The sequence below is a fragment of the Hyaena hyaena genome, unplaced genomic scaffold (genome assembly GCF_003009895.1).
Source record: "Hyaena hyaena isolate Hyena2069 unplaced genomic scaffold, ASM300989v1 scaffold_29, whole genome shotgun sequence".
In the NCBI taxonomy this organism is placed as follows: Eukaryota; Metazoa; Chordata; class Mammalia; order Carnivora; family Hyaenidae; genus Hyaena; species Hyaena hyaena.
This window is the reverse complement of record NW_024080661.1, coordinates 1,911,302-2,055,480: the sequence shown is the minus strand read 5'-3', so window position 1 is coordinate 2,055,480 and position 144,179 is coordinate 1,911,302. Positions and strand designations below refer to the sequence as shown.

Below are 144,179 nucleotides of genomic sequence, written 5' to 3'. Positions count from 1 at the left end.
AAGGTAAGATGTTGGACTGCAGGGCGCGGCATAAGTCTCCCACTAAGCCCACAGCTGCCAAACAAACCTGCAAAGAATCCAGGAAATGATCTCCCAAACAGAAAAGGCCAACTGCAGGGTAAGGCATTATTATTATTTTTTAAAAATTTTTAAATGTTTACTATCGAGAGACAGAGCATGGGCAGGGGAGGAGCAGAGAGTGGGGAAGACACAGAATCGGAAGCAGGCTCCAGGCTCTGAGCTGTCAGCAACAGAGCCTGACACGGGGCTTGAACTCACAAACTGCGAGATCATGACCTGAGCCGAAGTCGGATGCTTAACCGACCTGAGCCACCCGGGCACCTCAATAAGGCATTATTTTTACTTAGCTGCTGCTCCTTTATCACCTGAGCCTAGAGTGGACAAAGAAAACATTCTACTTCTCAGAGATTTGCTCATTTTAACAACCAGTACGGCAGGAAAAGAACTAAGACACCCAAGGTTATCATTAAGAAATGACAGAAATGACAATATTCCCCAGGAATGATGGTGACAAGAGCCAGGTGGTTAAGAAAGAGAAGGAATAAGCCCTGCTCTTAGGGCGCTGTGCTGGTACATCTAACATCCTGGTTTTTTTCATGGACTACTTCTAGTTCACACACTCAGGGCAACAGAATAGGGTAGCTTTGCACCCAGGGACAAGGCACTGAGACTGCCTGGATTTGTACCACCATGACTGTCCGGTATAAATGAGAATATAAATGTATTCTACCGAAAAGCATAGACTACCTGGTACTCAGCATAATTTTTCAATCCAATGCCCAGGAAGGGTTTAAAGGCCTCCATGTACTTTAGGAATTCACCACCCAAGACTGCAAAGAAGCAAACTGTTAGCACCAAAGGATATCACAGAAGTGAGCAAAAATAACCACTCCAGCTCTCCCAAAACATATTCACTCCACACAACAGGTTGGGTGGAGCATGCAATAATTACCAATTCTCCCATGAAGACATTAAGGGTGTCTCCAACAAGCCCACTTCCTAAGTGCTGCAAGAGCCTAACTCTTATGCCCTGAAGATAATGCCAAATCTCCACGGAGTGGGATTTTTCACTTTGGCTGAAAGAAATTCAAATGGTTTTTTTTCCAAGGAATGTCAGGGTAAATTTTGAGTTGGATGAGCCAACAATACTAACTCTTGGCCACCTCTTCGTCGGGTTGTAACACATCTTCTCTGGCAGCCAGCTTTAAGACAGAGTCCGTCCCTGGGCAACTCCATCAAGGACTTATTTAACAAGCCAGTCAGGGAAAGCCAACTGGGCTTCTTTCTGAATTCACCACTCCAGGAGTCATAATGAACTGCCGTGTCCCGTCAGGGCAGTTACATGGGGCCAGATCAGTTGAACATATGCTCCTTAAGCTGGAAATAGGTCTGGTCCTCAGAGAAGTAGTCCTCAGGTAATGGTCTTGGTAATACACCTTACAGGCCATCCCTGAAGAAGCATTTCAGGTTTCTGAAGTGCTCTTTACTGTGCTTTTAAACTGCCCTTCAAAGAGTCTGAAGCAGACATGACTCCTCCAAAGCAATTTTGTATAGTCAGACATAGAACAACCAGAAAACCAATTAATTCCTAGAGCTCTCGATGTTTCATTCCATCCCATACAAAGGACCATGATGTGTCAACCTGGAGTCTGAAGCATTACAACTTGAACCAGAAGGTAGCAAGTTCCAGCAAAGAAAACAGAAACCTTTCTTTCCTCCTTCCTTGAAAGGAGCCAAACCTCAATAAAGCAAGTAGACTTTTAGGGGAAAAAGGAACCTGACATATATGGGGTAGGCGATAACAGTTTTCCCCCCAAAACACTGCCAATCTGAGCTGCAAACTGGCCTATTTATTTGAATGAAAGTGGCAAAGCAGGTATGTACAAATTCATACTTATGTTTAACCCAACTCTGCACTCAAGTCATGCCCCAGTAAATGAGAAGACATGACCATGCTCTCTGTGGTCAAAAATCCCCCCTGGCCTTTGAAACTCCCATGCCCTAAAGACGCTCCTTGCCCAATTTTGGCTCACTGACCTTCCACCAGGGTGCTAACTGCCATCAGGGCATCTTCTTGCACTCCCCCAGACCCAGCTGTGCTTTGGAACATCCTTAATAGGGAGGCCATGACCACATCAGAGATCTGCAAAGCATCTTGATGTTGCACTTTCCGGAGAACATTCTGTGAAATGAACAAGAAAGAGTTCAGGATCTGTTGATTCTAAAGCCTCCAATCAGAACCCTATACATACCTTTCTAAAAAAAAGAAAAAAAATCCATTAACTCCCTTGACTTTTTTTTTTTTGGAAAAACCAAATATACTTTTTATAATCAAAAGCTTTCACAGTGTAAATCACCTGCAACAAAACATGCATTTTAATATCCCTTCTACTTCCCAGTTCAGAATGAACACGAGATGATCTTCCATGGTACATAAAGTCATCTCTTCTCCAGGTCATTCATTGTCTGATAAAACCATCAGCAGACCCCACATTCCAATCTTCCTGGAATGGCAGCTGAATTTATTTGAGCTTTAAAAAACAATAGGTTGTATTATAGTTTCTACTCATAAAACAATTCTTCCTATATTCTAACCTATTTACAGATGCTGGCAAAGAAATAGCTTTGAAAAAATAAAGCCAAGTGAATTATCCTAATTCAATATTCCTCAAACCTCACTCCTTAGCCTTTAATTTGTTTCAACTAATGTTACCAGATCATTCCTATATTTACCAGATCTAAGGAAAGACCTTAACAGTCAAGCTTAAAAAAAAAAGTTAAGTTTGGCTATGAAAGAAAAGGGAGTTCACAGGGAAGATGACCTAGTTAGCCTCACTCATACTAAAACCTAGTACCTATGTAAGTAAGCATTAGACAATTTCCAAGGTTTTCCTGATCTTTGGTTAAAAAAGGGAATAGCACTTCAGCCACTCCAGGAGTCCAGTCATGAATGAGTGACGTTTGATTTTCGGATTCCTGGTCTCCCCTCAAAAGACTACTCTGAATAACAGGTTCTAAGACATAGATTATAATAAAGCTTCCCATAGGAACTTTTGTTTCAAAAGATGGTAGAAAAACTCAAGGCTACATTTTCTAGCCGAGTGAACCATAGCTGGGGACCAAATCTGGCTGGGCTACACTTGGACAACCCAATAAAATCCAAAGACTGCAAGCTGCCAACACAACATAGCTATACAGCTGGGAGGACCATCATAAAACCAGTAGTTTCCTTCCCTAAACTGGGCAAAAGACAAATTCTGCCTTTATGGACAGAATAGGGAAAACTCTCTCAATCAACCACAGATAAAGGCTTTCGAGAACACTTTTTTTTAAATTATTTTTTTAATGTTTTATTTATTTCTGAGAGAGAGAGACAGCATGAGCAGGGGAGGGTCAGAGAGAGAGAGGGAGATACAGAATCTGAAGCAGGCTCCAGGCTCTGAGCCAGCTGTCAGCACAGAGCCCGACGTGGGGCTGGAACCCATGAACCGTGAGATCAAGACCTGAGCCGAAGTTGGACGCTTAACCGACTGAGCCACCCAGGCGCCCCTCGAGAACACTTTCTGATCAGCCTGAGAACTGGTAAGTGACAGAACACCACTGTACCTGAAGAGTTGCGCAGAGCAAAGACTGGAGGTCATTGAACTGGATCCTATCCGATGTGCTTTGGATATGGGACTACAAAGAAAAGAAGATCATCATACTCTGAATAAACACCTTCTAAAAGAGCCCTGAACTTCCTCAATGCTTCCATTTTTGCTGGGTTTGTCAACCATTAAATAATCTCTGCTAAGGCTAATGTAGGAAATAAACAAACTTAACATATGTATACGGTGTGATGCGTGCACATAAACTGGGATGAGCAATGCACTTAATGGAGCAATTTGTGAAAGCCTTACACCTCTCTGAGAAAATACAGATTTACACGTAAATATAAACACCAAGAAGAGAGACCATGCCCCACCTCCTACCACGCCGGAAAGCCCAGTCTCACCTCCATCTGGAGCACCTGCTGCAGTCGCTCCATGATAACCAGAGTTGTCTTCTGCACTGCAGGGTAACAATCCTTGGCACTGTTTTTCACAATTTCCATCAGAGATTCATATGCAGAACTCCTCAGGTTGTTCTGGTGTCCATCAGGTCTGCAAGGAACACACAACAACGTTAAAGTCTCACCTGAGAAAGAAGAGAGTTGTTAATGACACAGACCTTGTTGCAAAGAAACTAAGGATCCTATGGGGCACCTGGGGGACTCAGTCAGTTAAGCATCTGATTTCAGCTCAGGTCATGATCTCCCAGTTTTTGAGTTTGAGCCCTGCGTCGGGCTCTGTGCTGACAGCTCAGAGCCTGGAGCCTGTCTTTGGATTTTGTGTTTCCCTCTCTCTCTGCCCGTCTCCTGCTCACACACTTTCTCTCAAAAATAAATAAACGTTTAAAAAAGAAAAAAAGAAAAGGAGGATCTTAGAAAGTGATATGGTTGCAAACGTGGTTTGAGTTTGACAACACAATACAACCAGGACACAAATTTTCAACTGTGAAGCCAATGGCTATCTTCGTTATGGGTCTCCAGGCCTACTTAAACTTTAGAATGGCTCTTTGGGAAGGGGCTAAAATTATAGGGAAAGAAATTAGTTTAAAATGCTGAAGGGTGCCTGGGTGGCTCAGGCAGTTAAGTGTCCGACTTTGGCTCAGATCATGATCTCATGGCTCGTGAGTTTGAGCCCTGTGAACTGTGCTGTCTACGCTGACAGCTTAAAGCCTGGTTCAGAGTCTGTGTCTCCCTCTCTCTCTGTCCCTCTGCTGCTCTCTCTCAAACATAAGCATTAAAAAAAAAAGGGTGTGTGTGTGCCTGGGTGGCTCAGTTGATTGAGCCATGATCGGCTCAGATCATGATCTTGTGGCTCCTGGGTTCAAGCCCCGCGTCGGGCTCTGTGCTGACAGCTAGCTCAGAGCCTGGAGCCTGTTTCAGATTCTGTGTCTCTCTCTCTCTCTCTGACCCTACCCTGCTCATGCTGTCTCTCTCTCAGAAATAAATAAAACAGTAAAAAAAAAATAATAATAAATAAATAAATAAAACAAACCCAGCTTCTTCCTAATGGTTCCTTTTAAGCATGGCTTTAGGTAGAGCTCATACAACCAAAATGAAAGGTTATTCCAACTTCTAGCCCCATAAAACTACATTTCACGGGTGCCTGACTGGCTCAGTTGGTGGTGCATGTGACTCTTGTTCTTGGGTTTGTAAATTCGAGCTGCACAATGGGTGTAGAAATTACTTAAAAATAAATCTTTACTTTTTAACATTAAAAAAAATTTTTTAACTGTTATTTATTCTTGAGAGAAAGAGACAGAGCACAAGTGGGGGAGGGGTAGAGAGAGGGAGACACAGACTCCGAGGCAGGCTCCAGGCTCTGAGCTGGCAGTCAGCACAGAGCCCATCATGGGGCTCAAACCCATGAACCGTGAGATCATGACCTAAGCCGAAGTTGGGCACTGAACCAACTGAGCCACCCAGGCACTCAGGTATTTTCTTATTTTTTTTTTTTTCAAAGCCCCAACATGGGGCTCAAACTATGACCCTGAAATCAAGGGTTGCATGCTCTGACTGAGCCAGCCATGTGTCCCTTTCTTATTTAAACAGTGTCCCATAAGATTCTCTTAATGCTTTCTGTTCCTATGATTAGGTTAGACAGATGCCCCCCTACACAAGGCAAAAGGAGCTGGATGCAAAGATACACCCGCTTCTGGGTGCGGTCAGTCACCTGTCTGTGGTCTCCAGGAGCTTCTGAACTATGAGTTCAAAAGAAGAAGAGAGGCAATAGGTAGCTGGTTCTTCCTGATCATCAGCCACATCTGCAGCTTCATAAGCAGCTTCAGCCAGACTGGAGAAAGCCTTCAACAGAGACACAGTTAATATTAGTCCTGAAAAGAACCCCTCCCCAGGATAACCTCCTTTTTCTTTAACACGCCATGGGTGGGGGTTCCTTTCCAAACGACCTAAGAATCAATCACTCAATGCCAGTGAATCCTCTCAGCTTTTCCTGTCAAGGTCCTCAAGATGATCACTTAACAAGAGGTATCCTTAAAACTAAATATTTACTCATGTATTTATCTATTTATGTCATTTGTCCCACTCCAACCTCTCTCCGTAGCAGTGTCCTTTCATCTACCACAAATACCTGCCACTACGTCATTTCTTTTTCCACTTACAGAAAGGCTTTTAGCCCCACTCCTTCCTCATCTGAACTTCCTCCCCCACGCCCCCAAAGGTCCCTAATGAAATACCTTCAGCCTGCACTGACTCAGCACTTGGGCCGCCTACTTTTGCCCCCTTCCCAGCAATGGTACTTTTTATAGCTTGCAACTCTTTACCTTAATCAAAAATTTCTTGTCCCCAAGCAACTGAAGAAAGAAAACCAGGTCCAGACAGTTTTCCCACCGGGTTAGCATGACTGTTCTAAATGGTTTGGGAACCAGTCACCATGAGTCAACAGCTCCCACTGGCTCATGCAATTGGCATCCCCCAGATTTTAAATGAGGAAGGAGATGCTATTCAGAAAAGGCCCTCCAGTGAGGTAGACCCATCTCTCCCCCACACCTCCCACCTCCCTGCCAGTGGCTCAGCCCAGCTCCATAGCTCAGTGGAAGGAAAAGCCTTACCCAGCACACATTTGAGGCCACTCTGGGCTCAGCACTGAGGCCCTCAATCAGACACTGCAGCAGCGGGGTCAAGTAGACATCATTGATGGCAGCTTCAGGGAGCAGCTCACAAATTCGGCCCACAGTCCACGCAGTTGTATCTCGAACAACCACACTGGGGTCTTTCATTAATTCTATTAGGGTGGGCATAGCCTGCAAACACAGCCATTATTAGCAGAGCAAAACAAAGATCAAGATTCATGTTGACTGATACCTCAGAGGAGAAAATGCTGACGGTTGGGATTTTTCTTTAAAAAATTTTTTTTTAGTAATCTGTACACCCAATATAGAGCTCAAACTCCCAACTCAAGACCGAGAGTTGCACGGTCTTCTGACAGAGCTACCCAGTGGCCCCCTGATGGCTTTGGGTTTTAACCCAAAGCACAGAGACCATCTGTCATTTTAAAAGATATGTCTGTCCTATATTGAACAGTATAATAAAATTAAAAGGAGAAGTGAAACAGTCCTCTCTTTACCAAATCCCAGCAGAGAGTTTCACTAAACGTCTAGCAGGAAAAAGCGTCCAGCAGACTTCCACTAAAATCACTTAGGTGGTGCACCTCCATGCAGCTGGCTCCACTGGGACAGGCCGAGTACCACAGGCACTACACTCAATTCCAATGGACTCTCGGATCACGTGTGATAGTAAAACACACTAGTTCTACAAGACTTTTCATTACACAGGTATCATTTTGTCCTCAGGACAGAATCTTCACATAAAAATTATGGGGACGTTTATGATACAGCAGTAAGTGAAAACACAAGTCCTAAGAGTGCTGCACGGGAAGACGTCCATCCTGTTACACCTGCGTATGTGCACACAGAAGACAGCTACACAGCTCAACACTAAGAGTTAAGAATGCTATTCCTTCAGTAATGGGAGTAAAGGAGACTTTTCCTGCATTTTCTCAAGTCCTGAGTTTTGTTGACAATCCAGAAATAACCTTTGTGGAGGAGCACGTATAGTTTGTTCTGAAAAAAATTTTTTAATGTTTTATTTATTTGTGTGTGAGAGAGAGAGCGAGCGAGCGAGCAGGGGATGATCAGAGAGAGAGGGAGACACAGAATCTGAAGCAGGCTCCAGGCTCTGAGCTAGCCGTCAGCACAGAGCCCGACATGGGGTTTGAACCCACCAACTGTGAGATCATGATCTGAGCTGAAGTCGGACGCTTCAGTTTGTTTTTAAAATAAAGGCATGCTTTTGAGTAAAAAGCTCGAACAATAAATATCCCACGGAAAAGCCCCCAGCCTCACCTGTATAACTAGTGGTTTGAGCTGATTGGGCTCTGGTCCTTCCAAGATACAGCCAAAAGCCATTACTGCTGCATCACGGTACCGCCAGTCAGGGTTCTTGATGTGTTCTTTAATGAAGGGGAGGACGTGTGGGACGATGTCATCTTCACAGCAGGTAGCCAGAAGCATAAGACACACACCTGCTGCTTTGCAGGGGTTCCAGTCGTCATCGTCATCATTTTCGTCCTGATGATGAGAATGTGGCACTAGTTCTGTTTTCGTTCAAAGAATCACTTCAACTCAAAAAAAAAAGTTTCACTAACTCCAAAGATCTTCTGGCTACTCCCAAATGTCGTTGGAACTTAAGTTTTGGGGGCGTAAATAAAATATAAGACTTGTATATATACACCCATATATATATATATAAAAAATACTAAAATTTATTAATTTTGAGCAAGAGCGAGCGCACATGCATGAGAGCAGGGGAGGAACAGAGAGAGCAAGAATCCCAAACAGGCTCCGTGCTATCAGCGTGGAGCCCAATGCAGAGCTCGATCTCACAAACCAGGAGATTATGACCCGAGCCAAAATCAAGAGTTGGACACTCAACAGACTGAGCCACCCCATAGAAACCTTTATATTTTAATCTCTTCCGTAAAGGTTCATCAAAGCATAGCCTTTGTTAATTAAATAAGATGCAGATGGAAGGAAGTCCCACTTAGTACTATACAAGGACACGGACACACTTCCACTACATGCAACAAGGATGGAACTGAAGCGAAAGGCAGAGCAAGAGTATACACCATATGATTCTAGTTAAGTAAAGCCCCAAATCAACCCAAATTAATCTATGATGGTAAAGATGAGGGAGGGAATGAGTAGGAAGAGGTAAAGGAAGCCGTGAGGCGGCTTCTGGTGTGCTAATAATTACTATAGTTCAATGAAAAGTTAAACCAAAACCAAAGTCAAAACCAAGATTCCACTCGGATTTCTCCGGAAACTAGAATTCAACGTCTAGCTTCCTTATTGTGGCTATTCACGCCACATAATCAATTTAAAGTAGGCTACCTTAGGCACCTTTAGAATTTTACGTACCTAAAGAATTATTTGTTCCCAGATGCAAAAAGCACAACAAAAATATACAAAAGCGAAGACACTAAGGTCACAACGTAAAAAGTGACTGTTAAAACTGAAAGAGGAGATGAAAATTTGAGAGAGCTCCCAGTGCACTTCAAACCAAATACATCTCTACTTATCTTTCGAGATTGTTGTATTCAAAGTCATGTACTTCCCTAAAACCAAATAACTTCTCTGTGTACAAGGAAATTCTGCAGTGCTCAAAGGGACAGCAATGTTTCCTCAGAGCACTCCTAGCCCTCTGGCAATATTTTACATGTGTCAGGAGAGAGGAGATACAGAATCCTTCCAAACACCATACCAAGAAAAACTGTCATGCCTGAAATTAAAGGGAACAATGCCAACCAAAATGTACTTCTTATAAAATAAGCTTCTATGTTTATACATTATATCTATCTTTATGAAGTCATCACTTTTACTTTGTCCTGAATCTTATGGATGTTAACGATCATGAAGGATTGGAAATTTCTTCCATGGGTTGGAGTCCTTCATTGGGATCTGAGTAATTCTTATCCAACCTCACCAGCATTTTAAAAGTAAACATACATACTGTGAACTCATGAAAACAATCCAGATAGTAGCAGATATTTATAGTGGCCTAAATGAGCACATCTCTCTCGCTAACCTGTACTGCAACTTTCACAGCGTGGTTACCCTGCATTCTTATGGACAAGGTAGCATTCAAATCAGAGCAGCGGATGTAGCTCGTTCGCCATCAAGACCGAAGTGTTCAGACCCAGTTCTCCTTCATCAACAACTCAAGAGTCCAGAGGATCTTAGAGATTCGTTTAGCCGCTCCTGAGTCAAGTATAACAGAATACCAACCGGCTAAAGTGGGGCCGAGTTCCCTTGTGGAAACTGTTCCGCAGCAAACTAATCCTCAACAAGGTTTCTGGCTTCCCTGGCTAGGTCGGCGAGGTAACTCACCTGTTTGGTTAGTGTCTGTGTGAGGATGGGAACCAGGTACTGGAGTGCTCCCTTGGCATAAAACTTGCTGGTGTGCTCAGGAGGTCGTCCTTGTTCAGCTGCCTGAGGAAAAACATAAAAGCGAATTCTGGACAGCGGCAAACAGGCGGATACTAGAGGCACACAAGAGCAGCTGCCCAGGGGTCTGTACAGAAATACACCTAGCAAATGTAACATTCACTGTGATCTCTGGAGGTGCTCACTTTTTGGTCTACATCAATGGGATTCTTTTAGGCCATACGTATAAATCTACCTTAAAGGACCAAGGCAATCTTAAGAACTACATTCCTTTATCACAAGCTCAATTCGTATTAACAAGATGTCATCTAACTAACCTTTGGACCAAAAGATGTACTTAGTTTACGTAATGATGCCAAAAATAAAACTGCTTCTTGGTGTGCAAGACAAGGAAGGCTGGAAACAAAGCTTGAGTTCAAAAATGGCCAAGTGCAGAACTAGCCCCTCCGTCTAGATCAAATTCCTTCACCAGAGTTAGTAAACTATCAATTATGCCTCCCGTGCTTGCATGAGGACTTCCAAAAGGAAATAATTCAGCGTCAGACATCACCTCATTAAATGGTGACTGCCTGCTGCCCCCTTGTGTTCACGGTACTAATATCAACATTTATAATAAATCATACCTGGCTGACTGGTAAAGCCTGACACACCTCATTAAGGGTCTGTCTCCCTCCTAAGAATCTCTGGCTGGCAGAGAAAGAAAATCTCTATAAATGGAGACACCCTCTAAGCCCAGTCACAAAATAAGGCCTTCCCAGAGGAGACTAATGCCTACAAAGGAGCTATGTCCCAAAGATGAGTTGGAGAAACAGCTCTCTCCCCCGGCACCGACTTTCTCCCAGGCTCACCTCAGAAGCCTCAATGGCCAAGTCCATTTCCTCATCACACACATTGGACCAGAATTCTATCCCCTGTAGGGCTACCTCATCAATGTCACTTTTCATTGCTTCAATTGTGATCTTAAAAGAAAAAAAAAAAAGACACCGCAGATCCCAAGTAAGTGCTAGTTCAAGTTAGACCCCCACTTTTAACCACAGACATTCAAGTGTCAAAAATGTAGATTTATGAATGCAGGTCTGAAAGGAACGGCAGAAACAGGAAACTGATTTTAAAACTACACTCTTTACCAGCAAAAGATAGTACAAGTCTTCTTAGCACATTAGTGATGAGCGCAAACATTAATACTCAGGACTCCAGGAATTTTGATTTCATAACATTAAGTAAAAAAATTACAGAAATGACAAGACTGCAAGAACAATGGGCTTCACAACTAGCTACATGCTCAAATACGCAAAACAGAAATACTTACAGCAAAAAGAGCGGGACCCATATATGTCTCCATGTACTGATAATACAAGGACATTATCTTTACCAGATTCTGTAAGGCAGCCACTCGTACCTTTTAGAAAGAAAAGATTACTTTGCTATTTAGTTTAACAAAGTAGTCTGACAAAGACATGTAACTACTTCACACAAATGGGACAGTAACCTATAGGGTCAGTTGAGGTACATCTGGGTAATGTCATCATTTCCCAAAACTCAATCTCTTCCCTTTATTTTTTTTCACTATCCCTGTTTATGTTTCTTTCCTTCTTTCCTTCCTTTTTTTACTTTAAAGGTGCCTGTTGAACCTATGGTAAGACTAAACTCACAAATGCCACTCAGACTGGATGTTACTCCCACCTGTTTCCAGGGTCAAGGTTTAGGTTACAGCAATAGCAAAGCTGTTTCAATGGTTACAATAAAAAACAATCACTTGTGTAATTACAGCAATCAAGTAGCAATGTTGATCAAAGAACATTTCGTCCTTAAACCTTTTATAAGACCACAGCAGCTTGCATTACATTAACTTTCCAAGTCCTGTTTTTTCTTCTTTTACTAAGAACAATGTTAGATGCTAGCCAAACCTTATTTCTGAAATCACCTGATTCCCAAACATTTATTTTTTACTTTTTAATGCTTATTCATTTATTTTGAGAGGGAGAGAGAGAGTACAAGCAGGGGAGGGGCAGAGAGAGAATCCCCAGCAGGGTCCATGCCGTGAGCACAGAGCCTGACACAGGACTCAAACTCACAACCCGTGAGATCATGACCTGAGCTGAAACTAAGGGTCAGACGCTTAACCAGGTGAGCCACCCAGGTGCCCCTGATCCCCAACGCTTCAAACTACTATGCTAGAGATGGCATTTCCTAGGAAAGACAGAAGACAGATTTTTTTAAAATTCTGACCTCATACTTACCCTTGTATCCGGACACTGTGTGGCTTCACAGACCACCTGCATAATAAAGTGCCTCTCGGACTGTAGGAAGAATAGAAATAAAGAGAGTAAGAGTACACACCACATATATGCAGAGTCTAGACTACCTGCTTCAGGGAAAGCCTAGCACTCCCTCTGGGATCCCATAACCCTGAACCAATCAAGCAGCTTCTCCCTGACATAGGAATGGCACTATGAAAGCTATATAAGAGTTTGCCCCCAGGGTCTATTATGTGACCTGCCTTCTAAAGAGGTCCCTAACCTTTTAATCCCCCATATGATCTTCACTAACAAGACTCAAAGGAGGAAGTAGATAGGAAAATGTAGGTCACAGAGTTTAAACAAAAATGGTTAAGAAAAAATCCCTACATTAGGAAAATCCACTGCTTTATATTTAAGATTTGAGAAATCAAAAACATCTGCTTTACTTCAGAGACAAATTTGTTTTCTGAGGTGGCAAATCCCCATCAAATGTGGTATGACACCAGAGAACAGAGCCATGAACTTCTCTCTACTATGCTAAGTCTTCTGAAACGTGAAAGGAACCTCCCTGCTTTGTCCACAAGACCAAGAAATGGCAACAAGCCCAGCTAAAGTATCAATAAACATATATACGGAAACACTTCCAGATCATATAATCCAGCAATTCCCAAAGAACTGAAGTATATATCCCAAAGAACTGAAACTAGGGCCTCAAAGACCAGCAGCATTCACAACATCCAGAAGATGAAAGGAAGCGACCCAAAAGTCCACTGACAGATGAATAAACAAAACATGATATACACCCACAACAGAACATTACTCAGCCTGAAAAAGGAAATTCCGACACATGCTACAGCATGTATGAACCCAAGACATTGTGCTAAATGAAATAAGCCAGTCACAAAAAGGCCAATCAAATACTGTATGACTGATTACACTTAAATAAGGTATCTAATCAAATTCATAGAAACAGAAAGTAAGAGTGGTTGCCAGGGCCTGGGAAGGGGAAAACAGAGTTATTTAACGCATATAGTTTCAGTTTTGCAAGACGAAAAAGTTCTGGAGACTGGCTGCAGAACAACGGGAATATATTTAACATGACTGGATTGTACACTTAAAAATGGCTAAAATATAAATGTTACATCATTGTCTATTTTAACAACTTAAATAATATGGGAAAATACTTTCAGGCAAGATAAAAACTTTCTTTATGTATTAATTTTCAAAAGCACCCTTCTAAGGAGGTATGAAATAGTTCAACTTCTATAATTATATTTTTAATTTTTAATGTTTATTTTATTTTTAAGAGAGACAGAGAATGAGTAGGGTAGGGGCAGAAAGAGAGAGAGAGACACAATCTGAAATAGGCTCCAGGCTCTGAACTGTCAGCACAGAGCCTGACGTGGGGCTCAAACTTATGAATCGGGAGATCATGACCTTAGCGGAAGTCAGACACTTAACCGATTGAGCCAGTCAGGCGTCCCTATAATTTTTTTCAAGTACACTCTATGTCCAACATGGGGCTCAAGCACATGATCTCAAGGTCAAGAGTTACGTGCTTTAACAGCCAGTTGTCCCCCACCCCCTTGCTTTCTTTAGAAAAAAAGAGAGTAAGAGAATTTTAAGGAGGCTCCATGCTCAGCACAGAGCTGCCATGGGGCTCTATCCCACGACCCTGGGATCACCAGAGACAAAATTAAAAGTCAGATGTTCAACTCACTGACCCACCCAGGTGCCCCCCCCACCCTTACTTAAAGTAAGCTCTACAACTTCTATATTATTTTTAAAATCTCAGAGCATATCCACATTTTGATCTGCAAAAAGAAAAACCTTCGGTCAGAAACACTTCAGATCACATTTACCCCAAAAGCCTCATGAGAAAAGGCAAACACCTACTCCATGACCATTTCTCACATAACACAAATCATGAATGGAAAGGAGTACACCTAGTAGTATTTTCTAAATCACAAACCTAAAACGAAACGAAACGAAACAAAACAAACTCCCCAAAACAAAAAAACAACTCTCATTTTACTCTTACTTCTCACCTTCTGAACCCATACCTTTTTGTCAAAAGAGACTCACCTCTTTATCAAAGTTTGCTTTGGTGAACTCCAGTGAGTTCAGGAGTGCATTAGTAGCCGCCAGCTTCACATTATTACTGGGCTCTTCTTTCCTCATCCCCTGGATTATGGCAGTCAGAATCTCATTGGATTTATCCTGTAGCTGCTCTGGGTCCTGAAACAAGCAGAGAAGTGCAGGGAGTAAAATAATGAGCTCATGACTAATCAGCAGTCCTTTTAACTGTGAAATCACTCGAGTGAGTATCAGGACTTTTCTCTGATCTCTTTCCACCCATCTCCATGCAGAAATCCCTCAAAATATCCAAAATCCAAATCACCTCAAGATATCCCAAGGTCTAGTAGTCCAAAATCAAACTGAAACAAGGGTAAACTCATCAACTTCATCTGATTTCTTAGCATGGCTCTGGGCAGGAGGTAATGCTGACTTTTTCTTCCCCCCTTCTGTGCAAAGGGAAATAGCAGTCTGGTGGTTTTTTGAGTCTGTCTGTACCGACTGAAGTAAAGCTTCTGAGGACCAAGGATCAACACCTGGGCATGCCATCTAGGCAGTCTAAATCCAGGTAAAGTGCTGTGGACGTCTTTGCCTCATCCAGTCTGTATATGAAAACAGATACCCGGGGGGGTAACCTCGGCAGCAGTCAGAGTCCCAGGAGGGCTGCATTTCACAAACTATGCTGTGCCTATGCTGGGGGGGGGGGGGGGGGGGGGGGGGGGCGGCGACTTAGCCAACTACATCAAGGGTTGGCAAACTGTTTCTGTAAAAAAAAATAAAATAAATGAAAAATAACACAGTGTCCATAGTATACAGAGGATCTTGGGAAAAGGATCCAGGTCAGGGATGTTCCAAGACCGAGAATATCCTCTCTGAAGAGTCTAGACTCTATGCCTCTCCAAGCCTCTCCAAGCATACAGATTTCTAGTCTTTAGTTTGCGATCCTCAAGTCTCTTTACTTTAGGGCATGATTAGCAACATGAGGATAGACTAGCTATCCAAATATAGAATTCTAGATTATAAAAAGCAGTGCTACCTGCAAAAACACTCTGTAGTACCTTGGTTTTCTCCATCATATAATAAAGGACAATCCTAATACCATGCATGTGACAACCAGAGGGTATCAGAGCAATGTATGTTAGATACTGAAGGCAGTACTTACTATATCTTGGCAAATGTAACCAATAGCTTCCAATGTTGACTCTTTCATGTGCTCTGTGCTGTTGGGGTTTGTGACATTGGCCACCAGCTGAGGAATGAGCTCTGGCCACTGGTTCACTGGGATCTCTGCACAAGCAATACCAGCCACACATTGTGAGGCAGAACTAGGCCGGTAAGTTTCTGTGCCCAAAGTCTGCAAAACCTGTGCACACACACACACACACACAAAATAAGATGAAAGATATCAATTTCTAATGATATTTGAACACATTTTGCCTACCACCACACCTCTTGTACCAGTCTGCATTTTCGGCCACACGTGAAGGTAGAAGAAAAAGGCCCAAACAATATAGTCCGCTGTCAATAAATAAAAACAAAACCAGCCTCAGCACTAACACCTGCATAATCAACACTGCCCCAGAGCCTAGAAACAAAACCAACCACCCCTTACTTCTAAATGGAATTCTCCAAAGCCAGACACCTCACGTCAACATTCAATGCAATGTAAGAAAACAACAGTCAGAAGGGGGACATTAGAAGACAAGAGAGATGACAAAATTCACCTTCTGGGCTAGGCGGATGCTCACAGCCTTGTTTTGTGGAGAGAAAATGTGGGCTTTGAGAATGAGGCTAACTCTGGGACATTCAAATGGGTCTGATTCACTGTAGATCACGGTCTAGCCTGATTCAGGGAAGAGATCTTCACACTCATAAAATGTGGAATAAATCCTCTTCCCTCTGGTCACTGACAATTTAGCACCCTGGGTGACTTTCATAGAAAAGCCTTGGTCAGGGAACATCACTAAATGCAGACACAAAGTTAATGCCATTACCAACACCCAAGAATGAATCCTTCTTTTAACTTCCAATCTGGAAGGATTTGTTTTGTTTGCCCAAGAATCAGAGAACTCTTCTCTCCACTATCAAGAGATACCAAGTACTAGTTAGATATGCCCATTAAAATGAGACCTGCTTTTCATTAAACAGGTCTTGTTTGAAATGATTATCATACCAGGATTTATGTAAAGGGTAAAGGCACAGGTACAGATAAAGGATGAAGCCACAACTGACCCAGGGTTAATCATTACCACAATCAGCTAATTCAGTCAATGAACTCACTAAGAATCACCAGTCCACTCAAAAGGCAAACAGTTAACTGTTCCTGGCATGAACACAGGACAAAGATTAGCTGCCAGATATTCAGGCCAGCTCTGCTGACTGGGTCAGGTCACTGAGTATCCCGCTTTGTAGCTAATAATAATGAACTCCCCATCTTTCCCCCATACAGTATATCATCATCCCTGCCTATCCCCACTGCCGACAGCTCTGCCCAATAACAAACTGTTCTGATGGATTCTAAATGAAGGTTCTGCTCTCAAGGGTTACCAGAGCTGGCATGTATGTACAGTCTTAACAAAGACTGTATGTCAAAGACACAGAGCTGGGAAGCAGGGATGAGATGACCGGTCCAAAACAGCAGGGGCTGAACAGGTATCAACCCATGTCTGACGAACAGTTCCAGTTCAGGGTGCTTTCCCCCTATACCACACCATCTCCTGGTACAGGGGCAGAGGGCACCGAATCCCATCATTAATTTTATCTTTTCTCCTTTAAATTGCTTCTGGAAAACCCTTAATTAATATTACTTGAGGTGATTTAGGGGCCACAAATGTCCAGCTCCTAAATACAGAAAGGTTTTTCTTTTTTTTTTTTTGACCTAGGGGTAATCCTAAAAATACTCATTATCAGAAAGAAGAGAAATAAGGAAGTACCTCTCAGCGGCATCCAAGACCCACATTTCAAAAAAGAGAGCCATCAACACTGAAAGTACTAATTACCAGAGGTGCTATGAAAGGGAATAAAGGCCACATCAACCGCTCTTTTTTTTTTCATGCAGAAGGGTTCAACAACACATATACAAAAGCTTACCCAAATTTTAAGAAGTGTTAAGAGTGATGTGCCAAAAAAAGAGTCAATTACCGTTCTAATCAGGTCTCCTCTCATTTACTACTGCAGAATTCAAGGAAGAGAAACTGAATGGGCGCTACACGCACCAAGATTTCCAGTGACTGATGAATGGGCTTCATTTATATCAAATTACTGAAGGGAAGATTAAAATGTTATTACATAAGCAGACCCAATGTGGCTAGAAATAGCTCTACATATTCCAAAAAGGATTCAGAATAAGCTGGCTTTCATAATCTAGTTCTCAGTCATGAGTACCTTCGTGGTATATTAACAGTCAGAGGAACGGGTATATTAACTTGAGAGAGAGGTTATTGCCTCCAGGGCCACAAAGTTACCTAATGCTGACACCTAGAGCCAGAAAACAGTAACTATGATGTGTAGAACCATGACATGTTCAGAGTACACACTTAGGAATTTCCCCCACACTGGTTTCCCCCTAAGTACCAAGGACCAACGGCTTGACTTACCGTTTTTAGTGCCTCATGCACGTAAGACAGACCACTAAGAACCTCATTAACTGGGGTGGGTGGGGAGGACATCTGGCCACATATTCTGAATCTTTTGCTGCAGCTAGAATTATGGATTTTAATTCAACAACAAAGACACAAGAACTCCATGATGCAAGGGACATCCTACTTTTCTCAAAACTCATCAGTCCACTCTCTGAATGCCCTGATTAAAAGCCAGATGTTTCTAAGGGAAGTTGTCCTGTTTATTAAGTAGAGAAAAACATCATTAATATCATACTCTTAATTCGCCAATTCTCTGGGCTTGAAAGGCCCAGGACACAACTTAGTTCCCCTTTAAACCCCACACTGTGCCATGCCTAAATCACCAAGCAATGAGAATTACCTACAGCAGAAATTCTACAAGAGCAGGGGGTGGCTATGAAAAAAAAAAAATCACTTTGGAAGACAGGAATATTTACAAAATACTAGAGCCTAAGTCTGAAACAGAATCTCTGGAGGAAGCACGGATATATACTATTGTTATACATTCCTAAGTGATTCTGATAGTTCACGTTCAGGAACCACCAATTTGTATACTGTGTCAATTAACAGATTCTACAAATTCTGGCATCTAATTCAAGTTCCTCAAACTGCTGTTTACCTTAGTTCTGAAAAAAAATTCCACTGCATTCATTGATGGGAAATGATGGCAAAGTACAGACAAGCTGAACTGGGAAAGAAAATTTTAATCAAATACAATTTTTATCTTCAAGTGGAGCAGAGATCTCAGAAACCTATTACACTGTCAGCTCTATCCTACGTAAACGACTGAACAGATCAAGGTGTTTCTTGCAGGGGGTTCAGGAGGAGAGGATGGGGTAGGGGTGAAGGGATGGATGTATCTTGTTCCCTAGGGCTAACAGGACCAAAAGAAGATGAAGTTACTTACATAATTCTTGACTTCCCGTCGAGCATTAGCATCAATCGCAAGCCACCTCTGCTGATATTGTGCCTTGATATCTGGATCTTTAGATGTCAAAGAGTTCTTGATTTGTAGACCAGCTGCCACTCTGGCAACCTGACTGTTTCCTGGATTTGCCAGCACTCTGGACAGTTCCACAAGGAAAGTGGGCTATTAAGAGAAGATGCATATGTGAATGAAACTATCTCTCGGGAATTTCACCAATCAAGGATAGCTTCTGGAGCACCAAAGCACTGGGGGAAACTTAAGTTTTTCAGGCCATATCATGCCTCAGAAAATGTTACAATACTATTTCAAGATTCCTATAAAAATGTTACATATTACACAAGGAAGTCACCCATCTTCCCTGCAGCCTTAGCATTTAACAAGGAAGTACAGATTTTCCTATCGACAGAATTCTTAGCGCCCAAATCTTCACATTAGGTCTCCCAGAAAAAAAGAAGTTTGACCATCTAGTAGTCAAAGGATTCTTCTAGGTAACAATGCCGGATACTCAAGAAATATTTGTTAAACGAATGAATATGTTAGGACAGGGTAGAAAGTAAAATTGTCTAAATTAAAAAAGAATCTTAGTCCCAGAAGAATATTCAGGGTGGCTTTTGATCTCACATATTCAGGTAATCTATAACAGAGGTAAATACTTAAAATGCTAAAACATAGATTTAGAAAGCTAGTCCTCTGTTTTAGCTTGAAGTGCTCAGCAAGAGGGGAACAATGAAAAAAGACAACTTGGAAAATCTGGTAATATTTAGAAACGGGAAAACTGAAAAGATAAAAACGTCAAGGCAAATTTGCCAAGAAAAATGACTTTAAGAGTCAACAGTTAACACCCGAAAGGCTCCTATACATTTTGGACTTGAACTGTTCACTAAACATAATGCATTTTTGAAAAGCTTACTCAATCTTCTGTAATGCATAGGTCCTCTAAGCTACTCTCTCGGTTTAAAAATTTTAAGACACACTCCTCTTCCCTACAGGAAGTTCTGTCCGATTGGAAAAGTTAACAGGAAAAACCAAAAGCAGACAGTTTCTTACCACTGCCAAGGTCTGCAATCACAGCAGAAGGTAATTCTTAAAGGTTTTATTAATTACATACCACTAAAAAATATTAGGAATGTTCATAAAGAAAATGTTAGGAATAAGACAAATCACTTCTTGTGAATTAGCAGAAGCAGAAGAAGGAACATACCCCAAATGGAAGTACTATTACTGGTCTTGACTAGTGGAAAAAAATCCTTTCTATGAAAAATTTAAGGATAAAAAGAGTAGTAAAAACTAGCACATAAGAGGGGGAGAAAAAGCCATTTAAGGTAGTTTGTATAAAATAAGCCTTGTCACTTTTTTTGCTTATATTTTGCCCAAACAACAAAGGGACACGTTTGGTTACGCTGTTATTTAGACTTATTTTCTATTACCTTTAAAAAATGTCAAGTATCGTCTACCTTTCCACCTGCTCCCCATCCCCCCAGTAGGAGGGACATCAAAGAGAAACGTTACTGCCACAGAGGTGGTTTCAACCAATCCATCCCATGTTTTTATACCGAGGTCCAGTCTAATGGCCTTTATCTTCATTTTTTTCTGTATCCCTTAAACTTGAAAATATGAAAATAAGGAACTTTCCTCTGTGATTTCATCTAGAAACAGGCCCGATCAAGGATGAGCCTCAGCTTGCTCTATGGACACAGATTCAGTCTCTACCCATCGAAGTAAAACAAAAAAACAAACCCCAAGCCCCTCCGAACCCCAAACTAAACAACCCATAGAGGAATAACCCGACAACATTGCCGGGATGGGTTAGGAGGTATTCGGGTACCAGGCCTGGCCATGAGCACACAACCAAGGGACAGAGGAAAGGGTAGACTCTGGGAAGTAGGTGGAGAGAATCATAGGGGCGACGGGACGGGAAGGAGAAGCCGGCCCCGGTCAGAACAGGGCGGGCAGCTGGGCTCGGATCTTCCACATGGCCCCTAGGCCCGGCTCCCCCACCCCCACCCTTGCTGAACACGCAGCGTCGCGCAACCTAACTTCCCTTCCCTCCCTCTTTCTCCCTCCTGCTGCACCGCCGCCCTCCGGCCGCGCGGCGATTGGGCGGCAGTCACCCCGGCGCGCCGCGCCATTGGCCAGCTGCCCCGGGCCCGGGGCGGGACACACCCACCGGCTTCCCGATGGCGGGGTTAGGTTGGACGGGGGGGGAGGGGGACGGGATGGGGCGGGGTGGGTTCCCGAGGCCTGGGCCTCCGGGAGGGCGGGAAGGCCCGCACGCAGGGATGGGTGGACGGCGGGATGGGGGACGGCAGGGTTGCACGCACCAGGTTTTCCACGGCCGCACGCTCCAAGAACTTCTGCGCCGCTTCCAGTTCCAGCCGATCTGGGGGGGAAGGAAAGTGGGAAGGGGACAGGGTCAGAGAGGCCAGGGTTTCCCCTCCCCCCAACCGGTCACCTCAGCCCGACCCCCGGCCCCCGCGTCCTACCGGGAGACACGGTCTTCTCGAGGATGGTGATCAGCTCCATGGCGGAGGTGGTGGCGGGGACTCCTCCTAAGATGACGGTCCGGCCTCTCGGGCGGCGGCTCTAACTGGGGATGGGGGTTGGGGGTCGGGTGGGAAGGGAGGGTGGGGTGGGGGGCGGGGGTCACCACAAGCCCATTCACCGGCTCCCTCTTGGTAGTCGCCCCGGCTCCCTTTCCTTCCTCCTTTCCTTCCTTCCTCCCTCCTAATTTGCTGCTGGCGGCGGCGGCAGCTGCTCCTCTGGCGGCGGGGGAGGGACCCCGGGGCTAGCTCAGAGCGCGGCTGGTGCTCGGGTGGCGGAGGGAGAAAGAAGGAAGGGAGGCGGTAGGTGAACGGCGGCTCGCAGGGAGGGAGAGAGAGGGAGGGAGGAAGGCGGAGGGATATTCGGACCGGACCTCTCCGCGGCGGCACCGCGCTACATGTTGATTGGCTGCCCTCCTGGCCACGCGGAATCCCCAATTGGCCAGGCGGTTAGCGTTGAAGGGCCGCTCTGCACTCATTCGCCCGCTGGTTTCAAGTCCCGGGTTGGCTGGGCGGGCAGCGGGATGAGGCACGCGGGTTGGCTGAAGAGAGGGAAATTGGGGTGGGGCAGGCGGGAGCCGGCCGCTGGTTGGATTGGCCTGGTAAAGGCCTTGAGCTCAGACCGGCTGAGCGCTGGGAGGAGGGTGGACCGAAGGCGAGACTCCCGGCCCGCGTGATTGGCTGGGACACTAGACGTTGATAGGATAGGGCGCCCGGGAGAACTGAGGAGAGGAGTTCGGGGTCGGGGCCGCGGAAAGGCGGGAGGCGCCCCGCTGCTTTAGGAGCCCGGCGCGGGGCACGATGGGACGCCCCCGGGAAGGGGCGGAGCCGTGTTCGGGCTGCGGTCGGGAAAGCGTCGTCACTCCAAGGGGCGTGTTGAGGACGGTTTCGCGGGCCCTAGCGGGGGAGGCGGGGGTGGCGGGGGTGACCGTTAAAGCCCTGCACCGCGCCCACAGGAAGCTGCTTCCTTGGCCAGGCCTGCTTGGTGCCAGGCTCCCAGCTGGGAAGGACGTTGAAGACCAGGCGGTGCAACTTCCAATTTGCAGATGTGGAAACTGAAGCCCAGAGAGGGTATGCAGCTTGTCCAAGATTACACAGCCGGTTAGTGGCCTGCTCGGGACTGACCATAAGCGCTCCTACTGCCCTTGGCCTTACACGCAGCTTCCCCTTTCAGGAGGTGAATACTAATGCAGTTCCCTGAGGCTTATCTATAGGTGTTGAGGCCTGTCTAAGGTGGGGTGGGCATTTGGATGCCCCTGTCCTTAGCGACCAGGTACTTGAAGGTGTCTCAGTCTGAGAAGGTGCCCCTATACACGCACACTCGTGAACCAGAAAGAATGTGTTTGCAGGCATGGAGGATTGCAGTTCTTGGCCTTTTTTAGTTCAAATCCTGCAAGAAACTAATGAAAACCTTTCTGTAGCAAAATGCACATAAAGAAAACGTGCATACCCTGACTTCCCCTGAGGTTGGTACATAGGCTCCTGGCGAAGCATTTTCTGAATTATTACATTTTCACCATCTTGACTTAGGGTTCATTGGATGTAGCTAGTTTGTAGAGCTCTTTGCCACATAGATTGAGCTTGCAGAATAATTATCCTACTCCAGACACACCTGGAAAACCTAGGAGGAACTCTGTCCTTCCTGAGAGGGTCCCCCCAAGAATGAGGGGAAGGTGAGTTAGCTACCTTTACCCCTTAAAAGAAGAAGAGGTCTTTCTCTGCTAGAGCTCTCTTTACAGTTCGGAAGCTAAAAGTGTGAAACCAGCCAGTCACGCCATCCTGTGACTGGTGGGTTTCCTATGACTTAGCAGCCCTCCTAACCCCCTGCACCCCTTTGGCTTCATCTGTTCACTGAGGGAGAACTGTACTGTGTGTGCAACTTTCTTAGGAATCAGTGAAGGTTAAGTAAGACACCAGGCATGGAAATCCTTTGACTTGTCCTGTGGATTAGCCATCTTACAAATGATCCACAGTTTTGCCTCACTCCAACCCAACTTTCTCCTGCCCTCCAGGAATTTGCTCAATATGATAATACCGGTGAGGGCAAACGCATTTTTAAAGCAGCTGGAATCCAATGCTGGGAAGATCTATGTTTTGCCACGAAGTTCCAGTCGTTTGGTAAGATCCTTCCCAAAAGTGAAAGATTTGTTTTTTAAATTGAACCGAGGTTACCGATGGTGCCGTCTAGCCCCTATCGAAAGTGCTCCATACTATCCTGCATTCCGCAAATACGGTGAGGCACCATAACCTGAGTGTGTAACACACAGACTCCAGAAACTGCCTGCTGCGTTCATATTCCCAGCAGTGCCACATTTTCACTTGTGTGACTTGCTTTGCTTGTATGTAAAAATGGGGCTGGTAATTGTACCTACTTCACATAGGGCTTTTGGGAGATCTTATGTGAGTTAATATGTGTGGATTGCTAGGGACGCTGGCATGTTATATGTGTTAGGTATGCATTGGCTATTACCTATTAAGCATTATTTTGTATTAAGCAAGCGGTTCTGGGTCTTTGGCTTATTAGGAAAGAAAGATTTTAATTCATTTATCTCATAAACAAATGTAAAGTTGGAAGAGTGACCCAGTCGGGCTCAGGGAAAGCCTACCTGAGAAAGGGAAGAGTTATTCAGGTGGAGAAGGAAGGAGCAGCATGTGCAAAGGCCCTGTGAAGAGAAGGAGCACGGGCATTATAAGGAACTGCAAGAAGGCCAGTAGCCCCAGAGCACAGAGAACAAGGGATTGAGATAAAGTTGGGAGCGTTGAGTAAGGGAAAGAGCATATGAGACTTGATATGCCATACATATGATTTTGGCTGTATTCTCAGAGCAAAGGCAACTGTTTTAAGGTCTTAAAATTGGTGGTTATAATGGGGAGATTAGACTAGAAAGGGGAGAGGAGATACAGGGAGACCAGTTACAGGGCCGTCGCCATGATCCAGCTAAGAGATGATACATGGAGAAGGGAGAAAGGTAGCGATTATAGTGGAAGTAGGAATAGATATCAAGATTTATTGAACTTGTTAATCGATTAGAAGAAGAGGGAGGTGATACTGGCGCCTACCCGATTTCTGGCTGGCACTTGGGGATGTGATGCCATTTGCGTGCTTCCCAAAAAGGAGAAATCGGAGGCCGTGTGGTCTGGTAGAATAGAGAGGTACTTCAAGTTGTATTTCTTTCTGTTTTTTTTTTTTTAGCGTTTATTTTTGAGAGAGAGAGAGATGGAGCATGAGAGCATGAGTTGGGGAGGGGCAGAGGGAGAGGGAGACCCAGAATCCAAAGCAGGCTCCAGGCTCTGAGCTGCCAGCACAGAGCCCAGCACAGGGCTCGAACGCACAGGCTGCAAGATCAAGACTTGAGCTGAAGTCAGACGCTTAACTGACTGAACCACCCAGGTGTCCCATTAAGTTGTATTTCTTGAGCTGTATTTGGTATCCGCAGGTTTTTGTATGTTATTCTGTGTACTTTTTGAATGTCAGGAATATTCACATCCCGTGGACAAATTCTGAAATTAAAGAGAAGAGCTGGGTTTTAGTCTGCCACTTCCTGTTGTGCGCTCTTGAACAGGTTACTTAACCTCTCAGATCTGTGAAATGGGAGAATCTGGGCGATTTTGAACATAAATGGGAAGCTCTCCTCAAAGTGCTTGGTGCAGGTGCTTGGTGCCAGGAGACCGCTTAGCAGCATCTTCGAAGCAAGTGTATTCGCCAAGGGATGAGGCGTGCTGGCGTGTCCCCATCCCGTCACCCAGCCCACAGTGCCTGTGGGTGAGAAGACCGGCTGCACGGGGAGTAGCAGTCAGGCTGTGACCTGATGCCTTTTCCTCCGAAGCAGAGCTAACTGACCTGAGGGGTTGAACCGTGGCTTCCCAAGCACGGAGGAAGAACAGAGGTGAATCCAGTCCCTGGAGAACTGAGTGCCCCCTGCTTAGTAATGGGGCAAAACTTCATCGCCATTTTCCTGTCTTTCCATTCCCACTCCTTCCAAGTAATTTAGAAAAGAGACCGTTTGCACAGAAGAGCAGGGCAGAAATGCTATTATCATAAAACAGCTCTCTGGTTTCCTGTGGCCCTTCCCTTGCTTGGCTCACCAGGCTCTAGCCTTCTTGCTGTTCACTGAACACACCTTGATCTGTGAGCCTCAGGACCTTGGCATTCACCGTCCCTTCCACCTGGATCACTCTTCCCCCAGTTGTTCCTTCCCATTCTTCTCAATTCAGAAGTCACTTCTTCAGAGAGGCGTTCCCGGATCACCCATGTAGATCGTAAGGTCGTTTCCAAGGTACTCGTTGTGACAGGACCCTATTTGATTATCTTCAGAGCTCCTCGATACCTGGAATGGTCTGTTGGTGCTGTCTGACCCCGCCCCCGCCAGAAGTCATGTTCCCAAGAGCAAGGATCTTGGCTGTCTTGTTTGTTGCTTAAAATTGTGTCTCATACCGTGGTAGGTGCTCAAATATTTGTGAAATGGATGAACCACAACTAAGCATGCGATGTGTTCTTCTGGTCCATGAGAAGTGACTTGTCTAGTTGTGTTATAAGGTGCTTTATAACTTACCGCACCCTCTTTTCCAGTGTTATTCATACTGGCCCGCTCGCATACCTTTGGTCCAATCAAGCCAACCATGTTGCCATATCCTGCCAAAGAAGTTGATCACTACCCTAGGCCTGTCCCCCACCTGGAATTCCCTCTTGTCCCTCTCTGTCTTCAAGGTGGTACTCTTGTTAATTTGTTCATTCGACTACATTAATTTTGGGGCTCCCCTCTCCTGGCCATTTCAGGTATAACGTGGGACTATGATAATGGCCCCGAGAACTGTATGAACAAAATGCTGTCATGGAGCTGAAGTCTCAGAGAAGGAAGAGAGATGTGTTCCCTGGTGTCGTTATGAGAACACTTAGTAGACAAGGGAGGATTTGAGCCAAACCTTGGAGGGTTGGAGAGGATTCGAGATTGCAAGGAAGCCTTCTCTAGCTAAGGGTGATCTCTCTGCTTAGTAATAATGTGATCTTGGGCATGTTTATTTGAGACTTCTGTGCCTTGGTCTCCTCATCTGTAAAATGAGGAGAAGAGTCTTAGCCATGGGTATGAGACCTGTATAGTCACACAGGCACTTAGAAGGGCTGGCCCCTCACTTGGTTTAATGCTGTGTTGTCACCATATGAAATTCTTAATGATTTTTGAACAGGGACCCCTGCAGCTTGTGTTCTGATCTCACCTTCCTAGGGTTAGGAAGTTGATACAGGTACATTTTTGGAACAGCGAGGGCCTGGCACAGAAAGAGGGCTTCATAAGTGCTAGCTGTTATTATTGTCATTGGTATATTTAGTCTCGGAACTCTTGTAACGGTACAGCTCACAGCGCACCTCAGGTTAGCATTTAAACAACCAACAAATATTTCTGAGTGCCTGCTCTGTTACGGTACCAGATGGGTCACAAAGATGAACAGAGCAGTGTGCTTCCTATCCTTGTTCAAAGAACAAAGCATGTGTTTTAAACATACTAGGGGGTCCCAGGCTGGCTTAGTCAATAGAGCATGTGACTCTTGATCTCTGGGCTGTGGGTTTGGGCCCCACATTGGGTGTAGAGCTTATTTAAATATTGTTTTTAAAATAAAAATTAAAGGGGCGCCTGGATGGCTTAGTCGGTTAAGCGTCCGACTTTCGCTTAGGTCATGATCTCGCGGTTCGTGGGTTTGAGCCCCGCGTCGGGCTCTGTGCTGACTGCCAGCTCAGAGCCTGGAGCCTGTTTCAGAGTCTGTGTCTCCCTCTCTCTCTGACCCTCCCCTGCTCACGCTGTCTCTCTCTCTCTCCTAGAAATAAATAAAAATATAAAAAAAAAAACTTACAAAAAAATAAATAAAATAAAATAAAAATTAAAAAACATGCTAGTTAGTAATAAGTAATAAATGGTGTATGTCAAATGAAGACTATTGGAATTTTTAAAAATCGAATCTGGGGCCCCTACCTTCAGGTAGTATTAGTAGCTCTGGTGTGGGGCCTCAGACTCTATTCCCCAGGTGATTTGAATGAATAGGCAAGTTTTGTAACAGCTGGCATGAACTCTAGGGAGGCCTTGTGAAACAGAAGGGAAAAGGTTGGCATTGGAGTCTATCAGACGAGGGGTTCAAGTCCCGCCACCTACTTGCTCTGTTACATTGTAGAAGTTCCTTAGCCTGTCAGTCGCCTCATCTGTAAACATTAAAACCATGCTTTTAAGATTAAATTTAAATTTTTTAATGTTTTTTAAAAATTTATTTCTGAGAGAGAGAGAGACAGCGTGAGCAGGGGAGGGTCAGAGAGAGAGGGAGACACAGAATCTGAAACCGGCTCCAAGGCTCTGAGCTAGCTGTCAGCACAGAGCCCGACACAGGGCTTGAACCCGCAAGCCACGAGATCGTGACCTGAGCCGAAGTCAGATGCCTAACCGACTGAACCACCCAGGCGCCCTAAGATTAAATTTTAAAATGCTTGAAAAAGCTGAGCCCACAGTGGATACTTCATTATGGGTTCCTTCCTCTAGAGGGGAAGATAGTATTCCGGGAAGGTGCAGTTACAGAAGGCTCCCTGAAGAAGATAGTTCACCCCTATAAGCAGTATATTTGGATGGGAGGAAGGCTTCTGATTACACACTCTAGCAACAACCAGGATATTAGGTGGCTCTCTTAGAAGGATGTTAAATCCCCAAGTAATTGATGGGATTTAGTGGCTGTAGTGGCTGTTTAGATACAGAGGAGGGGAAAGATGGAAGGTGAGTGCTATATCTCTGGCTTGAGTGAGAGTGGATCATTTTAAAACCAAGGTCAGCTATAGAAGCTGAGTTGGTGCAGCAAGGCAGGGTAGAGGTTGGGGCAGGGGTCGTGAATCCAGTTTTAAAAACATTTAGTTTTTAAGGTCATGAGGAGATATCCAAGGGCAACTAGACATTCTTGATTGGGAATTTGGGGAAGGGCTGGGGCTTGGGGTTAGAAGTCAGTAGATCAGAAACAATCATTGAGATCCTAAGAGTAAATTCTGTCTTGAAGGGCATTGCATAAAGACAAAAGCAAAAGATTTGGGGAGTGGAAATGGGATTCCAAACTAATGGTCACTAAAGTAAGAGGGAGAAGGAAAGGAACACCGGAGGTAGGAAAAGAAATGGGTGAGCAGACTGTTTAGAGTTGTAGGAATCTGACTAATGTTCCCCCAACGGTGTCCACATGCTAATTCCCAGAACCTGAGAATGTGTTACTTCATGTGGCAGAAGGGACCTCATCTGTGTGGTTAAATGAAAGGTTTTGAGATGGGGAGACTTTCCTGGATTATCTGGGTGGACCCAGTGTAATCACAAAAGGTCCTTACAGGAGGGAGGCAGGAGGATGAGTCAGGGAAGGTGACGTGATGACAGAAGTAGAGGCTGGCGTGATGGGCCATGAACCAAGGAACGTCAGCAGCTTCTAGAAACTGGAAGAGGCAAGGAGCAGCTTCTCTCCTAGAGCTTCTAGAAGAAACAGCCCTGCTGACCCATTTGAGATTTCTAACTTCCAGAACGATAAGAAGATACTTTGTGTTGCTTTAAGCTGCTGCTTGTAGTAATTTGTTATAGCAGCAACGGGAAACAGATGCGAGAATACCAAATAGTAACAGCCTACATCTCTAAGAATGAAAGGTGGGTTAAGCAAGCTGCAGTAGGTTGGGATGATGTCGGCTGTACCGGTAGTTAGCCACTAAACATTATGCTGTGAACATCTAATCGCGTAGAGAACGTTCACAATAGATTGCCAAGGACAGAAAGCAAGTTATCATATTATGAGTATTTATATTAAAAATTCATCAAGCTGTACTCCTAAGACTCATGCGTTGTATGCAGTTGACTGTAGGTATGATATACGTCAATAACAAGCTTTGCACATTGAATATAGATGTCCTGTTCTGTTCAAAGAAGACAAGTGTGTGTTCTGTCTGTGTACCCATGAATAGGAAAAAGACTGGGAACGTATAAACCAGGTGTTAATAATGGATGTCTCTGGATGGTATTACTAGAGATGATTTTTATATTCTTTTTTGAGTCTTTTGTGTGTATTCCAAGTTTTCGTCAGTGAACAGATGTTACTTTTTTTTGGTCAAATTAGGTGTTTTTTTTTTTTTTTTTTTTTTTAATCGAGGAAAAGGGGTAGGGAGAAAGTTTGAAGAAGTAGGTGTAAGCTCACAGGCAGAGTCCCTGTGAGCACCAGGCACGACCAAGCCTCTATAAACAGTTTCTGAAAATAGGTGATTTTTTTTGTACTGTACCCTTCCCACCTCCAAAACAGAAAGGGACTCAGTACAGGGGTCATGGAAGGGAGGAGAAGGAGGAAAGTGTGAATGTAGAGGTAAAAGCTTCGAGAACCCTGAGTCAGAAGGGGCTTAGAGATGGGTGGAGGAGGGAGCAAATTATTTAATCAGCTTTACCCCTGCCCCCTACTGTGTCTGTGGGCGCACCAGACAACCACATGGGACATCCTCTGCTACTTTTCTCCTTTCATTCATTCAGTCCTCCTTTGTTCCTTTCCTTTGTTCTTGTTTGATTACCAGAGTAACACATGCATCTCACTAGCGAAATTTTCAAAAGCATCAAGAGATAAGAAGCAAAAATCACCTGTAATCCCACATTATATCCACCATTAGAATATTGGCATATTTCCCCCAACATAGTTCAATTTTAATCGAGAGCCAATATATTACCATGTAACTTTTTTTGGGTCACCATCTAAAAATGTACTTTAAAAATTTTTAAATTGGGGGGCGCCTGGGTGGCTTAGTCGGTTAAGCGTCCGACTTTCGCTTAGGTCATGATCTCGCGGTCCGTGGGTTCGAGCCCCGCGTCGGGCTCTGTGCTAACAGCCAGCTCAGAGCCTGGAGCCTATTTCAGAGTCTGTGACTCCCTCTCTCTCTGACCCTCCCCTGCTCACGCTCTCTCTCTCTCCTAGAAATAAATAAAAATATAAAAAAAAGAATTAAAAAAAATTTTTTTTTTTAAATTGGCTCAACTCTCTATCAGTTTGCATTAAAATTATAGTATGGGAACACCTGGGGATCGGTCAGTTAAGTGTCCTGCTTCAGCATGGGCCACGATCTCATGGTTCCTGGGTTCCGCATCGGGCTCCACCCTGACAACGTGGAGGCTGCTTGGGATCCTCTCTTCTTTCTCTCTCTCTCTCCCTCTTCTTTCTCTCTCTCTCTCCCTCTGCCCCTCCCCAACTTGTGCTTTCTCTCTCTCTCAAAAATAAATACACTTAAAATAGAATGCACTAAATGTATTTGGACTGGACCTGAATGGGTTTTCACACTGATCATGTAATGCAGGAGTAAGTGAAGCCTTTCAGCTTTAAAAGCTTTTGACTTAAGCTTTTGAACTACCAGTAGAATAAGCTGAAAATTGAAGATCATTGAAGTGTGCCCACTGGGTCACAAACCCCAAAGCTCACTGAGGCTTCTCTTCCTGGCCAGGTGGCCCGGGGAATCCTGCATTTGGGTCCCAGACTCTTCTAATCTCTCTGTTCTTCTTTTCTTTATTTGAGCACATACTCAATTTTGATGATCTACTTTGTTGTTTTTGGGGGGGGGGGATGCCCAGCTCTTTACTTCCTGTGTGTGTCCTTTATTCTCACACGACTGCCACACTCACAAACTTCTGACAGCAGGTGTTCGCCTCCCCCACCCCCAAGTAATTCTCTGACACCAGCTGGGTGTCCTACAGTTGAACTCCATTCTGACACTAGCTAATTGCAGACGCCATCAGACCCCACAGGTTAAGGGCTCAGTCCTGTGAGACTTCCCCCACCCCACTTCAGATGCCAATTGCAAGGATAGGTCCCCAGGTTACCCTCAACTTCTATTTGGCTACAAATCAGAGGTTTGTTCCCAAAGCCTCCCCCCCCTCCCCCGGTTCAATTACTTTGCTAGAGCATAGAGCAGCTCACGGAACTCAGGGAAATGCATACATTAGCCAGTCCATCAAAGGCTATGCCAAAGGACACAGATGAATGGTCAGATGAAAAAATGCATCAGGCAAGGTCTGGGAGGGTCCCAAGTGCAGGAGGTTCTGTCCCTGTGCTTCATGGATGTGTTCACTCATATGGAAGCTCCCCAAAGCTCCTACCTACTAGGGGGATATCTATAGAGGTTTCCTCATGTAGCCACGATCAATTATTAGCTCTATTTCTAGCCCCTCTTCCCGCTAGAGAAGGGGGAGGGGGCCGGGCTGAAAGTTCTAATCTTCCATAAGGCTTGGTCTTTCTGCTGACTGGCTTCCATCCACAAGCTCATCCACAGGTACTAGTGCTCCCATCACTTAGGTGTTCACAAGGGCTTGGGGAGCTCTGTTGGGAACCAGGGGGAGAGACCAATAATACGTTTTTTCCTGTCATCTCACATTTATACACTTGGTATGCACATATCTATCTTTTCCCCCTGTCGGACCATAACTCAGAGGTGCTCCTACTTGCTACTACTGATAGTTTGAGCCAAATCCTTGATTGTTGGGTGGGAGGGGGCCGTCCTATGCATTGCTGGATTTTTTAGCAGCATCCCCAGCTTTTACCCACTAGATGCCAGTAGCACACCCTTCTTGAGTCATGACAATCAAAAATATCTCCAGACCTTGCTTGATGGCCCCTCGTGGCAAAAATTGCTCCTTGTTCCACACCACCCTCCCACCCCCGCCGCAGTTGGGAAACTGCTATTTCTTTCCCGAGGTCTGAGTGTATGTCATAAATTCCTGTATTCCTGGGTGCCTGGGTGGCTCATTCAGTTAAGTGTCTGACTTCAGCTCAGGTCATGATTTCACGGTTCATAAGTTCAAGCCCCGTGTCGGGCTCTGTGCTGGCAGCTGGAGCTTGGAGCCTGCTTTGGAACTGTGTCTCCCTTTCTCTCCTCCCTTCCCCTGCTTGCTTGCTGTCTCTCTCTCTCTCACTCTCTCTCTTTCCCCAAAGTAGATAAACATTAAAATTTTAAAAATAAATTCCTGTATTCCATAAAATGCACAGCACATAGTGCACATTAAAAAAATTTTCATTTTTTTGAGAGGGAGAGAAGGAGCAGGGGAGAGTGGCAGAGGGAGAGAAAATCCCAAGTAGGATCCATGCTCAGCACAGAGCCCAACTTGGGGCCCTGATCCCTGACCCTGGGATCATGACCTGTACTGAAATCAAGAGTTAGACACTCAACCGACTGACCCACCCAGGCGCCCCAGTGCACATTTTTATTGTCCAGACAGTATTATTGTCTCATGAGAATAATAGCCAATATTTATAAAGCCCTTACTATTTTTATTGTTCTTAGCTCTTCACCTATATTCATTTAATCCTCATGACAGCCTTAAGAGATGAGTACTATTATTATGCCCTTTTTACGGCCAAGAAACTAAGGCTCCAAGAGGTTAGAGCTCAAGGTCGCCTAGGGAAGTGACACCTTGAATCTGAACCCTAACTCAGGCAACCAGGCAATCCAGTGGAGATTCTGGGTTCTAAACAATTTTTCTATCTGCTGCTTTTTTTTTTTTTAATTTTTAATGTTTATTTTTGAGAGAGAGAGAACATAAGATGGGGAGGGACAGAGAGAGAGGGAGACAGAGGCTCTGAAGCAGGTCTGTGCTAACAGCAGAGAGCCGATTGTGGGTTTGAACTCAGGAACCATGAGATCATGACCTGAGCTGAAGTCAGACGCTTAACTGACTGAGCCACCCACGCGCCCCTCTATCTACTGCTTTTAAATATATACACACAAAAATCAACTCATTTAAAAAAAAAAAAAGAAGGCTGGACACTATCCATCTGCCTACAGAATTTGCATAGGCAAACACATGATAAAAATAAAATTTCCTGTTCTGCCTTTTTCACAAAGCATGATACAGCAAAGCATTTTTGCCATGTTGCTAAAATCTTCTAAGTTGTTTGAATGGCTGCAGCATAACCAGCCCCTTCTTATTGAGCATTTTGGTTGTTTATATTTTATTTGACACATTATCATCAATCTGCTATGGTATAATTGACATGCAATAAAGGGCACCCATTCTATGGGTAAAGTTACCAAACTTTTTTGACAAGTGTGCTCCCCCCAATACAATCACAATACAGAGCATTTTTTTAATGTTTATTTTGGAGAGTGTGTGAGCAGGAGAGGGGCAGAGAAAGAGAGAGACAGAGGATCTGAAGCAGGCTCTGTGCTGACAGCAGAGAGCCCGATGCGGGGCTTGAACTCACGACCTGTGAGGTCATGACCTGAGCTGAAATCAAGAGTCAGATGCTCAACCAACTGAGCTACTCAGGCGTCCCAGAAGTTCATTCCTTTTCATTGTGTTCTGTCCTACAGATAGACAACACAGCCTGAGCCTGATGGTGGCTAACACAGGAAGGAACAGGTGAGGTAGGTTAAACAGGTTTAGGATTGGCTAGTCGAACAATTTCAGTGGACCCTGGGTCAAAGGGACTGTCTCTAATTATGTACTACGTGGCCTCAGAGTGATTAGGGCAGAGGAATAGTGGCCCCTGTGGGAGCAAAGTAAAGTAGGCAGTTGAGGTAAAGGTTTTGGATTGGTTGGTGTGTAGATCAAAGGTGCACTAGCAAGAGAATAGTTTATTGTGTGTAAGACTTGGCTAGTCCAGGAGGGGCATCTGTCCAGAATCAGCAAGGCCCGAGATGTCAAGGCATCAGGAAATACATAACGTTCAAAACAAAACAAAACAAAACACACGATTAATACACCTTCTTGAAAGGTTAATCTAGAAAAACTCTGAACTCTGGGATGCTAAGCGTAGCTTAGACAAAGTACTGCATCGTACTGGAAAACAGGGAATTAGGTAAAGATGGCATACCGAGTGGTGAGACCGCCTGGCCCCCTTGTCACCTCAGCCCTACGATTCTCTGACCCAAGCTAACACCCTACGACCAGTAGACTGGAGGATCTTTCTGTGGGAAGACTGTCAAGCCCAGGAGGGCATTCCTGCGGATACTGTGTTTGTTTCCTAGGGCTGCTGTGAGCAAATGACTCAAAACGTTGTGGCTTCAAACAAAAGAAATGCATTCTTCCACAGCTGGGGAGGTCAGAAGGTTGAAAACAAGCGATCAGCAGAGCCACATTCCCTCTGGAGGCTCGAGGGAGCCTTTCTTTCCTGGTCTCTTCCAGCTTACGGGGTTCAAGGTGCTCCCTGGCTTATAGAAGCAGCCGTCTTCACAGAACCCTCTCCTTTCCCTCTGGGTCTCCTGTAGACACTTGCTATTGTATCTAGGCCTCACGCAGATAATCCAGGACGGTCTTATCTCAAAATCCGTAACTTATGTACATTGGCAAAGATTGTTTTTCCAGATAAGGTCATATTTGCAGGTTGTGGGGATTAGGACGTAGACCTATCTTTTTGGAAGCCCACCATTCAACCCATGACAGGTACAAGTCCCCAGTGCAAATTAGCCCTCTGTGGTAATGCTCACCAACTGAGAAGCCCTGTTCCTTGAACACAGAACTTTCAGACAACTTTAGTGCCTCAGTCTTTTTTTTTTTTTTTTTTTTGAGAGAGAGAGAGAGTGTGTGTGTGTGTACGTGTGTGTGTGCGTGCACAAGTGGGGAGAGAGGGAGAAAGAATCTTAGGCAGGCTCCATGCTGAGATGCTGGGCACGGAGCCTGATGCAGGGCTCCATCCCGCAACCCTGGGATCATGATGTGAGCCAAAGTCAAGAGTCAGACGCTTAACTCACTGAGCCACCCAGATGCCCCTAGTGCTCTGTCTTAATCATGAACGGACTGTCAAGGATCACTAGGTAATTGAAGAAACTCTCTAATGTGAAAGACAAAAACCAAACAAACAAGAAAAAGGGAAATTAGAAAATACAGAAATGGCACAGAGAACAGAGCAAAACGAAATCTTAAAAAAGATGATAGGGGTGCCCAGGTGGCTCAGGCATATAAGCATCCAACTTTGGCTCAGGTCATGACCTCATGGTTGGTGAGTTCGAGCTCCACATTGGACTCTGCGCTGAAAGCATAGAGCCTGGTTGGGATTCTCTCTGCCCCTCCCTGACTCATGCTTTCTCTCACAAAACAAATAAAGTTAAAAAAATATTAAAAATATGAAATCCGAAAAAAAATAAAAATATGAAAACCAGTAACTTCAAAGTGTTGGATGATAAAATTGAGGAAATATCCTTTTATTTATTTATTTTTTTATGTTTTTATTTATTTCTAGGAGAGAGAGAGAGAGACTGCGTGAGCAGGGGAGGGTCAGAGTGAGAGGGAGTCACAGACTGAAACAGGCTCCAGGCTCTGAGCTGGCAGTCAGCACAGAGCCCGATGCGGGGCTCGAACCCACGAACCATGAGATCATGACCAAAGTGAAAGTCGGACGCTTAACCAACTAAGCCACCCAGGCGCCCCGAGGAGATATCCTTTTAAAAAGAAGCCAGAAAATGGGCATGAAAAGATTTTTATTTTTTATTTTTTCAAATGTTTTACTTTTGAGAGAGAGAGAGGGAGAGAGAGCATGCACACATGGGGGAGGGGCGGAGGGGCAGACAGAGGATCCAAAGCGGGCTCTGCGCTGATAGCACAGAGCCGGATGTGGGGCTCTAACTCACGAACCTGTGAGATCATGACCTGAGCCGAAGTTGGGCGCTTAACTGACTGAGCCACCCAGGCGCCCCAGCATGAAATGATTTTTAAAATTAGTCCAAGAGGACTAACTAACATGCAACTCAGAAGAGTTACAGAGAACAATGGAGGGAAAGCAATCATTGAACGAATAATTTAAGAAATCATCAGAACCGAGTGGGCTAGATCTCCAGAATGAGAGGCCCACTGAGTGCCCAACATAATGGATGAAAAAGAAATCCTGACATTTCAGATCATTGAATAAATAGAGGAAGATTACCAGAACTTCACAGAGATTTAAAACAACAACAGGTCATGTTCGAAGGAACAGCTGTCAGAATGGCACGGGTGCTTCTCATCAGCCATGCTGGAAGACCGTGGAGAAACACTTTCACATGATTTATGGCTCATGGCTTTAGATATTAGCCAAATTCTGAATTCAGTAAAGTAAGCACATTTTCAGACATGTGAAATCTTAAAAACCTTACTTCCTACCCATGGATGCTTTCTCAGGAAACCTCTTGGAGGGTGGGGCACATCAAACTGAGAGAAGAAACCAAGAGACAGGAAGAAATGTGATCCTGGAGACAGAATATTTGACCTAGGTGAGAAATGAAGAGAATCCCCAAGGTGATGATGATGAAGGGAAGTCCCAGGGTGACAGATGGCTTGGCAACAGGCCTGGAGAGTAATCAGTTGAGACTGGGGCAGGAAGACACAGGGCCCCGGAAAGGACGCCTCCAAGAAATAATGAATAGAAGAAACACCCTTAGAGTGATAGTGGAGAACGAATTCATTATAGAGACATGGAAAACGAAGCAAACAGAAATGACTTTGTTTTTTTATCATTAATAACTCCAGGAAAGTTAAAAGAACAACAACAACAACAACAAAAAGAAACAAAGCTTAACCACAGACTACAGAACTTGGCTGTGAATCCTATTTATGGAGGCATGATGGTGGAACCGAGTGGATCACTCTCCGCCAACCCCAGCGCACATGGCCTTTCCTCCTTGCAGACTGTTCCAGCCAGCAGGAACTCTCTTTGCTCCAGGTGTCCCGGGGTTTCTTGTGGTTAAACAGGAAATGAGTTTGTTGAATTCAGTCAGTAAATTAATACATTCACAAATTAAATTGTTGAATTAAAATGGCTCTAAGAAAATTGGGTCCAAGCAAAAGGCTATGGATAGAAGTATACAAGTATACACACACACACATACATTTTTTTTCTTTTTTAAGCTAAACACTTGGAAGAGATTGTCTGAAGCTTTAAATGTATGTTTTGCTCACTCATTTGAGAACTTTTTTTTTTTTTTTTTTTTTAAGTAAGCTTTTTGACCAAACTGGGGCTTGAACTCACCACCCTGAGATCAAGTGTCTCGGGCTCTACCTACTGAGCCAGCCAGGCATCCCTACTTTGAGACCTTTTGATTTACCCAAACAACATACCCCTGTGTATACCCAACCTTCATCCCATTATAGAGAAGATAAGTCCAATATATTTGAATTCTGCATATGTTAGACTGACCCTTAACACTTTATACTGCAAATTTTTTTCTAGTTCCATTTTTATTTTTCCACTAGGCTGCGAGCAATTTGAGGGCAGGCTCTTGTTCTTTCCTCCGTAAGTCTCTGGCACCTAACACAGACCTTGGCTTTTTTTTCAACCTATCTAAGATTTACCTACCATAACCTAACCTACCTAGGTTTGAGATGGCGACCCTTTATCTCCAGAGTGTTCAGTCACTCAGCACCGTCCCATCCATCCACCCGGCACCAAGACTGGTGTTTTTATTAGCATCTCTTCCACCCTCCCATTTTGCACAAAAGGATACGAGTTCCAGAGAGTGCCTTGCCCCCAGATCATAGAAGTCAGCGTTGAAGCCTCTAGCAGAACCTGGGTCTCCTGACACCTAGTGACGCACTTTAAATGCCAATCCATTAAAATCGATGGATTTTTATTTATTATTTTATGTAAGGTTTTAAAAATTGAAGTATGGCTGACACACAGTGTTGTATTAGTTTCAGGTGTAAAGACAGTGACTCAACAAGTCTGTATACGTTATGCTGTGCTCACAAGGGCAGCTGCCACCTGTCACCGCATGATGCTATTACAGTCCCATGGACTGTATTCTCTATGCTGTACCTTTGACCCCCGCAACTTATTCTGTAACTGGAAGCCTATTATCTCCCACTCTCCGTCATCCATTTGGCCCATCCTCCCAGAGAAGCATTTTAAAAATTTAATTGTGGCTTAAAAAATTATCATCTTGGGGCACCTATGTGGCTCAGTCGGTTGAGCATCAGACTCTTGATTTCCACCCAGATCATGATCCTAGTTTGAGATCACGTCGGGCTCTGAGCTGACAGTACAGAGCCTGCTTCGGATCCTTTCATTTTCCCTCTCCATGCACGCACGTGCGCTCTCTCTCTCAAAAATAAACATTAAAAAAACTTTAAAAATTTAAAAAAAAAAAAAAAGCTGGTCATGTAAGTCAGTACTCAGCTCCCAACAGTTTGCAGACAGATCTTCTTATGATTCAGATAAACTGGAAATCTGGATTTTTATGTAAAATGCCGTGGTTTTTAAAAACCGGCATTTAAATTTTCAAAAAGATTTAATGTTTGTTTATTTTTGAGAGAGTGGGGGAAAGGCATAGAGAGAGGGAGACACAGAATCTGAGGCCGGCTCCAGGCACTGAGCTGTCAGCACAGTGCCTGAGGCAGGGCTCAAACTCATGAACCGTGAGATCTGAAGTTGGTCGCCTGAGCCACCCAGGCACCCCATAAATTTCCAAAAAGATCTAAAAAGCATTATGTAGGCCAAAGAGAAACTACATGTTTGCAATGAGGCGAACCTCGGGTTTTGCACCCATTCGGAGATTTCATTGTAGCGTCTTCGCAGAACCGTCAGAAGAATAGGATGTCACGGGTTTGGAAAGGTGTCGCGATTTTCCTACAGTGTCCTGCAGGTGCTCAGTGGGATCATTAGTTTACCGCGACCAGCTCGGAGGAGTGTAAGGCTTTGGAATGATGGTCGTTTCTACAAAAGCTATCCTGGGAGACGCCGGGCTGGGCACTCGCAGGAAGAAGTCAAGAGGAAAGGATGTCTTAGTGGTTCCGCTCTGGTGGGTTTGAGGAAGTGGAATCCGGATCTTTCCTGGAAGTGGTGTTGGGGAGCTGGTATGGAGCGGAGAAACACACATGGCCATAAATGGTGTGCTCCTGTTCCAAACATCTGAGCTCATCCCTGGGCTTCATGAACCACATGCTGGGAATTTTGACCGAAATAAACTTCTGACCTTTCCATCAGTTCCCTTGAGTAAGTCAGGGTTTTATGGACTACTTCATATTGCCACTTAGAAAGAGGGTTGAACTGTTACTTCTTTTGCTTAAGAAGGCAGCACAGCTCATTATCACCGCGGCTGATATTCTATCAGTGAAGTATTCCTATAATGCTTTGTACCTGACAGAGACCTTCCTCGTGCATCCTCCATTTTGTTCCCTTGGTGACTCTGTGAGGGAGTATTATTATTCTCATGTTACAGATGAGGAAAGGGATGGTCTCCCATTGTACTTTACCTAAAGTAGAAAATATTCTTTCTTGTACATAATCTCTATGCCCAACATGGGGCTTGAACTCAAGACCGCAAGATGAAGAGTCACACACTCCACTGACTGAGCCAGCCGGGTGCCCCAGTATAGGATCTTAAAAAAATTTTTTTAATGTTTATCTGTATTGCTTATCTATATCTATTTTTTAATGTCATATCTACATCTGTATGAAAGAGAAACTGAGCACGAGTCGGGGGGAAGGGGCAGAGAGAGAGGGAGACACAGAATCTGAAGCAGGCTTCAGGCTCTGAGCTGTCAGCACAGAGCCCGACGCGGGGCTTGAACTCACGAGCCATGAGATCATGACCTCAGCTGACTTAACCAACTAAGCCATGCAGGTGCCCCCAGTATGGGATCTTTAATGTGGCCTTAAGTCTCTCCCTAGTCTGGCCCTTGCCCACCTCTCCGGATTTCTCTTTCATACTTTCCCCAGAGTTCTCTTTGTTCCAGCTATTCCAGATTTCCTTTGGTTCCTTAGGTAGGTCAGGTTCTTTTCAGCCATAGGCCCATTGCACATGCTATTTCTTCTGCGTAGAACACTTCTCCCTCTCTCTTTGCCTGGCTTGCAACTACTCGTCTTCCAGGCCTCAGTTTAACGTCATTTCTTCATGGGAGCCTTTCCTGAACATTCAGGCCACATTGGATTCCCTAGTAATGTTCTCTTATACTATCCTGCACTTTCCATTCCAAAACTCCATCACACTTAGAAGTAACTCATTCACTATTTTTTTTTTAAATATTTTTATTTATTTCTAGGAGAGACAGCGTGAGCAGGGGAGGGTCAGAGAGAGAGGGAGTCACAGACTGAAACAGGCTCCAGGCTCCGAGCTGGCAGTCAGCACAGAGCTCGACGCGGGGCTCGAACCCACGAACCGCAAGATCATGACCTAAGCGAAAGTCGGACGCTTAACCGACTAAGCCACCCAGGCGCCCCACTCATTCACTATTTCTTGTTCTTACTAGATTGTAAGCTCTACAAGGCAGAGACCAAATCTGCCTTATTTGATTCTGGAGCCTCAGTGCCCAGTACAATATTCTTTTGTACTGAAAGCTTTTGTGACCATTGCCCAATGTCTGGATTCCATAGGAAATAATGCATTGGAATCTTTCCTTGAGGGGCGCCTGGGTGGCTCAGTCGGTTAAGCGCCCGACTTCGGCTCAGGTCATTATCTCATGGTTTTGTGAGTTCAAGACTCACATCGGGCTCTGGACTGTCAGTGCAGCTTGGGATTCTCTCTTTCTGCCCCTTCCCCATCCTCTCTCCCTCTTACAGTAAACTTAAAAACTTTAAACTTAAAAATAAAAAAAAAGAATATTGCCTTGAATACTGCCCTTAAGTCCAGTTCTATCAGGCTTTCCTAACAAGCTTCTTCTGATACTTCAATAAACAATTTCACTATTTCACTAATATTTCGGGGTATTTCACCAGCCCTTTGATTAGTGATCAAACCACCCATGTCCCCATATCACAGAGCAGGTTGTGAGGTTAGAACACAGTGTCACTGTATCATTTGATGATTACTAGGAAAGGCGGTGCTGTTCTCAACTCCTGTTGTTTCTCTGATGCTCACACACCAGTGAGAACCTCTGTCCACCACCCCGTGTGGGGTGGCCACACGGGGATCACTGATGGCAAGGATATTCAAAAGTGCCCACACTATTCCCATCTCAGGTCTCCCCTGGGTGTGCCGCACACTCGGGCCGTTTGTTTATTCGGCAGAAGCAGTGAGGTCCAGGCAAGTGAATGGGGAAAGTGGAAGAGTGGAAGTTAACACGGCCTCGTGGGCTCACGCAGGAGGCACCAGGCAGGTAAGCAGGGCCAGGCGGGAGGGACTCGTGGCCTCATTTCAACAGCTGCAGCGGGCTTGAGTCCCTGCAGGAGGCCATCTGGGTGAAGGGCACTCTTGTCTTCTTTTCCTCCCCCTAAGCCAGCTCGCTCTCTTCTCATCAAAGTGAAATCCGTCACCATCAAACTTCCTAAATCCAGCTAACAGTGATAACAACCAAAATCTGTAACTGCACACCCGGGCAGCGGTGTATAGGGTTGCAAATGTTAGTTCCAAATATAGTGCCGGTTCACATCTCCAGCGAGGAAAGAACACTGAGCGAATTCATTACACAAACCACTTAAACTAATTGAGCCCGGAGCTTAAAGCCACATTCTTCAAATGCGTGTGCTCCCCAAAACCAGTGTTTACCATCAGGCAGTCGGGGCTGGAAACCACTCCTGAACCAGGGAATCTAGACCAGGAAGAAATGCTTCTCCAGGTACACATGTGCCAGCTGTTCGTTTGTTCTCAAGTGATGTCTGCCGATTAGCCTCATGACATAGAGCATGACCTCAGGGGTCACAGGTCTGAGCCCAGCACACTTAGCTTCCCAAGGCCAAGACGGAAAAGGCTAGGCACCCGTTACAGAGGGCCACAACAAAAGGGGCAGAGCCTATCCTCGTTACTAAAAATAAATGCATACGTTAGGGGGGCCGCCTGGGAGGCTTAGTCGGCTAAGCATCCGATTCTGGATTTCAGCTCAGGTCACGATCTCATGGTTCGTGGGTTCGAGCCCCGTGGCAAGCTCTGTGTTGATTTGAAATGTGGAACTTAGTTTTTAATTTATTTTCATTTAATCTTAAATAGCTGCATATGGTTAGAGGTGACTGTATTTGGACACACAGCTGTAGAACTTTCCATCTGCTGGGAAGAAGAGTGTTTGGGGGAGAGCAGACCAGCTTTGGTAGGCAAAAGATCTTATAAGTCATGGACTTTTATTTTCTCTCCAGTTAGAGATAATCTGTGGACGCTCTTACTGGTAGAGGAGGGAAGTGAGAAACCCTGGGAATGGCCACAGCAATCTCAAGAAAGAACAAAGCTGGAGGGATCACCTTCCCTGGTTTCAAACTATATCACAAAGCTAGATAATTAAAACAATATGGTCTTGGCATAAAAACAGACACATAGATCAGTGAAACAGAATAGACAGCCCAGAAATAAACCCATTTATGTATGGCCAATTAATTTATGACAGAGAAGCTTTGAATATACAACAGGGAAGGGACAGTCTGCTCAGTAAATGGCGTGGGGAAAACTGGTGAGCCACACGCAAAAGAATGAGACTTGACCGCCACCTTTCACCATACACAAGCATTAACTCAAAGTGGGTTAAAGGCTTGAATGTAACACCTGAAACCATAAAACTCCTAGAAGAAAGTATAGTCGGTAAGCTCCTTGACAATAAGTCCTGGCAATGCTTTGTTTTGTTTTGTTTTTAACCTGACACCAAAGGCAAAAGGAAAGAAAGCAAAAATAAGTGGGAACACATAATACTAAAATGTTCCTCACACCAAAGGAAACTGCTAACAAAACAAAAAGCTAAACTCTACTGAATGGGAGAAAATATTTGCAAGTCAGATACCTGATAAGGGGCCAGTACCCAAAATCTATAAAGAACTCACAACTCCATAGCAAAAAACACCCCACAAATAATCCAATTAAAAATGGGCACACGATCTGAATAGACCTTTTTTCCCAGGACATAACAGATGGCCAACAGGCATATGAAACGATGCTCCACATCAGTGATCATCAGGGGAATGCGTATCAAAACTACAGCGAGCTATCACTTTACACCTGTCAGAACGGCCAGTATCAAAAAGACAAGAAATAACAAGTGTTGGTGAGGATATGGAGGAAAGCAAACCCTCGTGTACTGTTGGTGAGAATGTAAATTGGTGCAGATGCGATGAAAAACAGTACGAAGGTTCTTCAAAAAATTTGAAATAGAAATACCACATGATGTAGCAATTCCTCTTTGGGGTATTTATCTGAAGAAAATGAAAATACTAAGAAAAGATATACGCACTCCCGTGTTCATTGCAGCATTGTTTACAATAGCCAATGGATGGATGAATAAAGAAATTGTAGCATGTACACACACATGCACACACACTAGAATATTATTTAGCCACAAAAAGGATGAAGTCTTGTCATCTGCGACATGGATGGACCTCAAGGGCATTATGCTAAGTGAAGTAAGTCTGATTGAGAAAAACAACCAAGTGATGTCTCAAATGTGAAATCTTAAGAAAACAAAAACAAAAACCCAAGCTCATAGATACAGAGGACAGATTGATGGTTGCCAGAGGCCCCCGAGAGTGGTGGTGAGGGGGGCAGAAAAAAAGAAAAAGAACAAAGTGAGAGAAGGTACTTCATACTCTTCCATGCCACATCACTAACTTCATCCTTCCACACCCCCTTACATTTCCAACTTTCAAGTGCTCTATTCCTAGAAGGAACTGACCTATTAAGAAAGCAACAATCATCTCATCCATCCTCATTCATGTCAAACATTTTAAATATTTTGTACTTTTTCTTATAAACTGGTTCGCCATGTCCTCTTCGTTATCTTGTATTCTGCTTTCTTCAGACTTCTATTAAACTATTAGCCATTCAGCATATAGTTTTCTCCATTTTAACTGCCTTAGTAGAAGTCTAAACAGTAAGCATTAAGAAGAGAATATCCATGGGGCGCCTGGTTGGCCCAGTTGGTTAAGCGTCCAACTTTGGCTTAGGTCATGATCTCACGATTCACGGGTTCGAGCCCCACCGTCGGGCTCTGTGCTGACAGCTCAGAGCCTGGAGCCTGCTTCAGATTCTGTGTCTCCTTCTGTCTGCCCTTTTCCCCACTTGTACTCTCTCCTCTCTCTCTCTCTCAAAAATAAACATGAAAAAATAAGAAAAGAATATCCTAAGATTAGCATATATAATACGAAGTGGATGATCAGTCCCCTAACAGAGTGGGCTGAAATTGCTATGTAATGTAATACACCTGCACAATTTGTCCAGTTGATGAAAACGGTTAAGGCTGGTTGGGGGTAGTGGGGGAGGCAGATGGCTCAGAGGACCATGCTGTCATGACCAGCCAAACTATGGTGAGATTTAATTATAGTTTTCTTGGGTTGTCATCTTAACCGGTGTACGGTGTGTCTGCTGCCAGCCGCTGGCCACCTTCCCGAGAAAGCACAGATTAGTAGTAAGCTGTGTTTCTCCTCTGTCGTTAATTCTACCCCAGGGTTGGAACCAGAAGTTCAGTGCTGAAAGCTATGGCTGCCAGACACCAGCAGTGGAATTGCAGGACCAAGCAGACTTTTTTTTTTTTTTTTAACAAGTGGCATGAACAACCCAATAGACTTTCCTTCCTCTGACCCTGCTGTCTATCACGTTTGCCATCAAATGTTTTGGTAGAGCAACCAATCCTCTGATTTGGTTTCCTAGGGAAAGCAGTTGTTTGGCCTAATGTTTTATTAATATCAGGGGCTCCTGTCTCTTATGCTTGTGTTGGAAACCAAGCACCTTGACCAGTCCGTTTCCGCCGGGGGTGGTACAAGAAGGCACGGTCCACCTTGGTTGAGTTTTTGCATTATGTCAAAAGAGAAGATAGTCTTACAAAAAAAATTAACACACACACACACACACACACACACACACACACACACACACACACACACACCAGGGGCACCTGGGTGGCTCATGTGGCTGGGCGCCCAACTTCGGCTCAGGTTATGATCTCAGTTTGTGAGTTCGAGCCCTGCGTCGGGGTCTGTGCTGACAGCTCAGAGCCTAGAGCCTGCTTCGGATTGTGTCTCCCTGTCTCTCTGCCCCTCTCCCACTTGCAGTCTGTCTCTCTCTCAAAAATGAATAAACGTTACACACACACACCAAAAACTCTGAGAGCCTAAAATCAGTTGGTAGTAAGAAGAGATTAATTTCTCGAGTAATTTATGATTCAGTAAAAAATGAGGCTCTTAAGCATAGATTCAGTGCCATAGGTAGATTACCGAAAGCTTGTTTATTTTCTGCCCTGCTGGGAAAAATAATCACTAACCATATAAATGTGGCTCCAAGTCTTCCTGATCACATTCTAGGACCTGTTTGGGTAACAAAACTGAAATCTTTCTAAAGCTGTAGAACTCCACTCATACCCCCGAAATCATACACTACGGAGACCTATTCTTTACAGATGTTTTCAAGGGGCTCCTCGCTCCCTGAAACCCATCCTCAGAAACTGGAAGTTTAAGAATTCACACACCACCATGTAGTATTCCAAAATGCTTTACTGCTTCCCATTAATAAAAAATATCAAATTCTCTATAGGAAGTATCAACACATTTTTGGGGGGGGGTAATTTTCTTAAGTAAGCTCTATGCGGGGCTTGAACTCATGACACCAAGAGCCAGCCAGGTGCCCCACATTCATCTTTCTTCCCAACCTTCTGATTTCCATTAAAATGGAAATTTTCTGATTTCCCCAAGGAAAATCATTAAAAATCTTTAAACTCCTGTCACCTGGATCCAGTCTGACTGTATGATCTTCTAAGTGTGAAGACACGACAAATAGTGAGAAGAACACAGGTTTTAGAGGCTGGTGAGCTTGGGCTGACCACTGGTTCTAAGTTTTTTGGTTTTTAAGTTTGTTTATTTTGAGAGAGAGAGAATCTCAAGCGTGCTCTGCGCTGTTACCACAGAGTCTGATGTGAGGCTCGAACTTCCGCACCATGAGATCATGACCTGAGCCAAAACCAAGAGCTGGACGCTTAACCAACTGAGCCACCCAGGCGCCCCCCAAGTTATTTGTTGTGTAACTCCTTTCCTCATTTTTCTGAGCCTGCTTTCTCACCTGTAAAATGAGTATATTACCCGACAGGGAGCTACTTGGGAGACAGGCAGTAAATCCAACACCAAAAAGGCGAGACTCGTGTCATCAGGACTCTGGTGCCAGGATCAGTCAGGAGATTAGTAGAGAACAGAGAACAAACTTGAACTAGGTAATTTGACGAAGGTTTAATAAAGGGACTATTTACAAAGACAGCCAAGTTCAGGGGAACCAACAAGGAATAATGGAGTAATCCAGAGCTAGTAAGGGAATAGTCTTTTCTGTCCCTAGATTTGGAGTGGGCAAAGTGAAGAAGCTAGAAGCTACAGAGGGCTTCTGAATAGGAGTGGTGGCCTCTGGTAGAGGGACACAGACAACCCATGTCACCTGGGAGGATGAGGAAGCCTGGTGAATAAACACCCTGACCGTCCTTTCCTCATGCCTTTTGGTCTCGAAGGTTATTACTTACTGGATCCACACAACTTGAACTCAGGGGGCAAAGGACCCTGTCAGTGCAGGCCATGCGGGCCAAGCCCTCCAGGGCACAGGCAGGATGGAGAACAGCCCTGAGGGGGACACAGGACACCCCACCACCACCACTGTGCCCTAGCAGAATGCAAACCACGTAACTTGGATGTATGCTGAAAATGAAATTACTTCTTTCTAGAATTTCTAATTGTAAAATGAGAATACAAAGCAGATTTCTCCTCAGTCTTTTTGGTGTCCCTGCTTTGCTGGTGCCTTAAAAGCACATGCCTAGGTGGCCCCACGGCTGCCCTGCGTGTGGCACCTGGACAAGGGAGCCTCAATAAGTGACAAGTGTCAGGTTAACTCCTGAATGCGGGCTCTAAGGATCTCTAAGAGATTTCTGAGCATCCAGAATGGATTTGGAAGGAATCTTAGGATTTTTCTGCACAGGTATTTATTACTCATTAAGGAATTCAGAACCTGGATTTTCTTAGACTTGAAAAACCCTATGGTAGTAAGACTTCTTATAATCCTAGTGAATGACAGGAAAAGTTTATAGTTTCTTATTAAAGAGAATAAAAGAAATCAGGACATCAATTTCACATTGACATTTTTATTAACGCCAACTGTTTTTTAATTATTATTTTTTTAAAACAATAGCACAAAAATGTTTCAAGGAAGCAGTCTCACAATCTGATGACCTTCTGAAATACAGTTAAGCCACACCAAATATGAATTCCTGTTAATAACACAAAAAATATTTTAAAAAACAAAAAGGAAAAAGAAAAAGAAGAAAAGAAAAAAGGGAGGCCCAGAGGAAAGGAATGAGGGTTAGAGTTAAAACTCACTGGATTAGTTAGGTGAAGCTTGTTAGTAGGATGCACTGGTAAAGTGGAGAGTGGCACGCGGGCTTACAGTCTTTGTTGTTTTAACCGGTTACCACTACAATACAGGCCCTGCAGCAGTTACCACAGACTTCTCACGTGTCCAGAATGAACCAAAAGCCAGTGTTGATACTGTCGTAAAGCGGTTTAACAGTTGGCCTGTCAGACAACTAAGATGGTTGTCAGCAGAGTAACTCCTTCAGGGTGGCCTGGCTGAAAACCCTTTCATTTCTAGGTCTCACCTACATGCATTTCAGGGTTCTTAAAAGTTATCTTAAAAAAGAAAGAAAAAATAATGTATATCAGTTTCTCTTATTTAATGTGGCTATAAAAGATGTTTCCTTATTATTTCTTTATCTCTAAGAAGGACACCGGGGGAGGGGGGTGGAACTAGGAAGAGGAAAAAACCCAGACCAGGATAGGTTTGGTTTTTTTAACTTTTTTTTCTTTTTTTTTTTTTGGCCAAGGGGGGTCACACAGAAGGGAAGGCAAGGAGGAAAACTACAATCCTTGGTTCAGATTGAGTTATGCAGGAAAATATATCTTCCTGATCCGTCCCCATGCCCAAAAAAAAAAAAAAAAAAAACCCACAACCCAAAAAAACCCCAAAAACACTTGGAATTATGCACAGACTCTATGTTATACCAGCTATCAATCAGCCTTGCACGTTTAACCGTTCCCAGAGCGACGGACACTACCCTTGGCTTGTAGGCCGCTCGTAGAACCCACTTCACAAAAATCTTCTTCACCCAGAAGCCTCTAGTTTCCTTTTGGTAGGTTATAAAAACAGAACATCTGTCATTAACAGGAGAGTGTTAAATACTTTTAACCACTGACAAGGCTTCAGGAAGTTTCACAGTTTCGTTATGCTCTATTTTATTACTATCATATTTACATTTTTTATTTTTTATTTTTATTTTTATTTTTTTGCTGAATTGCTGATTTTCCTTTTTCAATAGAATTTAATTCTGGAGTGTGAGCAGGAACCAGTTAACTACATTCATTGTCCAACCCCCACTGGTTTGAAAGAAGACTCCAAATTCTCGGCCTATGAATCAGCTGTTCGGCAGCCCCACCTCATCCCTGCAGCCAAGCGGAGCCGCAGTGGCAGCGCTCCGGGCTCAGGCCGTGGGCGGCGAGGCCTTCCGCCGAAGGAGGTGCTGGTGAATGCTCTCGGCGTCTCGCTTTAGCCAAGCAGCATTCAGCAGGATATTTTCACAGCACTGCTGGATGGTGCGCTCAGCTGAAGGAGCTGGATGACTCTCGAAGAAAGCCTGGTATGAAACAACCCAGAAGGCAGGATCGTTACCAGCAATGGTTAAGAAGTCAGTAATATCTGGTCACGAAAACTCACCCACTGTTCTGTAAAGGATTCAAAAGCTTTAATTGTGAAGATTTACCGCGGCTACTCCCAGGCTAAAAGAAAGCAAAGCAGCCTCGTGGACCTGGATCCAGAAGTTCTTCTCCAAATATATATTTCAGATATAATCGAAATTAACAAAGAGGCAGAACCTCTAGCTTTTCTTTTTGGTTCGATATCTAGTGGTTAATGCAGGGCTTTGGAATCAGGTTGGGACTCAAATCTAGTTTCGGTCATGTATTGGCCTGTGGGTTTGAGTAAATTAATCATTCTAAGTCTGTTTTCTCATTTGTGAGAAATTATTTACTCCAGAAGTTTAAAGAGAAAACCCATAAAAACTGTTAGCATAATACTTGGCAGGCAGAGTCTGTAAGGATGCAAACACATTCCGGCTGCTTCAAATAGAGATTAACTTGTGAAGGTGATAAAACCACAAAGCTTAAATTGCTGCTCCACAGACTCACATTTTTCATACAACAAAATGATTTCTGAGTTTATTTATAATTTACCCAAAGCTTACTGATTAAAGATTCAATAAACTACCTTCTAATGAAGTATATACCAAGATTCACAGTAAACAGAGCAACTCTTAAATACCAGCCAGCAAAAGAATAAGGGTCTTTACTGTGAACCAGTCATCACAGATATAAAAGAGAAGACTAGTTCATCAGATTAAGTCTAGAACTTCGGGAAATCAATAACCTCGTCACACAGGTGACGATGGCCCATACGTGGAGGCTCCTTCTTGATGCTGGGTTCTCAGGGCCTGAGAACGATACAGAACTGCCCCTCACTCCATCGCTACGAACAGCACCGTTATTTACATACGAGAAACCTGGGAATTGGAATTACCGTCAACTCTTCCTTTTTCCTCTGCCAGGTATGTTCACAACACAGAAAAGTCAATCAGTAAATATTTGTTGGATTAAAGATTAACAAACTCAAGCCCCTGACTTCATTATTCCATCTCCTGCAAGTTCCTCTCTCATTCTTGCTTGGCATCAGCATCCCGAAATGTTCTCCTCTCCACACCCCTATTCTCCACACTGCAGTCAAAGTGAAATTTTTATAGTACAAATCACATCAGCTCACTCCTCTCCTGATAAGCAATATGAGGGCTTTCTACTCTTATGAAAAGTTTTTTTTTTTTAATTTTTTAAAATGTTTTATTTATATTTGAGAGAGAGATAGAGACAGCATGAGTAGGGGCAGGACAGAGAGAGAGGGAGATACAGAATCTGAAACAGGCTCCAGGCTCTGAGCTGGCTATCAGCACAGAGCCCGATGCGGGGCTCGAACCCACGAACTGTGAGATCATGACCTGAGCCGAAGTCAGATGCTCAACCGACTGAGCCAGCCAGGCGCCCTCTTAGTAAAATTTTCATATGGCCTCCAAGGCCCTTCACAGTCTGGCCTCTACCTATCTTCCTGGACTCAGCTTGGCCATTCACTACCTTTCCCCTCTAAACCTGGTATATGTACTTCTTCAGAGTACTTCTATCCTTTATGATAAGGTAACTGCACAACATACAATATAAAGTAAATGAAGGCAGAGATCAAGTCTTTCACTGTCTTCTCAAGACCTGAAATCTGGGGCGCCTGGGTGGCTCCATTGGTTAAGTGTCCGACTTTGGCTCAGGTCACGATCTCACGGTTCATGGGTTTGAGCCCCGCATCGGGCTCTGTGCTGATAGCTCAGAGCCTGGAGCCTGTTTTGGATTCTGTTTCTCCCTTGCTCTCTGCCCCTCCCCCACTCGTGCTCTGTCTCTTTCTCAAAGATAAACTATAAAAAAAATTTTAAAAGACCTGAAATCTTAAAACCTTATTCCAAACAATGGCTCACAGAGTGAGTCAAACAACACTACTGCCTTCAAGAAGTAAAGGTGAAAGTGACACTTCAAGAATACTTCACAATTCAACGCAATGTAAGGCTTAACATTAAGATTTCCCTAGTCAGTGTAAGTCTGTTCCTCAAATGCCGAACTTTACCACTCAGCTGAGGATTCTCCTTTGTAAGGGCTAAGAGATTCCCTGCACAGGCTCCTTGTGCACAGGACAGACCCATGAAGGTTGTTACCAGAAAGGAAAAGAACCATCACCGAGGACCTACTGCTCCGTTCCAGTCCCACTACATTACTTGCTCTAAATAACAATCATCATCATCCCATTTTATGGATGAGGAGTCAGGCTCACAGGGGTTAAAAAACTTACTTGAAGTCCCATAGCTAACACAGGGCAGAGCACAGATTTATATTCAGAGTGACTACTGATTCCAATTTCCACGTTCTTTCAAACATATTGCAAAACCCTCAAAGATGATTCCAACCCTAAATTCTTCGAGCATTAAAGACACAACCCAAGCTGTCTTTTTCCAAGCAAAAACAAGGATTAATACAGCATTACCCCAACACTACATGATTACAATCTGGCTCATTAGTGTTTGTACTACTAGGTTGTAAAGTAATCAGTACTTTGCTTACCTTAACTTCTCCTGCCATTTTATCAACTGCAAATCCCTCAACTGATAGCTAGAAACAAAACAAAACAAAACAATGGTTTAAATAGTAAATGCAACTAAAAGAGGCTAGGAAGAAACTTCCGTTTACCCAAAAACGAAATCATTTCATTCTCTCCCAACTTCAGAAATATTCTAGAAGGTGCAAGCTAGTGATGGAGAAGCCCTTTAATAAAGCTAATAATTATTTAAGGAAATTTTTTTTTTTTCTGGAAGAAACTCTTAAAGAGCAAAGACTAGAGTCTATAGGCTTGGTGAATCATGGATATGTCTAAACATCTATGATAAGCAAACCACTCAAAATAAAAATCTTCACACACCTTTATTAGTCTGGATATTAAGAATCCTCCCTGGTATCGATTATAAAGTTCTTCCCAGTTGTCTTTTATAAACTTCCAAGCAGCCTTCCTTCCATGCTTGCTGCCTCCAGCCACTCCACCAATTACTGATACAGTGTCCTGTGGACGTACCTCTTCCTAAAAACAGAAGGAGAATGAAAAGTCTACTGTATTCAGAACATCTTCTGGTTGCCAGAAAGGGCAGATGCTGTTGAGGTACGCAAGTAACCACAGTGAAGACCCTCATTCCTTATTTTAGGAATAACTGGCACCAGAAAGCTTCCTAAAGATCAGCCAAATTGAGAAGGAGGCATTGAGACGGGTACAAACAGGCTGTTCAATAGATGTCTGCTTGGGCTCCTACAGGGTAAAGAAAGGAAGAGACAGAAAGTAGGCACAGGGGTAAGCTTTCCAGTTTATTCCTGCTTCCAGCTATTCTGATTCCCACCAGTGGAGGGAGATACAGAGGTCAGTGACAAAAGCCCACTCCATTTCCCCCAGACTAAGAGGAAGGGGTTAAAGCAGACCAGGCGGACACTGAATCAAAGACACCTGCCACAGGCTGGTGGGTTACAATTCCCTCTAAAAAGCAGTTTTCATTGTAACTTACTGAAAGTGCAAACGTGAGGACTTTTTGAATCAATTCAGGTGACAGAGTAGCCCCAAGGACCCTTTCAATTCGGTTTTTCTCTTCCTGCATATCTGCTTGTTTGTGAAGCTATAGTGAAAAAATACAGATCGAGACAGTTAACTCTCCCCTGAAAGTCAGACACATGCTTATAGGAGCTTCTCCCCCATTAAGGTGAAACTTCTGCTCTATATTCTCATTGGCTAGGCTCGCGGGGTATGAAATTAACAGAGAATAATACTTTTCAGGATGTTCAGGCACTAAATTTGTCATCTGCCATTACAGTAAGTTACTAAATATAAGTGAGTACTATGTGAATGGCTGGCCATCAGTTCTGAGCAATTTAAATTCAAGATCTGAGGGGTATGATGTCTGACTAATGTTCTTTGTTAAACAACTTAATCATTGCAATACCACTGTAGGTCATCAATTTAATTTCTAATAGTTAAAAAATACATGTTAATATTAATGATGGCCTCTGATCAGTGGGATTCTGTATCAAATTTTTTAACTGCAAATGCAGTGTATGCTGAATGCAGAAAATTAGGAAAATGAGAATAATAAAGAAAAAAATCAAATTATTACAATATGTACATTACCAAATTGGACATAAGATCATCTTATACCTATGTTGTGACCTTTTTAAAATTTTCAATTTACAGATAAGTTTTTTCTTTATACTTTTCTAGTCTCTAAATCTTCCATAGTGAATATACCAAGTCTTTTTTTTATCAGAAGCAAAACATTATTATACATAAATGAGAATTACAAGCATATATATATGATACCTCTCCAAGACAACTTAATCTATAGAGTCTGTTGGCTGTTTTCCCCACTGAAGATTTTATACTGACCAGGGTCTGCAGACCCCATACAGGCCCCAGTTTCCTTTTTTTTCCCTTTGAATTCTTTTGAGCAGCAGTGTAGTAAAATAGACACCTGGGTTCTAGTCTTGGTTTTGCGTCTCACTAACCGTGTGATCCTGACTAAGTCCTTAACCTGTCTGGATCTTGGCTTCCACATGTGTAAAATGAGTGGGGTGGACAGATAATTACTAAGGTCCTTTTCAGCTCTAGGACTCAAGCTCTAAACTCTGGCTTTCAAGAAGCACTATTTGCCCCAAGAAGAACCTGTTACAATAGTCCACTAGATGGCATCATAACACTACATTCCAAATATACTTTGAAAGAGAAGTTTTTTTTTTTTTTAAATCCTGCCTCATTATTCCTAAATTACCAACAGACTTTGGCCTTCATTAGAGCTCTTTCCATAGTAAAGCAGAATTACAGTCAGCTTCCTTACATCAAATAGATGCCAACACATTTTCGTTCATACTTCTATGGAAAAGACAAAACCCACAAGTATCTGATTTCATATGCAAAGAAATACATGATTTATAGTGCACAGTTTCACAAAATATTAAGAAGGAGAAGGGACCTCAATGTCATTTAGTTGAAAGTTAGACCCAAAGTCTATATTTTTTATACACTTTTTATATTATTAGAAAGGAAACTCTTATCCAAGATCAGAATTAAAGTGGCACATTTTGAGTTTCTTAAAGTTTATGTTTTTCAGAATTTTAATCATTAAAAAAACAGGATTTGGGGGTGCCTGGTTGGCTCAGTCAGTTAAGTGTCTGACTTCTGCTCAGGTCATGATCTCATGGTTCGTAGGTTCGAGCCCTGCATCAGACTCGGTGCTGACAGCTCAGAGCCTGGAGCCTGCTTCAGATTCTGGGTCTCCCTTTCTCTCTGTCCCTCCCCTGCTCATGCTCTGTCTGTCTCTCCCTCTCTCTCAAAAATAAACAAACATTAAAAAAAAAACAGGATTTGTGGGGCGCCTGGGTGGCTTAGTTGGTTAAGCGTCCGACTTTCGCTTAGGTCATGATCTCACAGTTCGTGGGTTCGAGCCCCGCGTCTGGCTCTTTGCTGACTGCCAGCTCAGAGCCTGGAGCCTGTTTCAGTCTGTGACTCCCTCTCTCTCTGACCCTCCCCTGCTCACACTGTCTCTCTCTCTGTCTCCTAGAAATAAATAAAACATTAAAAAAATATATTTAAAAAAAAACAACAAAAAAAAAACAGGATTTGTTTAAAATTAAATACTAGAAATTAGATTTGCAATTTTGATCCACTTGAGATCAGAAAAGTGTTCTTAGCCATCAAAGACGGAAGCAGTAAAGCACATCCATTCCTGTTCTGTTTGTTCGCACTAAGTGCAGGTCTTTAAATGAATGGACTTTCTAGGTTTGACAGATAATTTGGGTATTTAGGCACATTTTGCACATTTTATTCGATGGTAATAAGTACATTCAGCTCTCCCCACCTGTCAAGTGATTTCTTAGATGGACAACTGCATGGACAGGGACTGGAGAAGTATAGTATCTGTGTTAATTACATGCCAGCCCTCTGGGGAAACTACAGAAGCTATGCAGGCAAGTCAATTAATTTCCTGTCCATTCATAAGAGGCGCTGACATAGCTCAAACCCTGGAGACACCTAATTATCTATTCCCTAAGCACCGACACAAACCTTTTCTTTAAAATGGGAAGAATCCTATATAAGTTTACATGGAAGGGAAAACCTTAAGAGCTTGACTTGTAATCATAATGAACAATTCATTTTTTGGTATAAGATATATAAGCTTATAAATAATAAAGTGATAAAACTGGATGACTTCTGGCATCATATTGGTAATACACATGAACAGACAGGATATATTTCTCCCATAGTTTCTTAATATTTGCCTGTTGGCAACATATATATCTGCATATCTTTCTTTTGCCAGGACTTTTTTTTTTTAACCACTTAAAGCTCGTACTCTCTGTGTCAATCCAAGCTTAACAGCAGAAGATGGAAGCCCCGGGGCGCCTGGGTGGCTCAGTCGGATGAGCATCCCACTTTGGCTCAGGCTCGTGGGTTAGAGCCCCGCATCGGGCTCTGTGCTGACAGCTAGCTCAGAGCCTGGAGCCTGCTTCAGATCCTGTGTCTCCCTCTCTGTCTCTGACCCTCCCCTGCTCACGCTCTCTCTCTCTTTCTCTCTCAGAAATAAATAAGAACATTAAAAAAATTAAAAAAAAAAAAAAAGAAGATGGAAGCCCTCTCTAAATTTACTCACCTTTAGCATAATGTCTAAAGTAGTGCCATCACCGTGCTTCAAAACGGTCAGATAAACCTACAAGAGAATACGGGAACAACAAAGAAGGCATCTGATTAAATGTTTCTTGTTCCAAATATTTTAATGTTAAGAAAGACAGAAAGCAAGTCAAAACAATTGTAAACAGCTGTGTGTGGATGTTACATACAGACTGTGTGACAATGAGCTTGGAGCCCACACTGAAACCAGAGAGGGAGACAGCATGCGGTGAGAGCAGTGCACACCAGCTCTCTCAGGGGAATGGACACTGACGATCAACTTTAAGCACTCAGTGTGGTCTGACAAACTTTAAACAAATGAGAAGCTGGCTATGAACCACCTAAATGGCACATATTAGCACAAAGGGTCAGTACTTAGGTCGTTTCTGGTTACCATTGAATACATCCCACCCTGTGCACAGAATGATACAGTCACCTAGGAATCAAGGTTATTTATCATGAAAACCTACAGGACTCCTCAGATCAGCGGAGAGAATCTGCTTCCCTTCCACGTGGTCCTTAAACCGACGGCGGGCTTCTTCTAACGTTGCCTTATGTCCTGCTTTTCCTAGTTTGCCCAGAACCAAGCCCCTCAGGAGTGCATCTAGATGACCTGATTAAGAAGTAAAAGAGTCACAACACTGCTTAAAAATCTATTTTCACAAATATGCTACTTGGATGGATCTTATAACTGTGTTATACTACATCTAGCATCCTGAACAAACACAATCAATTACCTCGGTACTTGAGAGAATATTTAATTTATATTGTTCAAATCATAAAAGTGAAATGAAATGCTAAACAGACTAGAGAAGCAAATACATTTGCTGACTTTGTTTACAAATGCCAAGTACCTGAATTTATTAAATGTTCACTCATCTTGGTAATTACACTGCTAAGGATTATATGTGAAAGAAACAGGCTTAGATCGTACAGTTTTGACTCAAGATTCAGAGAAAGGTTACATACTGAACCGGTATGCTTTGTATAATAAATTGAAATTTTAGATTTTAAAAATCGAAATCTGATGGATTTATTTACTCCAATAAGCACATATAGAGATGTTAACTTTGGTCATTAGGGAAATGCAAATCAAAACCGCAATGAGATGGCTACTTCACACCCCCCAGGATGACTAAAAAAAGCAGACCATAACAAGCACTGTCAAGGACACGGAGAAGTGAGAACCCGCATACAATGCTGGCGGGAATGTAAAATGTTGTGACCAATTTGAAAAACAGTCTGGCAATTCCTAGAGAGGTTAAACAGAGTTACCTCATGATCCAGCAATTCCACTCAATAGAAATGAAAAGTGTTATGTCCACAAAAACTTGTACACGCATGTTCACGGCAGTAATTCACAACTGTCAAAAAGTAAAAACCAGCCAAACACCCACCGAGTGATAAAAATACGAAACGAGGTATATCCATGCAGTAGAATACTATTCAGCTATACAAGGAAGGCGGTCCTGATAGAGGTGGCAACATGGATGAACCTTGGAAACATTCTGCTAAGTGATACAAGTGAGACACAAAAGGCTACACAGGGTAGGATTCCACTTACAGGAAGTGCCCAGTTTAGGCAGATCCATAGTCAGAAAGCAGATGAGTGGTTGCCAGGGAGCGGGACTGCCAGGGAATGGGGAGTGACTGCCATGGGCATGGAGTTTCTTGGGAGGTTAAAGAAATGATCCTGGAATTAGATGGTGGTGATGGTTGTGCAACGTTATGAATAAACTAAAAAAGACTGAATTGTATCCTTTAAAAGGTACATTTTATTATATACTAACTATGTGTAAAAAAAAGGTGAACACTAGCAATGATGGACTGCAATACCAAAATAGACAAGCTAAGTCATGGTACATATGATGAAACACCACTAACCAATAAAATGGAATGAACACCCTGGATGTGTCTCAAGCACATTACACTAAGTGAGAGAAGCCTCTAGAAGCCTCTAGGGTGAAAAAAAGGCAGAAAAGTGTTTGCTTGCAGGAGATGGAGAGGGGAACCCTCCTGGCAGGGACTGACTGGGAAGGGGCCCTGAGGCAACCTCTTCGGTGTATTTTTGTCAAAAGTCGCTGAACTGTAACATTAATTTTTTTTAATGTTTATTTATTTTTGAGAGAGACAGAGAGAGGGCGAGCAGGACAGGGGCAGAGAGAGAGGGAGACACAGAATCGGAAGCAGGCTCCAGGCTCTGAGCTGTCAACACAGATCCTGACGTGGGGCTGGAACCCATGAACTATGAGATGATGACCTGAGCCAAGTTGAACACTTAACCAACTGTGCCCACCCAGGCACCCCAAGAAACATTTAAACTCTGCATTTTGCTACATTTAAATCATAACTCAGTAAAAAAGTAAGTTTGAGAAAACAATAGGAAATCAATACATAACACAACAGGACACTAGTGAGGTTCTTTGAAGAACCAATTTATAATTCTGACTTGCTGTGTGACACAAGGCAATGTTTTGTTATTTTTAAAAAGTTTTTTTAAATGTTTTATTTATTTTTTTGAAGGAGAGACAGAGACAGCATGAGCAGGGGAGGATCAGAGAGAGAGGGAGACACAGAATCCAAAGACAGGCTCCAGGCTCTGAGCTGGCAGTCAGCACAGAGCCCAACATGGGGCTCGAACCCATGAACCATGAGATCGAGACCTGAGCCAAAGCCAGATGCTTAACCGACTGAGCCACCCAGGTGCCCCATTGTTTTGTTATTTTGCTGTTTGATTCTTCCATCTATAAAACTAGAAAACTAAAGGTATTCTCCCTATTTCATTAAGGTGTCTCTGTGCTCGCTTCGGCAGCACATATACTAAGGTGTCTTTGAGCCCCAAAATCTTCACATATTATCACCGTGAAAGAGAATACAACATCCACCCACCTGCCTGGATCTGACCCCAATACCCTCTCATTTCATTTCTAGGGCTCTGTGCTCCTGTCTAAAGCACACCCTCCCCTGGGTCCCAACTCCCCTCCATCACTCGGCCGTCGCTCCAGCAATTACCACCCTCTCTTTCACATCACACATTTTCCTATGACTACTCCAGCATTGTCATCAGCACTAAAACATGTTATAAAATCTCCTACTTGATAAAAATAAATACCTCCATTGACCCCACATCTCTCCCCAGACTATCCCCTTTTCTCTGAGCCCCTTTTCAGCAAAAACTCCTTTAAAAAATTGTCTGAATGTGCCGTTTGCTTTCCCTCCTGCCGCTCTGGAGAACCCACCACTCCACAGAACCTGCCGACAGCATCGCCAATTCTCCTCCATCTCGCCGGACTCAGAGCAGCAGCTGTCATGGTGGCTGACTGTCCTTCTGCAATGCTGCTTAAGATGCCTGGGACAGCTCCTGCCTCCTGACTCTCCCTCCTCAGTGGCCAGTCTCCCTTGTGAAGGATTCCTCCTCTTCCACCTAATCTCCAAGTCTTGGCCTAGCCTAGGACCTAGTCCTCAGACCTCTTTCATCAGTCTAGGCTGGGCCCTGCGTGATCTCATCCAGCTTCGTGGCTGTAAACACCATCTACACAAAATGGATTTATTGGGCCTAAACCTCTAGGCTTCATAACTCTCCCCCTGGATGTCTAAGCTAACGCGTCCAACACCCAGCTCCAGATTCCCTCGGTCCCTCGGTCCCCAGCCAGCTTCTACCACTGTCTCGTTCTGTAACTGGCAACGTCACTCCTCTGGTCCTCAGGCCAGAATGTGGTGGCTCCTCCTTCTCCCCTAGCAGTCAGCCCACCACCAAATAGGTTCAGTTCTACCTTCAAAACACACACAGAATTTGCCACAAGTGCGAGCTGCACCCAGCACCTCGACGGCATGGCTGGAACAGCTCTGTAATCTGTCTCCCTGTTCCTGTCTCAGCTGAGCACATTGAGTCACGTTCTTGTGCATCAACTCTCACGTCAGTTTCTCATATCACTAACTGTGAAAGTCAAAAATGTACTAGGTCCACAGGTCCTACAGGAGCTAAATTGCTTCCCACCCTGTCCCCCTCACTTACTCTGTCCTGACATAACTAGCCTCCTTGTTATTCCTTGAACAACCCAAGTGTGCTCCTGCCTCAGGTCTCCTGCACAGGCTGTTCCCCACCTGGACCATTTCGCTCCAGATGGCCTCACGGTTCTCTCTCAGGTCTCTGCTTATGCTCATGTTATCACCTCATCATGAGTGACTGCTGCCCTGACCACACTAGAATATACTGGCCTAGTACTCTCTATCTACCTTACCTAACTTTATTTTTCTTCATGATACTCATTGCCACCTAAAATATCATTTGTTCAGTGGTTTGCTGTGTCTCTCACTAGAATGTAAGCTACACAGGAGCCACACCAGCTCTCAGAATAGTACCTGGTATTTACTAGGCACATAAATATTTGTGGAATCCACGAGGGGAAAACACAGAGCTCTAGATAACTGTAAATGTTGTTCTTATTGCAAAAGGCTCCCAGATCAAGACTGTTAGGATGAAATATCATCTTTAGTTATTTGCAGATGATAGAAAATAATTATATATAAAGCCCTAAGATCACCACTCCCAACATTTAATGACAGCAAAAAAGTAAATATAGGATTATGGAAATAATCAGAAGAGAGAATTCATGTAGAAAGTCAGTAACTCCCTTAATTCATGTACTGTCTCTCAGTATCTTTCCAAGTCCTACATATACGGTGGCTGCTATTTATGGTAATAATAAATAAAATCATCTAAAATTCCTTTTAGCTTTTCTTGACTATAGATGGGCTTTTAGAATGCCATAAAAAGGCTTCTATTTCCACCATTTGTGTTGTTTACAAATCGTATTTAGCAGTGAATACATATAACCACCACTGTTTTTATGTAGGTGACCCATGTAACTTTACCAGGAAACTGAAAAGAATTAAGATTTAATTCCTGGTGAGCTGAATACACAGTAACGTCCGGCAGATACAAAGATGCTACTGATACTGTTAACCACAGTGGAGAAAAAAGGGCCAAATTTCTCAATTCCTTCCCCATTCAGTACATCCATTACCTTCTCCAGGTTTGGGGTCCCAGCCCAGTCTCTCCCCTATGGGTGAAAAGACATCTTTCACAAACTCCTGGATTTCCTCATAGAAGTCTGTGTGGGACAAGAGGGTTGAGAGAATCCCCAGGTTACAGCTCAGGTCGCTCCATACAGTATAATTGGGCTCATTCACAAAAGCCTCCATGACTTTTAGAACCTCTACAGTGCTAATGATTCCAGCTCGAGCCTGGGATAGGAAAAAACATAAATTAATCTAGTCTTCAAACAAAAACAAAACAAAAAAACACAAACATGCGTTTTCAGCATTATCTACTGCTAGTTAGTTATCTCATTGGTTTAAAGGAAATGAGACTATGTAAATACAGGAGACTTAGAATAAAACTCCTATCATGACAACATTCCTTATTTACTTTTTTACTGTTTATGAGAGAGCAACTAAAAAAAGTACACTTTGGGGACAGGCAATAGCTACACTTGTGGTGAGCACGGCATGAGGTATGACATGTGGAATCACTATGTTGTTCACCTGAAACTGACGTAACACTATATATGGATGTAACACTATGTGCATCAACTATACTTCAGTGAGAAGGAGAGGAAAAAAAAAAAGAAAGCAAGAAAGAAAGCTGTTAACTTCCTATTTCCATCCAGTTTCTTGGGCCTTGGCTTTGTTTTTATTTTTAAACTTCTCATACTTTCAGAAAAGATGCAAAAATAGTTAGGGCTTTGGTTTTTGACAGAGGCTCTTTCAAAACTGGACCTGCAAACCGTGTCAACTTCAGTCTGTCCTTTACTCATTTCTGAAAGAAGGCAAACTGAAAGGCACTACAAATTCAGAGGCCTTTCAGAATTCACTAACAGAGCTAGGAAAAAGGACTTGTGTTACAGCAGCCAACTGCACAAACACACCGCTCTCCTGGGACAGGTCTCTCTCAGCAATGAGATCAGCAGATGTGAGGTTTTGTGCATCAATGCTAATCTGTGTTTATACAAAGGAGGAATCCAAAACCAGTTACTGCAGAGGGGAGGGAAAATTCAAGTCCACTTTAAAAAGGAACACTGGGAAGAATCTGACAATTTTATCACAAAGACATCTGGAAATTATCTAACCTATGTTAGAATCATAAAAATAATTCTACTAATTGCTGATTTAAATCCTTTCTGGAACAAAGGCAAAAGAAATATAATTCTTTTTTTTTTTTTTGGTGGCTCCACACCAATGTGAGGCTTGAACTCATGACCTGAGATCAAGAGTCAGATGCTCTACTGACTGAGCCACCCAGGTGCCCCACATAAATATAATTCTAAAGCTAATGGGCTATTATTTGAGTAGTAATGGAAAGTTAAAAAATTCTAGATAGTACAATCACTATTTTATAAAAATATAAATCACTCTGAATCAGTTATTTTAAAAATACATCAGTAGAGAAATTTCTTCAAGGCTCATACCTATTTCCACTGAAAAGAATTTCTCCCTTACAAAGGATCGTTTTTGGTTGCAAAAAGCTGGCTTAGGAGTAGTGACATGGGATTTGTTTCTGGTAAATTATATAGGTTCAACCTTGTCATGTTAATTAATAATCAGTCATTTGCTCTAGTCCCAAAATGTGTTCAACCTTCAGGAAGAACCATATTCTTCTAATTATGTTTCAGTCAGATACTCCAGGAAAAACAAAGTCCTTTAATCAACAAAATCCATTATACTACTTGAGAGAGGCTCACCAAGGAGAAGAGGTCATTCTGTAATCCAAGTCGATCCACAGGGGGCAGAGAAAGGTCACGAATGCCAGGTAATAAACTTTCCAGCATGGCTGAGCTATACTGGGTCCGATAAAACCCAACTGTTCCCAGGTTTAACTGAAAAGATACCCAATGGAGATTATTAATTAAATATTTCTATTCGTTTTGTTTTGTTTTTAAATATTTTTAAATGTTATTTTTGAGAGAGAGAGAGCACAAGTAGGGGACGGGCAGAGATTGAGAGAGGGAGACACAGAATCTGAGGTAGACTCCAGGCTCTGAGCTGTTAGCACAGAGCCCAACATGGGTCTTGAACTCGTGAACCATGAGATCATGACCTGCGCCAAAGTCAGAGGCTTAACCAACTGAGCCACCCAGGCGCCCTATTCATTTGTTTTTTAAAACAGTCGCTTGCAAGTGTGAAAAGAGTTTTGGTTTCAGAATATCTGTGTGAAAACAACAAAGATCACATATGCAAGCAGGGACTAAAATGAAACAATACATAAAGACAGAAAGTGGTTGTCAAAGATGAAAATAGAGGCAAAAGAAAACAGAAACATGACATGGTGGGGGTCAGAGTGAGAGACGTAGGAAGGACGTGGCAGGGAGGGGGGGAATGTTTACTCTTAATGGACAGTTTTAAGTTTACAGAAAATAGTTACTACATGTAAGAACACATGGACAGTGGAATCTCTGAGGAAGACTAAGCCTTTACAAACACTCATCTACTTGAGCCCAGAGTCTCAATAGAAAAACAATGCTCAGGTCCTAGGTTTTAAAGAATTGCATAGACTTTAAAGGTAATTTCAGATGATTTGGGGAGGGAGATAGTCATGGACTGTCATTATTCTCTATAGGCTATTTACCAAAAGGGAAAAATATTTTTGATATTTATTTACAATATACTTTAAAGGCAAAATAACAGTAAAAGATATATTTTACTATTTATATGTAATTATTTTTAAAATCTTATTTATTCATTTTGAGAGAGAAAGAGAGTGAGCATGAGCAGGGGAGGAAGGGCAGAGAGGGAGAGAGAGGATCCCAAGCAGGCTCCACGCTCAGCACAGATCCTGAGGCAGGGCCAATCCCACAACCATGAGATCATGACCTAAACTGACACCAAGAGTAAGATGTTAACTGACTGAGCCACCCAGGCACTCTTATAAGTATTTTTTAAAGTCACCTCACAATATTACGACTGCTATTTTATCAATCCTTACCTTTTACTGCAGGAATATTATCTTTATTTACCCAATTACAATCACAGCATACATAGGTTTTTCACATTTAGAAGAAAAATTTCATATAGGTACATAATCTTCCAGATGTAATTTCAAATGATAACATAGTTATTCTACTGGGTATGTATGTGTGTGTGTCTATCTACATTTTTAAAGATTTATTTATTTGTTTATTTATTTTAATGTTTATTTTTTGAGAGAGAAAAGAGATAGAATGCAAGCAGGAGAGGGAAGGAGACAAAGAATTCAAAGCAGGCTCCAGGTTCCGAGCTGTCAGCACTGAGCCCAATATAGGGTTCAAACTCACAAACTGTGAGATCAAACTTGAGCTGAAGTCAGCCCTTAACTGACTGAGCCACCCAGGTGCCCCTCCACTGAGTATATTTTTTTTTAAAATCATGTATACACACATATATATATACATATACACATATACATACATACATACATATATATACACACATATATACATATACAAATATCTGAGATAATGTGTAATTCCTATTAGGAACCTTTAATTGGGAGAAAAGTTTGTAGTAGGTAATTTTTCATTATGAATGGTGCAGACTACAGAATAATGTGAAATAATCTTTACCAACTATTATTTTTATGAAATGATTTTAAAACACCAGTTACAGGAATTTCACATTTCATTGACACAAACTCATTATTACACATGTGGCCTCACCTGATGATAGTTGTGCAGACACAATGACAGCACATCATGGAGGTTAACGTCTCATTACAATGACAGCGCAGTTTGAAGGTGCAAGACTACAAATCTTTTGGTTAATGTGACTTTACGCATAACCTATTATTTTTTCCCCTTTGATCATATCCTTTTTATCTGCTCATGTACCACTCCCTTACCTTAGGGAAGATATCAGACAGTATTATTTGAAAATTGGCCTTAAATTTCACACAGGAAAGTTTAGTAATGTTTTTGTCTTTGCAAGTCCTTGTCTGAACTAAAACAGAATTTAGAGCCAGCCATAAGATGGATAAAGGGAAGTGAGAGAAATCAATTCATTTAGGTAAGATAAAAATGGCCGGGCTATTTCTGGACTCACCTTTACCCACTGGTCTGGTTTGACATTTTTCAAAACCACATTCATCTCTGGCTTGTCCATCAGAATTTTCAGTTTGGCATGGTTAGGGTCTTCACTAGTAGAGATTGTGATAGGAACCATCCACTGGGGACAGTCTTCTCCTTAAGCAAGAGAAAAACATATAGAAAACTTGAAAAATAAATTTGCCACCGGAAGAAATAGAAGGTAAGGTGGAGAGAGAGGACTAGCATCTTACATATGAGCTTGAATCTAACTGTTAAGCCAACAGCTCATTTTCAATGGTACATAAACTCTTCCACAACCCAAATAATACTAGTGTAAAGGCAGAGAGAATTTATTAACAAAATCACAATAGCCTAAAGAAAGAAAAAGAGAACAGTTTCTTTAGTTCTAGTATCACAAACATAGTGATTTTAACTTCATCATTTCCCTTTACAGAGTAATAGAGACAGTAATGATTTTACTGTAAAAGAAATTTCAAGTAGGTGAAAGTTCTCATACAGCATTTAAAAATAGTCTAAGGTGCAGTTCGTAACAGGTATACATAGTGAAGCGTTGATTTCATTTCTGAGATAGACAGGATACACCCTAGAGCTGATGGATTCCATCACTAAAAAGTCATAGTTAACCTACAATGCAGATTACAGATATGAGGCAGAAAACAGAAACTGTGACACTTAGGGATTTATTTTAGACAATAAACTTGTCAGCTGACTTGTCAGACAGATTTACTTAAAAAGTAATTCTAAATGCTAAGGAAGGTTAAGGATGAAAGGGTGTACCTCTTAACCCTAGCAGAATGTACCCTATTTTGGAGAGTGGAACATGAAAAGGATAGGGGATTCTGATATACACCTCCCCCTACTAAGAATTATTGTTTTAAAGGAGGTGAAAAGCGTACTTTTAATTTCCTGACCCAAAGAATCTAATGATCTGTAGAAATACTTGAAAAGCCAGAGCTGAGCAGTAGTTAGTATAAACTCATGGAATCCAACTATTTTGTTTGAATTCCTACTCTTTATCTCATTAGACAGGCGACCTTGGGCAATTTAACTGACCCAGTGATGCCTCAGCTCGTTCATTTGTAGAAAGGAAATACTACTACCTATTCAATAGGGTTGCTGAAACTATAAAATAAGGGTCAGCTATACTGCTTTAGCACAGTAACTGGTACATAATAACTCTAATAATCACTGTGCTTTATTTATTTATTTACTTACTTAGTATGCCCAAGAACTTAAAACATTAGCCACCCACACAAATGTGCAGCAAGGCTTCTTGTAGGGAGTAAGGATAGAGACATAGCTTCTTGGGTATTCCTATCCTTTATTCCTTGTAGCCTCCAATTACATACAGAGACACGGAATTTCAAAAATCGAAGAATATCAAAACACTACAACTACCTCATGAATCTCCTTTTTTGATTTCCTAGATTTCATCTATATTTTATTACCATTTCCTTGTTTTTATTTAATTCTATTAAAAATATTTAAAAAATAAGTAATTACTTCCTGTTAATTGGCACACTACTGGAATGGTGTCCACATTCACTCATCTCCCACTTACAGCCATTTGCTTACCAGCATATGGTCCACTGGCACAGAACTTTCTTTGGGACAACCTCAATAATCTGTCATCTTCTACCTAAAAAAGCATAAGGCTATTAGTAATTGCATCACTACTTTTTTTCTTTTTGGAGGGGGCAACACTTCTGTGACAAAATAGAAGGTGAAACCAGTACAGCCAAATAAATGCCTCATGAGAACACCGAGTGCAACAGAGATGAAGAGGATGATAGTACAGAACGGGAGAAAAGGCGCTGTTTCTCATTTAGGCCTCCAAATAACAAGACTCTAAATAAAAGGCCTGTTCTATGTATATGGCCCTTCAGAAGGGTTATGTATACAGACAAGAACTTTAAAGTGTTACCATTTTGACAAGGATACGTAACAATAAATAATACTTCAAGTTGTTTTAATCTTTATAGAAGGTTATGACTTAGGCTCTTCTGCTTCCAGAAAGTGGCAACCTTAGATTAGCATGTGGACTTAATGTTCAGAATTCAAAGTTTTAGAGTGACTGGTAAACATGAAAGAGGCACACATCTTGTTCCAAAGGATGAGCTTTGCAATGAAACACACACAAAAAAAAAAAAAAAAAAAAAAAAGATGGGGAAAAATTGCAAAAACAACTAAAAAACCAAGAGCAAAAAAGTCAAGAACATATTTAAAAAAATACTTTGCAAACATGCAATCATCTGTTTTACTTATCATTTGTTAATATGTCCTAGAATATTTTAAATAATACAATATATAACCCAATTCACCCAAATTTAGCATCACCCAAATTCAATGTCAAATTAGGCCAACGACCTTTAGGAATAAAGTGACTACACGAGACAGAATTGAAAAGCTAAAAAATTTGAGTAAAGAAACAATGACCAGGGGCGCCTGGGTAGCTCAGTCCTGTTGGGAAGACAACTCATTCTGAAGTATACCTCTCTGAATTCAGGTAACAGTTCAACTAATAATAGTGCAATTCTAATCAAAAGTCACATTGCCACCCAACCAACATTAAAACTAATTTTAGGGCAGCAGGCTGGTTCAGACGGTGGAGCATGGGACTCTTGGTCTAGGGGCTGTGTTTGCACGCCACACTGAGTGTAGAGATTACTTAAAAATAAATCTTAAGCGGTGCCGGAATGGCTCAGTCAGTTGATCAAGTGTCCGACTCTGGATATCAGCTCTGGTTGTGATCTTGAATCGTTGGGATTGAGCCCGGTGTTGGGGTCTGCACTGAGCACAGAGCCTGCTTGGGATTCTCTCTCTCCCTGTCCCTTCCCCACTCATGCTCTCTTTCAAAATAAACATTTAAAAATAAATGAAGAAATAAAATATTTAAAATATGCTAATTTTTAAGAGTGATATTATAAATAGGTGTTGAATTTTCACAATGCTTTTTCTGCATCTATTGAAGTAGTTATGTGGTTCTTCTATCTATATCCTGTTAATGTAGTGATTATTAATCAATTATTATATTATAATCAAGTTTTTTTTAAATGTTATACCAACTTTACAGTCCTGGAATAAACCTGACTTGGTCATTTCAGAACTGTATCAAGGGATGCCAGGCTGGCTTAGTTGGAAGAACATGCAACTCTTGATCTCAAAGTCATGAGTTCAAGCCCCACGTTGGGGGTTGAGATTATTTAAATAAATAAACTTAAAAAAAAAAAAAAAGAATTACATCAACAAGTGTACAGTGTTTTCCTTGGGGACAATAAGAGTAGACAACATTTTGTTTTCTACTACAAGTATGCATGATTTTAATGATGGCAGGGGAGGGGGAAGGCAAACCATTTAGTATACAGATAATAGATCACCAAGAAAACAATGCAAGGGCTAGTTTAAATCTTACCTAGAATACTTAAAGTACAGAAAAGCAAATTTGGTAACACCGACTGAATTCTGTGTAATACAGGAGCACACAAATTGGAGGAGTTTTTATAAGGTTACCTGTTCTGCTTCCACATAAATGAGGGGAAATCCCATTTGTTTGGTCCAAGTATTCATCACCGCTGCTATAGGTTTACCACTAGCATTTTCTAAACTTTCCCAGAGATCCTCTAGAAGATAAACACAAAGAAAATCTGAAATGTTTACATTTTTATTTGCTGAAACTTTATATAGCTCCTGACACTACCTTGCTAACCAATTCTTTGGTTCTTTCAGGTTCGTGAAATAGGGGGTGAAATTAATGTCCCCTTGCCTCTCCATTAAATAAACTCTATTACAAAAACCAGTCTTATAGCTTAAGATGCCCTTAATTGTTCCAATTTATTAAAAAATCACAAATTATTTTTTTAAAAAATCACAAATTACAGGAGTGCCTAGTTGGCTAAGTCAGTAGAGGGTGCAACTCTTGATCTCAGTTTCATGAGTTCGAGCCCCATGTTGGGTCTAGAGTTTACTTTTTTTTTTTTTTTTTTTTTTTTTACAAATAGTTTATTGTCAAATTAGTTTCCACATAACACTCAGTGCTCATCCCCACAAGTGTCCTCCTCCATGCCCATCCCCCCTCCCCCCCACATCCATCAGTCCTCAGTTTTTGTCAGCATTCAAGAGTCTCTCATGGTTTGCCTCTCTCCCTTTCCCCCACCATTTCCGCCCTTCTTCTCCCCCTTGTTCCTCCGTCAAGTTCCTCCTAATCCTCCTATACGTGCAAACATATGATATTTGTCCTTCTCTGCCTGACTTATTTCGCTCAGCATAACACCCTCAAGGTCCATCCATGTTGCTACACATGGCCAGATTTCATTGTTTCTCATTGCCATGTAGTATTCCATGGTATAGATAAACCACATCTTCTTGATCCATTCATCTGTTGATGGACACTTAGGCTCTTTCCATGTTTTAGCTATTGTGGAGAGTGCTGCTATGAACATTGGGGTACATGTGCTCCTATGCCTCAGCATTTCTGGATCCCTTGGGTAAATTCCTAGCAGTGCTATTGCTGGGTCATAGGGGAGTTCTATTGTTAGTTTCCTGAGGAACCTCCACACTGTTTTCCAGAGGGGCTGTACCAGTTTACATTCCCGCCAACAGTGTAGGAGGGTGCCCGTTTCTCCACATCCTCGCCAGCATCTAGAGTTCTCTGATTTGCTCATTTTAGCCATAGAGTTTACTTTTAAAAACAAAAATCACAAATCATATATAGTAAAGAAAAGGCAAACAGGTGAGTTCAAACAAGATAGCAGAAACAAACATATTCAAGATCACCACTAAACATCATCCACAGACTTAAAACCATAATATCCATTCAATTAACAGGTTAAAAAATACTCAGTGCTCTAAAGCTGAAGTAAAACTCATATGGTCAAATGGCACTGGTGGCACAGTAAGCAAAACAGCAACACGATGAGACACACGCTATAATGGGGGCATGAACAGAGGAAAAGCCCTTAAGGAAAAATCCAAGGAAAGGGCGCTTAGGTGGCTCAGTTGATTAAGCACCCAACTCTTAATCTGGTCTTGGGTCATGATCTCATGTTTGTGAGTTTGAGCTCCGCGTTGGGCTCTGTGCTGACAGTGAGGTGCCTGCTTGAGATTCTCTCTCTCCCTATCTCTTTCTCTTTCTGTCCCTCTCTCCTGCTTGTACTCTCTCTCAAAATAAATAAACTTTTTTAAATATTCAAGGAAAATAAAGTCTTCACAAGAGTTGGCTTCTGGCCTGCATCTTGAAGAGGAATTGTTCACCAGGCAGACAAAGGGAGAAGGGCATTCCAGGTAGACACATAAATTGTCTATATACAAGGAAGAAAGTATAAGAAAAGAGAGAAAACATTACTAATAGCAAATGTTCAATAAGTTGAAGATAGAGGGTATATCCAGCAATGAGGCTGAAACGGTAGGCAAGGGCTGACTGGCTAAGACTATGTGTGGCTTGGGGCACCTGGGTGGCTCAGCCGGTTAAGCATCCGATTTCGGCTCAGGTCATGATCTCACAGTTTGTGACTTCGAGCCCCACATTGGGCTCTGTGCTGACAGCTCAGAGCCTGGAGCCTGCTTTGGATTCTGGGTCTCCCTCTCTCTCTGCCCCTTGCCAGATCGTACTTTGTGTGTGTGTCTCTCTCTCTCTCTCAAAAATAAATATTTAAAAAAATTAAGAAAGAAAAATACTATGTATGGCTTAAAATGAATGGACTATACTGTGAAGGGACTGAAGTATCTCAAATGTTTTCAGTTAGTAGGTGATGCAATCAGGCATTCCCTTTAGAAGGATAACCCTGGCTAGCCTCAGAGCAAGTAAAAACTGAAGAGAGTGGGGCAAGCATTAAGTGGTAAGTTAGGAGGCAGCTGCGGAATTCAGTAGAGAGATTGTAAAGGCATGAATTAAGGCAAGGGTAGTGAGGAGAGACAGGCTAAAAATGATGGATGCTAACTGCAGTGTATTTGAACTGCCAACTGTCTTTAAAAGCTACATAGGCGGCCTTGCTTTTCAAAGTGTGGCCTAAAAACTAGTGACACTGGCTTCACCCGGGAGCTTGTTAGAAATGCAGATTCTCAGGTCTTACCCCAGATCTACTGAATTAGAAATGTTTTCACAGACCCTGGGTTATTTCATGTACATTGCAGCTTAAGAACCAGAAAGTTCTTTCCTCATGTATTGTGTGTGTGTGTGTGTGTGTGTGTGTGTGTGTGTGTATGCATACTAAAGACTCAGAAATTTTGTAAGAGCACATTCTTCTGTAACTCTGCTTTAAGGAACAAAATGCCTATTTCATAAACTGAGATGGACATTTATGGCAGGTGAATATGGGGGTGGGAAGAGAGAGTGTCAGGATTATGTCATGTCCTGAACAGAGAGGAAGACAGATGTACATATATTTTTTTTAATGTTTTATTTATTTCTGAGAGAGAGAGAGAGAGAGAGAGACAGCGTGAGCAGGGGAGGGTCAGAGAGAGAAGGAGATACAAAATCTGAAATAGGCTCCAGACTCTGAGCTGGCTGTCAGCACAGAGTCCGACGCGGGGCTCGAACCCACAAACTGCGAGATCATGACCTGAGCTGAAGTTGGACGCTTAACGGACTGAGCCACCCAGGTGCCCTGATATACATATTTTTAATTGACGGGTCATAAACCTCAGGAACAGCCCATGGCCGGGCCTCTCTGAATTTTTGTCATTCTATTAGATACTAACGACCTTACATAAATCTTGTTTTCTAAACTATTTTTGTTCACTGAAGAACTCAAGACTCCAACTCTGGTTCTTTTTCATATTCAATCAACACTTACACCGTTATTCTTTCTTTGGACTCCCGTTCACAATATATCACAGACCACTATACACTAAAAATCTGAAACCTTACTTCATTGAAACTCTGTCGTTCCACAAGTTTACTCCTAAAAATGGTTAATTTGCAGCAATTTTAATGGCCAATGGTCAATAAACAGAACTCTTCAGACTCTTGGAAGTGGCAGGACACCGAGCTATGGAGACCAGACTACTAGAGGGCACCAGAAGGCTAATGGGCTCTGATTCATGTTGATCCATCACTTAACACACAGCACCAGATAAGTCAACTCTATTTCCTATCTATCACATGGAAAGTTAAGCATTTAGAAAAAAAATTAAATGTCCTACTCTGGATAGAATGCTAACACTTATCTCAAGCTATTAAAGATTACCTGTGGCAGCATTCTTTTGTTGGAACTTGGTTAAATACATGTTCATTCCTTTCTTAAAGTCCTGAGAAAACACAATTTTCAAAATCCAGGAGATTAAGACCTTGGAAATTACAGTGTGTCTGCATATAGTGTGCTCAAATTACCTGAGTGTCAAATTTACTGAAAAGCACATATCCCTCTAATGTCTACTGCCTTTTAAGAATGCAGACTCTTTGCCTCTCTCTTTTGCTTTTAAGTTTTACCAGCCTCCCACACAACCCCCAAACATGTTACACATCATTCATCTAAGAGACCACAAGAGTCAATATAAAAAGAAATGAAGGTATAAAACAGATCAGAGTATATTCTTCTAGAATCTAGAAAAATTACTTAGGAACTTAATTTAAATAAAAGCAGACATGTTTTTCCATGCAGAAGTCTATGATTTCACCATAAAAGGATGGAAGATTTTTTAAAGTTGCTTTCTTACCTTATCCCCAATGTAGTCATGGAGCATTCGGATGACAGATGCACCTTTGCTATATGATATGGCGTCAAATATCTCATCGACTTCAGAAGGATGTCCCACACTGACCTGGCAGACAGTGTGATTCAGAGTTATAACAGGAAGCAGACAGTCTGTAATACTGAGGCTTTCTAGGAAAACCCTCCTAACTCATAAGATACTTTTCTGCCTTTAGCTCACTGATAAATGCATAATGATGATCCTTAAAAAGCAAGTAACTAATACTAATAAAGTGGAATATATGACATGATCCCCATCATCTCTGAGGGTCCTGGCTCCGCTTTGCTGGGAGGCAAATCACTATGGATCTGTTTACTGGAGGACTGGAGAGGGAAGAAGGGAGAGATGAAAAACATTTTATTTCTTGCAGGTAATTGTAATAGCTTACAATTATATAGGATCCTGGTTAAATATATCAAAGTAGACTGTCTAGTTCTTCAGAGGCAAACTTTATTCCTACAAACTAGCTGAAATAAGGATAGGCTAAGCCAAGAGAAATAAAATATATATAAAAACAGACAATGACAACAATAAAAAATATACATTCAGAATTTTCTTTGAAATAAACAATGGAATCAAAATGTTCCCTTAGGCATACTGCCCAATAGGCATGGTTCTCTCATACTATGCAGTAAAATGAACTTAGTCAATGTTTATGGGTACATAGCACTTGCTTCTACAAAGATCAAATTTTTATACTGCCTACCTTAAAAAGAAACATAATTAGAACTTAATCTTGTGAGATTTTCAAGACTGATAATATAGGCTATAAAAACAAGTGAATTGCTCATGTAATTTTCTTTTCTTTTTGGAGTCCTAAGTATCTCTATAACAAATTACTTATTTTTTCATTAATTTGAGAGCAAAGGCCGATGGCTGAAAAGTATGGCTCACTTCAATAGGATGGCTGTTATCTAGAGCATCAAGTTCCTGGGCACGCGTGTAATCGGCAGAAACAAACTGAGTCCAGATATCATACTCTGGGAAGCAGTGGTCTACACACAGATATTCAATCCATGATGCAAAGCCTTCATTTAACCAAAGATGAGTCCACCATTCCTAAAAACAAAAGAAAGAAATATGTAAGGAAAACAAAATGCTTTTCATTCCACTAACTTGAAAAACTCACGTCTCTTCCACTATACTCTACAACTTACAACTTAATAAACCAAAATTCAGTGAAAAACATTTAATAAATAACTCACATGTCTGAACAAAACAAAAAAAGGGTTTAAAGGAGATGCTAAGAAGGGCCTACTGGTGATACTGGCATTATGCCTGAGGGACATTTCAAAACATAGCTAAGTCACTTTTTATTACCAAAGGTAGAAAAGATGTAAGGAGAAGGGGGTGGGGGAGGAAGCGCTTATATGGAAAAGGGGAAGGGAGCAGATACATGTAGGCAAGAGCCTAAACTGTCAGGAAAAAGTTGGTTTGATAAACCAGAAAGCTACCAGGACCAAACAAGGAAAACTGGGAAGGATTTTTATAATGACTGAGAAAAATTACTATCAATTGACGAGTTAAACTTTCTAGATGAACAGAAAAGCAATACCGCTTATATAAGGATTAGGTAAAATTAACAGAAATATCATGGCAGTAAGTAGTTCAGTAATGAATGTTGTTTAAGTATTTACAGAATACAAAATTCTCACCTGTTAATAAGAATTAATAGTAGAGTGGACACGGAAAATAAATGAGTCACAGACAAAATCAACTTTAAAAAAGATCAACTTTTTAGAAAGAGACTGTAATCTAAGTTTCATTAAAGTTGATTTGCTCTCTTAAAGAAATCAATATAAGAATCCATGATAGATGCTAAAGGACTAATGCATTGGTGAAAAACTGGGGCGCCTGGGTGGCTCAGTCAGTTAAGCAATGGTGAAAAACAAAAAGGCATTCAAATTCTGAAAAGATCAGATATTTTCAATATTAAGTGATGAAAGGCTATTTGTCTAAGTGCTTTGTGAGCTTATTTAACTAGTAGCTTCCACGAAGATAAGCTGGTACAGAGCTAGCTATTCACCAACCTGTCATTAAGCCCTTAAATTTCAGTTAATGAAACAACTGACATCTAACAACTAGAACGATTACTCAAATCCAGTAAAAAGTTGTTTAAAAGCAATTTGAGAATGTGCACATTCCACCTACTAAAATGTACTGATGGTAGTTTACTAGCATACTTAATTCCACATGAAATTATATTCCAAAAATTTTTTCCACCCCAACGTAAAATTTTAAACATCCAAAGCAAAAGGACATGGTTTAATTTCAAGGGCTGGCTTTCTTTAAAAACTCTCAGACACGTAACAGTTGTTAAATGTCTTACTTTCTTGCTTATTCCTGTGACATATGGACTCAACTAACATCCAAGTCAGGTTCTGCTCTTTGGCAGCCTAAAATACTATCAGGGAATCTGGCTGGCTCCAGCCTCTAGTTCTTCCTCTTCAGAGTACTTCTAGTTCACGCGTTAAACCCTGTGCTTCCAGGCTCTAACACAGCTGCCTGCCATAGCCATAGCTAGCACTTATTTAGAGTAAGAGGGAAATGTCAAAACTTAAGGACAGAGATGATTTATTGCAAACATTACAATAAACAACAATGTCAAAAGGCCAGTTGGAAATTTTAATACATTTTATAGTTATTCCTTTCTTTGCTTTCATTTCTATCAAATTTCAACTTAACATGTTAGTCAATGAGAAAACTGACCCCTAAACACATTTTAGCCTAATCAAAGATCGTGTTGTTATTCATCAGGTTACTTTTCAGCTGCTGAACTACATAATAAATATCCTCGAGAAACTAGGGTCAACCTGGCATCTCACTGCATGGAATCTCTGTACCTAAGAGATCTCTGTACCCTTTCTCTCACCCAAATTAGTATCATGACTTCCCATTTGTAGGCAAATCCTACAACAGTTTAGGAAGTGTTTTGTGTTGAATAAAGACTGTCCACATGTCCACATGGTTAACACGGAGATTTTGGTAAACACTTTTCAAAGTGGATTTTCTAAAATAAAGATTTTCTGATTAATTATTTTTTAGCACAGTGTTCTAGTCAAACCTGAAATACTATGTAGCCAAAATAATGTGCAGCAGGATGAAGATAAATATATTTGAGCACTTAAAAATATTAAATACCATAGTAACAAGATTTCCAAACCATTGATGGGCGAGTTCATGTCCCACAACCAGAGCAACCCACTGGCGTGATGAAGAACAGGAGTTTTTTGGATCGATAAGCAATGCAGTCTCCCTGTGTGTTCAAAAAAAATTTTTTTAAACAATAAAAGTATTGCAATAAAAGCAGGCATGCACAAATGGGGGAGGGAGATTCAAATAATAAATAAGACGGTCAAGTTAGGCTTTAGAGATGTCAAGAAAACATTTCCTCCAAGTATACAGAATAGAAAAGGCTCCAGAAGATTAAAGACTATTCCAACATAATTCATACAACAGAAGATCAAAGGTGTGACACAAGTTTAGTCATCAGTCTGTAAACAGGACAGCTGCTTGAAATTTTAAAAAAATTTAGTCTAAGGGATTAGGGGTTATTGTGCTAGACAGAGAGAGGACAGTCCTTCCATTAAAAGAAGGGGATTGGCAAAGTGGGGAAAGATGCATTCCACAGTCCCCAAAAGAACACTAAGCAGGCTGTCCAAAACTTAACTCAATGAAGAAGGCGGGGCAAAAACTTGTTTACAGACCTGGCTTTAAAAATTATACAACCCACATGTTTGTATTGTGGTGACAGACATGTAAAACCCTGGCTAGAAAATATTAAAGCAGAGAAGGTTCTTCAAGCTGGAAAAATAACTATGAAACTCCTGGGAGGAAGAGAAGGCACCGAAATGAGAAACTCAGCCAAAAATATATCTAAAAATGTTACTAATGCCAGATGCTCACTTTAAAATCTTACTATCTCAGATAGTAGCACCAGAGGGTGTTCATGTGCATTCCTGAAATGTGCACAGAAGTGGGGGAGGTAGGAAAATTTATAGCAGATCATAAGGCAGAAGCTACTCAATTGCAAGTAGGAGTGAAGCTCTTATGAAATCAGTGATTGAAAAGAAAAGGCAGGGTAATACATTAACATACCTATAAGTAACAAGGCCCCAGTTCTCCATGGCACCTTCATAAAATAAATATAAACATTTATTGATATATGTCACACTTCTTCCTCAAAATCGCAAAATTCAAAAAAGTTATTACAATTCAGCAATAAAATGAAATTTACTTTACCAGCTGCAAAGTCTGCAATAGCAATGAGATCAATTTTAGGTAGAGGATAAGGAACATTGAAGTAGTCCTTATAAAAAGGCAGGGTTTTAGCAGCAACCTACAAAAGTATAAACAAAAGAACCACCTGATAAATATTTCACTGTAGTTCCTATAGAAATCCACACAGGAATCCTGTTGCAAGCCAAAGCATCTCAAGTTACTAGAAACCAACCCTGGGGAGCCCTACCTCCAGAGACTACCTTAGTCCCAAACTTTGTTAATGCTAGCCATTTATAACTTGGTATGAAAACTATATAACATATTTTCCCACCCACTGTCTGGATAAATAAATTCCACTCTAATATTCTCTTAATCATTATCTTGTAAAATGTTAATATAACACCAAGGTTGGTAATTCCAAAATTCTATTAAAAATAAAATCAAAGTAGCACAACAAATTTCAGACTAAATTATAAATAACTGTACTAATAATTGATCAGAAATGTAAATTCCCCAACCTGGAGTTATGGACTGTTGGAACAATCCTCTTCAAGTACATTTACCTCTAACGCAAATTTTCCTTGCTCGGCTTTGCCAACAGGGGTGTAAACACGGACACACACACCATCTTTTGACCTTGTTTCTACAAAGTCATATTCACCCACAACAAATGCCACCAGATATGTAGACATGACAGGTGTGCGGGCAAACTTCACTTCCACTACATTTTCATCATCAGGGTATGGTTTCCGATCAATTACATTCTTTAAAAAAAAAAAAGAAAGAAAGAAAACTTAAACAGGTTTATATTAAATACCATAGGGCAAATACTAGCCATAAACTGTGTTGCTTGCCTCTCCTTCCCCCTTTCCAGTACTGCTTACTTATCTATCCCAGTTCAACCACTGCTTTTATGCTGTCAAAATCTCTCCTGTTAAGAAGGACAGAAGCGCCTGAGTGGCTCAGTCGATTGAGCCTCAGACTTCAGCTCAGGTCATGATCTCGCAGTCCATGAGTTTGGGCTCCGTCTTGGATTCCGTACTGACAGCTCAGAGCCTGGAGCATGGTTCAGATTCTGTGTCTCCCTCGCTCTCCGCCCCTCCCCCACTTGCTCAGCTCTCTCTCTCAAAGGTAAATAAACATTGAAAAACATTTATTTATTTAATTTATTTTTTAATGTTTTATTTATTTCTGAGAGAAAGAGGGACACAGGGTGAGCAGGGGAGGATCAGAGAGAGAGGGAGATACAGAATCTGAAGCAGGCTCCAGGCTCTGAGCTAGCTGTCAGCACAGAGCCCGACACAGGGCTCGAACCCATGAACCGTGAGATCATGACCTGAGCTGAAGTTGGATGCTTAACTGACTGAACCACCCAGGCGCCCCGAAAAAAAATTTTTTAAAAAGAAGGATATGTTGGGGCGCCTGGGTGGCTTAGTCGGTTAAGCATCCGACTTTCGCTTAGGTCATGATCTCGCGGTTCGTGGGTTCGAGCCCCGCGTCGGGCTCTGTGCTGACTGCCAGCTCAGAGCCTGGAGCCTGTTTCAGTCTGTGACTCCTTCTCTCTCTGACCCTCCCCTGCTCACACTGTCTCTCTCTCTCTCCTAGAAATAAATAATAATAAAAAAAAAAAAAAAGAAGGATATGTTAAGAGGTTGGGGGCTAATGTGTTAAAACTACCAAGGATCTGTGAGAGAAAAGAAGCAACTTTCCCTGATGTTTTAAGTAAGGTACTGGGATGTTTTAAGTAAGACCTCAGTGCTTTTCAAGTGAAAGAAGGATAGAAGACAATAATTATTACTGAAGTGTAATTGTGAAACCTACATTTCAAAGGGTACAGATTTCTAAATTTAGTGCATCCTCTATACCAAGGCTTGTTCTAAGCAAATTTGTGGAAGAATCTCCACTTTACCTATAGAGTTCCTAATTTCTTTAACTCTTTTTCCTATTCAGGTTCTGTTTCCTTAAGATCTCTCTATTCTTTCTTCCAAAGAAAACTTATTCAAGACAGAACTGATAAATTCATTCATTCTAAATTGTAGAATAATATCTCAGTTAAATATATTATTCTCTTTTCTAGGAATATTCAAGAAGAGAATGGCATTATAGCTATGGAATTCTCCCTACCAATACATGAGGTAAAAGCCAGTTATTTCCAGGTACAGTAGGCTTTTCCAAGTGCCCCGGATTCATATTACAGGCTATAGGGTACTTGCTGTCTTAATCAATATATTTCAAGTGGTAAATGCTTACTCTATTTATGAAAGAGATCAATGACATCAGTGAAAAGAACATATTCCAAGAATACACATCAATCAAAAACCTAAATACACACTTCATTATATGGCTATATCTTTTAGCATTATTAATACGAAAGTCAGATTTTTTTCTCAGGTAATATTTATTAAACCCATCACTTACTTAGTTTTCCAAATTAAAGTTTATAAGGAACTTCTTCCATGAGGAGGGAAATTCCAAATAAGGCAACTTAAAAAAAGAGAGCTTACTGGATATAAAGAAAATTAACATTTGTGTTCCCATTCTGTATCAAGCATTGTGCTAGGTATTTTCCTCCTATTCCATCTAACCAGCAAACAAAATATTCTAAACACTTACTCAGAATTTAAATATACTTACAAACACATACATACCATATTTGATAAAGCTACTCTGTCTTTAGGAACAACCAATGAGATATCAAAAGTTGCTTTGATGGCAGGCTCATCCCAGCAAGGAAAAGCCCTCCGGGCATCCGTAGCCTTAAGAGAAGAATATGAAATATAAATATTACTGGATTAACCGAACAAACTATTTCACAAAGTAACAGTCATTATCTTATTTCTATCATCCATTCCTTCACTTGTTTAAATATTTACTTTCTACTCAGTGTCAGGCAACAAGCAAGGCAGTGAAGACAGAGAAAACATGAGACTTACTATCCCTGCCACATCAGCAACCCAAAACAAACAAACATAAATAGTAAACAATAGTCCAGGTATTAGGTCTACAGCAGATCTTAATAGTATATAGTATTAGACTGTTTTAGAATTTTTTAATAAATTTTTTTATAGTTTTTATTTATTTTTGAAACAGAGAGAGACAGACCATGAGTGGGGGAGAGACAGAGAAAGAGGGAGACACAGAATCTGAAACAGGCTTCAGGCTCTGAGCAGTTGGCACAGAACCTGACGCGAAGTCAAATGCTTAACCAATCGAGCCACCCAGGCACCCCAGAATATTTTTATTTAAACAAAATATTTCAACATTTCAAAAATTCACTGCAAATGGCTTCAGCAGTAATGTTAAAAAACACAGCACAGGAAGATCAGCAAGTACACAGTAAGGATTCAGAGCTGGAAACATAGATAGGTTGCTTCTCTGGCTTTTCTTAAAAAAAAAAAAAATTTCCTCCAGAATCTTTGATGTGCTTTGTTCTTCATCCGAAATGACAGCAACAAGAATACAGACAGATGCTCTTATCAGCTCTAAACAGGTCATTCGTTTTAACGGCATTTACATATACTACATATAAAACTGCTGACACCTGACCTACTTAAAGAGATCTCATTTTTTCCTTTAAAAAAAAGAAAGAGCAAATTTGTTTTTTAAGAAAGGCACCTAGGTAGCTCAGTCAGTTGAGCATCTGACTCTTGATTTTAGCTCAGATCATGATCTCCCAGTTGTGAGCTCGAGCTCCACATTGGGTTCCATGCTGAGCATGTCATCTGCTTAAGACTCTCTCTCTCCCTCTGCCCCTTTCCCTCGCTTGCACTCTCTCTCTTTCTCTCAAAAAAAAAAAAAAAAAAAAAAAAAGGAGCAAACATGTTAAGTAAAATAAAGTTTAGTGGTTCAGTAGAATACCAGTTATGAAAGACACTTTAATGAAACAGAATGAAAGTAAAAAAAAAAAAAAAATCATAGAACCAATTAGTCAGAAGTAGAGAAAACATAGACTTTTGGAAAAAAGTTTCTCCAAGGAAAATGTTAGATGGCTGATTGCACTCTCAAAGAAGTTAAATAAATGATGGATTCATTCTACTTACTTATTTGAAAAGTAAGTAAGATTATAAGGAAAGAAATATAGCACAGAAAACTTTTAAATTAGGAGCAGCAGCAGTAGAGAAATGAATTTTTACTAGAGGAAATTAAATGAATTAACATGGATAATAAGATTTAAAAGTTGCAAAAAAAATTTTCTCAATATACAAAAGACAAAGTGATGAAAGCAATCAAAAATTCATTTGAGGAACAGATATTAGACATAAACCAATATGAAGAGAACAGAGTAGAAACCACAGTGGTAATGTAATAGAAGAAAACTTTGCTATACTGAAGACCTGAATGTGGACATCAATAACGTTGACCAATTATTATGTAAAAGTTAATAAAAAGTGAATACCTGGTTAAAGTTTTTTAATTAAGTACAAGAAAATAATTTAACAAGCAATCAGGAAGGAAACAAAGCAAAACAAAATAATATACTGTCCTACAAGGGGAGAAAAGATATCCTCCAGCCTACATCTCTATTTCTCTCCCTCTATAATGGAGACAACTGGCTCAACATAAAATAAAAATTCTGAAATCATGAATATAATTATGGCCAAAGGTGCCTAGCCTGAAATAATCATGCAAATAATAGAACAGAACTTTGTCAGAATGTTTATACATTGAGATCATAATATTTTAGAGAAGAAGACCATACCTCAAACTGTGTGACAGCAGCATAACGCACCTCTCCAGAAGGGGTAGTATATTTACTTCTATAGAAGCCTTTCATTTTGTCATTCAGCTCTCCAACAAAATCTATCTTTAAGGTTCCTGTACCTGTGATTGAAGATGAATGAAAACCACTTTAATATAGATATTAAACTCATTATTAAAAATATGTCCTTCAGACACCAACTTAGTTGACTCTTTACAATGTTTGAATCATTCTTTCCTTTCTCAAACACTTCTCCCGGCAATGGAGAGAATACAGTATTTACTAAAGGAAATGGCAAACTAATTCTAAAGTAAATCTTAACATCATGTTTAGGGTGACTGCTTAGAAAGGTAACTACTTAGAAAGTTCTTTAACTATATTAACTTAATCTCAAATCACCAATACATAAAGATAAAAACAGGAAAGGAAATGAACATTTGTTAATAAATGTATGACAGGCTACTGTGCATGGTGCTTTAAAAATATTTAGAAACTTGGAAGTAGGTATAGTCTCCATTTTTTTCAGATGAGGAAACTGAAATTGAAAAGTTAAATAACTTGCCTAAGATCACACGATTAGTAAATAGCAAGAATGAGATAAAAATTTAGGCCTGCTTAATCCAAAATTCATGTCCTCTGCCAATTATGCCATACAAATTGGTCCACTGAGATGAGTTCATGCCAATTACTCTATCAGTAAGATAAGACCTTATCTTTTCAATCCAAATGGAACACTGATTCCCTATTGCTGTAAAGAACTATATATCAAAGATCAAGGATTTGGCTGGCAAAAGGGCATAAAAAAAACTCTTAGTCACCTCAGTCATTTGAAATGATAATGTTAAAGAAATACATTTAATCAATAATTACTAAATGCAAATAAAAATGCAACTTGAATATATATTTCATTGTTGTATAAGGGCAAACCCAGATTAGACAAAATTGGAGTTTTCTTGAGTATATATACTTTCTCTGATAACAGAAAAAAGATTATAATTATTATCTATTTAGATGCATGACAAAACAATAATCCCATTCTACATTTTATAAATTAAATCCCTCCTCCCCCAAAACCAACCAGAAAAATGTTGACTTTGAATTGATTCTTTTAAGTGCTTATTTATAACAGGAGCTAGAGCGTGGGAATCCAACAAATCAAAGACATAGTATGACTATAAAGTAATTAGGCAATCATTCTAAAACATTTTATATCCTAATGTTTTAAACTGTCATTTTGGAATGCCATAGAGCAATGACCCTGACATTGTTTAAAATGTTCTTGACTCTTTATCTCTCTGACATATTCTTGGATGTTCTCAAAGTCAAATCTTCCACTTTGCAAAATTCAATCGATTTTTAAAAATTTTTTTTAATGTTTTTTATTTATTTCTGAGAGAGAGAGAGAGAGAGAGAGAGAGAGAGAGAGAGAGAAAGCAGGGGAGGTTAAGGAAGAGAGGGAGACACAGAATCCGAAACAGGCTCCAGGCTCTGAGCTGGCTGTCAGCATAGAGCCTGACATGGGGCTCGAACCCACGAACCATGAGATCATGACCTGAGCCGAAGTTGGACACTTAACCGACTGAGCCATCCAGGCACCCCCCAATTGATTTTCTTAAAAAGTCCAAAAGTCACAAAGAGTCCAAGTCTACAAAATAAGTGAATGAAAAATTGCAAATTGTTTTTAGACAAAACACTGTGGTCTATTAAGTATGTCAATTAAGTAATTAAACTGATTTTCATATGTACCTCAAACTCATTCTGAAAGTAATTTCAAGTGAAAATTTCAGACCTTTGTGGCTAAGTCATCATTCAACAAAGCTTCATATTCTTTTTTTTCCCTAAATAAGCTCTGTACCCAACGTGGGGCTCGAACTCATGACCCCAAGATCAAGGGTCGCATGCTCTACTGACCAGCCAGCCAGGCACCCAAAAGTGCCCTATTCTTAAAGTAATCATGCTGGGAAAAAAACTGAAGCTTATTTGAATAAATGTTTATGACTCCTATTTTTTAAAAATCCCCTTCTGTCTGAAGGGGACAGTTATTACTTTCTTAAAGAGAATGACAGATTTCTGGGACAGTAAATCAAAACACAATAAAAGAATGTGAAAGAATTCTAAATGAGTGATACTAAATGATATATTTATTTATAGTATTATACACGGAAGAATTTAACTATATAGTATAAAATTTCTACCTATTTTCTTTAGGAATTCACTAATCTTTAAAAAAGCAGATATATTCACATTAATAGAGTTTACGAGGAATATCTAATAGATTATAAAAACCCACTACCTTTAAAGAGAAGTATATGATGGAATTTTATGTTGCAATTCCATAATGGAACTGGCCAATCTGTTTTCACTAGGTCAACTATTAAAATATCTTTTATGAAATTCATACTCCATGGGAAATCTACTTTTGCCTTTTCCTATTTGGAATAAAAATGGATTTAAAACTCATAACTAAATAAGCAAGGCTGGTTACACTTTTACTCAGTTTTAAATCTCCAAGGCCATCAAACCATAACAAGATATTGATAGTGACCACTTCCAAAAAAGTGACATACTAAACAAAATACAAAGTATTGGAAAAGGTTATTACCTGAAATTCAAACAAACACAAGTTAAAGTTTTAAAAAATCATTAATAAATGTAACTAGTGACACATTATATGATACTAATTACAAAATACACTAATATAGTAGAATTTTAGGGCAAAAACAGGAGAGAAAAGACTTCTTAATACGTGTCAACTTATCAAATTTACAGCACACTGAAGAACTGAATGCCAGATTGTCTAATTCTATACCTGTTTGTGTACAAAATCTACATTGTTCCTCACATTAGACACCTTATTTCAATATCCAGTGTATGCAATACTTATCTACTTAAAATGATAAACCTTTTAAAAACTTCTAAAACATACAATAAACTAATTTATAAGTTAAACAACAGAAAAAGTGCAACTTCTATCAAAAACCTTATTTGGTTTCCTGCTTAGAAGGATATAATTGCTGTAAAACCTCATGTAGACCTTGAAATACTTCAATAAAAATTTAATGAGCTGACTAAATGCTAAAAAATTAGACAGATAATTAATTTGTTTAAAAATGGAGTAAAGGTCTCTGCCTTCATGTCACCATTTCCTGTGATCCTGTTTTTCACTCTTCGAAATGTCAGTATCACCTAGTGTTTTTCCAAATACACACCACTCTGTAGGATCCTTAACAGATGATTCTGAGGTTGTTGTGAGCTTACAATGATCATAGTAATTTAACCTCTATTCTAGAATGTGCCAAATTCAGAAAAGGAAATGTTTTACTGAGCTATGAAATAGCTGGCATGACTGTTAACTCTGATGAGGCTAAACACAGAGACTACTAATGTCCTCTCAATATATTCTCCATATTTATTCCATTATCAGAAGAGAGAATGCTTGTGCAACCTATTAAAACTCGAGGGGGAAACATGAAAAAATAAGGACATCATTTAAAAAAAATTTTTTTTAAGTATTTATTTTGAGGGAGAGAGAGAGCAAGCACAAGCAGGGGAGGGTCAGGGAGAAGGGGAGACAGAATCCCAAGTAGGCTCAGCACCATCACGCAGAGGCCAATGCCTAGAACTATCATGACCTGAGACAAGATTAAGAGTTTAATGCTTAACCAACTGCCCCACCCAGGCGCCCCAAGGACATCATTTTTAAAGCAAAGAAAAAGGGTAATTGTGGCCCAGAGAATCTTGGAAAAATGTGAAAGCCAATAATTTTCGAACAAATTTTTACAGATGTTCAATAATCAATATAGTCGCATCTCAAATAAGATAATTTCTTAATTTTAATATTTATGTTACTTATTTATTGTTGTATTAGCTAAAAATCTCCAAAACTCTGTCAAATTATAGTATACTAAAGGTCATAACCTCCTCTGACCTGTTCCTGCTTTTATTAGGAATGACTTCACAATTTACTATGTCTGTTATAAACAGTCCTCATCAAGAATGATGCAGCTCTTATATACTGATAACTGACCTCTTTTATTTACACACACACACACACACACACACACAGGAAAAGAAGGTTACAGAATATGATGTATGGCATGCTAATGTCTATGTTTTTTCTGTTTTTTTAAATATATTTTTAGGTTTGTTTATTTATTTACTTATTTAGAGAGAGAAAGCCAGCGAGGGAGGGGCAAAGAGGGAGAATCCCAAGCAGACTCCACACTGTCAGCACAGAGCCCCATGCAGGGCTCAAACCCACAAACCATGAGATCATGACCCAAGCCAAAACCAAAAGACGACGTTCAACCGACTGAGCCACCCAGCTACCCCTAACGCCTGTATTCTTAAATAGTATATACAGAAATGTTTACAAAACTATGAAATAGTTTTGAAAGGATACATAGGAAACTGGTTGCTTTCGAGTAGAGCTGAGTTAGAAAGGACTAGAATGGCAAACACATTTCTACTATATATCATTTGAATTTTATTTTTATTATTATTTTTTAAACTTTTATGTTTTATTATTTTACAGAGAGACAGAGCAAGGGAGCATGCATGGGGGAAGGGGGGGGTTCAGATAACCAGAAGCAGGCTCTGTGCTGACAGGCTGATGGCAACAAGCCCAATGTGGGACTTGAACCCCCAAACCACAAGATCATGACCTGAGCTGAAGTCAGACACTCAACTGACTAAGCCATTCAGGTGCCCCTTTATTATTTTTTTTAATGTTTCTTTATTTTAAGAGGGAGAGAGAGAGACACACACACACAGAGACAGACACAGGGGGAGGGGCAGAGAGAGAGCAAGAGCGAGAGAATCCCAAGCAGGCTTCAAGCTGTTTAGTGCTGAGCCCTATGTGGGGCTCTATCTCACAAACCATGAGATTATGACCTGAGCAGAAATCAAGAGTCAGAAGCTTAACCTCTCAATGGAGTCAGCCAGGCACCCCAACTCTGTGATTTCTAAATACCTTGCTTAAATAGCTATTTCTTCACTTTTCAATTTTACACTTTATTTTCTTCTTACTATAGAAAGTAAAGTTGTAGCTAAATTACATCTCCCCTTCCTACATCTTTTATGAAGAATTAAAGCTTTTTATGACCATGCAAATCTGAAAATATCTTTACCCTCTTTAAGTTCACAATTTGGCTAAGCATAGAATTAATTCTAGGTTGAAAATCATATTCATAATTTTGAAGAAATGGCATCATTAGGGTCTAGTTTCCTGATGGTCTATTCCTTTTTTTAAAAAATATTATTCATTCAAGTATAGTTGACACACAATGTTACATTAGTTTCAGGTGTAAAATAGAGATCTGACAAGTCTATAAGCTTTGCTGTGCTCACTACCAGTGTAGCTACCGCCTGTTACCATACCACCTATTACAATGCCACTGACTATGTTTCTTATGCTGCGCCTAGGATCCCCCTGCCTTACTCATTCTGTAAGGGGAATCCAGTATCTCCCATTCCTTTTCACCCATTTTGCCCACCCCCACTCTCCAGTCTACTGTTATTCTGATTCCTGAACTTGAAAGGTAACCTGCTGGCCTTCCCTCCTTCCTCCCAACCTCCTGACTCTGGGAAGAAACAGTTTGAGGGCCTCACTTTTCTAAGATTTGCATTGCTATGGGATTTTTTACATTTATTTTGTCACTATTAGTGGTGTATCTTTTCAGAATGAAGATTCCAATCCCCTCGGTTCAAAGGAATTTTGTTTGTGTCTTTAATAATTTTCTCTTCTCACTTCCTCTGTCCGCTTCTACTAGATGGATGTTGGTTCTGATAGATCGGTCCTCAAATCTGTCTACCATTTGTAAGATTCCTCTATTTCATTTTCCAAAACTTCTATTGGGTTTTTTTTTTTTTTTAAGTTTTTGTTTATTTATTTTGAGAGAGAGAGAGCACAAGCGTGCGTGCAAGAGGGGGCAGAGAGAGAGAATCCCAAGCAGGGTCTGCACGGTCAGTGCCCAGCCCCACAGGACCTGAACTCATAAGCCAGGAGATCATGACCTGAGCCTAAATCAAGAGTCGGATGCTTAACCAAATGCGCCACCCAGGCGCCCTGAGTTTTTTATTTCTATTGTATTATAATTTCCAAAGTTTTCTTGCTCTAATTCTTTCTGTTTGATAACATTCTGTCCTGTTCTCGTTTAATGAATGTGCTATTAAGAGTATCTCTAAGGATATTCATTTGTTTTGTGGGCGTTTTCTGACTTTTTTTTTGGTCTTTACTTCTAGCAAGTTCCTATCTTTCTATTATTGTCTGGTTTTTTACTCTTTCATAGAAGTTTAATCAAATATCTGGTTAACTGTTACCCCAGTGACTTTAGGCTCAGCTATGCTATTTGCTTCAGCCAGTGAAATGAGAATGGACATCAAGTATACCACCATTCATGCAGAAGCCTTAAATGTATCTTTATGATTTGTCTCTGTCTCCATCCCTGAGCTGCAGACAGTAGCTGCTTACTTACAGGTGCCAGAATGAGAAGAGCTGTGAGCTGAGTGGAGCTCTTAGGCAAAGGTGGAGAGACGCCTACAGCAATCCTCAGGGACATGGGCAAGCAAGAATTCTCTGTTGTAAGCCACTGAGATTTGTCATCTCATTTGTAGATTAAAATGCATGCATATACTTATACATACATAAAATATTTCTGGAAGGATTAACCAGACAATGGAAGGGGTCAGAGGAAGAGAAATCTCAATTTTAATGTTACATTCTTCAGTATCTTTTAATATGTGTTCATGGCAAAACATGTATTTTTATAATAGTTTCATAACAAGAAATCCTAGTTAGAAAAGGGCAAAATGAAAAGAGCACTGAAATAAAAGATGAAACTTCTTCAATTTAAAATTTTTCTAGGGGAGCCTGGGTAGCTCAGTCATGAGTGTCCGACTTCGGCTCAGGTCATGATCTCACAGTTTGTGAGTTCAAGCTCCATGTCATGCTCTGTGCAGACAGCTCAGAGCCTGGAGCCTGCTTCGGATTCTGTGTCTCCCTCTCTCTCTGCCCCTCCCCCACTTGTGCTCTGTCTCTCAAAAACAAATAAATGTAAAAAAAAATTTTTTTTTAATTTTTCTGAAAACACTATTATAGTAAGGCAATATATTACCAGTATAAAAACTATGGAAACTGGGGTACCCAGGTGGCTCAGTTGGTTTAGCTTCTGACTCCTGATTTCAGCTCAGGTCATGATCTCACAGTTCAGGAGTTTGAGCCCTATGTTGGGCTCTGTGCTGACAGTGCAGAGCCTGCTTGGGATTTTCTCTCTCTCTCTCTCTCTCCCCCTACCTCCATCCCTACCTCCCTCCCTCTCGCTCTCTCTGCCCCTAACCTGCTTATACTCTGTCTCTCAAAATAGATTAATAAACATTTTTTAAAAGTATGGAAACTAAAAAAAGGTATAAATAATAAAAATAAGCAATATGTCAACAACCAGACATAATCATTTTATTTGTACAATTTGAGGGATATGATTCATCACCCTGTATATGTAATTTTGTATTCTGCTTTTTGATTTTACATTATAATAAGCACTTCAAAGTGTTAAGAATTTATAAACCTCACTTTTAATTGCTATATATTTTCCACCATACTGCTATGTCATAATTAGCTTAATTATTCCCTTAGTGTTGGGTAAATATACTTATTCTAATTTTTTACTATCTTAAGTAACGTCTCAATAGACATTTCTAAGCATCAAGCATTTCTTGAATTTATGATTTTTCTTTATTATATATTCCTATTACCAGAACCGCTGAGTCAAAAAACATGAACATGTTTAGACATGTTTCTTTAAGTTTATTTTTTCTGAGAGTACAAGAGAGAGCACGAACAGGGAAGGGGCAGAAAGAGAGGGAGAGGGAGAATCCCAAGTAGGCTCTATGCTGTCAGCACATAGCCTGACAGGGGGCTTGATCTCACAGTTTGTGAGATCATGACCTGAGCCAAGATAAGACATTTAAATGACTGAGCCACCCAGGCGCCCCAAGCTTTTGATACATATTTCCAAACTGCCTTCCAAATACATTGCATGGATTTGCACTCCCACCAGCAATATCAAAGAAGTCAAATCATTAAGAATCCTTTTTTTTTTTTTAACTTTAGCTTATATAACAGAAAAAAACAGGTATAGCAGAAACTGCTGTTTTCATATTTCTCATTACTAGGAAGCCAACTATCTTTTCACATGTCTTAGTCATTTGCATTTTCTTTTATACAAATTATCTGTTGCTTTAAAAAAAATTTTAATTCCAGTTAATGCACAGTATTATATTAGTTTCAGATTTACCATATAGTGATTCAATACTTCCATACAACACCCAGTGCTCATCACAAGTGCCTCCAACTGTTGCTTTTCAATTGATCATAAATCAAAGTCATAGTGGTTTACCAATTGACTTGTATGTAATTTCTTATACTACATTAAGCTCAGAGAGTCTTCTTTTTTCTTTGTGCTTTAATGCCTGATAATAGTACCATATCAACAAATATTTCCTTCCATGCTCTCCCTTGCATAATATACATCAAAATCATTGGTGAGACATTCACCTCAGACATGTAGATTCAATTACTGAAAGACAGAGCTGGGTAACTGTAGTTTTAAAAAGTTGAAACTAAAAAGGTGAAAAACAATGCATTATGTTCTAGGACAGAATGATCGTTAGCTTTGTCGTCTTTTTTCCTGATGGCCCCAAAGCTGTAATGATCCTCTTTCAAAAGCTGTCTTCATATTTAATCTGCTTAAACCAGTGAGAAAAAAAAATGGCAACAAATTTCCTTGGAAGAAATAAGATGTCACTATTCATCATGGGATTTTACAAAAGCCACGACTCTTACCTGTTTGGAGAGTACTAGGAAAAGACAAGGTGACTTTTTCATCTTCATTCTGATAGTTAAATCCTGTAGCATGTATTTCTGGAATGGAAATAAAAAACATTACTTCACAAATCTGACTGAACTAAGACAAAATCTAGATTGCAACAATTAACATTTTTAAGAGCAAAATCTCTACTTTTTTTTTTTTTTTTTTAAGTAGGCTTCCCACTCAATGTGGGGCTTGAACTCACAACCCTGAGATCGAGTCACATGCTAGATCTATCGACTGAGCCAGCCAGGTGCCCCTAAAACTAAATATTCTTTTTTTTTTTTTAATTTTTTAATGTTTTATTTATTTCTAGGAGAGAGAGAGAGACAGCGTGAGCAGGGGAGGGCCAGAGAGAGAGGGTGTCACAGACTGAAACAGGCTCCAGGCTCCGAGCTGGCAGTCAGCACAGAGCCCGACGCGGGGCTCGAACCCACGAACCGCGAGATCATGACCTAAGCGAAAGTCGTACGCTCAACCGACTAAGCCACCCAGGCACCCCTAAAACTAAATATTCTTAATTTAATAAATTAAGTTTGTATTAACAAAAGTGTCATTTCAAACTAACCTATTTTAGGCCACATCCTAAGTTAAAAATGCTCACGAAAAACAATTACACATCTTAATACACAAAACTTTCATAATATAAGGGAAATAGGGCTACTATAAAAGTGAAAAGGTTTTCTACCAGATTCTCAGACATGCTTCATTCACATCTTTGTGTGACTAAGATATTTTTTTAAGTTTATTTTTATTTATTTTGAGAGAGACTAAACAAGTGAGGGAGGGGCAGAGAGAGAGGGAGACAGAATCCCAAGAAGGCTCTGAGCTGTCAGCACAGGGCTCAAACCCATGAACCGTGACGTTCATGACCTGAGCTGAAATCAAAAGCTGGATGCAAGACTGACTGAGCCACCCAGGTGTCCCTGCGTGACTAAGATACCACTTTCTATGCTGCTGTTTTATTCATGAACATTTGAAAGCTTAAGCAAATTGCCAAGATTTTGGTGTTAAAATATATCAATGAAAGTTCTGTCCCCCAACCAAAGATAGGTAACAATTCCAACTAAAATGCAGGTCATATTGGGGTGTGTGGGTGGCTCTGTCAGTTAAACATCCAGCCCTTGGTTTCGGCTCAGGTCATGATCTCATGGTTTGTGGGTTAGAGCCCCACACTGAGCTCCGTGCTGACAGTGCAGAGGCCTGCTTGGGATTCTGTCTCCCTCTCTGTCCCTCCGCTGCTCATTCTCACTCTCTCAAAAATAAATAAAAAGTTTAAAAAGATTAAATGTAAAATACAGGCCATACTTCCAATAAAATTCTCTGTTGTTACATTTTACAGAAATAAAGATGAAAACAGATGTGTGGATTAAATTACGGCTTTGATTTACTCTCTACCAGTAGTAAGAAGAGATTGCTTATTTGATACTTCAAAATGTTCAGTTGACACTTTAGGGAAAAGAGCTAAAGGAGATCAACTTCAACCACATCACATTCCCACATCAGAAGTCAGCCAAAGAGGGAGCCTTAATAAGCACATGAATAGATGCTCAACATCCTTACCCATCAGGGAAATGCAAATCAAATCACAAAGAAACACCACTTCACATGAACTAGGATGACTAAAATCAAAACGAGAGAAAATACTAACTGTAAGGGAAGATGCAGAGAAATTAGAACCCTCGTACATTACTGGTGGGAATGTAAATGGACACAGGCACTTTGGAAAACAGCCTTGCAGTTTCTCAAATAACTATTACACAATGTAACCATTAGAGCCAGCAATCCCACTTCTAGGTATATATCCAAGAGAAATAAAAACATGTCCACACACAAAAAAGTACACACAAATGTTTGTAGTAGCATTATTCACAATACCCAAAAAATGGAAACAACCCTAATGTCCATAAAATGATGAACAGATAATATGTGGTATACAACGGAATACTGGCTTGTCAACGAAAAGAAAGTGTTGATATACTATAGTACGGATAAACCTTGAAAGTATTAAGTGAAAGAAACCAGACACAAAAGGCCATATATTTATAAGAAATGTTCAGAACAGACAAATCTATAGAGACAGAAAGTAGATTAGGGGCTGCCTAGAGCTGGAAGTTTGAGAGGAAAGGGAAAGTGTTTACAGGTACATTCTTTATGGGGTGATGAAAGTGTTTAAAATTGATTCTGGTGATGGCTGTACAATTCTGAATATACTAAAATTTACTGAATTGTACAGTTTAAGTGAATGAATTGTATGGTATGTGAATCCTATCTTAATAAAACTGTTATTATGAGAGAGAGGAAAAAGGAGAAAGAGAGATTGGTTTATCAGTCATGAAGTTAAATTTGATATGGGTAACAATGATTTATTAACATTCTATAAGCCAGGCAAGATGCCCACAATTCATTCCTTTCTTTGAATCACCCTGATTGAATTTTCAATGTTTCTAATACGATTAGGTTCAAACATGTCTTTATAAAGCTAAATCTTTACAAAACCATTAAGAAACCATAATTTCAGACTTTTTAAAGTTTATTTATTTTGAGACAGGCAAGGAGAGATAGAAAGGGAGCACAGGGGAGGGGCAGAGAGAGAGGGTGAGACAGAATCCATGCTGTCAGTGCTGAGCCCCATGTGGCCTGATCTCATGAATTGTGAGATCATTACCTGAGGTGAAATCAAGAGTTGAGGCTCAACCAACTGAGCCACCCAGGTGCCCTATAATTTCAGATTTTAAAAGATGTTTAATCAATTATTCCTCGTTTTACAGATGAGGAAAATGAGATACATAAAAGTTAAGGATTTGCCTAAGGTCACATAGTTGGACTAGAACTCAGTTCCCTTTCTACAGCCAAAATTGTTTCTACTATCATAAACTAGCTCCTATATTTGAAAAGAACTCATGACTTGGCATATCTACAATACTGATGAAATCTCTACTGAAATAATGACTTTTGCTGGCAAAAACTCAAGATCTGCTCTAACCTGATTCCTACATATAGAATCATACTTAGCCTAGAGGAAAGCCAAGAATCACATTAATGCTTAAGAATATACCCTTCTGGGGGTACCTGGGTGGCTCAGTCACTGAGTATCCAATTCTTGATTTTGGTTCAGGTCATGATCTCACGGTTCATGAGAGTAAGCCCCACACTGGGCTCCGTCTTGACAATGCAAAGCTTGCTTGGGATTCTTTCTATCGCTATCTCTTGGACCCTCTCCTGCTCAGGCTTTCTCTCTCTCTCTCTCAAAATAAATGAACTTAAAAAAAGAGAGAGAGAGAGAGTCACATGACCCACCAACTGAAAGAGCCAGGCGCCCCCTAGAATAGTAGTTTTTAAATTGAAACAATCAAGTTTTGTGGGACACCTGGGTGACTCAGTTGATTAAAGTGTCCAACTTCAACTCAGGTCATGATCTAGCAGTTAATGAGTTCAAGCCCTGTGTCAGGCTCTGTGCTGGCAGCTCAGAGCCAGGAGCCTGCTTTGGATTCTGTGTCTCCCTCTCTCTCTCTCTCTGTGCCCCTCCCTCCCTCTCTCTCTCAAAAATTAATAAGCATTAAAAAAAAATTCTTTTAAGAAACCATCAGGTTTTGGCGCATCTGAGTGGCTCAGTTGGTTAAGTGTCCGACTTCGGCTCAGGTCATGATCTCATGGTTTGTGGGTTCGAGCCCCGCGTCGGGCTCCGTGCTGACAGCTAGCTCAGAGCATGGAGCCTGTTTCAGATTCTGTGTCTCCCTCTCTCTCTGACCCTCCCCTGTTCATGCTATCTCTCTCTCAAAAATAAATAAAACATTAAAAAAAAAGAAACAATCAGGTTTTGTATTGCTGTATTCCATTCTAACACATGCTCCAAATGTACACAGCAACCATATTACATGTGTACAAAAAAGAGGAAACCCTCCTCTAAAATTCTCTTAGGAAAAAGGGTAGTATGGGGTGCCTCTATGGGCTAGTTCAGTCCGTTGAGCACCAACTTCAGCTCAGGTCATGATCTCACGGTTCGTGGGTTCGAGCCCCGTGTCGGGTTCTATGCTAACAACTCAGAGCCTGAAGCCTCCTTCAGATTCTGTGTCTCTCTCTGCCCCTCCCCAGCTCATGCTCTGTCTCTCAAAAAATAAATAAAGGTTAGAAAAAAGGGTAGTAATCATATATCTGAATTCCTAAAAAGTTTCTTGTATTATGGGACACTCTTCCAGTAACTTTTTTTTTTTTTTTTGAGAGAGAGAGAGAGAGACAGAGAGAGAATCTTAAGCAGGCTCCATGGAGCCTGATGTGGGACTCAGTCCCACAACCCTTGGATCATGGTATGAGCCAAAATCAAGGGTTGGATGCTAAAAAATAAAATAAAATAAATAAAAGACGCTTAACTGACTGAAACACCCAGGTGCCCCTATGATGGTCAAATTTTTACAGGAAGCCTATTTATCAAATAACTCTAATGAATATGTATTCCAATTCTGAGTTTTCCAGCTATGGTTAACTGATAAGGAGGCACTTGTGCATAGGTCTTTACAATTTGGACTAGCTATAATTTAGAAAAACATACCATTCCTTAGAAAACACAGAAGGTAAGGTGGCTTATATTGTTTGTACAGCTCTCGGTGTGCACAATGGTCTGACTATAACTTAAAGAAGGCAATCACTCTTCATCACTATACCCATTAAGGCACACTCAGATTTCAGAACCTCTCTCACATGTGTTCTTCCAGACTATGGTGTTCTGTTTAACATTTGTACAAGCAAGCTATTTGGTCTGGTATATTTCCTTTAAAAACACTTTTTTAAATGTTTTTTCTTTATTTTTGAGAGAGAGAGAGAGAGAGCAATCAGGGGAGGGGAAGAGGGGTAGGGCGAGAGAGAATCCCAAGCAGGCTCTGCACAGTTAGCACAGAGCCCAATACAGGGCTCAAACCCATAAACTGTGAGATCATGACCTGAGCTGAAATTAATAAGAGCCAGACACTTAAGGGACTGAGCTACCCAGGAGACCCTGGTCAAGTATATTTCTTTTAAATTACCCCCCTCACTTCCAAAGAATACCAGGTCCTCAGGAAATAAATGCTTCAGCTTCCATGGTCTTCCTGTATCTGCCTAACTTACTCACTTTAATTATGCCCCTCTCTGCCGGCCTTCTGCACTTTGTCACTCTGTATGTTAATTGTGGTTCTCCTGCCATAACAGGTCTCAAGAGGGATATAATATCTTCCTTTTTGTTTTTAATGTTTTATTTATTTCTGAGAGAGAGAGAGAGAGAGAGAGAGAGAGAGAGAGAGAGAGAATGAGCAGGGGAGGGTGAGAGAGAGGGAGACACAGAATCCGAAACAGCCTCCAGGCTCTGTGCTAGCTGTCAGCGTGGGATCATGACCTGAGCCGAAGTCAGACGCTTAACCTACTGAGCCACTCAGGCACCCCAATATCTTCCTTTTTTGTTGTTGTTATAGCACAGCTTATATAGTTCAAATGGAAAATAATTAGTATCACTTACAGTATCCTAAGATAATTTGCCTTTGACTAAGAGCTTCCTTTCCAGTACTTTGAAGTCTACTAGATATATATAAAAAATTTTCTGCCATGGAGGCACCTGGGTTACTCAGTCAGTTAAGTGACTGACTCTTGATTTTGGCTCAGGTTATGATCTCACTATCAAAGACTGGCCTGCCATTGGGCTCCACACTGAGCATTAAGCTTGCTAAAGATTCTCTTCTCTCCTTCTCTTTCTGCGCCTCCCCTTCCCCACCTTTCTCCCGAGAGAAAGGAAGGAAGGAAGGAAGGAAGGAAGGAAGGAAGGAAGGAAGGAAGGAAGGAAGGAAGGAAGGAAGGAGAAAAGAGCTAACTACTGTGGAAAATGAAGACTGTTTAAAAAGAATTGTGGGAAGGAGGCTGTGGTTTTTCTTTTTGATTAATTGTAACACTGTCCTTCCAGTGGCTGAGGGAGTTTCCTTTTCTTTACACCATCGTTAGGCGTTGAGGCTCTCACAGGACAACTTTGATGCTATATGAATTCTGCCATTTTGCTAGCACTGATTATGTCTCTTGGGTCCACTACTCCATTAGAACTCTTAACTCCACTCATATTAATTTTTATTACAAATCTTACAAATGGGGTACTCCTGGGTATTTATAGTCACATCAATTTTAAGACTATATATTCGACTTTCATAAATTGTCCAAGCCCATGGTGGCTGCATTCTTTTTTTAAATTTTTTTAAAAATTTATTTCTGAGAGAGAGAGAGACAGAGACAGAGACAGAGTAAGCAGGGGAGGGTCAGAGAGAGTGGGAGATACAGAATCTGAAGCAGGCTCCAGGCTCCGAACTGGCAGTCAGCACAGAGCCCAATGCGGGGCTCAAACCCACGAGCTGTGATATCATGACCTGAGCCAAAGTCAGACACTTAACCGACTGAGCCACCCAGGCGCACCCCCCACTTTTTTTTTTTGTGGCTGTATTCTTATGTCTCTAATACTAATTCTTTTTTCTTTTCTATTTTAAGTAGGCTTCAGGCCCAGTGTAGAGCCCAATGCGGGGCTTGAACTCACGACCCTGAGATTAAGACCTGAGTTGAGACCAAGAGTCAGACACTTTACTGGCTGGGCCATCCAGGTACCCCTAATATCTTTTCTTTAATACACACATACCTCTATGAGGGAGCCTACTGTTATTATTAAAGCCAATCTGTATTATCAGTGGATAACAGAATAGGTAATTATAAGGTAACTCTTGCTTTACTTAATAAAATCTAGATGAGTTTTTCTTAAATGAAAATTCGCTAAATATGTTCATACATGCTAACAATCCTATCTCAGTTTAACCTTTTATTCAACCAGTACTATGCTATACAAATAATAGATATAAAAAATAATATATAAGACAGTAGCTTCCTTCCTTTGTGAACCACAGGCTTCCTGTAGGTCTCACTGATCCTGTGACCTTTTGCATTCACAATATGAACATAAAACATTACATACTTAAGTACCTCATATTTTTCTTAATTTTAAATAATAGTAGTGATAAAAATCAAATCTATTTTAACTTAACACCCCAAAAACAAATAATCTAATTTAAAAATGGGCACAAGACATGAGTAGTCATTTCCCCAAAGACATACAGATGGCCAACAGACACATGAAAAGATGCTTAACATCACCTGTCATCAGGGAAATGTAAATCCAAACTACCATGAGATATCACCTCACACTGGTCAGGATGGCTAAATCAAAAACACATGATACAAGTATTGGCGAGTATGTGGAGAAAAAGGAATCTTCGTGTACTGCTGGTGGGAATACAAACTGGTGCAGACACTTTTGAAGACAGTATGGAATTTCCTCCAAAAGTTAAAAATATACCATATGATCCAGTAATTGCACTACTGGATATTTACCCAAAAAGTACAAAAACACTAACTCTAAGGAATACATGCACCCCTATGTTTATCACAGCATTATTTACAATAGCCAAATTATGGAAACAGCCCAAGTGCCCTTCAATAGATAAATGGATAAAGGTGTGAAATAAATACATACAATGGATTATTACTGAGCCATAAAAAAGAATGAAATCTTGTTATCTGCAACAGCACGGATGGTGCTAAAGGGTATAATGCTAATCTGAATAAGGCAGTCACAGAAGGACAAATAAATATCATGATTTAACTCCTATGTGGAATTTAAGAAAAAACAAATGAGCAAAGGAAAAAAGAGAAATCAAGAAACGGACTCTTAACTACAGAGAACTGAACAAATCAGAAAACAAGCGAGAGGGGAGGTGGGGGAGGGGAAGGGGTGAAATACAGGTGATGGGAGGTTAAAGAGTATGCTTACCATGATGAACACAGAGTAATGTACAGATTTGCTGAATCACTATATTGTACACCTAAAATTAACATAATACTGTATGTTAACTATACTGGAATTAAACAAAATTAAATTTAAAAAATTAAATTAAAAAAAATCAAATCTATTTTAATGTAGTACTAACCTAACAGAAGGCTGACTGAAATCTTGATCAACAGATACTGTAAGTAGCAATACGATTAATGAATTACCAAATGGAGCACTACAAAGCGGTGGGAAAGGACAGTGTTCTATTCTGGTAAGTAGTACTGAGGCAGAATTCCCTTTGGGGGGGGTTAAAAACTAAGCTGGACCTGGACTCATACCATACCCTAAGAAGTAGATTATGTAAGTCAAAACAAAGCTTTTCAAAGATACTGTGGATGGGGGCACCTGGGTGGCTCAGCCCACTGACCATCCAACTCTTGGTGTGGGCTCAGGTCATGATCTCAGTTTGTGCAACTGAGCCCCACGGGGCTCTGTGCTGACACCACAGAGCCTGCTTCGAATTCTCTCTCTCCCCCATCTCTCTAACCTTCCCCTGTTCATGCTCTTGCTCCTTCTAAAAATATATAAGTAAACTTAAAAAAAAAAAAAAAAAGGATAACAGGGGCACATAGGTGACTCAGTCATTTAAGCACCCTACTCTCGGTTTCTGATCAGGTCATGATCTCACAGTTTGTGGGTTCAAGCCCTGCATCGAGCTCTGCGCTGGCAATGCAGAGGCTGCTTGGGATTTTCTCTCTCTCCCTCTCTCTGCACCTCCCCTGCTCACTTGCACTCTCTCAAAATAAATACTTTGAAAAAAGATAACATGGATGATATCTTCATGATGTTGGAATCAAAAAAGTTTTTTTTTTTTAAGACATAAAAAGCAATTATCACAAAGGAAAAAGATAAAGGGTGCCTGACTGGCTCAGTCAGTAAAGCATGTGACTCTTGATCTCAGGGATGGGAATTCAAGCCCCAGCCTGAGTATAGAGATTATTTAAAAATAAATCTTAAGAAAAAATTTTTACAGAAAATAATGATAAATTTGGCCCCATGAGAAATAAGAATTTCTGTACATTAAGAGGCACCATTAAGAAAATTAAGATGCAGGGGCACCTGGGAGACTCAGTTAAGTGTCTGACTCTTGATTTTGGCTCAGGTTACGATTGCACAATTTGTGAGTTCAAACCCCGCATTGTGCTCTGCACTGACAGCATGGAGCCTGCTTGGGATTCTCTCTTTCTCTCAAAAAAAAAAAAAAAAAGTTAAGATGCAGAAGATATTTGTAACACATAAGTCGCAAAGAACTTATATCCAGACCATAAAAAGAATTCCTTTAAATCCTAAGATAAAGACATAGTATTTTTCTTTGACACAATAGAGGAAATATGTATGTCCAATACACATATAAAAACACAACAGAGGAAACGTAAAAGTCCAATACAAATATAAAAAGGTAACCACACCTCATTAAAATCGGGAAATGAAAATTAAATCCTCAGTCAGATACCATTATATACCTACCAGATTAGCTAACAGCAAGAAGTCTAAAAACACAAGTGTTAAGTAGAATGTGGAGCAGCTCGGGGGTACCTGGCTGGCCTAGGAAGAGCATGTGGCGGTGAATTCGTGAGGGTCATGAAATCTAGCTCCATGTTCAGTGTAGAGATTACTTAACTAAATAAACTTGGGGGGGCGGGGGGAGAACATGGAGCAGCTGGAATTCCCACTTGGAGGTAATGTAACTGCCATACCTTGAAAATACTTACACCCTGTAACACAGATACTCCACTCCAAGGCATATACTTTATGGAAAAGTATGCTTAGGTGCACCAGGCTGAATGTTAACAAAATACATAGCAGGGCGTCTGGGTGGCTCAGTCGGTTAAGTGTCCGACTTCGGCTCAGGTGGTGATGGGTTTGTGAGTTCGAGCCCTACTTTCACCCCTGCACTAACAGCATGGAGCCTGCATCAGATCCTCTGTCTCCCTCTCTCTCTCTCTCTCTCTGTCCCTCCTCAACTTGCTCTGTCTCTCTCTAAAATAAACCTTAAAAAAAAAAAGTATGTAGCAGCATTATCCCCAATGGAACAAATGCCTCAAACTGAAACAATCCAGATGTCCATGAATGTCCACTCTAATGGAAGAATGGATAAATATATTTTGGTATATTTCTATAATGGAATGCAGGGCAGTGACACAAAAGAATAAACTCCAGCTATATACAACACGGGCAAATCCTAAAAACTTAATATTGAGCAAGAAAGCCACACAGTATTTTACTTTGTGATTCCATTTATATAAAGTACAAAAAGCAAAACATAAACTAAGCTATATTATTCATGAATGTATATTTACATTGTCACACTATAAAGCAAAATAAGAAAATTATTACCTCAAAAGTGAAAGTAAGGTAATCTCTTAGAGGAAAGATGGGATGTGATCATGGTAAGAGGACTATAATACTGAAGAGGATTATATTACTAAGCTGTATAATTGCCATAGGCACTTTTTTGAGGTACACAATATTTTTCACAATAAAAGGTTAAAAATTTTTAAGGAAAGGGAAGTCATACTAAAAACAGATGGGTGCCATCTATCCTAACTCCAAAACATTTCTTACAGTTGTTTTAAACACAACTAAACCAGTTCAGTGAAAACATATTAAGAGAAAAAAATAGTTTACCCTAGAGATGCTGAAAACATGATTAAAAGTTCATCAGCCACTCTTGGTAAAAACTTAGTAAGTATAAAAACTTAGTAAGATAAAGCTTAGTAAGTATAAAAACTTAGTATTTTGCAAGCTCAAGGCTTGCAAGTTATGAGACTGCATTTCAGGAAAATCCAAGGGAATCAAGTGGGAAAAAAAAAGATTAAAAAATTAGTAAAGTAAAATACGATACAAAATTAACACAGAGTGGAGATGCCTGGCTGGCTCACTCAGTAGAGTATGTGACTCTATCTCAGAGTCATGAGTTCAAGCACCAAATTGGGCAGAGAGCTCACATTAAAAAAATAATAATAATAACAGTAATAATACAGAGAAATCAAGAACCTTATACATCTCATAACTAGAAGCTATAATAGCAACAAGAAGTATAAAACACCTAGGAATACGTGTAGTAAGATATGTGTAAAATCTTTTTTTTTCTTTGAGGGGAGTGGGAGGTGCCAACAAGTGAGGGGCGGGAGGAGATAGAGTTCGAGAAATGCGGGGTCACCCAAAACGAGGCTCATGCTCACCTAAAGTAGGGCATCAGTTCACCTGATGTGGAACTCGAACTCATGAACCATGAGATCATGACTTGAGCCAAAGTCAGATGCTTAACAAATGAGCCAACCATGCACCCAAAATGTATAAAATCTTTATGAAGATAATTTCAAAACTCAAAGACACAAAAGACAAACAATGGTAAGGTAAATAATCTTTGAGATAAGTCTCAGTGTTGTTAATTGTCTTTAAGTTACATATCATATGATCCCAATAAAAATACCAATAGTTTTTTTTTCATTGGACAACCTGACACTGATATTCATATGTAAAAATAAATAAGAAACTCGATGAATTTGGAACAAGAGGGCCTATAATGAGAGGGCCTGCTACACAGATATTAAAACATATTACAAAATTACAATAATTGTGAGTACGGAACTACACTTAGGAATACAGAACATTCAAAAAGTAAAAAGGAGATTCAAATACATATGATTTAGTATACAATAAAGGTGGCATTTTGAATGTGAGGGAAAAGATGGGATTATTCCATAAAAGATGTTGTGGCAAAAATTTAAGTTGGATTCATACCTTATTTTTTTTAATTTTTAATGTTTATTTTTGAGAGACAGAGCATGAGTGAGAGAGAGGCAAAGAGACAGGGAGACACAGAATCCAAAGCAGGCTCCAGGCTCTGAGCTGTCAACACAGGGCCCGATGTAGGGCTCAAACTCATGAACCACGAGATCATGACCTGAGCTGAAGGTGGTTACTTAACCCACTGAGCTACCCAGGCGCCCTGGATTCATACCTTATATCTAATGTGAAAATAAGTTCCAAGTGGAACAAAGACTTATATGTAAGAACTAGAACTATAAAAATACTGCTTTTTACAAATAATCAACATCTGGATAAACCTTTCTAAACATGCCTTAAAATGCAGAAGTCATAGGGGCAATGGCTCAGTTGGTTAAGGGTCCAACTCTTGATTTTGGCTCGGGTCATGATCTCATGGTCATGGGATCGAGCTCTGCATGGAGCATGAAGCATGGAGCCTGCTTGGGATTCTCTCTCTCGCTCCTTTTGTGCCTCTTCCTCTCCCTCTCCCTCTCTCTCTCTCTCTCTCACTGATAGAAAAAGGGGTATTTTCCCTTAGATTTAGTTTTTTTAAAAAATGGGTAAAAAAGGGCAGCATCCAATTAAAAATGGGCAATGATATGAACCAGCACATTACAGAAAATTCAAGTAAGAATTTTTTAAAAATGTTTACTTATTTATTTTGAAAGACAGAGAGAAAGCATGAACAGGGGAGGGGCGGGGGGGGGGGGGACGACTCCCAAACAGGCTCCATGCAGTCATTGCAGAACCTAATACAGGTCTTGACCTCACAAACCATGAGATCACGATCTGAACCGAAATCAAGAGTTGAATACTTAACTGACTTGAGCCACCCAGGTGACCCAAATACAAATGTTTTTTAAAACACACAGATCTTGGGGCGCCTGGGTGGGCTCAGTCAGTTAAGTGTCTGACTTCGGCTCAGGTCATGATTTCACAGTTCGTGGGTTCAAGCCCGCATCGGACTCTGTGTTGACAGCTAGCTCAGAGCCTAGAGCTTGTTTTGGATTCTTTGTCTCTCTCTCTCTCTGACCCTCCCCTGCTCACGCTGCCTCTCTCTCTCTCAGAAATAAATAATTTTTTTAAAAAACCATTAAAATAAAAAAAATTAAAATACACATTCTTAATTTTGTAAAAAGAAATACAAAGTAAAGATATTACAAGATTACTTTTTTTTACCTATCAGATTACCAAAGATAAAAAAATTTGAGATGATATGGCACTGAATAGGGTGTTTGATGAACAAGTCTGTGGATATTAGTACAGTCTCTATTAGGTATAATTTGACAATATTAATCAAAATTACGATTACACATACCTTCTGAACCAATAATTCAGCTTCCAGGAATTTATCCCAAATACCTTCTCATATATGCAAAATGATGTGTGATATATACAATACTATTCACTGCAGCATAGAATTCCATTTAAATATCCATCAGCAATGGACCGGCTTAATGAATTATGGTAAATTCATTCCAAAGACTACTAATTAACAATTAAAAAATGAGGAAGCTCTTTATGTACTGATTTATAACAAGCTCCAAAATAAGCAAAGTTCAGTTTTTCATGAAATGCTACTTTTGTAATAAAAAAGTAAGTTTCAGGGGCGCCTGGGTGGCTCAGTCAGTTGGGTGTCCAACTTCAGCTCAGGTCACGATCTCATGGTTCACGAGTTTGAGCCCTGCATTGGGCTTTGTGCTGACAACTCAGGGCCTGGAGCCTGCTTCAGATTCTGTGTCTCCCTCTCTCTCTCTGCCCCTTCTCCACTTGCACTCTCTCTGTTGCTCTCTCTCAAAAATAATAAATGAATATGAAAAAAAATTTAAGTAAGTTTTCAATTAACTGAAGTTGGTATTTCACCAGGAAAATTCAGCAGAAGCCAAAAGTATTAAGTTTAGAACAAAGGCACCTTTTCTAAACTCCATTTAACTTTTGAATGTTAGCCCTCTGTACATGCCCTCTCTGTCTGCATCAAAAAAGTCTTCCTACATTAATATTTGAGCATGATAATCACGGACTAAAAGGTAAAGCATTAGTTGAACCATGCAACAGTTCTTTCTCTTTATGTTTAAACATGATGAAATTTAATCACAGAAAAGGAAGTACAAAGAGAGAAATACAAGATAGTATACTCAGAAAGCCACATTTTTAAAATGACTGAACTACAAAAAAAAATACACAAAGTCAGCCAAAATTGTTATAGCTTATATCATCTACACAAGCTTCTAGTGGATTCTGCTCTCATATTATATTGAGATACAAATATACAATTTTCTAAAAATCCCAGTAACTGAAGTTCCAATTCAACTCTACTTCAAAAGTTCCTTTATAAATGGTCCACTTGGAGACATTTTTCAAAACAAGACATGCAGATGGCCAAGAGACATTTGTTGAAAAGATGCTCAACATCAGTCATCATCAGGGAAATACAAATCAAAACTACAATGAGGTATCATTTCACACTAGTCAAAATGGCTAAAATTAACACAAGAAACAACAGGTGTTGGCAAGGATGCAGAGAAAGGGGAATCCTCTTACATTGCTGGTGGGAATGCAAAGTGGTGCAGCCACTCTGGAAAACAGTATGATGGTTCCTCAAAAAGTTAAATATAGAACTACCCTATGACCCAGCAATTGCACTAGGGGGGTATTTACCCAATGGATACAAAATTACTAATTTGAAGGGATACATGCACCCTGATGTTTATAGCAGCATTACCAACAATAGCCAAAGTATGGAAAGAGCCCAAGTGTCCACTGACTGATGAATGGACAAAGAAGATGTGGGATGTGTGTACACACACACACACACACACACAGGAATACTACTCAATCATTAAAAAGAATGAAATCTTGCTATTTGCATCAGTGCGGACAGAGCTAGACAGTATTACGTTAATTAAGTGAAATAGGTCAGTCAGAGAAAGACAAACACCTATATGTGGAATTTAAAAAAGAAATGAACATGGGGCGGGAAGAAAGGGAAACCAAGGAACAGACTCTTGAGAAAAAACTGAGTTACTAGAGGGGAGGTGGGTGGGAGAATGGGGATTATGGAGGGCACTTGTTCTGATGAGCATCAAGTGCTGTACATAAATGCTGAATCACTGAATTCTACACCTAAAACTAATATTACACTGTATATTAACAAACTGGAATTTAAATTAAAACTTTAAAATATAAAAATAAATTAATGGTCTATTTGGAACTCAGAACATCATTTCTTCCAAGCCACAGCTATATGTAACCTAGTTAGGCAACCTAATCCATATAACTCTAGATAACCCACATATGCCTTTAGTTCCACACTGAATCAAACGTGATTAGGTTTTGTTTTGTTTATTCAGATGGCAACCCATGTTCCACAGTATTTCTGTGGTTTTAGAAAGCAGTTCACAATGCAATGAAAGAGAATTCAAAGTTCAACAGAGGCTTCCAACAGCCACCTGCTACTTGCAACATACCTTGTTTTTTCATAAAAACCAAAATGGTTTTGCAGTGGGAAACAAACCACACCATTCTAGAGGAATTACAAGGGAACCTACAGAGAACATGGAACCAAGGGCTCAGAGTTTGAGCAGAGTACTGTTGTCAAAGAAATAACAGCCTAGAGCTGACTTTGTAAGGGTAACAATGGAAGGAGGAAGACCGTGGAATAAAATAGCCAATGTACTGAAAGAAAATAATTGCCAATCCAGAATTTTACATCAAGGAAAAATAATCTTCAAAAATGAATGCTATGGAGGCTCAGTCAGTGGAGAATCCAGCTTTTATTTTTTTAATTTTTCTTAATGTTTTATTTATTTCTAGGAGAGAGAGAGAGACAGCGTGAGCAGGGGAGGGTCAGAGAGAGAGGGAGACACAGACTCTGAAATAGGCTCCAGGCTCTGAGCCGGCAGTCAGCACAGAGCCTGAAGCGGGGCTCGAACCCACGAACCACAAGATCATGACCTAAGTGAAACTCGGATGCTTAACCGACTAAGCCACCCAGGCGCCCCACATCCAGCTTTTTTATTTCAACTCAGGTCATGATCCCAAGGTTGTAGAATCAAGCCCTGTGTTGGGCTTGCACTTAGCATGAAGCCTGCTTGGGATTCTCTCTCCCTCTGCCCCTGTCCTCTGCTCAAGATCTCTAAAATTAAAACAAATAAACAAAACAAAAAATTCTTTTAAAGCAAAAAAAAAAAAAAAAAACAAGAATGTTATGGGGTTATGGGGCATCTGGCTGGTTTAGTTGGTAGAGCACGCAACACCTAGAGTCACGTGTTTGAGCCCTACGCTGAGAGTAGATTTTACTTAAATTTTTATTTACTTATTTAATTTTTTGAGGTGGGGGATGAGGAGAGAGAAAGAAAGAAAGAAAGAAAGAGGATCCCAAGCAGGCTCCTTCCTCACTGTCAGTGCAGAGCCCGAAGTGGAAGTGGAGCTCGAACCCATGAACCATGAGATCATGACTTGAGCCAAAACCAAGTCAGACACTTAACTGACTGGGCCACCCAGGTGCACCACGTATTTAAAATTTTGTTTTAAAAAGTGAACGTTACAACATTGATACACATCTGTCAAAACTTACTGAAATGCAAGATGAACACTACAAATTAATACATATTATACATGTGAATTATACTTCAATAAAGTAGGAATTTATTTTTTTTTAATGTTTTATTTATTTGAAAAAGGGAGAAGAGAGCAAGCAGGGAGGGGCAGAAATAGAATCCCAAGCAGGGTCCATGATGCCAGCACAGATCCCAACTCAGGGCTTGGTCCTAGGAATCATGAGATCATGTCCTGAGCCAAGATCAAGAGTTGGAGGCTAAACCAACTGAGCCACCCAGGCTCTCTGATGAGGTGTTGCTTTCTATGGGTAAGCAAAGAAAGTGGTTTCTTGAGATGGAATCAACTCTTGGTGAAGATAAAGACTGTTGAAATGACAATTTGGAATATTACATAAACCTCACTGATAAAGTAACAATAGGATTTGAGAGGACTGATTCCAATTTTGAAAGGAGCTCTACTGTGGGTAAAATGCTATCAAACACTATCACATGCTACAAAGAAAGCATTCAAGAAAGAAGAGTCAACCAATGCAGCAAACTTCATTGTCTTATTTTAAGAAAATGCTTGTACAAGGGTATCTGGATGGCTACTCAGTCAGTTAAGCATTGGACTCCTGGTTTTGGCTCAGGTCATGATCTCACAGTTTGTGAGACTGAGCTCTGAATTGGGCTCCATGAAGCCTGCTTAGGATTCTCTCTATCTCCCCCATCTCTCTGCTCCTCTCCTGCTCATATTCTCTCTCTCTCTCTCTCTCTCTCTCTCACCCTCTCCCTCTCCTCAAAAATAAACGTTAAATAAATAAAAAAGAAAATGCCACAGACATTTCAACCTTTAGCAACTGCCACCCTCATCAGTCAGAGCTATCAACATCAAAGCAAGGCCCTCCATCAGCCAAAAAATTGCAATTTGCTAAAAGCTCTGATGATTACCACTTTTAAGCAAGGAAGTATTTTTAAAGTATATCCATTGTTTGGTTTTTTTAAACACATAATGCTATTGCACACTTAACAGACTACAGTATAAACATAACTTTTATATGCACTGGGAAACTATATGCACTTGATTCATTTATCTTTTTTTTTTTAATTTACTTTATTGCAGGGACCTGGAACCAAACAAACTTACATATCCCCCAGATACGCCAACAGTGTGTTTCCTGACCATAATACAATTACTACAAAAGCTCCAGGTACATCTAAATATTCCAGGAATCAGAAATCAGAAAGTATTCTGACTGAATGATAAAGGCACTATATAAAAAAAACAACAACAAAGAAATGTGGAAGCAGATCAGCGGTTGCCTGGAGATGGGGGAGAAGGGGAAGAATGGATCACAAAGGAGCATGAGGAAACACTGCAGGGGCCATGGATATGTTTGTAATCTTCTATTCATTGGTCAAAAAGTATCAAATTGTACATTTTATTTATTTATTTTTAATGTTTTTTAAATGTTTTATTTTTGAGAGAGAGAGAGACAGCGTGAGCAGGGGAGGGTCAGAAAAAGAGGGAGACACAGAATCTGAAACAGGCTCCAGGCTCTGAGCTGGCTGTCAGCACAGAGCTGGACGCGGGGCTTGAACCCACGAACTGTGGGATCATGACCTGAGCCGAAGTCAGACGCTTAATGGACTGAGCCACCCAGGGGCCCCTACATTTTATTTATTTATTTTAAGAGAGAGAGCACGAGTGAGTCACCGGGAAGGGGCAGAGAGAGAGAATCTTAAGCAGGCTCCACACCCAGCACAGAGCCCAATGGAGGGCTCGATCTCACAACTGTGAAATCATGACCAGAGCAGAAATCAAGAGGCAGACACTCAAATGACTGACCCACCAAGGTGCCCTCAAATTATACATTTTAATATACATGGTTTATTACATGTCAAATATTACATAAGCCCTTACAAAGCTCTACTTAAAGGAAAGAAAAAAAGAGGAGGAGACAGGAGGCGCTGCAGCGGCATCAGGAGCCACAGCTACTGCCTGGAGAGTTTTCCCCAAAACAAACTAAAAAGGTGTGGGATTCACCCAAAAGTGGTATATTTTTTGAGGAGAAATTTAAAATTTTGAATGAATGTACTATAAGAGGAATTAACAAGCCAAGCAACCATCTCAAAAAGTTTTTTTTTAAAAAAACTACGAAACAAACTTGAAGAAAGTAGAAGGAAATAATAAAGCACAGAAGTTAACAAAATAGAAAATAAGCATGCAATTGAGGAATTAAAGTCAAAAGTTGGCTGGATGGCTCAGTCAGTTAAGAATCCGACTTCGGCTCATATCATGATCTCATGGTTTGTGAGTTCAGATCTCTGCTGTCAGCACAGAGCCCACTGTGGATCCTCTGTCTCCCTCTCTCTCTGCGCCCCCCCCCCCAGCTTGTTCGTTCTCTTCCTTCCTCCTCTCTCTCTCTCTCACACACACACAAAGAAAATAAATGAATGAATGGATAAATAAATAAATAAATACACACGAAAGTTGGTCCTTAGACTAATAAAACTGACAAAGACTTGGAGAGAGAAGGGGAAAAAAGAAAAGGCACAAGGAAATAAAACACAGTTGACCCTTAACAACACAAGTTTGAACTGTGCGGGTTTACTTATAAATGGATTTTTAAAATAAATACAGTACTATAAATGTATTTTCTCTCCCTTATGGTTTTAAATTTATTTTCAATTTTTAAAACTGTATTTTCTTTCCAGCATAGTTAACATACAGTTATAGAAGTTTCAGGTGTTTGAGGTGTACAATATAGTGATTCAGCAATCTACACATTTCTCAGCGCTCAAGATAATTGTACTCCTCATCCCCATCACATATTTCACCCACCCCTCAACTCCCCTCTGGGAACCGTCATTTTGTTCTCTGCAGTTAAGAGTCTGTTTCTTGGGCCGCCTGGGTGGCTCAGTCTGACTTCAGCTCAGGTCATGATCTCATGGTTCATGAGTTCAAGCCCTGCACTGGGTGAGCATGAGCCCCACTTCAGGTGAGCACAAGCTCTGCTTCAGGTGAGCCCTGCTTCTCTCTCTCTCCCTCTCTCTCTGCCCCTTGCTCACTTGCTCCCTCTTTCTCTCTCAATAAAAAAAGCCTGGAAGAGTCTGCTTCTTAATTTCTTTTTTCCCCTTTGTTCGTTTATTTCCTAAATTCCACATAAGAGTAAAATCATATATTTGTCTTTGACTTACTTCTCTTAGCATAATACTCTCCAGCTCCATCCATGTTGTTGCAGATAGCGAGATTTCATTTTTTATGGCTAATATTCCACTGTGTGCACATATATACACGCACATGCACACACCCACACCCACTACATCTTTTTTATCTATTCATCCATCGGTGGATAATTGGGCTGCTTCCACAATTTGACCGATTGTAAAAAATGCTGCAATGAACATAGGGGTGCATATATCCTTTCGAATTAGTGTTTTCATATTCTTTAGGCAAATATCCAGTAGTGGAATTACCAGATCATACGACAGTTCTATTTTTAATTTTTTCAGAAAACTCTATACTGTTTTACACAGTGGCTGCACCAAACTGCATTCCCACCTTATGGTTTTCTTAATAACATTTTCTTTTCTCTAGCTTACTTAATTGTAGGAAAACAGTATATAATACGTATAACATACAAAATATGTGTTAATCAACTTTTTATGTTATTGGTGAGCCTTCCAGACACAGTATGCTACTAGTACTTAAGTTTTGAAGGAGTCAAATTATATGCAGATTTTCAACTGCACAGGGGGTTGGTGCCCCTAAATCCTGTAATGTTCAAGGATCACCTATTAATAAATAAGTACAGTAAATTTAGAAAGTTATTACTTATGTAAAAAATATATATAAAGAAATAAAATGGTATTTTGTTATATGAGATTTGGTAGCTAAGATCCTTTGTAATGCTAATATTTTGAAAAAATTTACAGTAGAGTTTTCCAGTGTTTTGTGGCAGCTCCAAATATGAATTACAGGTCTGCCAAGATGCTGAATTCCTTGGCCCTTGGATGAGCCAGATAGTGCGTGAACAATGAGATACTTCTGTCACTCTCCTTGTGAGTCTCTTCTTTCCAGTGCACCAAGAAAACATTATCATTTTCTATGAAAGTTTTGGGGGGAAAAAAGTTAAAAAGCGCTGCTTTGGAGAATAACTCTTCCAGCTTTGCCTTTAAGAGCATACATATTATCAAAAAAACAAAGATAGTAAACAGGTGGTGGCAGGATTTGGAGAAAAGGGAACTCTTGTATATTGCCAGTAGAAATGTAACTGGTACACCCATTATGGAAAAGTTATAAAGGTTCTTCAACAAATTAAAAATAGGAGGAAAAAAAAAAAAGAAAAGAAATTAAAAATAGGGGTGACCTGGATGGCTCAGTTGATTATGTGGCTGACTTTTAGTTTTGGCTCAGGTCATTACCTCACGGTTCATGAGATCGAGTCCTGCACTGGGCTCTACGCTGAGCCTATATGGGATTCTCCCTCACTCTCTATGCCCCTCCTCTGCTCATTTGCACAGACATGATCTCTCTCAAAATAAATAAATTTTAAAAACTTAAAAAAAAATAGAGCTACCTTACAATCTAGCAATTCCATGTCTAGATATATACACAAAGGAAATGAAATTGGTATCTCCCTCATTCACTGCTGTTATTCATAACAGCCAAGACATGGAAACAACTTAAATATCTGTCTTTAGATGAATGGATAAAGACAAGGGGGGGGGGGGGACCTGTGTGGACGTGTGTGTATGTGCATAATAGTATATTATTCAGCCTTAAAAAGGGAAATTCTGACATTTGTGACAACATGAATGAAACTGGAGAACATTATGCTAAGTGAAATAGGCCAGAAACTGAGCAATTATTACTTGTATGTGGAATTTAAAATAACCAAATGCACAGAAGCAGAGAGTAGAATGGTGGTTTCCAAGAGCTAGGGGGATGGGGAAATGGGGAGACATTAATGAAAAGGTACAAAGTTTCAACTATGCAAGATGAATACTTCTGGAGATCTAATACACAGCAATGTGACTACAGTCAACAATACTGTATTGCATAGTTGAAAGGTGCTAAGAAGGTAAATCTTAAATGTTCTCACCACAAAAAATAAAGAACAAGAAATGAAGAAAATTAACTGTGTGAGGTGATAGATATACTAATTACCTTGTGATGATTATTTCATGATATATATGTATCGTAAAACATCAAACTGTATATCTTAAATATATATATAATTTTTATTTGCTAATTATACCTCACTAAAACTGGGGGGGAACCCAGCATAATACAATATTATATTACAGAATCCATTTTTCTTTTCCATTTAATCTAAAAAGTACATAATTTACAATTTTTATGCTCTTCATTGTCCTAATATTTAAAACATTGGAGGTGCCTGAGTAGCTCACTCAGTTAAGCATCTGACTCTTGACTTCAGCCCAGGTCATGATCTCATGGTTCGTGGGTTCGAGCCCCACATCTATGCTGTCTGCACAGAGCCTGCTTGGAATTATCTCCCTGTCTCTCTCTCTCTGCCTTCCCCCCCTCCCCAATCATGTGCTCTTTCTCAAAAATAAACTTAAAAAAAAATAAAACAGTATAAAAATCATCCTTTTTAACTTTAGAGACAGAATCTTTTTTTTAATGTTTATTTATTTTTGAGAGAGAGAGCGCAGAACCAGGAAATGTGCAGAGAGAGGGGGACAGAGGATTCAAAGCAGGCTCTGTGCTGACAGTAGAGAGCTCGATGTGGGGCTCAAACTCAGACCACAAGGTCATGACATGAACCAAAGCTGGACCCTCAACCAACTGAGCTACCTAGGCTCCCAGAGAGAGAATCTTAAGTTGGTTCCACACTCAGTGCAGACTCCCATGTGGTGCTCGATCCTATGACTCTGGGATCATGACCTGAGCTCAAATCAAGAGTCAGACACTCAACCGAATGAGCCACCCAGGTGCCCCAGTACAAAATCTTTACAATTAGTATGTATCTTGACTGTATTCATCAAAGGGAATAAAATACAAATTAAAGTTAATGACAAAATAATCCCAAATACAATGTAATTTTGTTTGTTACCCATAAGTCAATAGCATAAGCATATGAAAAAATTCAGTCCAACAAATATGACAGACTTACTCCATCTCTTTAGATTTTACTTTATTTTACTAAATAAATATTTACCTACTCTACATCAGATACTATCAAAGACCACAGGGGAAAAAGAAGGAATTGTGGCTCTTGGTCCTTAAGAACTTAGATTCTAATATGAAGTATGGACACAAACAAGTAATTACAATATGGTGTGGTTAATAACAAACAATAGACTGTGATGATTAGCAAATGGACCCTAAAAGCCAAACTACCTGGATTTGCACCAGTTACCAGTCTTATGACCTGTAGTTCATTACATGACCTCTCTGTGCTGAAGATTGTTGTCTATATGAATATGTAATGAATTCTCCATTGTTTCTATCATTACCACTAAGCATTACCATTATGAAAAATGATACATGTGATTGGGCCCATAACCTGGTCTAAAGATTAGGGAACCTAACCTAACTTAGGAAGCCAATATATCTTCTATTATCAAAAGATAAGTCATTTAAATTCTTAAAAACAACAGTCACTAAAGCAATCCATATCACATTAAAGCTATTTAAATAATGTTTAAAACCTATTAAATACAAGTAAGATAAATTTTAAAACTATGATACACCGATATACTTTATATTTGTACATAACCTTATGGAACCTTGACTACTCATCAGAGTTTTCCATTACCTTTCAAAACCAACTAAAATGAAAGAATTTAAGTGTGCACAACTCCAAACGTCATGTTTCTCATTTCTGACTTGTACTAAAAAGGAAGAAAATGGTTGACTAACAGTATCATTTGTTCCTCCTTTTTAAAAAATTGTATTTAATCTCTACACCCAACATGGAGCTTGAAGTCATGATCCCAAGACTGAGTCACATGCTCTTTCAACTGAGCTGGCTCAGCTGGTACCCTCAGTTTGTTCCTTCTAATGCAAGGATATATTCAATCTGACACCAAGTTGAGTTAATTGTACTTAACAGATTACTTATTTTAAAATGCATACATTGTGTATAGAAAGCAGAACACAGTTTCATAGACAAACTTAGATATCCGAATAAAAACAGAAATTAGAAATATAAGATTTTATCTTGGGGCACCTGGGTGGCTCAGTCAGTTAAGTGTCCGACTTCAGCTCAGATCATGATTTCAAGGGGTTTGTGAGTTTGAGCTCTGAGCTGGGCTCTGTGCTGACAGCTAGGAGCCTAAAGCCTGCTTCCGATTCTGTGTCTCCCTCTCTCTCTGCCCCTCTCCTCCCCACTCTCTCTCTCTCTCTCTCTGAAAAATAAACATTAAAAAAAATTTTAACTAATGAATTTTTAAAGAAATCAAGATTTTCTCTTATTGTATCAAAAGTAAGAGCACTATGTTAAGTTTTTTTTAAAAAAAGTTTTATTTTTGAGAGAGGGAAAACGAACAAGTGGGGGAGGGGCAGAAAGAGAGGGAGACACAGAATCCAAAGCAGGCTCCAGGCTCTGAGCTGTCAGCACAGAGCCTGATGAGAGGCTTGAACCCACAAACTGCGAGATCATTACCTAAGCCAAAGTCAGATGCTTAACTGGCTGAGCCACGCAGGTGCTCCAAACAGCCCTATACTCTTGATGGGCATATAAAATGACACAACTTTTTAGGAAGGATATTTGATAATCATAGCTACAACAGATAATTTAATATGTGTTAAAAATTTTTTAAGTACTTTTATTTTTTAATACAATTTATAACTATACTCTCACTGGCACATAAAAGATGTTCTTTGCACTACTGTTTACAACAGCCAATAAAGGGAGGGATAATGTGCATTAAGAAATGGCTTTAGGGAGGCTCCTGGCTGGCTGAGGTGAGAGAGCATGCAACTCTTTATCTCAGGGTCTTGAGTTCGAATCCACATTGGGTGTAGAGCCTACTTTAAAAAAGAAAAGAAACGGGGCGCCTGGGTGGCTTAGTCGGTTGAGCGTCCGACTTTCGCTTAGGTCATGATCTCGCGGTTCGTGGGTTCGAGCCCCGCGTCGGGCTCTGTGCTGACTGCCAGCTCAGAGCCTGGAGACTGTTTCAGAGTCTGTGACTCCTTCTCTCTCTGACCCTCCCCTGTTCACCCTGTCTTTCTCTCTCCTAGAAATAAATAAAAAAAAAATATTTAAAAAAAAAAAAAAAAAGAAAAGAAAGAAATGGCTTGTAAAATGATATATTTATACTAAGTCTTTATGAGACAGATCTACGTATATTGTCCTAAAAAATGAATACCACCTTAGGTTAAAAAAGCAAGTTCTAAAATACTATATATCACAATATATATTACTTCTGTAATTAAAGGGAAAAATTTGCATGTATAAAATAATTCATATGACATTATTAACAGTGCTTACTTCTGGGGCTACAGGGGTAGGTGGTACAATGAATGGAGAGGAAAAAAGGACTTTTTATTTTATACATATATTTTTAACGTTTATTTTATTTTGAGAGAGAAAGAGAAAGCGAGCACAGAGGAGAGGCAGAGAGAGGGAGAGAATCCCAAGCAGGCTCCATGCTGTCAGCACACAGCCCGACATGGGGTTCAATCCCATGACCTGTGACATCATGACCTGAGCTGAAATCAAGAGTCGGATGCTTAACCGACTGAGCCACTCAGGCACCCCAGACTTTTTATTTTATATTCTATTTGTTTGATTTTATGACAACAAACACATACTTCCTTTGTAATTTAAAAGAAAGCAAAATAATATATTAAATACCATATAATGAAGATAACCTATAACTGTTTTATTATTGGTCACATTTTAAAAATTATTCCTATGCAATGTTTACAAAAGTATTTTAAGCTTCAAGAACAATCTTCAGATCATTAAACCATCATCTTAATACTTGTTGATGATAATGTATATCTGGATTAAGGCCAATAATTGTACCTACCAGTAGTTGAATGAGGGGCGACCAGGTGGCTTAGTCATTTAAGTGTCTGACTCTTGATTTTGGCTCAAATCATGATCTCATGGTGTGAGATCAATCCCTGCCTGGAGGGAGGCTTTTAGCACAGAACCTGCTAAGGATTCTCTCTCTTTCTCTCTCTCTTCCCCCCATCCCTCCCCCACCCATGCTCTCTCACTCAAAATAAATAAATACAACATTTTAAAAATATATTTTAAACAAACACAAAGAGTTAAATGAAATATCATCTTCTACTACAGATCTCATAATGAATTGTTTCACCTTTTTTTTTTTAAAAGTAAGCTCTTAGCCCAACATGGGGCTTGAACTCACAACCCCAAGATCAAGAGTCACATGCTCTACTGACTGAGCCAGCCAGACCCCAGTTTATGTTTCACATTTTTAAATGATGCATCTAATCTTCTGCTTCTGACTATGACAGCTTAGGTGGCAACAGAACAATTATAAAAATCAGATTAAAAAACTTTTAAGTGTTTGAATGGGAATTACACAAAGAACAGCTCTATAGTTGCAGGTTCTTTATCCCCTTGCTGCATTTTCTGACTTCTAAGCAGAACACAGAGGTCAATGAAGAAAGCAGAGCTATAAAGTTTGCCACAGTCTTGCTGGGCTGAAGACACAAAAATTGGAATTCAGAACTACCAAACAGCCAGGATTCAAACGGCCAATATCCCAGAAAAATGGAATAACAGACTGTCTAACATTCTTCATTCAATTTTCCCTCAAGACACTTGGAGACTCTTGATTTCAGCAGTTTTATGATGGGAAGGAACTATAAACTGAATTTCAGGGCCCAAAAGGGAAGGGAAAACTTTAGTAAATATCCCTGACCAGGCTACAAACCAGGAATAAGAGCAGCTTAGAAAAAACAAACAACAGATTCAATTGTATCAAGATGATCTCACTTAGTAAAAGATGGAAAGCTATCCCCCTAAGGTCAGGAATGAAACAGGATGGCTGTTATTGCCACTTCTATTTAACATAGTACTAGAGATTCTAGACAGTGTAATTAGGCAAGAAAGAGAAATAAAAAGCACTGAAATTGTAAAAAAAAAAAAAAAAAAAAAAAAAGGAAGAAGAAGTAAATGTTCTCTGTTCAGAGAAAAATGATCTTATATAGAAAACCCTCAAGGTTCTTGGGGCGCCTGGGTGGCTTAGTCTGTTAAGCGTCTGACTTTCACTTAGGTCATGATCTCGCGGTTCGTGGGTTCGAGCCCCGCGTCAGGCTCTGTGCTGACTGCCAGCTCAGAGCCTGGAGCCTGTTTCACAGTCTGTAACTCCCTCTCTCTCTGACCCTCACCTGCTCATGCTGTCTCTCTCTCCTAGAAATAAAAAAAAAAAAAAAAACAAAAAAAAAACAAAGAAAACCCTCAAGGTTCTTAAAAAAAAATTATTAGAATAAGCAAATCCAGCAAAGTTGTAGGACACAAAATCAACATACAGAAATCAGTTGCGTTTCTACACACTAACAATGAACAATTCCAAAAGGAAATTAGCAAAACCGTTCCATTTGCAGTAACATCAAAAAGAACATACTCAGGAACAAATTTAACCAAGGAAGTAAAAGACTCATACACTCAAAACTAAAAAACGTTGCTAAAAGAAGTTAAAGAAGATATACAAACAAATGGAAAGACATCCCTTGTTTACGATTAGAAGTCAATATTAAGATGCTCGTAATATTCATGGTGTGCCTGGCTGGCTCAGTCAGTAGAACATATAACTCTTGATCTCAGGGTTGTGAATTCGAGCCCCATCTTGAGTGTAGAGATTACTTAAGACTTTTTTTAAACTTAGGGGCACCTGGGTGGCTCAGTCAGTTAAGTATCCAACTTCAGCTCAGCTCATGATCTCACAGTTTGTTTGCTTTTAATATTTTTTAATGCTTTTTCTTTTTTAAATTTATTTCTGAGAGGGGGGAGCAGCGTGAGGAGAGGGTCAGAAAGAGAGGGAGACACAGAATCAGAAGCAGGCTTCAGGCTCTGAGCTAGCTGTCAGCACAGAGGCCGACATGGGGCTCGAACCTACAAGCCGTGAGATCATGACCTGAGCCAAATTAGGAGGCCAACCGACTGAGCCACCCAGGCGCCCCATGATCTCAGTTTGTGAGTTCGAGCCCCATGTCAGGCTCTCGGAAGTCAGCACAGAGCCTGCTTCAGATCTTCTGTCCCTCTCTTTTCCACCCCCCAAAAATAAATAAACATTTAAAAAAAATTTTTAAGTTGAAAAAAAAAGATGTTCATAATATCCAAAGCAATCTATATATTCAGTACAATCCCTCCAAAAAGCTCAACAATATTTTTTACAGAAACTTAAAAACCCATCTAAAAAATCATATAGAAGGGTGCCTGGGTGGCTCAGTCAGTTAAGTGTCCGACTTGGGCTCAGGTCATGATCTCAGAGTTCATGGGTTTCAGCTCGGCATCAGGCTCCGTGCTGAACGTTTGCTCAGAGCCTGGAGCCTGCTTCAGATTCTGTGTCTCCTCCTCTCTCTTCCTCTCCTCCACTTATACCCTGTCACTCAAAAATAAATAAATGTAAAAAAAATGAAAATGAAAAACTTACATTTAAAAAATTAAATTAAAAATAAAAAATAAAAATAAAAATCGTATAGAATCTCAAAAAAAACTTTAGAGCCAAAACAATCTTGGAAAAAAAGAAATTGGAAGTTTCACATTTCCTGATTACAAAGATATAGTAAACTCCCCCCCCCCCCAAAAAAAAAGGTATCGTACTGGCATAAAGACAGACATACAGACCAATGGAATAGAATCAAGAGCCCAGAAATAAACTCTTGCATGTATGGTCAAACGATTTTCAACAAGGGTGCTAAGATTATTCAATGGGCAAAGAGTAATCTTTAAAAAAGAAATAGTTGGGGCGCCTGCGTGGCTCAGTCAGTTAAGTGTCCGACTTCGGCTCAGGTCATGATCTCTAGGTTCATGGGTTCGAGCCCCGCATTGGGCTCTGTGCTGACAGCTAGCTCAGAGCCTGAAGCCTGTTTCAGATTCTGTGTCTCCCTCTCTCTCTCTGCCCCACCCCCATTTGCACTCTCTTTCTCTCTCTCAAAAATAAAATTTAAAAAAATGAGCTCAAATGGATCAAAGACCTGAATGTGAGAACTCACACCACAAAACTTAAAAGCCCACTTCAGATCCTCTATCCCCCTTTCTCTGTCCCTTCTCTGTTTGTGCTCTTCCAAAAAATAAATAAATATTTTTTAAAAATGCAAAAGTTTCATGACATTGGATTTGGCAATGACTCCTTGGATATTATGCCAAAAGCACAAGCAACAAAAGAAAAAAATGGACCAACTGAACCTCATCAAAATTAAAAACTGCTATACATCAAAACACAATCAACAGAGTGAAAGGCAACATACAGAATGGAAGAAAATATCTGCACAATATATCTGATAAGGGGTTAATATCCAGAATATATTAAGTACTCCTATACTCAACCATAAAAAAAGCAGGAAAAAAAAACAATTAAAAAAATGGGCAAAAGACTTAGACATTTCTCCTAAGATATATAAATGGCGAATAAGCCTATGAAAAGATGTTTAATATCACTCGTCATTAGAAAAATACAAACCAAAACCACAATGAAGATACCACTTCATACCTATTAAGATGGCTATTGTCAAAAAAAGAAAATAACAAGCAATAGCAAAGATGTGGAGAAATTGGAATCATTCAGTACAACTGATGAGAATGTAAAACAGTGCAGCTGCCACAGAAAACAGTAGAGTGATTTGGGTCACTTGGGTGGCTCAGTCGGTTAAGCGTCGGACTTCAGCTCAAGTCATGATCTCATAGTTCATGAGTTCAAGCCCCTTATTGGGCTCTCTGCTGTCAGCACAGACCCTGCTTCGGAACCTCTGTTCCCTTCACTCTCTGCTCCTCCCCACTTGTACATGTGTGCAAACACACCCTCTCTCTCTTTTCCTCAAAATAAATAACTAAACTTAAAAAACGTTAATTAAAAAAAAGAGAGGGTCATCTGAGTGGCTCATCTGAGTGGCTCAGTTGGTTAAGCATCAGACTTCAGCTCAGGTCATGATCTCACAGTTTGCAAGTTTGAGCCCCACATCAGGCTCTCTGCGGCCAGCATGGAGCCTGTTTTGAGTCCTCCGTTCCCCTCTTGCTCTGCTCCTCCCCTGCTTACACTTGCTCTCTCTCTCTCGCTTGCTCAAAAATAAACATTAAAAAAAAAAAAAACAGCACGGTGATTCCTCAAAAACGTAAACATAAAACTACCATATGATCCAACCATTCCATTTTGGGTATATATCTGAATTGAAATAAGTCTCAAAGAGGTATCTGTATACACATGTCCATAGCAGCATTATTCACAATCGTTAAAAGGTGGAAGCAACCCAAGTGTCCACTGACATATAAATGGATAAATAAAATGTGGTACATACACAGAACAGAGTATTATTCAGCCTTAAAATATAAAGAAATCCTGAAACATGCTACAACATGGATGAATCTTGAGGACATTGTGCTAAATGAAACAATTATAAAATGGCAAATACTATATGATTCCACTCATATGAGGTACCTAGAGTTGTCAAATTCATAGAGACAAACAGTAAAACAGTGGTTGCAGGGGCAGAGGGATGGGAAAAATTATTTATTTTTAAGGACAGAGGAAGTGCACATGCATGAGCAGGGGAGGGGCAGAGAGAAGGGGACAGAGGATCGGAAGCATACTCCGCACTGACAGCAGACAACCTAATGTGGGGCTTGAACTCAAAAACGGTGAGATCTTTCTGAGCCAAAGTCACATGCTTACCTGACTGAGCCCTCCAGGCACCCCAAGAATTAGTTACTTTTAATGGGTATGGAGTTTTTGTCTTGCAAGATAAAAAGAGTTCTGGAGATGGAAGGTAATGATGGTTGCTCAATAATGTGAATGTACAATTGTAAATGGTTTAAGATGGTTAAACTTTACGTTATGTGCATTTTATTACAATTTTTTAAAAAAAAAGTTATCTGGCTGTATTGTCTGCTCTCTCCCCCTAAAAAAGCAGAAAATTAAATCTTCTCTACAATGAGCTAAGATTAAATAGAAACTCCTACAATCTGAGAGAAATTAAGAAGATTTGAAATAGTGGAAAAACATATTCTTTATGAATGAGGTTCAATATTGTTCTCCCCAATGGAGTCAATGCAATCCCAGTTAACAATATCTAGTTTTTGTAGGACTTGACAAACTTGATTCTGAAATTTGTATGAAAATTAAAGGGACCTAGAATAGGCAAAATCATTTTTCAAAAGAATACAGATAGGGGGCTTATATTACCTGATTTCAAGACTTAAGATGGAATACAACACAGAGTCCAGAAATTCAACAGGGAGGGGCTGCTGGGTTTTATCAGAACCTAACTTATTTGAGGTAAGGGAAATAACAAACTCCAGCCCCTCCAGCCATCCTGTCCCACCTACGTGGGGAAAAAAAGCTGAGAAGCACTGGTGAAGTTCCCAGATCAGGGAGACTAAAAGATTGAGACCTAGTCACAGGATTATAGAATGCTTCCCCTACCCCTCACTGTACCATCAGTTTTTTTAATGTATACTTATTTGAGAGAGAGAGAGAGAGAGAGAGAGAGAGAGCATGTGCATGAGTGAGGGAGAGGCAGAGGGGAAGGAAGAGACAGAATACCAACCAGGCTCCATGCTGTCAGCGCAGGGCTCGGCACAGGGCTCAAACTCAACTGTGAGATCATGACCTGAGTCAAAACCAAGAGCTGGACACCCAACTGACTAAGCCACCCAGGTGCACCCCATCGCATTATTAAAGGCCTATTTATTGTAGTTCCTTTTACCCAATACATCATGTCTGGGTCTCAAAAAAAATACTGGAAGGTATACTAAAAGGCAGAAAATGCAATCTGAAGAGATTAAACAAGCATCAAAACCAGGGTCAGTTATGATGAGAATGTTGGAATTATGTGGCCAGGATTTTTTTTAAACTATGATTAATATGCAAAGAGCTTCAATGAAAAAAGTAGACACATGCAAGAACTGACAGATAATGTAAGCAGAGATAGAAATACTAAGAAAGAATTTTTTAAAATGATAGAAATCAAAAACAGTAACAGAAATGAAAAATGTTTTTGATGGGCTGGTTGTTAGACTGGTCACGGCTGAGGAAACAACCTCTGAGCCTGCAGACATGACAAAAGAAACGTCCAAAACTGGGGGGCCGCATAGAACAAAATGTCCAAGAACTGTGGGAAAACTTTAGGTGTAACCATGATGGGACTACCAGAAGGACAAGAAAAAGAAAGGAATGGAAGCAATATTTGGGGCATTAAAGGCTGAGAATTTCCCCAAATTAATGTGAGACACCAAACTACAGATCCAGGAAGCTCAGAGAAGACCAAGCAGGATAAATGTCAAAAAAAAAAACACAAAAGAAAACAACAACAACAACAACAACAACAAAACCTAAACCTAGGCATATCATATTCAAACTTTAGGAAATCAAACAGAAAGAAAAAATCTTGAAAGAAGCCAGAGGGTAAGAACACTTTATCTATAGAAGAGTAAGAAGGATTACATTCAACTTCTCACAAATCATGCCAGCAAGAAGAGAATGGAACGAAATACTTAAAGGGGAGAAAAAAAAACCTACTAATTAGAATTCTGTATCTTTGAAACTGATCCTTCAGGAGCATTCTCTTTCGAATGCCCCTCTCTGTAAAGAGAGCTTTCATATTATTTTTACTTTCTGATTTTATACTCTAATAAGCTTTTGCCTGCTGCTCTTAAAAAAAAAAAAAAAAAGATCCTTCAAAAGCAAAATAGAATATTCCTCTCAATCTGGCTGTGAACCTAAATTGTTCTAAAAAAATTAAGTCTTAAGGGACACCTGGGTAGCTCAGTAAATGTCTGACTTCAGCTCAGGACATGATTTCACGGTTTGTGAGTTTGAACCCTGCATTGGGAACAGTGCAGAGTCTACCTGGGATTCTCTCTCCCTCTCTCTCACTCATTGCACACATGCTCGCTCTCTCTCAAAATAAACTTAAGAAAAAATTAAGTCTTAAAAAAGAATGAGGAGAAATAGACTTTCTCAGACAAAAATTGAGGGAATTTGTTGCTAATAGACTTGCTTTGCAAGATATGTTAAAAGAAGTTCTTTAGGGGTTCTTGGGTTGACTCAATCGGTCAAGCATTGGACTCTTGATCATGATCTCAGGTCATGATCTCACAGTTTGTGAGATAGAGCCTTCTTGTGATTCTCTCTCTCCTCTTTCTCTGCCCTTCCACTGTGCATATGCACGCTCTCTTTCTCTCAAAATAAACATAATAAACATTAAAAAAAGTTATTTACAGAAAATGAAAATTATATAGGTCAGAAATTTGGATCTACATAAAGAAGAGCATTAGAGGATGAATAAATGAAGGTAAAATAAAAATGTTTTTGTTGTTTTTAAGTGATCTAAATGATAATTTGTTCAAATATTAATAGTAACAATGTATTTGATTAGGTTGGCTTCTGTGTGGGTGTGCTTACGCATAAGGGAAATGAATGACAGCAATGATAAAAAGCATGGCAGGAAGGAATTGGGAATATTTTGTTAGTATAAGGTACCTGTACTACTTAGGTTAGCACTATGGTGTTATCTGAAAGTGACTGGATTAGTTATAAATGTATATTGCAAACTCTATGACAACCATTTTAAAAAATTAACATATTAAAAGAAAAGGGATGGAAAAAGATATAACACTAATCAAAACAAAGTGCATGTAGCTGTATTAATTTCAGACAGAGCGGACTTCAAAGCAAAAAGAGAGGAACATTACATAATGAAAGAGGGACCAATACTCCAAGAAGACATAACAATCCCTAATGTGTGTCTAATAACAAAGCATCAAAATACATGAGGCAAAAACTGACAGAGTGGCAAGGAGAAATAGATGAATCTACTACTAGAACTGGAGACTTTAACATCCTTCTATCAGAAATAAACAGATTCAATAGCAGAAAATCTGTAAAGACACAGTTGAACTCAACAGCACCATCAGTCAACTGGATATATGTAATTGACATCTATAGACTATTTCATCAAACATAATGTGTTACACATTTTACTCAAGCTCATTTGGAACATTCACCAAGACAAACGATATTCTGGGTCATAAGACACACTTTTAACTAATATAAAAGAAAAGAAATCAGGGCACCTGGGTGGCTCAGTCAGTTAAGTGTCCAACTTTGACTCAGGTCATGAGCTCATGGTTTATGGGTTCAAGCTCCTCATCAGGCTCTGTGCTGACAGCTCAGAGCCTAGAGCCTGCTTTGGATTCTGTGTCTCCCTCTCTCTCTGCCCCTCCCCCACTCATGCTGTTTCTCTCTCAAAAATAAACATTTTTTAAAAAATTAAAAATAAATAAGTAAAAAAATAGAAATCATAAAATGTCTTTACTTTCTGACCACAAAGGAATTAAACTAGAAGTCAGTAACAGAAAAATAGCTGGAAAAATCCCCAAATACTCAGAAATTAAATAATTATACTTCTAATATTTCTAAATAACACACAGGTCAAAGAAGAAATCTCCAGAGAAATCTTTAAATATATTTTACTAAATGAAAATGAAAATACAACTTATCAAAGTTTGTGGGATTCAGTGAAAGCAGTGTTTAGAGGGAAATTCATAGTACTGAAAACATATATTAGAAAAAATCTAGTTTCAATTACCTAGGGGTACCTAGCTATCTCAGTCAGTAGAGCATGCAACTCCTGATCAGAGGTCCTGATTCAAGCCCCACATTGGGTGTAGAGCTTGCTTGCTTGCTTACTTACTTACTTATAAATAAATACATAAATAAATAAATAAAATTACTAAGCTTCCACCTTAGGAAACTAGAAAAAGAACAAATTAAATCCAAAATAAGCATAATTGTGGATTTAATACAAATACCAAAAAAAGTAATAAAAATTTGTGCAGAAATCAATGAAATGTAAACTAGAAAATCAGGGAGCACCTGGGTCACTCAGTCGGTTAAGCACCCAACTCTTGATTTTGGCTCAGGTCATGATGTCATGGTTTGTGGGATTGAGCTCTAAATCTGGCTCCGTGCTGTCAGCCTGATTGGGATTCTCTTTCCCTCTCTTTCTCTCTCTCTCTCAAATAAACTTTAAAAACATAATCAAATAAAAAACTAGTAGAGAAAAATCAACAAGAAAAACAAAGCTGATTCTTTGGAAAAAAAATCAACAAAATCATTAATCATCTAGCCAAGTTAAGAGAAAAAGAGAGAAGACACAAATTACTAAAATTAGAACTGAAAGAGGGAACATCACTACAGACCCCCTGGACATTAAAAAGATAATACAGGAATATTATAAACAACTCTCTGCCCACAAATTTAAAAGCCTCAATGAAATGGACCAATTCCTTGAAACATACAATCTACTAAAAAACTCACATAAAGAGGAAACAGATCATCTGAATAGCTATAGTATCTATTAAAGAATTCAATCAATAATAATCTTCCAAAACAGAAAGCACAGACCCAGATAGGTTCACTTGTGAATTCTACCAAACATTTAAGTAAGAAACTATTTCCATTCTCTACAATCTCTTCCAGGAGACAGAAGCAGAAGGAATACTTCCTAACTCATTTTATGAAGTCAGTACTACAGTAATATCAAAATAAAAGACATATAAGAAAACTACAGACCAATATTTCTTACGAATGTAAATGCAAAAACCCTCACAAAATATTAGCAAATCAAATCCAGCAACATATAAAAATATAAAAAGAGGGGTATCTGGGTGGCTCAGTCAGTTAAGCATCCAACTCTGGCTCAGGTCATGATCTCACAGTTTTTGAGTTTGAATCCCATGTCGGGTTCTGTGCTGACAGCTCAGAGCCTGGAACCTGCTTCAGATTCTGTGTCTCCCTCTCTCTTTGCCCCTCCCCCACTCATGCTCTCTCTTCTCTGTCTCATAAATAAATGTTTGAAAAAGAAAAAGAAAAAATATACATAAAAAGAGTCATGTGCCATGACCAAGTGGGATTTATCCTAGAATGCAAGGCTGTTTCAACATTCAAAAATCAATTAATCAACAGCCTAAAAAAGAAAAATCACATCATCATATGTACAAAAAGCATTTGACAAAATCCAAAGCCCATTCATGACAGAAACTCTCAGCAAAGTAGAAATAGATGAATTTCTTCAACTTGAAATTCAAGCTTTCCAGTTAAGATGAGGAACAAGGAAAGCAAAGATATCCCTTCTTATCAGTGCTTTTCAACGTTGTACCAAAAAGCCTAACTAACCGAAAATCCTAACACAGTAAGACAAGAAAAGGAAATAAAAGGTATATATATTCGGATGATAGAAATAAAACTGTCCTTGTTCACAGATACATGGTCATGTAGAAAATTCAAAAGGATTAGCAAAAAACTGGAACTAATACGCAATTATAGTAAAGTTGCATGAGACAAGATTAACATACATAAGTCAATCACTTTCTACATACCAGTAACAAATAAGCAGTATTTGAAATTAAAAACACATTATCATTTACAATATTATTCAAAAGTGAATTACTTAGGTATAAATCTAACAAGTTATTTTGTGGATACTGAAGTTTATATGGAGAGGCAAACAACCCAGAATGCCCAACTCAATACTGAAGAACAAAATCAGAGGACTGACACTACCCAACTTCAAATCTTAACCATAAAGTCTACAGTAATCAATGTAGTGTGGTTTTGGAAAAACAAAAGACAAGCAGATCAATGGAACAGCACAGAGAGCCTAGAAACAGAACCACATAAATACAGTCAACTGATTTTTGACGTAGGAGAAAAAGCAATACAAAGGAGCTATCTTTTTGATATATGGTGCTGTAACAAAAGGACATCCACATGCAAAAACTATTTACACACAGACCTTACATCTTTTAAAAAAATTAACTCAAAATGGATTACAGATCTAAATGAAAATACAAAACTACGAACCCCCTGGAAGATAACATTGGAGAAAAACTAGTTAATCTTGAGTATTGTGACGATTTTTTTTTTAATTTTTAAAAAAATTAAATTTTTTTTTTTATTTTTGAAGGAAAGAGTGTGAGTGGGGGAGGGGCAGAGAGAGAAGGGAGAATCCAAAGTAGGCTCCAGGCTCTCAGCTGTGAGCACAGAGCCCAACATGGGGCTCCAACTCATAAGCTCTGAGATCATGACCTGAGACAAAGTTGGACGCTTAACCGACTGAGCCACCTAGGCACCCCAGTGATGACTTTTTAGATAAAATACCCAAGATATAATCCATGAAAAATAAATGATAACCCGGACTTAATTAAAATCTAAAAATTCTGCTCTGAGAAAGACAATGTCAAGAGAATGAGAAGACAAGCCACAGACTACGAGAAAATATCTGTATTATCAACACAGTTGATAAAGGACTATTATCTAAAACATACAAAGAATTCTTAAAACTCAACAATAAGAAAAAGAACAATCCAGTTAATATTATGTAAAAGACCTGAACTGACATCTCACAGAAGATGATACACAGATGACAAGAAAGCATATGAAAGTGTTTCAACATCATGTGATTAGGGATCTGCAAACTAAAACAGTAATGACATACCACTATATACCTATTAAAATGGCCAAAATCCAAAACACTGATAACAACAAATGCTTGGGAGCATGCAGAACAACAGGAATTCCCACACATTGCTGTGGGAATGCAAAATGTTTACAGTTACTTTGGAAGACAATTTGGCAGTTTCTTACAAAACTAAACACTGTTTAGTTTTGTTTTGTTTTGTTTTGTTTTAAATAATCTCTACACCCAATGTGGGGCTCAAACTCACAACTCAGCAAACAAGAGTCAAATGCTCCACCAACTGAGCCAGCCAGGGACCCCTAAATGCACTCTTATGATAGGATCCGGCAACCATGCTCCTTGGTTGAAAACTTACAACACATCCTCACAAAAATCTGCACGTGGATATTTATAGCACCTTTACTCATAACTACCAAAACTTGAAAGTAATCAAGAAGTCCTTCAATAGGTAAATGGATAAATAAACTTGGTATACACAGTCAATGGAACATTATTCAGAGCTAAAAAGAAATGAACTCTCAACCAGTGATGAAAAGACATGGAAGAAACTTAAGTGCAGTAATACTAAGTGAAAGAAGACAATATGAAAAGCCAACATACTGCCCTATGACTCCAACTATATAACATTCTAGAAAAGACTATGGAGACAGTAAAAAGATCAATGGTTGCCAGGGGTTAGGAAGGAAGATTGTGTAAACAGGCAGAGCTCAGAGGATTTTCCGGGCAGTGAAACGGTTGTGTATGGTACGGTAATAGTGAATACATTTGTTAAAACCCACAGAATCTATAACACCAAGAGAGAACCCAAATGTAAACTATGGATTCTGAGTGTTAATGAGGTGGTAACATAGGTTCATTTACTGTAACAAATGTACCATTCTGGTTCAGGATATTGATAATGAGGGGGAAAGGGGTGGGTGGGACACAGAATATATGGGAAATCTCTGCACTTTTTATTAGGAACTGCTATAAAAAATGGAGTTCACTAGTACAAAAAATAAAATCAGAGGCACCTGGGTGGCGCAGTCAGTTAAGTGTCCAACTCTTGATCTTGGCTTAGGTAGTGATCTCACAGTTTGAGAGTTCAAGCCCCACATCAGGCACTGTGCTGATGGTGCAGAGCTTGCTTGGGATTCTGTTTCTCCTCTCTGCCCCTCCCCACTTGGGTGTGCACACACTCTCTCTCTCAAAATAAACTTTGAATGAATGAATGAATGAATCACCATTTAATTCAGAAAACAGGATGTCCTGAAAGTTACCAAAGACCCAGGAAAATATCTGGCTCCTCAATACAGCCCGGAATGGTGGTTAGGTTATGCCTTAATATACCCATTCTTCAGAAGAATAATAGTACATAATAGACTTTTATATTCAAAATCCCCAAAACTCAATAAACTTAGGACTAGGAAATAAACCAGGGACAAAATAAAAATAAGAGCTCAAAAATAAGGTCATTTTAGTGCCCAAAAAAAGCTACCTAAGAAGAGGTATTATGATAGATGCTGAATCTTTTTTCAATTTTTAATTTTTTTTCTTAAATGGTTTATTGTCAGATTCCGAATCTTTAAAAAGTATATACCACTGGAACATATACAGCAAACTAAAACAGTTTGGTGAATAGATTTAATAGTAATACGGCATAGTAATACATCAGTTTCAACTAAGAACCTAGAAAAATCTCATACAAGGTTTTTGCTCTTTTTAATGAAACTGCTATATTCAAGTCTTATTTTCAGGCCCAAATGATAAAGAATATGCATAACACACCACAGTTCCCTGGAAGGCTGCAAATTTAAAAAAAATCAATATAGCTCACAAAAATGTTGTTGGCCAGAAAAGTTCTTTAAAATTTGAATACATTTATGTGAGACGTGCACTCTTTGGTTTGGCCTCTGCCCCAACACTCTTGTTTTCTTACAACCAGTTCAATTCATTCATGTTTGTTATTTGTTTAATCCCAACAGTAACTTTGGTTTGAGGCCCCTACCCTATACTGTTATTTATAATTAAACTTATACTTTGATTCCTTCATTTAAAATTTCGTTATGAAATTCTGTATCATAGTTCAATATATTTGTATTAAAAATGGGTATTTTTCATTCTCTTTCAGTTTTCCAGATCTGAGGGCTAGCGCTCAATTGGTCATGTATTTTCAAAATGACGACAAAAACAACTCTACTGCAAAGAAATGGTAGTTTTTTAATGTTATTCCTCAACCACACTTGACTCTATGATGGAATATATATTACCAGCAGGCTTATAAAGGCCTATTGAAGCTTATGATAAAGGCTTATTATCAAGTGTTAAGAACCATTCCTTTTTTTCAAGTTAATAGTTTTGCTCTGAATTATTGATATTTGGCAATATTTCTAACTAACTTTAACACATACATGTGCTCTTATGCACACACTGAAAAACAGAATTCTACTTCAAGAATAAATGTGTTAAAATTTACATGCCTTATAAATATACCAAAGAGATACTGGTGGATCTGAAACTATGTATTAGAACTGTGTATGAACTATTATGTCACCAATGGAAAACTGCTTCCTTACACAGCTAATTCTACAAACATATCTGACAGAGTATACACTAAGGGAAAAGCCTGGTACAAAACTTTCAAGTGATCATTCTCTATGTGGTTATGCCCACGCCATCTATTAACGATAAATTAAAAGACTCTTTACCTGTCAGGACCTGAGTTCAGGCACTCAAAAGTTTCGTATTTCTCTTGCAGAAGCTGATGACAATACTAATCCCTGCCCTGTGTAGGGAGGTGCACTCCTTGCACTGGGGCTTAAGTGCTAGTGATTTCACCAACCCTTGAAGTGCAGAACAGTAAAAAAACAGTTTTCAGCCGTTTTTCTTACTGATTTCTCATTTTTTTTAATACTACAAAGGTTTTAAAATAAATTATTTCTGTTTCAAAGCCAGTGCCTTAGTTTAAGGAGACACATGCCAGTAGGTCTTTCTGGGTTACTACACATATCACAAGATGGCCTTTTCTCATCAATTAAAAACTTACACAAAGAAGCAACATTTTCGGGCTTTCAAACAATTTTCTGATTTTACCTTAAAGCACCAAGACTTAGTGGCTACAGATATGTAAATCAGTCTTGCAGAAGGCAATTGTAAGTATTAACAAGTACAGTACTAGATGAGATAAGCTGGGTTAAGAAAATGGTACCTTTCCTATTGACTCAGTTATTCCCCTGCCAAAACTAGAAGGAGCTGGCAGGCAAATTCCCAACTACTAATTTCTTAAAAAAAAAAAAAAAACATGTTGTACTCTCCCGTAAGGTAAAAATCAGAAATGCTACCGTGTCCAAGGGCAAAATTAAGCTGTGTATGTATCTGGAAGGCCAAATCTATCTGTTTCTGACTGAATCCTTAAAATACCACATGAATACAATTTCCCCTCCTCTTAAACTCTAAAATTAGAGGAGCTTACACAGGACTATGTTTTTCCTGTTGCTGTAGGAGAAATGGGTTGAAAAATATACCTTAGCTAGTTCTGAAGAAAATATTTTAAGTATCTAAAAAATAATATTTTATCTGAATCTCTCTCCAAATCCCCTTCATTTCCTATAAGCTTTCATTTCTCTTCTGACCCTCTTAGTAAGAACACAAACACTGCTTCCTTGATATTCAGATCGGTATGAGCTTGGCACCGTTGAGTCATGCATATTCAAAGCATTTATGTTCTCTGAATTCTCTCCTGGCGTTTTAGTAGAGGAAGATAAAAACAACCCTGAGCTGAAACCATGCCAGCTGGAGGGTGCACATGTATTTTACTAGTTCTCCCTATCCATACTGGGCACCATTTTAAAACTCTGTATTAAATATTAATGTTCTCTACCTAAAACAAAGCTAGCTTGCATTGCTTGGCTGAGGTGCTTAGGTTTTTCTTCACAGGTAAAGAAATTAAATAATCCCTCTTTCATTTACCAAACAATTGCTTTAATGTTGGCAACTCACTCAAAGTCCACTGGAAGGATCTGTTCCTCTAACTTAAAATCACTGCAGTTTGATCTCATTTACAAACAATCGAACATGAGTACTTCTTGGTAATAATCTGCTCAACTGATACTTCTTTTTTTTTTTTTTTCTTTCTATGGACAAGACAATTTAAGAAAAACTCATGAAATGAATATTGTCCGGTCATAAAATGTTACTCATATGCTTCTTTTCAGAGTAAAGGAGAGGGGAAAGAGCTATACTAAATGTAAATTAAAAGGTCAAGTTCCTAACTTATTTGATATCAAATGAAAAACTTTTTTTCTCTTCTTTTTAAAGTAAGCTCTACACACAACGTGGGACTTGAACTCACAACCCTGAGACCAAGAGTCACATGCTCCACTGACTGAGCCAGCCAGCTCCCAGATATCAAATCTAAAGATTTTATGGGGTACCTGGGCAGCTTTAGCTGGTTAAGCATCCAGCTCTTGGTTTCAGCTCAGGTCATGATTTCACAGTTCGTGAGTTCAAGCACCACATTGGGCTCTACACTACTGGAGCAGAGCCTTGCTTAGGATTCTCTCTCCCCCTCCCACTCTCTCTCTCAAAATAAATAAATAAACTTAAAAATAAAGTAAAAAGCAATTCAGTTGCAATATCAATATACTTGTGAGTTTTTGCCAAACTTGACAACTTTTTAAAAATGTAGCTGATGTGGGAACAAGATTTCAGGCCAAAACTGACTACTCGATTTAATCCTTATTGTAATTACAAGATCTAAAATAGTTCTCATTTTAAAGATGCTAACTGAGGGGCGCCTGGGTGGCTTAGTCGGTTGGGCGTCCGACTTTCACTTAGGTCAGGATCTCGCGGTTCATGGGTTCGAGCCCTGTGTCGGGCTCTGTGCTGACTGCCAGCTCAGAGCCTGGAGCCTGTTTCAGAGTCTGTGTCTCCCTCTCTCTCTGACCCTCCCCTGCTCATGCTGTCTCTCTCTCTCTCCTAGAAATAAATAATACAATTAAAGAAAAAATTTAAAGATGCTAACTGAATTCTCACACATTGTATACAATGTTCTTTTTTAACATATTCTTACCCTGTAACTAACTTGGTCATCTAGCTTCTAACCTCCACACTCAATCTCATAAGGCCAATATTTTTCTCTCCATTACAACTAAGATTTGTTATCCCTTTGTAATCTATTGCTCAAGAGGAAAAAAAAAACTTTAAGAAAACCACATATGAACTAAGCTGCCTTGATGAACCAATCTTCCATGTTCAAAGTCCTTATTTTTAAAGTAACTCTTTGACTTTATACGCATGTTATTATATTCATTTTACATTTATAAAAATGTAATCTGCCTAGGGTCACAAAATAAGTTAATGTTTGAGGCAGAATTAAAATTATGGCATTTCTTTAATCTCACAGTATAGATTATTAAAATATTTCCCATGAACATCTAAAAATGTTTCCTATTTCTAAAGTAACACTGATATCTTAATCTGAAAATGTATGTATCACCATACACACATCATACACACAGACACAGCAAATTAAATGGAAAATAGCACTTACCTTCATCTCCCTCTGGTGCATATGAGGCTGTAATAATGTCAATATCAGCACAATTCATCACAATCTGATTGGTTGCCTGCCTCACCTAAGGGGAAAAGAAAAACCAGCAGTGTCAGAAATAGCCTAGATTAATAACATGTTCATCTTCACCTTGGCCTAATGTATGTCACAGGCAATTTTTTAAAACTAAAACATCACTAAATCCTAGATTGAGTATTTATTCATCACCATGGTAAAAAATAAATGAGTCGTTTTAAGTAATCCAAGGCAATTTACATTTTCCAAATTCCATTAAAAGCAACAATAAACACTTAAGTATTTCACAGCATTTAAACATCTGACCAATGAGCTAAATAAAAGCAATTTTTTTCTACTGAAACCTTTATTTAAAACAATTATGATTTTCAAACTAAAAAACATTAGGAAACATTTTCCATATGCTGCAATTAATTATGTATTATAACCTCTATATCAAGCCCATCATAAGACCTTCTGTAAGGATACAGGAAGAAAAGTGATATAAACCATGTCAAAACTTCATAAAACTGGGTGGCTCAGTCAGTTAAGCGTCTGACTTTGGCTCAGGTCATGATCTTGCAGTTCATGAGTTTGAGCCCTGCGTCAGGTTTTGTGCTGACAGCTCAGAGCCTGGAGCCTGCTTCAGATTCTGTGTCTTTCTCTCTCTCTGCCCCTTCCTTGCTCATGCTCTGTCTCTCATTAATAAATAAGCATTAAAAAATTTTTTAAAAAACTTCATAAAACCTTTAAAATTTTTTCTCTTACCAAAGAAACATTTTGGATGTAACACACACTAATGACTCACCGTCAAGATTAAATAAACGATTTAAGATTTTGTCTTACTTGCTTAAGATCCCCCAAAATAAATTATAGACATAACGAAAGCCCCATCCTCTCTTCTTCATTCCCTGGAGCCAAAGGCTAATAATGTAGCTCTTTCTCATGTATGTATAGTACTTCTGCTACATATATGAATATCAGCAAGCAACGTGTTTAACTTCACACAAATAGTATCAAAGCATATACATCCTCTGCAACCGGCTTTTTTCATTTAACATTGTGTCTGATATGGGTAAATGCAGACAGATGTAGATCTAATTCATTAGTTTTAACTTTTGCATAGTAGTATTCCATTCTGAAAGTAAACCAGTTATCCATTTCTTTCCTGAAGGAAGTTAGCTTATTTCTATTTTTTTGTTACTTAAAATAGTACTACAATACACATCTTGGTCCATGTTTTCTTATACACCTTCTTCTTTACCAAGAATAACCCAATCATCCTTTAGAGTATTTTCAAATAATATTTCCATGAGCAAAGAATAAAGAAATTCCACTTTCATTATCCTCTAAAAACTTAAAAATTTTTGACAGTCTGATTGGTCTTACATGGTATTCTACTGTTGGATTAATTAGAATTTCCCATATTACTGGGGCACCTGGGTGGCTTAGTCGGTTAAGCATCCAGCTTTCGCTTAGGTCATGATCTCGCGGTTCGTGGGTTCGAGCTCCGTGTCGGGCTCTGTGCTGACTGCCAGCTCAGAGCCTGGAGCCTGTTTCAGAGTCTGTGTCTCCCTCTCTCTCTGCCCCTCCCCTGCTCATGCTGTCTCTCTCTCTCTCTCTCCTAGAAATAAATAAAACATTAAAAAAAAAGAATTTCCCATATTACTAATAACACGGACTAAGCATCCTTCCTTTTTAGTTTCTACTTTTTTTTGCCATTGTTTTTCTTCTGCAAATTGTTCATTCATAACTCTTGCCCATATTTCAATTTGGTTTTAACCATGGTTTTATATACTTGTTTCATTAAACAGAATCTCAAATTCATTTTCAGACATTTGAAAGGTCTAAATTTAAAGTAATAAAAATACAGATGTCCTAAATCATCAACAAATGTCTACAAGGGCCAGCCAAGCAGATGAATACAGTAGTCCAGGTAGAAGGGTAAATAACCAATTCTTGGAACCAACCAATTACTGCTACCCTGAAAAGCAGATTTAGTAGTGACAGATCTTCAAATTAACAAGAAAAAGCCACAGGGGTGCCTGGCTGGCTCAGCTGGTAGACCATGAAACTCTAGATCTCAGGATATGAGTTCAAACCCCACATTAGAGAGAGAGATGACTTAAAAAAAAAAAAAAGCCAAAAATTTCATATTTCATGTGCAATCTCCCAAATTTTAACTGATGGAAAAATGCAAAATTTGCAAAAGCACTGCATAGTCCAAACAAAACCCACATGTAGGTCAATAGTGCCTTGAGATCACTAACAGACCACAGAACTAGGTAAGGACAAGAGAGTAGTGTAATATCTGCATGAAAAAGCTATACCATAATTATTTTATTAATAACCAATAAGCATGATTAATTTCAAACTAAAATTACCTAACCTAAATTAGAGAGTATGTTATTAAGCCTGCAACAGACTGTCAAAATCTGTAACACATAACATGAAACTACTCTTGCTCATTAAAAACAATCCTTTCCAGGGGCTTGACTACTTCAGTTGGTAGAATATGAGACTCTTATTCTTGGGGTCCTGAGCTCAAGCCCTACATTGGGTAGAGGGCTTAGTTTTGAAAAAAAAAATTCCTTTTCATAAATCTGTTTCTAAACTAAAATATCATTTAATAAATTTTAAACAAAAAGTTTAAGTGGTATGGGGATCTGGCTGGCTCAGTCGGTAGAGTATGCAACTCTTGATCCTGAGGTTGTGAGTTCTAGTCCCACATTGGGTGTGAAGACTAGTTAAAACTAAAATCTTAAAATAAATAAATACACACATACATACATACATAATATATTTTGTGAGTGGTAATATTCCTTCATACCATTTATTTCATCAAGGTCATTCCTTTTTATTAATATTTATTTTTGAGAAAGAGAAAGAGAGGGAAAGAGGGAGGGAGGGATGGGCAGATGGGGATTGGGGAGTCACAGAATCCGAAGTGGGCTCCAGGCTCTGAGCTGTCAACCACAAAGCCCTATGCAGGGCTCAAACTCACAAACCATGAGATCATAACCTGAGCCAAAGTCAGACTGCTTAACTGACTGAGCCACCCAGGCACTCCTATTTATTTATTTTGAGAGAGAGAACAACCATGCTCTCTGTCTCGCTCTCTGAAGGTGGGGGGAGGAGCACAGAGAGAGGGGAAGATACTCCTTGCTTTCCACTTGGAGCCTGATGGAGGTCTTCATCCCAGGAACAGTGAAATCATGACCTGAGCCAAAACCAAGAGTCAGATTCTCTTCTTAAAATTTTTTAATGTTTTATTTATTTTCCAGAGATAAAGACAGTGTGAGCAGGGGAGGGTCAGAGAGAGAGGGAGTCACAGAATCCAAAGACAGAGCTCCAGGCTCTGAGCTAGCTGTCAGCACAGAGCCGGATGAGGGGCTCCAACCCATGAATCGTGAGATCATGACATGAGCCGAGGTTGGATGCTCAACTGACTGAGCCACCCAGGCACCCCAAGAGTCAGATTCTTAACCACCTGAGCCACCCAGGAGCCCCACACCAGGAACACTGCTAAACAGCAATAAAACTTTTGCATCCCACTGGCCTTTTATAACACCACATTTGAACAAACAAAACAAAGCAAAAATTGACTATTTATAAAGTGACTTAAAAAAATCAGAAATAGAGAAATGAAGCACTTAATGAGGCTGGGGTGGGGGGCAAGGAGGCGTCTCCAAAAAGTTAAATGAATAAAAACCTTCCAGAGTTTGAAGTTTATGCCAACAGAATAACAACAGTAGTTTAGTTACACATCTTAATCTTTATCTAGGCAACTGTATTTTCATCCATCAACAGCTATGGTGAATTTAATGGTAGCCAAGCAGTTAATCTGCCAATGTCAAGATACCTGCACAACACTACATATGCCAAATGACATTTATCCCACTACTACTGTAACATTCTGAGGGAAAGTGCTTGTGTACTTTGGAAACGCACAGTGTACAACATCCAGTTACAAGTACATTCTAGTTCCTCCTGTGTTGAAGGAAAATCTACCTGTTTATAAGTTACTTGTTGAATAGCTACTAAGTTTTTTTTCAAGATACTGCCAGAGTGGGAGGGAAGAACCAAAGGAACAAAAACACTTAATAATAGGGGCGCCTGGGTGGCTTAGTCGGTTAAGCGTCCGACTTTCGCTTAGGTCATGATCTCGCGGTTTGTGGGTTCGAGCCCCGCGTCGGGCTCTGTGCTGACTGCCAGCTCAGAACCTGGAGCCTGTTTCAGTCTGTGACACCCTCTCTCTCTGACCCTCCCCTGCTCACGCTGTCTCTCTCTCTCTCTCTCCTAGAAATAAATAAAAATATTTAAAAAAAAAAAAACACTTAATAATAGAAAGCTACTCAAATTTTAAAAATCAAACAGTATCTTCTGCTTCATATTAGACATGCACTTTAAACAGGATACAAAGTGCTTGTTTTAGCCCTTAGTGCCTGATACACAGTAATTACTTAATAGATGTTTTTATTAAGACACACATGCTGAAGGGTGCCTGGGTGGCTCAGTCAGTTGGGCGTCCGACTTCGGCTCAGGTCATGATCTCATGGTTCGTGGGTTCGAGCCCTGCGTCGGGCTCTGTGCTGACAGCTCAGAGCCTGGAGCCTGTTTCCAATTCTGTGTCTCCCTCTCTCTCTGACCCTCCCCTGCTCATGCTGTCTCTCTCTCTCTCAGGAAAAAAAAAAAAAAGACACACATGCAGAGGAGCACATGGCTGACTCAGTTGGTAGAACATGCAACTCTTGATCTCAGGGTGGTGAGTTCAAGTCCCAGACTGCACATTGAGTTTATTTAAAAAAAAAAAAAAAAAAAAAGACACACACAGAAACCAAGATTAAATGCACTCTAATCATAAAAATGTTACTCTGAATACTATCAAACAGCATTCACCTAACAGTTTATAAAGTGCCTATGAGAATAATATAAAACTTAAAAACTATGTGCTATTACATAGCACTGTGCGTATCAGTATACACATACTGCCCCAGGTTTAAAAGATCTCTGTGAGGGGCGCCTGGGTGGCTTAGTCGGTTGAGCGTCCGACTTTCGCTTAGGTCATGATCTCGCGGTTCGTGGGTTCGAGCCCTGCGTCGGGCTCTGTGCTGACTGCCAGCTCAGAGCCTGGAGCCTATTTCAGAGTCTGTATCTCCCTCTCTCTCTGACCCTCCCCTGCTCACGCTCTCTCTCTCCTAGAAATAAATTTAAAAAAAAAATGAATGGAACAATAATATATCCTCTCCTTGTTTCAAACCCAGGGTTAAGTCTTCTTGCAGTCTGAGACATACTGCATTTCAACTGAACCAAACACTCAGTAATGACTCTACTGAAGAGACAGCCTGACCACTGTTACCACTGGTAACACTTTTACAATGGAAGTTTCCTATGAGCTAGGAAGGCAGCAGCAATACGATAGCTTTTCTTCCTGAATAAGTCTTTATTACAATCACCCAGAAATACATTTTCCAGGTACCATAAGACTCAAGAGGTTTTTTCTTTCTTTTTTTTAATTTTTTAATGTTTTATTTATTTCTGAAAGAGAGAGCGAGAGCACACATGAGCAGGGGAGGGTCAGAGAGAGAGAGACACAGAATCTGAAACAGGCTCCAGGCTCTGAGCTATCTGTCAGCACAGAGCCCGATGCAGGGCTGAAACCCACGATCTGTGAGATAATGATCTGAGCCGAAGTCGGACGCTCAACCGACTGAGCCACCCAAGTGCCCCTCAAGAGGTTTTTTTTCTGATCACCAAAGTCCTCAGATTTTAGTAAAAGGAAATCTCCAGGGTGAGAACTCCAAATACCAGTCTGAAGCCTGAGCCACTTTGCCTTACAAGCAGTTTCATCATTAAAATTCTATAATAATCATTGCTTTTGCAGAACAGGGCTATAATTTCTAAAGATAATAAGGAGCAAATAATTAGTAAACACAAAAAGTGAGACATTGAAAAGAAAAGACAAAGTTGCAGAAAGTCAAATGTAGTAAGAACCACTAATGTCAAAATTTTAAATGTACACAACATTGCTGAGTATTGTTGGTGGCTACTTACAAATGCAATAAAAGTTTAAAACTGCACATAGGAATAATACTCACCTACCTAATGAGAGAAGTCACCCCGAGAGTAGAAATGGGAAGAGATGGAAATGAATTTTAGTGGTATCTGTGACATTTTATTTCCCAAAAAAAAAACACTGTGCACAGTCTGAAGCAAATGGGAGGAAACATTAATATCTGCTAAATCTGAGTGGTGGGTTACTCTTCTGTATTTCCAAAATATTTCCTAATTTAAAGTAATATTTTAAAGTGATTACAAGTGGCCAAATAAACTGAGAACTACAAACTTCAATGATGTTCAAAACTGAGGCTCCAAGATCTGGAGAACTAATCTCAAGTTAACAACAAAACAGCTATTTAGGAAGTCAGTCCTTTGCCACTGACTCACATACAGATTAGAATGAGATTTACCTTCCAATAAGTACAGGCTCATTTACATAGCAAAGTTCGGAGAAGTTTCCTAGATAATTTAGTACTCAAGATCACATGTGTCCAGGTTGTACTACACAATATCAATTGTCCAGAACCAGGAAGTGTAAAAAAAAAAAAAAAAAAAAAAAAAAAAGCCTGTACAGAAGCCAGAATAGATGATACAAAGTCCATACAATAAAGCTCATATCCTTCACTCAGAAGAGTCCATCAAACTCTCACTTAGACATTTCTTTTGAAGCTCACAAAAGCTTGTTTATCTGGTTAGTTAGACCTCTTCAGATCAAGTTCAATAAAATAGAAGAGGGAAGAAATTACACAATCAACAGCAACAAGGCACCAGAAGCAGCAAGAAGTAATAACCTAACAGTAAGAAAAACAAACAAAAAGACTTTATAGATATGAAAGTAATAAATTATAGTAATAATTGGGTAGATCTGTGGTTGCAAATATCAATGACAGATGTTCAGAACAATGCCCAGTATTTAAAAAAAGAAGAAAAGAAACAAACCTAGTTTATAAGGAACGAGAGTTTTAAAAAAATACATTTTTGGAATATTTCCATCCAAATTAGTAAACTTTTTTTTTTAAGTCTAAGTACTTCAAAGGGTAAACTTCATTTATCTGGAAAAATCATTGCAAAATTCATTGCTGGATGATAATAGATAAAGCTTAACATATAAAAATGTCTTATATTTAGGTGTTTCCTCAGACATACAATTCAGGAAATAATAGAAAATCCAAACAAGTTCAATTTCTTATTACCAATCTTTCCAATTTAATTTCTTAAAACCATTTAGTGATTTCTCACAATGCTGCACAAAGTATTAATTTTATCACTTTTTAAGTAATAAAACACAACCAAAATGACTGCACTTAGAAAATATGCAAAATTTGGGCAGAAAATTCCATAACACAGGGTTGACAATAACATGCATTTAGGTGCCAGGTTTTAGCCTGCCAAACAAACTACTATATCTGTAACTCTCTGCTAAGTGCCAATTTAGTCATCACCAGCATGAGTATTTTGTTGGCAAAGACCAAGAACTGTCTACTATATCCTGACTTCTGGCCTTGAAGGATGAAGTTAATTTCTTTGGCACAGGTTAAATATTTCCATGAGAGAAAGCCCAATTACTGAATAAACCACAATATACTCATAACAAAAAACTGTAGCCACTCTCATAAACATCTATTTTCTAATTAATTCACAAAGCAAGAGAATCAGAATTTGAAATAGTTACAAAAGCTTTCAAATATCCTAAAGGGGGGCGGGGGTGGTGGTGGTGGTAAGAATGTCCCATCTCTCTAGGCCCATGATAACACATTTGCAAAAACCAGCTGATCTAGACCACACTCACTTAAAAGACAACTGCTTTTAAAACTGGTGCACGTTGACTAATTTCTTCACCTTCCCTAGGAGTCCACACCCCAGACCAGGTTAAAAATCCACTAAGTTTCTAATATGTAACCTGTACAAATACTCTGAGCTTATCATAAAATTTTGCAACTAAAGCAACGAAGCAACTTGCATACTTTGTGTAACATGATTCCAACTGTTAGGAAACTGACCCAGTACCAGCTATAAATCGAGATTTCTAGAGATATAATAAATCTTGTCCACAGTTTTTGATCTTCACAATAAGATACCACAATTATTAATGCCACAATTATTGCCCCAACCCATGGATCTCAAAAACATGAATATATGCTTCTTACTACTAATGTTAACTTTTTACCAACATTAACTCCTTTACTCTTCCAAAGGTGGCAATGTGTACAATTAAAGAGTCCAATCACCCTTTAATAAAACCTGTTAGATTTCACTATCATACCATCTTTCATTTGTGTTGCCACGTAGCCTGAAAAGAATTTCTGAACAGAATTGCTTTGAAAAGCTCCTGTTACCAGGTGCTCCCTCAATGGCCCAAAGCAGTCTTTCACGTATTTTTCATCACTTTGGGAAAAGCAAGTAGAAAAGGGGTAAGGAGAAGTATGTCACTGCATCTTATTCTGTCCCAACACTTACTTAACACTGTGACTTCACTTCCTAATAATCACTTGAAAAAATCTTTACTGATAGTCTTTTTCTGAAAAATTTCCCTAAACAGGCATACCTCTCCAAAACCCTGAACCCGTGATACCAACTAACGAGGTAAGGAAACAAATGATTTTTTAAATCTTTCTTAGTCTTTTCACATAATGCGAGCTCATTCATCACAGGTCCTTCTTCCCGCAGGTTTGCCAAGTCACAAGACACACTGCTGTTTACAATCCCTCCCATCTGCCCCCTGCCAATATATATCAAACACTCTAGTCACTTGGCTTACACAGTCTCCCAAAGAACCCTCTCAAATCCTAATTTAGACGGAAGATACACTCATTCTGATTCACATTCTTAATGGAAATTTTTTAAATCGCCTGACTTTCAAAGAGATAAATTTCACCTTTTCACACAGCCAGACCCTAGAGCCCTCATGCTTCCCCCCGCCCCCCGCTAGCAATTCATACGTGACAGTATACTTTTTAATCCTACACTCTGAGACATATTTTCAATCTGAGTACTCAGCTTTCAAAGACAACTTCAAACTTTCGATTCACTCCAGCACCATACATTCCTTTCATTTCACTGCGATATACACCCTGTTCTTTAAGCTTGAGGCCTACTGGTTCGTCCTCTCTGACTGCAGTAGAAAAACGATTGAAACAATATATTTACCATCGTTCTTTTTAAAGATAACTGCTAAACGGTTCCCATTTCTCAACACAGACTTCACATAATACATCATAAAACATGGGATATCACAAATGTCTATTGTTCGGGACCTTTGGAGGGCATCAATACTAAACGTCTCCAAAATCAAACAGTACTTCAGATAATGTGTGTGTGGGGGGGGGGGTGCATGATTCACCAAAAACTGCAATGAAGAGTAATGGAATATTTTCAACAGTGGTATGCTAGAACTAACAGCTTCTTTCAGAAGAAGAGTACTGCTAAGCAACCATCGCTCTAACAATAAATCCACCTGCTTCCCAGGCTGCAAAGCTAGGAAGACGGGAGGAGAAGCGGACGTGGGGTCCTCCTTCAGCTTCTCTAGAGGTTAGGAGAGAACAAAGTCACTGCTGCACTGTCACTTGAGGGGAAGGGGGAGGGGGCGGATCATCTTGGAAACCCGGCCCCTGGGCCGGAGCAGGCGGGGAGAACTCAGCAAGGCTGCCTGGGATTAGCATTCTCCTTCTCACCCTCTCCCCCCTTCTAGAATCTCCCCTCCACGCTAACGCGCGGCGGTCGGAGTCTCAGATGACCGGCCCTTCCAATGTGTCCTCCGTGGGGCGTAGGGAGAACCAGAGAAAAGAACTGAGTCAGGAGGGGTGAGACAGAGCGTGGGCTCCCATGACCCCTCTGGCCTCCCCCAACAGCCTCCTGCCTCGCCCGGAACACTACCGAGCCCGGAAGGGCCTGGGGCCGGGGGGAAGGGGGTGGGGGGAGCCCGGCACAGGTGTGCTCGCCCCAGGCAGGGGTGGGGGCTCTCGGGCAGGGCCCGCCAGCTCCCTCCGCGCACCCCGCAGCGCGGCCCGGCGTGGGGGGGTGGGGGGCCCAGCCCAGCAGGGCAGAGCACATCGGCCGGGGCGCCCCGCGGCCGCCCCAGAGGGGCGCGCCGCTCCCCGAGCCGGCCTCGCCAGCCCCGGGCCCGCAGCGCCCAGGCCCGCCGGCCTGCCCGCCCTCCCGGCCGGGCCCCCAGCCCAACCCGCGGCCTGCTTGCCCCGCAGCTCGCCCCCGGCGCCCGAGGGTTGCCGTACCTGGGCGGCGGCCTCCAGCTTGCCCTCGAAGGTGAAGTCCAGCAAGTCGGGCTTGAGGCAAAGGCTGTAGTTGATGGGGGAGACATCGGCAGGCAGCCGCTCGAAGGGCCTCTTCTCCGGCATCGCGGCGAGGCCCAGGCTGTGGAGGCGGCGGCGGCGGTGAGAGGAGCGGCTGAGGAGAAGGAGGAGGGGAGGAGGCGGAGGGCCGAGGAAGAGCAGGCGGCGAGCGAGGGAGGGGGCGGCGGCTGCCAGCCACATCCACCGAGCGCGGGCGACCGCCTGAGGAGAGCGACCGGGGAGCCTGGGGAGGGGGGCGGGGGAGAGACCCAGCCGGAGCGCTCGGGGCCGGGAGGGAGGCAGTGCGGGCGGGCGGGCTGCCTACGGGGAAGGGGGCGGAGGGGAGGGGCAGGGGAGGAGGGCCTGCAGGGAGGGAAGGAGGCGGTGGCGGCGGCGGCAGCTGCGTGCGCGGCCCCGTCGGCCGGGCGCGCCCCCGCCGCTGTGCGCGCGCGCGCCGGGACAGTGGGCGGAGCGGCGAGGGCGCGGCCGGCTGGGAGAGAGGGTGCGGGGTCGCGGGCGCGTGCTGGGGGCGGATGGCGGTTCCCTGCGCTGCACCTGTCGGCGCCACCGGGGAAAGCCGGCTCGGTGGCGGGCGGAAAGGAGCCTAGAAGGGTTGGAGAAGCGGAGGGAAAGCCGTGCAAGGAGCCCCCACACACCCCCCACCCCCAGCTAATTTTGGAAGTTGAAGCCTATGCAATGGGCTGGTACAGTCTGGGTAAAATGTTAAAATATTGATTCAGAGCAAAACCCCAAGCTGGATTTTTACCTCCACGTAAGCGGAAAGCCCCGACTAGAGGCTGTTTGGCAGCGATCATTCCTGCAATTTTAAGCAGCAACTTGAAGGGATGATTATGAAAAAATATTGTCAGAAAACTTTTAATAATCCAGGTTACTTAAACCAATGCAATTTGGACCTTTGAGGAAGTGATTTCAAAAGTTAGGAAGATTTTCATTTCCGCGATTTAATGCTCACAGTAAGCTATGTTTCACCTTTTTCCCGTTTTCATCTTTGCTTCTGCTTTTTTAAACCAAAAGACCCTTTACTAATTGTGTCCTCTTTCAAGTTAAAGTAGCTGTGGTTCCCTCGCTTCTGGAGATACCTCACATATTGGGGTTATGTATATTTTAATAGAAATGTATATTAATTATATATAAATATGCATATATTTAAGTATGCGTTTTTGAAGTGTCAAGGGCAAAGAGATTCAAACATAATCCCCATAT

General features: G+C 40.4%; 3 protein-coding genes and 1 pseudogene across 3 annotated transcripts in view; 1 reads left to right on the top strand and 3 right to left on the bottom strand.

Annotated features, from left to right (window-relative positions):
* The window catches only part of KPNB1 (karyopherin subunit beta 1), a 28,517-nt gene extending 6,719 nt beyond the window's left edge, over positions 1–21,798 (bottom strand). The window contains exons 1-17 of the mRNA XM_039227715.1: positions 21,419–21,798; positions 21,257–21,315; positions 18,915–19,097; positions 15,550–15,750; positions 14,397–14,549; positions 12,312–12,371; positions 11,381–11,470; positions 10,920–11,030; positions 10,015–10,116; positions 7,972–8,196; positions 6,679–6,870; positions 5,781–5,911; positions 4,016–4,163; positions 3,628–3,699; positions 2,059–2,203; positions 769–851; positions 1–67 (exon numbers count right to left, since the gene is read on the bottom strand). The exon at positions 1–67 is cut by the window's left edge and continues 41 nt beyond it. Coding sequence (XP_039083646.1) covers positions 1–67; positions 769–851; positions 2,059–2,203; positions 3,628–3,699; positions 4,016–4,163; positions 5,781–5,911; positions 6,679–6,870; positions 7,972–8,196; positions 10,015–10,116; positions 10,920–11,030; positions 11,381–11,470; positions 12,312–12,371; positions 14,397–14,549; positions 15,550–15,750; positions 18,915–19,097; positions 21,257–21,315; positions 21,419–21,458 — 2,062 coding nt within the window. The 5' untranslated portion in view covers positions 21,459–21,798. The remainder of the gene's footprint in view (positions 68–768; positions 852–2,058; positions 2,204–3,627; positions 3,700–4,015; positions 4,164–5,780; positions 5,912–6,678; positions 6,871–7,971; positions 8,197–10,014; positions 10,117–10,919; positions 11,031–11,380; positions 11,471–12,311; positions 12,372–14,396; positions 14,550–15,549; positions 15,751–18,914; positions 19,098–21,256; positions 21,316–21,418) is intronic.
* Positions 21,457–43,616, top strand: LOC120229047. The gene is made up of 6 exons (XM_039227786.1): positions 21,457–21,495; positions 21,996–22,077; positions 22,432–22,652; positions 23,488–23,593; positions 41,357–41,493; positions 43,213–43,616. Exons 1-6 carry the CDS (start codon positions 21,457–21,459, stop codon positions 43,345–43,347), a joined length of 720 nt encoding a protein of 239 aa, XP_039083717.1. The 3' UTR covers positions 43,348–43,616.
* Positions 43,617–47,392: 3,776 nt separating this feature from the next.
* Positions 47,393–143,265, bottom strand: NPEPPS (aminopeptidase puromycin sensitive). The gene is made up of 23 exons (XM_039227959.1): positions 142,899–143,265; positions 132,595–132,679; positions 90,187–90,264; positions 81,345–81,466; positions 79,294–79,401; positions 77,209–77,409; positions 76,667–76,763; positions 76,523–76,556; positions 75,566–75,680; positions 73,319–73,483; positions 72,389–72,493; positions 71,920–71,980; positions 68,246–68,355; positions 66,311–66,374; positions 64,731–64,870; positions 62,399–62,533; positions 60,683–60,902; positions 56,126–56,268; positions 55,639–55,695; positions 52,507–52,614; positions 51,879–52,034; positions 51,524–51,571; positions 47,393–48,957 (listed from the first exon to the last, which is right to left on the bottom strand). Exons 1-23 carry the CDS (start codon positions 143,154–143,156, stop codon positions 48,805–48,807), a joined length of 2,763 nt encoding a protein of 920 aa, XP_039083890.1. The 5' UTR covers positions 143,157–143,265; the 3' UTR covers positions 47,393–48,804.
* LOC120228987 lies at positions 96,114–96,402 on the bottom strand (annotated as a pseudogene).
* Positions 143,266–144,179: the final 914 nt, after the last annotated feature.

Bases quoted from the DNA above. Each gene is read 5' to 3' on its own strand.
- LOC120229047 (XM_039227786.1), top strand. From the start codon at position 21,457: ATGGCGGAGGTGGTGGCGGGGACTCCTCCTAAGATGACG. The intron at 23,594-41,356 runs GTAAGATCCTTC...TTCCCATCTCAG, and splicing joins CACGAAGTTCCAGTCGTTTG to GTCTCCCCTGGGTGTGCCGC. The intron at 41,494-43,212 runs GTAAGCAGGGCC...CTTTTTTCCCAG, and splicing joins ACGCAGGAGGCACCAGGCAG to GACATAACAGATGGCCAACA.
- NPEPPS (XM_039227959.1), bottom strand. From the start codon at position 143,156: ATGTGGCTGGCAGCCGCCGCCCCCTCCCTCGCTCGCCGCCTGCTCTTC. The intron at 76,764-77,208 runs GTAAATGTACTT...ATACTTTTGTAG, and splicing joins AAGGAAAATTTGCGTTAGAG to GTTGCTGCTAAAACCCTGCC. The intron at 73,484-75,565 runs GTATTTAATATT...TTTTGTTTTTAG, and splicing joins TTGGAAATCTTGTTACTATG to GAATGGTGGACTCATCTTTG.